The following is a 144,179-nucleotide window of genomic DNA, read 5'->3' on the forward strand; positions in this document are numbered from 1 at the left end:
CCCAGCATCAGGGTCTTTCCAAATGAGTCAGCTCTTCACTACACTTGGTACCATCTTCATAATTTTCCTGTAAATGCAAATGCATTCTAAAATTTAAAAGTCTTTAAAAAATGGTTTAGCACCAGAGAAGAGGATGGACTTCCTATGAAAAGGAACAACATATGTAAAGACTAGAAGGAAATGAAAATGTGTCTTGTTCATATAACCATGAGGAAAATGCTTTGTTGGAATAGAGAATGCATAAGAAATAGGTGTGGTATTTGAGATGATGGAGAGTTTTGAAGGCTAGACTGAGTAGAATGTGGCTGAGAAGATCAAACACTATACTCTGGTGAAGACAGAAAGCAAGTTCGGGCCTGGCCAAGGAGTGAGATTTCTCCAGGTATCATAAATCTCTCAAGACAACTTCCTCTTCATCACTCAGCTCACCCATCCAAAGATACCTGTTCTCTATCATGTGCCAGGCTCCGACTGGGCAGGGGGACAGAAGGACAAAGCCTTGTCCCCTAGAGCTACAACATCTTGGCAGAGCCATACAATCAGGCCAGAGTCAAAGTGACCAGGATGGGAGTTTTCCTGGTGGTCCAGTGGTTAAGAATCTGTCTGCCAGTGCAGGGGACACAGGTTTGATTTTTGGTCGGGGAAGATCCCCTATGCCATGGAGAAACTAAGCCCATGAGCTGCAAATACTGAAGCCTGAGCACCTAGAGCCATGCTCTGCAACAAAGAAGCCACTGCACCACCCACAAAGAGTAATCTTCACTCACCGCAACTAGAGAAAGCCTGAGAGCAGCAATGAAGACACAGTGCAGGCATAAATACATAATTTAAAAAAATAAAATAAAATAGCAAAAATAAACATAGTGTCTGTCATCTTTATTTGTAAAGAAAGTAACCGGGATGATGGTGTGTGTGTTAGCATGGGAGACAGTGGGGTGAGGAGCCAGGCTGCTGCTTCCTCCCTCCCAGGGAGGACTTCCCAGGGGAGGTGACGCCTGCACTGAGACATGAAGGATGAGCAGGAATTGGACAGGCATACAAGAAGGAGAGGGTTCCTGAGAAGGAAATACTATGATGTACAAAGAATGGGGTTTGATGTTGACTTGAGGAACTATAAGCAGTTTGCAGAAGACTCTCACTATGGTTCCAAGAGAGAAAATGACCCAGTCTCCCTTGATAAAGTAGAATGACACAAAATGTATTGAATATTTTGTACAGGCTAAGAACAAAATCTCACATTAATCACCTGAAACAATGCGTTTTAATATTAGGTAAGCATTAGGGAAATGATCTGAATTTCACTGACTAAAAGAAAAAAAAATTCAAGCAATTGAAAAACATAAAAGAATTTAAAGCAAAACACTTCACACATGGAAACTGACTCCCACAGGGGAAGAAGAAAAGAGATGGTAAGTCAGCAGTATTTGAGGAAAATTTGCAACTTTGCTTAAATATAAGTGCTTCATTGTTGTTTTTCAGTTGTTCAGTTGTGACCAGCTCTGTGACCCCATGGACTGCAGCATGCCAGGCATCCCTGTCCTTCACTATTTCCTGCAGTTAGCTCAAAGTGCTTCATGGTGGGGTGTTTTTTGCTAAGTGACTTCTACCTAAATATAAGTTAATAAAAGTTGGAGAAGCTATCAAGGTAAGAGTCCTTGAACAGCTTGAATTTAAAATAATAATAAATGCAAAACTCAAACCTTGTTTTTAGATAAAGACCCCAGAAAAAATACTAACTGGGTTTCTCTATGATTATTGACCAGAAAACCATGTCCATGCCACCTTGGAGTCCTTCCCCGGACAGCCCTCCAGCCTCCCAGCTTGTGCTGAATCAGGCTCAAGCATACAGCAGTCACAGTGAGGAACACTCAGATTCAATACAGCACACATACCTACACACATCCCAGAGCACAGACAAATCCAAAACAAGCCAGTAATTAAGTCTGGAGAGTCAAGCGATCATTATCTGAGGTTCATAAGCATCTGGCAAGCACATTGCCAGTGACAGTGCATCCAACAACAGCTGTCACTTGCTATAATCAGTTTGGCATTATCTTTAAATCTCTAAGAACACTGAGTGACCAATGCAACCTTCTGTGACAGATCGCAAGAGACAAGCCCATGGTATTTTGATGGGAAGAAATATCACTCTTTACATTGAAGTTATTGTTCTTGTTCAGTTGCTAAGTCGTGTCTGACTCTTTGTGACCCCATGGACTGCAGCACGCCAAGCTCCTCTGTCATCCACTGTCTCCCAGAGTTTGCTCAGATTCATGTCCATTGAGTTGGTGATGGACAACTCAACACCAATTGAGTTGGTGATGAGTTGAGTTATCTAACCATCTGTCACCCCTTCTCCTTTTGCCTTCAATCTTTCCCAGTGTCAAGTTCTTCTCCAATGAGTCAGCCACACATCAGGTGGCAAAAATATTGGAGCTTCAGCTTTAGCATCAGTCCTTCCAATAAATATTCAGGGTTGATTTCCTTTAGGATTGACTGGTTTTTACATTGAATAGCAGTGGCTGTTAGCACTCAAAAAATCTTGCTTATCCTTCAGTTTGAGGAAGAGACACTGGACAAAGAAAAGGCTTTCCCCAAACTGTCTTTGTCCAGTACTCTTGCCTGGGAAATCCCATGGATGGAGGAGCCTGATAGGCTACAGTCCATGGGGTCGCGAAGAGTCGGACTCGACTGAGCGACTTCACTTTCACTTTTCACTTTCATGCACTGGAGAAGAAAATGGCAACCCACTCCAGTATTGTTGCCTGGAGAATCCCAGGGACAGGAGCCTGGTGGGCTGCCGTCTATGGGCTTGCACAGAGTCGGACACGACTGACGTGACTTAGCAGCAGCAGCAAACTGTCTTTGTCAATTCTACACATTTTGTCCCTCACCAGCCCAGCCCTCAGCCCCTCTTGGAGGAGTTAATTTTTCATTCCATTCTCCACAGCCACAGGACAGATGACTTTCCAGCACCACCTAACATAGGCGATGACCACTCACTACCACGGTTTAATGGGAACTTTCTGTACCCTGTGTCTAAGGTTATGTTAGACAGTGCACATGATATATACAGCAAGCCACTTTAAGCACATGGGGATGTCTGCTTGAGTGAGATATGCTGAATGATTCAGTCCCAGTGTTAGAGTAAGGCTGTCCTGGGGCTGTTGACCATGCCCATTCCAAACTCTTCAGATCCTCTGGGATCGCACAATGCCTCCAACGCTAGTGTCTTCCTAGTCCTAGTCCCAAACATGTTGCCCAGTCCTCCTGGTATGAGTCCCTAAATACCTGTTGATCTTTATACACTATCAGATCCTTTGTGGTACTTCTGTCAGATTTTAGAGGTGCCAACTGTTCTTCAGAACACAAATGCATTGCTAAAAGGGAGGTTAGCATGGAGTAAACATTACACATCAGAAAAAACTTTCAACATTAGATACAGCCATGGAGGCTCAGGAGCAGAGAACAACTGCAATGAGCTGCATTTATACTCAAGCCAAGTCTGCAATGGCTTGCACACTTATTTTCATTGGCTGAAACAAAAAGACAGCAGTAAGAAAGACGGGGGATTATATTTTTTTTTCTTTACATAAAGAACCCAGATGCATGAGTGACCCCTTGGAAAAGAAGCACCAGGAATATCAAGTCATTTGGTCACCTATATGGTTACAGACTGAAATATGGGCAAGAAATACACTTTAACTGTGTAATCTCCAGAGAGTTGGGAGTTGCTTGTTAGAAAATAGCAATACCAGTGACCACGTGTTTGATGTTCAGAGCCTGGCATGGGTGAGGGCACAGGGCAAGTCTCATGTCTTTACTTATTAAATCTAGAGGGAAACTACTGACACAAGGCGGGGTATCAATTTATGCAATTTAAAGTTTCTGTGCCACATGAACCCCAATGTCCATGGCAGCACTGTTTATAATAGCTAGGACATGGAGGCAACCTAGATGTCCATCAACAGATGAATGGATAAAGAAGATGTGGTACATATATACAATGTAATATTACTCGGCCATAAAAAGGAACGCATCTGAGCCAGTTCCAATGAGGTGGATGAACCCAGGGCCTATTATACAGACTGAAGTCAGAAAGAGAAAAACAAATCTGGTATATTAACACATACATGTGGAATCTAGAGAGATGGTACTGATGAACCTATCTGCAGGGCAGCAATGGAGACGCAGACTTAGAGAACAGACTTATGGACGTGGGGGTGGGGGAGCAAGGAGCGGGTGGGATGTATGGAGAGCAACATGGACACATATATTACCGTATGTAAAATAGATAGCCAATGGGAATTTGCCATGTGATTCGGGGAACTCAAACCAGGGCTCTGTAACAACCTAGAGGGGTAGCATGGGGAAGGAGGTGGAAGGGAGGTTCAAGAGGGAGGGGACATAGGTATACCTATAGCTGATTCATGTTGATGTTTGGCAGAAACCAACACAATATTGTAGAGTAATCATCCTTCAGTTAAAAATAAATAAATTTAATTATTAAAAAAGTTATAAAGTTTCTGTGCCAAGAACTGTGGTTTCCTGTGAAGTGAGAGTGTGCTATGGACATGTTCCTCCTGTGGAATATCAAAACAATTGAAAGGCAAATCAATAAAAAACATTTAAATTATAATTTGGATCAAATTATCTGAAGATCTATAACCACAGCTTTCTCAAATAATTTAAACATGCACATGGTGGTTATAGGAATGGGCTTCGGGGTTGAGTAGACATTCTTAAATTCATGTTACATATGCATGAGCTGGGTAAATGGGTAATATGAGGTTAATGGATTAATAAGGTTGCCTTAGACTTGTTCTGAAGATTAGGTGGCTCAGTGGTAAAGAATCTGCCTGCAAGTGCAGGAGATGCTAGAGACTGGTTCAGTCCTCGGGCTGGGAAGATCCCCTGAATAAGGAAGTGGCAACCCACTCCAGTATTCCTCCATGAAAGGTCCCATGCACAGAGGAGCCTGATGGGCTACAGTCCATAGGGTTGCAAAGAGTCATACATGATTGAGGACACACACATACACACACAGACTTGTTCTGAACATTAAAGAACATAGCTTGCAGTATTCTGGAATATAGAAAGCACTAAATAAATATTGGTAATTATTGTTCTGGAAAGCATTCTCTCAATTAAAATGCATTGAACCTAACTCTGATCTAAAATGGCTAGATTAAAATAAAATGTAAAAATCTGAGAAAATCTGTAAAAATAAATTCCTCAAAGTTTTATTTTTACAAGGTAAAGAGAAACCCAAGAACTGTGTCCTATTTTGCAGAGTAACCATTTGAAGCTTTGCTTATGCAAACATAGACAGGAAATCAATAAGTTTATTTACAAGGAATAAATATGTTACTATTTAGAAATACAGAAAGAGGATATATCAAAATTAAAGTTAGCTAAATTGTGAGGTTCTTATTTCCCCTAAAAATAGGTTCTTATTTTTTGGCAATCTAGCCATCATAGGTTATCTTTTAAATTGTTATTGATCAGTGTATCAGTGTATCTTTATGTGATCACAAATATAAGCTCCTTGCTTGAGAGTTCTAGGAGCAGAAAAAAAATACATAATTAAAATGTTAGAAGCAGCTGTCAATACAAATTCTAACCAAAATTAATATAAAATTTCTCTAAAGCTAAAATCTGTCAGTGAACATAACCCTACATCCAAAAGTCCACTTAAGCATAAGTTGTGCAATATTTCATCTAGTGTTGTTTTTAATGTAAGGTTCACAGGCAATTGTATTTGTTCAGCAGCCAGAGGGTCTCTTTCCAAAACAACTCTGCACTCTTTTTGGAGGCCAGCACACCATTCAGCCTCCTTAGTGGACTTGTACTTTCTTTCACCACAAGGAAGCAGAACAGAAAGAGAGAGCTCTGGGTTTCACAAGGGACCTTTCTATATTCTTTTAAATATTGTTTCATTGTTCAGTAAATCTTTTTGCATCTTTTGAGTTTTGGAGCCCTCTTCTGGACATTTTTGTTTCACAATCGCGACTTCTCTAAACTAAGCACACGTGTGGCTGACATGTTGTACACAAAATGGAATCAAAAACACAATTTCTGACCGTTAAGGGCAATACTATTTCTAATGCCTTAGGAAAACTTGTTTGTTTTTCCAACTAAATAACTATGCAAAACAGGAGTCAGTTATTTCCTAAGCTTGAGCCTATTTTTCACGGAGGTCCAGAAAGTTTGCATTCCCTCTGCAGTTAGAGAAGGTCTTATGCATTTTAAAAACAAGGGCATATAGGACTTCCCTGGTGGCCCAGTGGTTAAGACTTCATCTTCCACTGCAAGAGGCGCAGGTTCGATCCCTGGTCGGTGAGCCAAGTCCCACGTGCCTGGTGCCAAAACACCAAAACATAATGTAACAAATTAACTAAAGACTTTTAAAATGGTCCACATCAAAAAAATTTTAAAAACAAAACAAGGATATCTGACATTAAAGTATGCTGCTAACTTGCAGCCCAGGACTCTGAGTATCAACTATTAGCTCAGGTCTCTGTGGATAAGTACTCTGCTGAGCAAAGGGGCTGCAAAATCAATGTATCCACACAACCCTAGGTGCTGCTCACTAGGGACATGAAGTCTGATGATGCAAATCAGGCCATGGAGAAATCCAAGTTCACCAGAGCCCTTGGGCCTGTGCAAGACCCCTGTAGACACTATCATTCTTACTCCATCACTCCATCATTCTTACCCAGGACCTTCCCAGAGTGCTCAAGCGAAGAGAGGCATCATGTAACTAGTGGGAAGTTGCTGTATAACACAGGGAGCTCAAGCCAGTGCTCCATTATGGTCTAGAGGGTAGGGAGGAAGGTTCAAGAGAGAGAGAATATATGTATGCTTATGGTGTACATTGCTGTACAGCAGAAACCAACACACTGTAAAGCAATTATCCTCCAACTGAAAATGAATTAAAAAAAAATACCATTATCTCTTGTTATGATAGGTACCATATATGGAATGCTACGGTAAAGAGGCTTTTGAGGAAATGACTGGGGGTAGGGGTGCATCTTGTCCCCAGGTCAGGGTACTAGATTCTCCTTCAGGCTCTCCTACCACCTGAGTGCTAGACCTAGGCTGTATCTAAGCTTCACGTTTAACATAAGAGAACTGGGTCATAGGTGGTTCCTGATGTTGCTGCTGGCTCCTGCTGTGTACAGGATGCTCAAGCAGATGATTGAGATGAAATCAACTGTAACAAATGTTTGTCCAGTCTTCCCATCACTCCTAGCAACTGGACACATCTGTGTGAACAAACTAAAGGCAAAAGAGGCCAACAGAGGACATCTCACTGCATGATGAAAGTGCTCATCATCAAGCTGTTAGAATGATTCTAAAAGTTTGGCCTAAGGGTTGTGGGAGAAGCAGTAAGCCTTGTTAACAGGTTGAGAAAGAGCCCAGGTTGCACTTAAGTTCTTCTGATTTGGGCAGATATTCTCAGACATAGAAGTGGAGTGGTGGGAGGGAGTGTTAATATCAACACCACATCTTTATTAACAGCCTCATTGCTCTTGTCAATGCTGTTTGCTAACAGGTTAATTCTTTTGGCAATGTTATTTTCTAACAGGTTATTTTATTCTGACAACATGGTGAATTTTGATAAAACATAGTCTTTTACACCCATGAGGATCTTTAATTCTTCAAAAATGAGGTAGAAAGACAGTTTAGTAATGCCAGTTTGAGACAGCATGCTGGAGTACCAAGCTCAAAGCAATTCCTTAAGAAAAGAATAAATTGAATATGTTTCTCTCTACTGTTCATTTTTTAACATCACAAAAACTTTCACTTAAAGATAACCAAATATTTTTTATTGTAATCTTATTCTATATTTACCCCATTCTGCTTAAGGGAAAGAGTAGATCAAGCATTGGAAATGCTTCTCAACCTGAGACATATTTATCTCTTCACTGTGCCCTTTCAACTCACCAGTCCTTAAGCATGCATCCAAGACCTTCAAAAAATACAAGGAACATCTTTGCAGATTTTCCATAATGCAGGATCCATATAGGTAATTCTTGCACAAGTAAGAAGAAAGCTACATGAATTTCAAGTGCTGGAAATGAAACATGTCACACATTTATTATCATCTCATTCTACATATGTTAATTATATTTAAACATCAATCACATAATTTTGACAGAAATTGATTATAAAATGATAAGGGGTACCCCTTAACTTAAATAATTGTTTCTGTGCAACATAGTTTGTGGTTGTGATGTTAAGTCTTATAGGACAAAGGGTCTATGGTGGTAGTTTGTCTTATTGCTGTTTAGGAGCAGAATGTATTTAAAGTGGGTCTCATATAAATTTAGCCATGAGGAAATTCAATAGAATATACCCCAGGACAAGATTGAAAACAATTTTTAATTAAGTCTGATTCTTGACTGGTGTCTGTTTTAACGATGCCTGATATAGGGCAACAGATGTGGAGGCACTGCAGTTGAGCAAGCTGGTGGTGCCGCACATGGGACTTGATAAATACTGGATGAGGAGCAGGAAGGCAATGTTGACATATTTATTGCTTTTGCCTTGGGAAACTAAAAATACATAAATTACTTCAAAAAAAAAATAGGACAGCCTTTAAAAACATGACAGAAGTCCCAAAAGCCAAAAAAATAAAAATGATAAATCTGACTGTATAAAACTACTTCTTCATGGTCAAAACAAGAGTTTGGAAGGTCCTCTGGCTATTAAGCATCAGGGTCTGGGATGGGTAGGAGGATGAGCATTTTTTGATAAAGAGGCTGAGGGAATATATATAAAATAACATTTCCTTAAAGAACCTAGGAATTTTCTTTGAAATTTCATATTTTGAATTCTTGTAAAAGTTCTTTATTATGATGTCTTGCTTTTACATACCTAATGCTAAGTCCTAAGGAGGTTTGTTGGAGGAATGTTCCATCCCTCTCCACTACTTTGCTTTTTGTCCCACATAAAAAAGTTCCCAAGTTCTCTTTGTTCTGTACTTGTATATGTATTGTGCAAAGTCATATCTGGAAGATGTATGTTTTGCATTTCCTTAATCAGTCCATCCTAAAGGAGATCAGTCTTGGGTGTTCATTGGAAGGACTGATGCTGAAGCTGAAACTCCCATACTTTGGCCACCTCATGCAAAGAGTTGACTCATTGGAAAAGACCCTAATGCTGGGAGGGATAGGGGGCAGGACGAGAAGGGGACGACAGAGGATGAGATGGCTGGATGGCATCACCGATGTGATGGACATGAGTTTGGGTAAACTCCGGGAGTTGGTGATGGACAGGGAGGTCTGGCGTGCTGTGATTCATGGGGTCGCAAAGAGTTGGACATGACTGAGCAACTGAACTGAACTGAAACATTTGCTTGATCACTTTATTTTGCCATGTGGCTGTATTGTTTACTTTTGAAAAACATGCATGTTTTCCTCTCTTTTTTCTTTAATTTGGTAAAACTGCTGTTAAGTCTTCTCATAAAAACAGCTTTCATTTTTATTAAGCTTTCCTATTGTTTCTTTCATTTCTTTTTCATTTATTTTTGTTCTGATCTTTATAATTTTTTTCCTTCTGCTAATTTTGGGTGGGAAGTCTTTTACTGTATTGCTGTGCTCCATATTTTAGTAACTTTCACTATCTTAATCCTAAGAAATATTTTTATGTCCTTTGTGTTGAAAAGGTATACCAAGAAAGGAGATCTCAATTTTCCCCCTACTTTGCACAAATTTTCTGCACACAATTTTCAGAATACAGTAAAATAAGCATCTGTCTTTCAATTTTAAATTTTCTTTGTGATATATGCTGTTTTTGCTTTTAAAAAGTAGTCAATTCAAAAAGTGTGTAACTTAAACCCTAAGTACCTTATTATTCATGCTTTTAAGTAAATTAGTATATTTCTTATGTATTCTTACATTGTTTTCACACTGAACAAGAGTAATCGTGTATTCCTTAACATTTCTAATCCCCAGTCCACATTTAAATTTCCCAAACTTTCCCCAGTCCTCTGTACCAGGTGCTGTTTTTCCAGCTGCCATCTGACTGAGAGCAAACATTGTGCTGGATTGCCAAGGTCAAATTTCATCCAAAACACCCAGAGGTTACAAAAGAATAGAGGTAAAAAGGCAGTCACTGACAAGTCCAAACGTCTGTGTGTGCTAAGTTGCTTCAGCTGGGTCTGAGTCTTTGGGCCCTATAGACTCTAGCCCACCAGGCTCCTGTGTCCATGGGGTTCTCCAGGCAAGAATACTGGGGTGGGTTGCCATGCCCTTCTCCAGGGGATCTTCCCAACCCAGGGATTGAGCCCCGGTCTCTTGTGTCTCCTACAATGGCAAGTGATTTTTTAAAAGATTTATTCCCTGGTGGCTCAGATGGTAGAGAATCTGCCTGCAATGTAGGAGAAGACCTGGGTTCAATCCCTGGGTTAGGAAGATGCCCTGGAGGAGGAAATGGCAACCCACTCTGGCATTCTTGCCTGGAGAATCCCATGGACAAAGGAGCCTGGTGGGCTACAGTCCATGGGGTCACAAAGAATCCACACGACTGAGAGACTAACATTTTCATTTATTTTAACCGAAGGATAATTACTTTACAATGGGCTTCCCTGATAGCTCAGTTGTAAATAATCCGCCTGCACTGCAAGAGACCCCAGTTGGATTCCTGGGTAGGGAAGATCCACTGGAGAAGGGACAGGATACCCACTCCAGTATTCTTGGGCTTCCCTTGTGGCTCAACTGGTCAAAAATCTGCCTTCTATGCAGGAAACCTGGGTTCCATTCCTGGTTTGGGAAGATCCCCTGGAGAAGAGAAAGGCTACCTAACTCCAGTATTCTGGTCTTGTATAATCCATGGGGTCACAAAGAGTTGGACAAGACTGAGGGACTTTCACTTTCACTTTCGCTTACTTTACAATATTGTGATGGCTTCTTGGCAGGTGACTCTACCACTAGCGCCACCTGGAAAGCCAGTTCCAAATGTCTAAAAGAGAGGAAATGCTGCCAGTCACATGGAGGGGAAGGCGTGGAGGATAACGGGAAATGTAGTCTTGAGTCCAGATGATCATCGCTCAGCACTCTGGGAACTGGTCCTCTGGGCTCCTAAAGCAAATGTGCCTTCTCAGCCCTTCTCCTTCCTTCTAACAGCTGGGTTCTTGGGATGACGGTTTGGAAGTTTAAGCCTTACGCAGATGCAAAGCACGCAGGCCAGCGTGAGAGCGGTGAGGGGTTGAGCCTCAGGGTGTCTGGGGGACTAGTATGGAGATGTGAACCTTTGCTGGAGTGGACCAGAGTGGCGGTCCGGAACCTGGTGGTGGAACATGCAGCCTTCGGGCGCGCTCCAGCACCTGTGGTCTGTGGAAAGGTGGGGCTGAACGCGGTCCGGAGCAAGCGCTTGTTTGGATGGGTGCTCTCGGAGATCCTGTTCCTGACCCTGCCTGCAGCCCCAGCGGGAAAAATGCCTGCCTACCAGCTTGAGAGGGGAAAGCGCATTTGTATAGCGTTGACAAAAAATATGCCAGAGAGAGCTGTGAAAATTAATAAAAAGGAATCCTTATTTACAATGGAATCGGGAAGCCTGAAGGAAGAACTCTCACTCAAGTACCACTCATTTTTAGTCTGCGTAACCAGCACAATAAGGGAGATAAGTTATTTTGATTACAGGGAGCACAGTTCCCACATAGAAATTTCATCTTGTGCTTTTAAGAAAAGGGAGGAAAATTTCTCCTTGTCCAGCAACAGTCCCAGCCAATAAGTCTGAATTCTAGGTCTCCTTTAATGAACTCGTGTAAAACAATCTTCCTAATTTCCTTCTAAAAGCTTATAAAAGCTGACCTCTCTTTGGCGCTCCAGACTTTCCTATACTTTTAAAGCTTGCATGCCACAAGCTGTAGTTCCTCTGCCATTCCCAAATAAACCCATTTTGTTGGTAAAATAACTAGCTGTTTTATTTATAGGTTGACAGTGCAGGCAGTGGGTGTGCAGTGGAGGCCACACTCCACAAAGACACAGCAAACTCCAACTCTGTCACCTGTAACTGGAGGTAAGAAAATCTGGATAAGAGGTCACTTGTCTGAAAATGAGGACATTAATAACGACTACTAAATGGCATTCCTCTGAGAGTTAGGTAACTGTTTAGCCAAGTGCCAGATGAAGATATGAGCACACCCTTTGTTCCTGTGAGAAATCTCAGTTTCAGGTTGGTGAGATGAAAGCCTGAGGCGGCCAATGATTTGGCCACAACCCTAGTCCCTTTTACTTGCTTTCTATGGATTTTCTAACTCAATGGGTAAAACATTACTATGATAGTGGATAAAAATGGAGCCTGAGTCTGTTTTCTACTGTTATAATTTTAATGAAAGAGCAGTGCTTTATCTTTTTATATGCTTTAATCATCTGTTGCTGCTGCTACTGCTAAGTTGCTTCAGTCATGTCCAACTCTGTGCGACCCCATAGACAGCAGCCCACTAGGCTCCTCTGTCCCTGGGATTCACCAGGCAAGAACATTGGAGTGGGTTGTCATTTCCTTCTCCAATGCATGAAAGTGAAAAGTGAACGTGAAGTCGTTCAGTTGTGTCCAACTCTTAGTGACCCCATGGACTGCAGCCTACCAGGCTCCTCCGTCCATGGGATTTTCCAGGCAAGAGTACTGGAGTGGGTTGCCATTGCCTAATCCAATCATCTGTTAGTTTTTCTATTTTTTTAACTGATAGAAAAAAATTTAGAAATCTATAGATTTATGTCCCTATAATCATTTCAGTAACTTGTATGGAAAGTTTCTGTTGGTTCTACACAATTATTCCTTTTTTTTTTTTTTTTCCCAACAGCCAAAGGGTCTTATTCCTATAAGAAACCTGCTTCCCATTTGGGGTGATGAGATTTTGTGAAAGTGAATCTGGGAGCTGTAAGGCAGGACAGATCTCTTAACCTTAATACTCTTTCTTTCCACCCAGCTGAATCTTCACAAGTGTCCAAGAAGGACACTATACAAACACAAGTAAGCTTTTTATTCATTCTCCACTTTGTGTTTTGATGGATTTATAAAGTTTATAAAGAGTCTATACATTCAGAAAAGTAGAAATAGATATACATCAAGTTAAGCTTTAGGAAAAACATACAGTCTTTTATTATTAATTCTGATTTTTACTGTTAGGATGTTAGTAAGCATCCTTTAAGTATAAATAGAGTATCTCCTATTATAGTTTACTAAAATGTTATTTTAGTGATGAATATGCAATATTATGTTCTGGTTGTCCCAAATGTGAAACCAGAATTTCAAGGTCTGAAGGTGAGCTTGGATTTTGTGCTGACAGTGTACATTAAAAACTGTGATTTGAGGCAGGGATCCTCACAGGAGGTGAACAGTGGGAAGGCAAGTGAAGCTTCATCTGTGTTTATAGTCACTCCCCATTGCTTGTGTTACCACCTGAGCTTCCTGTCAGACCAGCGGTGGCATTAGATTCTCATAGGAGGTTGAACCCTACTGTGAACTGTGCACGTGAGGAATCTAGGTTGTTCACTCCTTATGAGAATAAAATGCCTGATGATCTGAGGTGGAGCTGAGGTGGTAATGCTAGTGCTGGGGAGCAGCTGCAAATACAGATTATTGTTAGCAGAGAGATTTGACTGCACAGGGACCATAATAAATCAGCTGCTTGTAGACTCATATCAAAACCCTATCAGTGAGTGGCAAGTGACAAGCTGCAGCTGATGGCAGGCTTTAAGTCAGAATCCGACACATTTTAGTTCATGCATGGCCCATCCATTATTTTATTTACCACTTCTGTCTGTGTGTCTTTCCCACACTGTACAGTTACAGTTTTGGTAAGCCCAGAAACTAACCCTAGCCAAAATGAGTAAAAAACAAACATCACTGGGGAGCTTCTTTCAAAGGGGGAAGACCCAATGATGAGACAGCAGAACACTCTAAGACAGCCAACAAAAAGAAAGCTGTATTTAAAAGAAAATACCAGGAGTCCTACGGGTTAAAATTAATTATGAGTTCATTGCAACAGATGATTAGATGATTCACATTCTCCAAGACTGCTTTCTTTTAGTATAATATGTCTTAACTGGTGCCAGGAGCCAGCATGGGAGTTCCCACCCATGACAAGGTCATGCGGGAGAGGCCTGACGGGCAAGGCGGGTCAGGGCTCGAGGGGCCCCCAGGACCTGCCTGAGCGTCTACCCCAAAACCAGAATCTGTTTTACTATTTTACGTCTTTCACCAACTCCTCTGACATTTACGGGGGGCTATTCCCCGACCACCTTTCTCTGTAAGAAAATCAACTTAGAGCTCTAGTTAATAAGTCTCTGGGGTATAATAGGTGTGTTCCAATTCAAACCCCTCAGAAAGCTTTCTAACTTGCCTAACAGGTTTCCGGACTCTTACAGCTATGCATGTGATTGTTCACAGCCTCCCAACCACTAGAGGCACGAGAAGCTTAAGATATTCTAACAATGCAGAGCTTCTGGGGAGTTAGAAATTATTAAAATAGAACTAGTAGAGGATTTCTTTGTTGAGCTAATGCTTGCTGCCAAGTTTCCATATCCCATACCCACTGTGTCCCCAGGAGTGTATTGATTAATATAGTTGGTATATAGAAATATAAGTAGTAGCTTTGATGTTAATCAACCTTAGACTCTTGAGTTAATAAATTCTTCCCTTGATTATCCCCCACTGCACCTTTGCCCTATAGGAATGCAACTCTATCTAGTGCCTTCAGGGAGTGGCACCAAACTTTAAGAAAAATCAGCTTTGGAGAAAATAAGTTGTTCTGGTTGACTAACCTTTATCAGAAGAAGAATGTTAGCAGGTCTCCTGACCAGAAGATGATGTAAACCACTTAAAGCCTTTGCATATGATAAGTTTGCAGAAAGAAAGCCTGGTTTCGATAAGGGTCAAGGATTGCTGACCTTGCATGACTTTGCACCCCCTATTATCTTCTATGTACAACTTAGGGTATAAAAGCTCCTTTTGAAAATAAAGCTACAGAGCTTGCTCATCAGGCTTGGTCTCCCCGTGTCATTCTTGTTTCCGTTTCTCTCCTATTCTTCTCTGTTCTTCCTTCAGGATGAATAACTGGAGCGTGAGGGCCCTCTGAGACCACTTACTTGCCCGGGCTTCTAAGACCCACTCGAGAAGGTACCTAAGGTAGGGCACCTTCTGCTATTCGAGCGGGCGCCTGTGGCCTCCATGGTCAGTGCAAACCTGGTGTCACAGGTTTTATTGGCTTTCTGAGTAAACCAGTTAGATCAAGCCTCTGTTCTCTCCCTTTTATCTATCCTCTTTTTGCCGACGCCATCATCCTGAGGGAATCCCTGGATCCAACCGGGACTAGACCCTGGTAGACTGGCTATACAGTGAAGTCATGAAACCTTCAAAACTGCTTCCCCACGTGGAAACCAAGCACCTGCATTAAAAGATAAGCCTTTGGAGTTTTTCAAAGGAGAAAAAAAATGGGAACACAAAGAACAGAAGCACTTATAGAAGGCCACCACTTCATCAAACGTGTCTGCACTGAGAGCATCATTCTTACTGGCTAACCACATCACCAAAGCTAAGAAGCCCTTTACTCTTGGCAAAGAGTTGATCCTGCCTGCTGCTAAGGACATTTGTCGTGAACTTTTAGGAGAGGCTGTAGTTCAAATGGTGGCACATATTCCTCTTTTGGCTGGCACCATAACTAGATGAATTGATGAAATAGCATAGGATTTGAGGCAAAAATGTTAGAAAGGATTAATAAGTCACAATGGTACACAATCCAGGTTAACAAGTCTACCAATGTTGCTAACAAGGCAACAGTGCTTGTTTTTGTGCAATATATTTTCCAGGAGGATGTGCCTAAGGATATGTTATGTGCACTTTTGTTGCCAACCAACACCACAGCTGCAGAACTATTGAAGTCACTGAATTATTATACATCAGGAAAACTAAATTGGTCATTTTGTGTGAGTTTATGTGAAGAAAGCTGAGCGCCAAAGAATTGATGCTTTTGAACTGTGGTGTTGGAGAAGACTCTTGAGAGTCCCTTGGACTGCAAGGAGATCCAACCGGTCCATTCTAAAGGAGATCATCCCTGGGTGTTCTTTGGAAGGAATGATGCTAAAGCTGAAACTCCAGTACTTTGGCCACCTCATGCGAAGAGTTGACTCATTGGTAAAGACTCTGATGCTGGGAGGGATTGGGGGCAGGAGAAGAAGGGGACGACAGAGGATGAGATGGCTGGATGGCATCACTGACTCGATGGACGTGAGTCTGGGTGAACTCCGGGAGTTGGTGATGGACAGGGAGGCCTGGCGTGCTGCGATTCATGGGGTCGCAAAGAGTCAGACATGACTGAGCGACTGAACTGACTGAACTGACTGATGCACAAACAGAGCAGCTGCCATGACTGAATGGCTTTCTTGTTTCACCACTTAAGTCAAAAAGATCAGTTCTGAATGTAAACCTACACACTGTGTCATCCATACAGAAATGCTGGCTAGCCAAAGAATGTCACCTGAACTTAGCAACATTTTGCAGATGTGACTAAAATTATCGACCACATTGAAGTACATGCCCCTAACTTACATCTGTTTGTGCAGCTCTATAAAGAGATGGATGCAGAACACACACATCTTCTCTTGAGATGGCTTTCTAGAGGCAGATCACTGGCCAGGGTTTTTGAATTACAAGAGCCGTTCCAGAGATTTCTTTTAGAAAAACAGTCACCACTGGCAGCACATTTCAGTGACACAGAATGGGTTGCAAAACTTGCTCACTTGTGTGACATATTCAACCTGCTCAGTGAACTCAATCTGTCACTTCAGGGAGAATGACAACTTGTTCAAGTTGGCAGATAAAGTGACTGCATTAAAAGCAAAACTGGAATTATGGGGGAAATGAGTGTACATTGGGATTTTTTGACGTGTTTCAAACATTAGTAGAGATTTTGAAAGAAACTTAGCAAGGACCTTCTTTCTCCCAACTCATTGATAATCACCTATCTCAGCTTTCAAATCAGTTTGAGCATTACTTCCCAACCACAAAAGACCCCTAAACTGGGAAGGGATGGATCCATGACCCATTTATGAATAAGCCAGGTGAATCAACTTTGTCTGTGCTAGAAGAGGATCAACTGCTTGAAATTGCAAGTGGCAGTGGCTATAAAAGTATGTCTGAGACAACTTCAAATCTCCATTCATTCTGGATAAAGTCAAGGCAGAATATTCTGAAATTGCCACTAAAGCATTGAAAAGCCTGCTCCCATTTCCAACATCTTGTCTTTGTGAAGCAGGTTTTCTGTGGTGACAGCAACCAAAAAAAGATTACAGAGTAGACTGGACATAAGGAACAAACTTCTGGTGTCACTGTCATCCATTACCCCTAAATGGGACTGATAGTTGCAAGAAAACAAGTTCAGGACTCCCACTGATTCTGCATTATGGTGAGTTGTATAATTCTTTCATTATATACCACAATGTAATAATAGAAATAAAGTGCACAGTGAATGTAATGTTCTTAAATCATCCCAAAACTATTCCCCCACCCCAGTCCATGGAAAATTGTCTTCCATGAAACTGGTCCCTGGTGCCAAAATAGGTTGGGGACCTCTGAGACATATACCCAACATTTTGGGCCTTCTGCTTATGCACATCCTGTCATTCTAAAATATTGAGGGGAAGGGACAAGAGATTCTGCTCCTGCTAGAATCCCCATTCCTATCTACCTGTATCCTCTGTAATTTTCACTGTCAGTTTATCATACCCTTCAATTTTTTTTATTTATGAAGAATCAATTAAATATGAATTTATTTTCTACCCATTCTTTGCAACACTTATACTATATATTCTTACTGTAAACTTTGTGTTTTCTTTTCCATAAATATAACCCAGACACTTTGTGTTGATATTCAGTGAGCATCATTTTTTTTAACAGCTATATAGCAAGACATCATCTAAAGGCATGATAGGTTACTTAATCAGCCTTGTACTGAAAGACATTTGAGTTGTTTATAATTTTATATATTCCAGTGGGTGAAACTATGGGTTAAAATTGTCAGAGGTTAAATTTTCACTTTGTTAAATATTGTATAATTGTCCTCCATAGTGTTTGTTATATTTGTATTACTGCATGCAAAGTGTTTATTCATAATTGAGATGATCACCTAATATGATCATCACCTAATATGTTCCATGCACTGTTGTAGTTACTGGGTAAACACAAACAGTAGACAAAAATCTCTTCCTTCATTTGCTTATATTCAGGTGATAGGAGATAAACAATAAACTTAAAAGACTTAATGCTATTTGATAATTGATTTGGAAGAAATAAAACTAAAAATGTGTTGGGAAAGATCAAATTTAATTTTAAATAAGACCGTCATATAGGCTTCCCTGAGAAAATATTTGAAAGTTGTCAAAAATACTTTGACAGTTGTGAGGGAAGACTTTCAGGCATCCAGAGAATACTTCAAACTGAGGAAACTGCAGTTCAAGTACTGTGAGGCAGGCTGGTGCCAGAGGTGACCTACAAACAGCAGGAACAACAAGCAGGCCAGCCTGGCTGGGGAATAGTTGAAAAAGTAAAGGAGCACAGATGGTGCAGGGCATTGAAGGCCATCACAGTTCTCACTTTGCATAATACTTTGGAGATTCACCCATGTTGTTGCATCATTTTTCCAGTGAGTAGATTTATTTATTAACTAGTTAATGGACATTTGTGTTGTTCCCAGCTTATTGTTATAATCTTCCCTCTCAGAACTGCTACAGTAGCTCACATAAGGTTTGGTAAGTTCTGCTCTATTTTTTAATCTCAAATATTCTTGGATTTTTCTTTTGATATTTTAGTTGACACATTGGTTATTCAAAGTGTGTTTAATATTTACAATTGTAGATTTTCCAGCTTTCAAGTTACTGATTTCTAATTTTATACCACTGCAGTCAGAAAAAAATTACTTGTTACTGATACTAATCCAAACATGGATCCACTTGCATGATGCCAATCTGCAAGTGTGGCACGGGAGTGTGGTAGAGGAATGTACACTGTTCATTGCATGATATCCAGTGTGAAGCCAAACAAGAATGGGCAGATCATCCTCAAAAAAGATTCAGCTCTACCAAGCCTGGAATGAGCCTGAGTTGTTTTGCTAATATAGCTGCATGGCAGTGAAATCTGAACAAGTAGTAAGAACTACTAATTCATTGTTTTGCTTTGGGTCCATGCAATATTGTACCAAATCATAAACATAACGTATTGAAAACAATAGATAATTGCAATTGGTTTTTGTGAGACCCCTGAAGGCCTCTGCTTTTGAGGCTCTATTTGTAGCAGTAAAATGCCTCAATGATTAGCAAAATATTAAAATAATGCATCTCAGCCAAACTTCCACTTGCAGCTCCCTGATTTCAAAGGGTCTTGGCACATGTTGGTGGTTTCTGATCTAAGACAAAGTATATTCTCTCACAGCATTTACAGAGGTACCATAATTACAGCCCAAATTTGGCCTCTACAGATGCCTTGCTATAACACAGCTTTCAATGGGATTCATATCATTATTTAGGTGTGTTACTATATTATATATTTTTCTTTCAATAAACTGTAGATTTGTGAGTAGTCATTGTGGGCTCTGTGTAATTTCTTTAGAATTTGAACCCATGTTACATGACACATTTAGTATAGCTACCTGTCAAACACACACACACACACACACACACACACACACATACTACATGGAAAAGAAAAACATCAGTCTCTTAAATATAATTATAAATTTAACCTCTCTGTGTGCATGTTGTTGCTGTGATGTCCAACTCTTTGCGACCCTATGGACTCTAGCCCACCAGGCCCCTGTCCAGGGATTCTCCAGGCGGCAAGAATACTGGAGTGGATTGACATGCCCTTCTCCAGGGGATCTTCCTGACACAGGGATTGAACCCATCTCTCTTACGTCTCCTGCATTGGCGGGTGGATTGTTTACCACTAGTGCCACCTGGGAAGCCCTTACCCTCTCTGTTGCTCTTCAATTTTATCTTGTAGATACAAGTATTCATCTCATCTGACCTTACTACAGCCTGAAAAACTCTTTTTTACTGCAGTTTTAAGTAGCAAGAGTTTCATTAAGTAAAGCCAAAGTACAGACCTGAGAAAGGATGAGTGGTTTGTATGGAAACCAGCAGCAGCCTGGTTTTCATTTTTATATGGCATATCTGCTGTAACAAAATCTCTCAGTTGTCATTTTTCTAACCTCATTTTTGCGATACAGTCCCTTGATACAGAATTCTGGGTTAACTTTTTTGTGATGAGAAAGATGTCATCCACCAGGTTTTTTCCAATGTATAATAAGGTCTCTATATTCCCTCCAGAAGCTTTATTAAAAAATAATCTGTTGTAATTTGTCATGCCAACTCAGCCTATTGATACCTTCCTTTGTTTCCTGCCAAGAATGCCTGGGCAAGTACATTTAATGTGTTGACAAAGTGAACTCCACAGACCTCTCCCACCATCAGCACTGGGGATGATTTTATGATTGCGCCAGCCCTTTTGATTTTAATTATGATTATAGGACACAACACAGCAAGAAACCATCAGGCAACTTTGAAGTACAAGGTTTTTTACTCACAGGTCCTTGCAAATACATGGCACATGGGGGCCACTCATTGAGTTGTGTGGAGAATGGGAGGAAGGGCACACATGGGGATCTCTGTTAATTAAAATTAGGAGGGTGTGGTGTCAATAGTTTCATGGGTTCACAATTTTATGGTGAATATAAATGATAGGAGTTGGAATTAAGGCATGGGAAAGCACTCCAGTGGGTCAGTTATAAAGTTACCCAGAAAAATCTTTTCCTTTATATATATGTTACTTTGGATGCTAAGGGTCTTAGTTGCAGAACACAGGAACTTCAATCTTCATTGTAGCATATGAACTCTTAGTTGCAGCATCTGAAATCTAATTCCCCAACCAGTAATACAACCTGGGCCCCCTGCTTTGGGGGAATGGGGTCCTGGCCACTGAATCACTAGTGAAGTACCCATCCAGTACTTTCTAAAAGGGAAATTCTATGGGCAGGGCAGTCTGTTTCCTCCATTAGTAATTTTGCTAATAGCTCTGTCACACCACTGGCAATACCTTTGAGATGTATGTCTTTAAAATTGATGCCAGGGCAATCAGAAGCTTTGTGTAGGCACTTATACTACAATCCACCCTATGATGCCAAGGAATCAGATTTAATGGTGAGGACATTAACAGTCTTGGTAGCAAATAAGCTAAGTCAGGGGTAGATACCAAGAAAGTATGCATCTGATTTTGATTATGATAACAAATCTGATAATTACAGTTGTCGGAAATTCAAACTGAAAAGGTACAGCCACGAAAATGCATCATTACTCTTGGAGGCCTAGGGAATCTGTTGAAAGGTGTGGATAAAATTATGGAATATTTTATTGTTTTGGACCATGTAAGTCTGAACTTGTCTTAAACTAGTGATGAACATGCAACAAGTGGTCCCAAGGAGGGCAAAAACTGCTTTTCCTTGGCCAGAAGACAATCTAGGGCTGGGTGGCTATCCAAAACCACTGGAGCAACAAACACACGGGACTGTTGCACAAGGGAGAGGGTTTCATGGAAACTTTGTGTATGTTTGGTTAAGACTGACAAAGTTGTATATTGGCCCAACCTACCCAATTTTAGGTGAACAGAGCCAGTACTCTCATGCCCAATTCAGTCAGAGTAGAATGCCAAAACCCAATGAAATGAAAATGGTTTTTTGTCAGTGGTAGACAAGCAGAAAAGATGTCCTTTTTATTATAGGGGACTGGAATGCAAAAGTAGGAAGCCAAGAAACACCTGGAGTAACAGGCAAATTTGGCCTTGGAATACAGAATGAAGCAGGGCAAAGACTAATAGAGTTTTGCCAAGAAAATGCACTGGTCATAGCAAACACCCTCTTCCAACAACACAAGAGAAGACTCTACACATGGACATCACCAGATGGTCAACACCGAAATCAGATTGATTATCTTCTTTGCAGCCAAAGATGGAGAAGCTCTATACAGTCAACAAAAACAAGACCAGGAGCTGACTGGCTCAGATCATGAACTCCTTATTTCCAAATTCAGACTGAAATTGAAGAAAGTAGGGAAAACCACTAGACCATTCAGGTAAGACCTAAATCAAATCCCTTATGATTATACAGTGGAAGTGAGAAATAGATTTAAGGGACTACATCTGATAGAGTGCCTGATGAACTATGGACTGAGGTTCGTGACATTGTACAGGAGACAGGGATCAAGACCATCCCCATAGAAAAGAAATGCAAAAAAGCAAGAGGGCTGTCTGGGGAGGCCTTACAAATAGCTGTGAAAAGAAGATAAGCGAAAAGCAAAAGAGAAAAGGAAAGATATAAGCATCTGAATGCAGAGTTCCAAAGGATAGCAAGAAGAGATAAGAAAGCCTCCTTCAGCAATCAATGCAAAGAAATAGAGGAAAACAACATAATGGGAAAGACTAGAGATCTCTTCAGGAAAATTAGAGATACCAAGGGAACATTTCATGCAAAGATGGGCTCAATAAAGGACAGAAATGGTAGGAACCTAACAGAAGAAGAAGATATTAAGAAGAGGTGGCAAGAATACACAGAGGAACTGTACAAAAAAGATCTTCACAACCAAGATAATCATGATGGTATGATCACTCACCTAGAGCCAGACATCCTGGAATGTGAAGTCAAGTGGGACTTAGAAAGCATCACTATGAACAAAGCTAGTGGAGGTGATGGAATTCCAGTTGAGCTATTCCAAATCCTGAAAGATGATGCTGTGAAAGTGCTGCACTCAATATGCCAGCAAATTTGGAAAACTCAGCAGTGGCCACAGGACTGGAAAAGGACAGTTTTCATTCTAATCCCAAAGAAAGGCAATGCCAAAGAATGCTCAAAATACCACACAATTGCACTCATCTCACACACTAATAAAGTAATGCTCAAAATTCTCCAAACCAGGCTTCAGTAATACGTGAACCATTAACTGCCTGATGTTCAAGCTGGTTTTAGAAAAGGCAGAGGAACCAGAGACCAAATTGCCAACATCCACTGGATCATCGAAAAAGCAAAAGAGTTCCAGAAAAACACCTATTTGCTTTATTGACTATGCCAAAGCCTTTGACTGTGTGGATCACAATTAACTGTGGAGAATTCTGAAAGAGATGGGAATACCAGATCACCTGACCTGCCTCTTGAGAAATTTGTATGCAGGTCAGGAAGCAACAGTTAGAACTGGACATGGAACAACAGACTGGTTCCAAATAGGAAAAGGAGTACGTCAAGGCTGTATATTGTCACCCTGCTTATTTAACTTATATGCAGAGTACATCATGAGAAACGCTGGGCTGGAAGAAGCACAAGCTGGAATCAAGATCGCCGGGATAAATATCAATACCCTCAGATATGCAGATGACACCACCCTCATGGAAGAAAGTGATGAGGAACAAAAAAGCCTCTTGATGAAGGTGAAAGAGAAGAGTGAAAAAGTTGGCTTAAAACTCAACATTCAGAAAATGAAGATCATGGCATCTGGTCCCATAACTTCATGGGAAATAGATGGGGAAACAGTGTCAGACTTTATTTTGGGGGGCTCCAAAATCACTGCAGATGGTGACTGCAGCCATGAAATTAAAAGATGCTTACTCCTCGGAAGAAAAGTTATGACCAAAGTAGATAGCATATTGAAAAGCAGAGACATTACTTTGCCAACAAAGGTCCGTCTAGTCAAGGCTATGGTTTTTCCAGTGGTCATGTATGGATGTGAGAGTTGGACTGTGAAGAAAGCTGAGCACCAAAGAATTGTAGCTTTTGACCTGTGGTGTTGGAGAAGACTCTTGAGAGTCCCTTGGACTGCAAGGAGATCCAACCAGTCCATTCTGAAGGAGATCAGCCCTGGGATTTCTTTGGAAGGAATGATGCTAAAGCTGAAACTCCAGTACTTTGGCCACCTCATGCGAAGAGTTGACTCATTGGAAAAGACTCTGACCCTGCGAAGGATTGGGGGCAGGAGGAAAAGGGACGACAGAGAATGAGATGGCTGGATGGCATCACTGGCATGATGGATGTAGGTCTGTGTGAACTCCAGGAGTTGGTGATGGACAGGGAGGCCTGGCGTGCTGCGATTCATGGGTTCGCAAAGAGTCTGACACGACTGAGCGACTGAACTGAACTGAGACAAGCAGATTAGGAAACAGGTGCCATGTGTCCCTAGGTTCACATCTCCAGAGGCAGGAAGAGGGATACAAGGGTGCACTTGGTAGGTAGCCCAGGGCCAGTGAATCAGAAGCCTGAGGTAGAGTCATGGACTGTGTGGGATTCTCACACTGTGGGATTACAGTACAATCTAAAGGTGACCATTCTTACTGTAAAATATTCACTGGGCCTACAGTGAAACCTGGATTTCATGTCTGTCTGTGCTGAGTTTCAGTGGCATGGTTAAACGGGTACATGACCAAGATTTGTGTCTGGGCAAAGACTTACCAAGGAGGTTTGAAGGTTAACCTCAAAAGGATCCTTTAAGAGCTACTGGGGTAGAAAATGGGTGCAGCATGTAGCTGAAGGGTGGCCAGGTAAAAGACATCATTTGTTAAGTGGAGTTGACTGAAATTGAATATGTCAGCAGGGTAACCACTTAAGGTAGAGTATCAGTTCAATTCAGTTCAGTCCACAGTCCAGTCACTCAGTCATGTCCCAACTCTTTGCAATCCCGACTGCAGCACACCAGGCTTCCCTGTCGATCACCAACTCCCAAAGCTTATTCACATCCATCAAGTCAGTGATGCCATCCAACCATCTCAACCTCTGCTGTCCCCTTCTCCTTCTGCTTTCAATCTTTCCCAGCATCAGGGTCTTTTCCAATGAGTCAGTTCTTCACATCAGGTGGCCAAAGTATTGGAGTTTCAACTTCAGCATCAGTCCTTCCAATGAATATTCAGGACTGATTTCCTTTAGGATCAACTGGCTGGATCTCCTTGCAGTCCAAGGGACTCTCAAGAGTCTTCTCCAACACCACAGTTCAAAAGCATCAATTCTTTGGCGCTCAGTTTTCTTTATAGTCCAACTCTCACATCCATATAGGTAAAGTATAAGAGACTGTATGAGATTGAAAAGTCAAACAAGAAGCCTAGAAATTTCTGACTTCAAAGTATGGGCAGCCCGCTTAGCTACTGGGTATAAATGTTGGTAGTATTTGCAAACCATCTTGCCAGTGATGTGGAAAGTGTAGGGGAAGTATAGTGGATGAGGTTGTGAATATAAGCAGTAGTCCTGGTAGGGAATGGTGGTGGCCAGCAGGCTTCATGGTTGGGAATTCTCATGTAACCACAGTAAACTGGAAGGTCCCGGGGAGCAGGTGAAAGCAGGGAGTCTGAATAAGTAGTACTTCTTGGCAGGAAAGTTATCTGCTTCTGACAAGAGACTGTAAGTACAGTCTGACAGGCATATTCGTATTAGGTAAGCTGTGCTATCAAGCCATGCCCAGAAAGTTTCTACATGGGTTTTAAGTTTATGAAGGAGTTACTGAATCTCCTCAGGAGCTTCAGAAGGCAATAGCACAGATGTCCACAATACTTAAGAGTTGTTCATTAATTTTTTTTGCAACACTGTATTAGGGATTAGAGCCATTGCTTTGTCAAAGGGCCCAGCAGTAAGGCCAGGTAAGAACCAAAGGGCTGGATATATATGAAAACAGCCAATATGCAACAAGTTTGTACTGTGCTGTGCTGAATAGGTCATGTCCGACTTTTTGTGACCCCCATGGACTGTAGCCTGCCAGGCTCCTCTGTCCATGGAATTTTCCTGGCAAGAATACTGGAGTGTGTTGCCATTTCCTACTCCTGGGGATCTTTCCCACTCACCAAGTTTATTGCACACAATACAGGTTAATCACAGCAGTGAACATTCAAAGGGGATAATGAACCACACCAAGGAGAAGTTGAAGAAAGAAATGTTTCAGCACCAGCAGCAGTCTCTGGTCGAGTAATGAGTCTATAGAGACAAGCAGGAGTGGAAAGTCGCCTCTTGCTCCCACACTTAATCTAGAAGCATCAGTCTGAACAGCTGTGAGTATGATAGAGAGGGGTCATCTAGCAAAGTACCTGCAAGTTGCTGAGTTGAGTGGTCTCATTTGAAGGAGTCTGCCACCAGGGCATAATGGTTACACCCCAAGGGGTCACCACATCTCTTATTAGCTGCTCCTTTTGACTCACTGAAGTCTTTTCTTGGATCTGGTCAAACAAATTCCCTATCTAAAATTAAAAAAAAAAAAAACAGTATAGTTAATTTATAATGTTGTTTTATTTTCTGGTGCACAGCAGTAATTCAATTATATAAACACACACACACACACACACACACACACACATATATATATATATATACACACACACATACACATAAATACAAGAGAAAGAAAAACAAAACCCAAAGTCAGCAGAAGGGAAAAAAATCATAAAGATCAGAGCAGAAATAAATGAAACAGAAACAAGAAACAGCAAAGATCAATAAAATTGAAAGCTGGTCTTTTGAGAAGGTAAAATTGATCAACCTTTAGCTGAAATCATTAAGCAAAATAAAGGGGGGATTCAAATCAATAAATAAAATTAGAAACCAAAAAGGAAAAATTACAACTGACATCCCAGACATACAGAAGATCCTAAGAGACGACTAATATAAGGAACTATATGTGAATAAGGGAGAAAGCAATGGCACCCCACTCCAGTACTGTTGCCCAGAAAATCCCATGGATGGAGGAGCCTGGTAGGCTGCAGTCCATGAGGTCGCTAAGAGTCAGACACGACTGAGAGACTTCACTTTCACTTTCCACTTTCATGCATTGGAGAAGGAAATGGCAACCCACTCCAGTGTTCTTGCCTGGAGAATCACATGGACGGAGAAGCCTGGTAGGCTGCAGTCCATGGGGTCGCAGAGAGTCGGACACGACTGAAGCGACTTGGCAGCATATGTGAATAAGATGCACAACCTGGTAAGAAATGGAGAAGTAATTGGAAAGATTCAACCTTCCAAGACTAAACCAGGAAGGTATTAGCAGACCAGGAACAAATAATGAAATAGAAACTGTAATCTTCCAAGAAACAGAAGTCCAGTGAAAATGGCATCACAGGTGATTTCTATCAAACATTTAGACAAGAGCTAACAGCTATCCTGCTCAAACTCTTTCAAAAAGTTGCATAGGGAGGAACACTACCAAACTTCTTCTATAAGGTCACCATCACCCTGATACAAAAATCAAACCAAAAAAAAATTCAAGTTACAGACCAATATCAATGATGAACACAAACACAAAAACCTCAACAAAGTACTATCAAAGAGAATCCAACAACAGATTAAAAGAATCATACACCATGATAAAGTGGGATTTACTCCAGGAATGTAAGACTTTTTCAATACAAGCAAATCAATCAATGTGATACATCATTTTAACAAATTAAAACCATAGAATCATCTCAATAGATTCAGAAAAAGCTTTGACAAAATTTAAGACCAATTTATGACAAAAACTTTCCAGAAGATGGGCAGAGAGGGAACTTAACTCAACATAATAAAGGCCATGTATCACTAATTCATAGCAAACATAATTCTCAATAGTGAAAACCTGAAAGCATTCCGTCTAAGATCAGTACCAGGACAAGGATGTCCCCTCTTATCATTATTATTCAATGTAGTATTTGAAGTCCTAGCCATGACAATCAGAGAAGAAAAAGAAAAAAAAAAAAAAAAAGGAATGCAAAGTCGAAAAGAAGTAAAACCATTACTGTCTGCAGATGACACAATCCTATGCATAGAAATTCCTAAAGACACCACCAGACAACTCCTAAAGCTAATCAATGAATCTGGTAAAGCTATGGGATACAAATTAATGCATGGAAATCTCCTGCATTCCTATACACTAAAAACTAAAGTGCAGAAAGAGAAATTGACTACATGACTCAAAGAAATCTACAGATTCAATGCAATCCCTATCAAACTACAAATGGCATTCTTCATAGCATTGAATTTTACAAAGAATTTTACAATTTGTGTAGAAAAACAAGACCCCAAATAGCCAAAGCAATTTTGTGAAAGAAAAACAGCTGAAGGAATCAAGCTCCCCAATTTCAGGTGATAATGCAAAGCTACTGTAATAATGACAGTGTGGTACTGGCACAGAAATAGTAATATAGATCAATGGTACAGGACAGAAAGTCCAGAGAAAAACCCAGGCATCTATGGTCAACTATCTATAATTAAGGAGGAAATAACATGAAATGGAGAAAAGACATCCTCTTTCCATTAAGTGGCACTGGGAAAACTAGACAGCTGCATGTTAAAGAATGAAATTAGAACACTATCTAACATGATACACAACAATAAACTCAAATTGAGTTAAAGATATAAGTGTTAAAGACCAGATAGTATAAAACATTATAGAGGAAAAGATAGGAAAAACACTCTTTGACATAAATTGTAGCAAGATCTCTTTTGACCACCTCCTAAAATAATGAAAATAAAAACAAAGAAATGAGATCCAATTATAAATAAAGGCTTTTGCACAGCAAAGGAAACCATAAACAAGATGAAAATACAATGCTCAGAAGGGGGAAAATATTTCCAAATAAAGAAATGGACAAAATACAGAAGCAGTTCATGAAGCTCAATATCAAAAAAACAAACAATCCAATCTAAAAATGGGCAGAAGACAGGAAATAAATAGACATTACTAAATAGTCATTATTGCAAAGAAGGGATACAGATGACGAAGAGGCACAAAAAAAGATGCTTATCATCACTAATTATTAGAGAAATGTTAAACCTACAATAAGGTATCATCTCTCACCTGTCAGAATATCCACCATTAAAAAATCCACAAATAGTAAATGCTGGAAATGGTATAGAGAAAAGGAAACACTCTTGCACTGTTGGTGGGAACATAAACTGATACAGCCACTATGGAAAAGTGTATGAAGATTCTTTTGAAAACCAGGAATAAAACTACCATATGACCCAGCATTTCCACTAGTGGGCATATACCTGAGAGAACCATAACTCAAAAAGACACAGGTACCCCCAGTGTTCAAGGAGGCAATATTTACAATAGCCAGGATGGAAATAAGTGAGTGTCCAACAGATTAGCAGATAAAGAAGATGTGGTACATATATACAATGGAATATTTTCAGCCATAAAAGGGAACAAAATTGAGTCATCCGTACACATGTGGGCAGATTTGGAGTCCTTTTTGTAGAGTGAAGTAGGTCAGAAAAAGAAAAACAAATATTAACCCAGGTACATGGAATCTAAAAAAATGGTACCAATGAACCTAGTTGCAGGGCAGGGAGAGAAGATGCAGACACTGAGAACCAACATGTGGACACAGGAGGGGAAGAGGAAGGTGGGATGAATTGGAAGATTAGGTTTGACATAAATACATTACCACCTGTAAAATAGATAGCTAATGGGAATCTGCTGTATAGCACAGGGAGCTCAGCTCAGTGCTCTGTGATGACATAAATGGATTGGATAGGGGGAGGGAGATCCAAGTAGAAGAAGATATATGTATACATATAACTGGTTCACTTCTTGTATAGCAGAAACTAACAAAAAATTGTAACAGAATTACACATCAATTTTAAAAAAAGCTAAGTTATCAAAATGGAGGATTGCATAATGATAAGGAGGTGGAGTCAGAAGATATAACAATCCTAAAGAGTATGGTTCAGAAAACAGCTCATCAAAACAAGAGGAAAAAACTGATAAAAATCAGCTTGAAAGTTCAACAGAATTCCATTTGCACTTAATGGATTCATCAGTCAAAATAAGCACACAGTTGAACTGAGCAGCACTATCAATCAATGGGACTTAATCAACATTTATACAATATTTTATTCTATGACATTAAAACACACATTATTTAGCTCAGACAAAGTCTGACTGAGATAGACAACATTGTGGGTAACAATGCACAATTTAAAGTTCACAGAAGAAATCCTTCAAAGTAGGATCCCACTGAGTAGCCTAGCTGAAACAGTAGTCTGTCCCGTAAGTGATTAGTATCAAGGACTGTTTTCTTGTGTGAGTCTTCTTATGTCCAAAGTGGGCTGAAATCTGGTTCAGACATTACCCATTCACAGTAAACATTAAGGATGTCTCTGAGTTTTGTTGATGGATGGTTGATTTCTCATAGACAAAATTTCCTGTTTTATTATATTCACTGAGCTTCCTCTGAGTTCTCTGATGCTGCACTACTGGTCAGTTTCCACCCACCCCACCCCACCCCCTTTCTAATACATTTGTACAGTTACTCTGACAGTTCGTAAGATCTGACTTTTAGCTAAAAGCTTTCCCATGATAATGGGGTTTCTCCCCTATGTGACTTCTCTGATGTATTCCTAGGCCTGGAAGGCTGCATCAGGTTTTCTAAAGCTTATTAAATTCATAGCAGGTCTCTTATATGTGGAGTGATATACTCTGAAGATTAGTTTATAAGAGAAAACTTACCAACATTCAGTACCCATTAACTTTTACCAAGTGTGAGTTCTCTGAAAACATTATAGGACTGGCATCTGTCTACAATCTTTCTCACAATCAATACATTCATAGGATGTCTCCCCTGTGAATTCACTGATGAAGGGTTAGATGAAAATTTCCACAGGATTTCCCACACTTATTAATTACACTCCTATGGTTTCTGTCTTGTGTGAATTTTCTGATGCCTAGTGAGGTGGCACTTCTTAGAGAGACATTTCCCACACTTACTTCATAGGTTTTCTCCCCAGTATGAGTTCTCTGATGCATTTTTAGGAACGATTTCAAGGCAAAGGCTTTTCCACATTTACTGCACTCAAAGGTTTCTTCCCGGGTGTGAATTATCTGATGAACAGTGGGGTAACTTTTTGTACTGAAGGATTTTCCACATTTATTACACTCATAGGGTTTCCCCCCTGTGTGACTTCTCTGATGAATAGTGAACTAACTTTTTGTACTGAATGATTTCCCACATTTATCACACTCATAGGCTTTCTCCCATGTGTGAGTTCTCTGATGATCAGTGAGGTAATGTTTTCTACTGAAGGATTTCCCACATTTATCACACTCAGGCTTTCTCCCCTGTGTGAGTTCTCTCATGAATAGTGAGCTGTTCTCTATTGAAGGATTTTCCACATTTATTACACTCATAGGGTTTCTCCCCTGTGTGATTTCTCTGGTGAACAATAAGGTAACTTTTTCCATAGAAGGATTTTCCACATATATTACACGGATATGCTTTCTCCCCTCTGTGAATTCTCTGATGCACAATGAGGTATGCTTTGCTAGAGATAGATTTCCCAGACTCACAACATTCATAGCGTTTCTTCCCTGTGTGAATTTTCTTATGTTGCTTGAGGTATGACTTGCAGGTAAAAGCTTTCTTATGTTCATTACATGCAAAAGGTTTCTGCCCACTATGAGTTGTATGATGGTCAATGAGGTTTGACTTCCTAGAGAAGGATTTTCCACATTCTCACATCCATAGTTTCACACTTATTTGAGCTTTCTGATGCACACTAAAGGTATTCTGAGAAGATAAGGTTTACTGAAATATTGTACCATTGCAGAAGCTCCTCTTTGTGTCAAGTTTCTGGGATATGGTAAGGGCTGCATGAGAGTTTAAGTGACTTGTAATTTCAAAGGTCTTGATTCCTGAGTGACTGCTCTGATGTTCTCTGCAGTGTGACTTCTGGCTGAAAGTTTTCTCCCTGTGTCTGTAGTTTGATGTTGAGTAAAGTCTTGCTGCAAAAGTTTGCCTTCATTTGCCAGGCTTTTCTTTAAGAGGTTATCAAGTCTACATTCTTATGAAAGGAAAAAAAATGGTTAATGAAGATTACAACACATTTCTGTTTCAGGATGCAGCCTTTATATGTGTCTTAGATTTTATTTGACCGTTTGGTTTTTAGTCACCAAATCTTACCAAAATAAACAAATTCCAAATATGTTCCTATACTCCTTGAGAAACAAAGACACCAAAATTATGATTATCACTATAAACCTGAATTTTAAAAATAACAGAAAATTAATAAATAGATACTAGAGAACTCTAAAAAGTGGTTCACTAAGAAACATGAAAATTAGAGTTTGGGATGACCGACTCTCAGCAGTAGGTACAATTGCAAGAGAAATCTGTCAGTAATGGTTTTCAACACTATATCAAAGAAGGAATTGGACTGTGGAATAAAATCAATGTCTAGATCCTTATACATTCAACTAGAGATCACAGTGGTAGGATACTGAGTAGTCAATAACCTTCAGCTGGAGTTTCCTCATTTCAACTCCACATATAAACACTAAAACAAATTCATACTTGCACTGATTTTTCTCCTGATTAAAGAAGCAATTCTATAGTTCAAACCCTCCTGAAGAAATTCACAGGTATATAAATGTACAGAAGTTAAAAATTAATGAGACATAAAATAACACACTGACCTGGAACGAATCCATTTCTACATGCTGGCTCTGATGCCTTAGTTTATTACATCAGGGTTGTTCAACAACACTGTTGAACATCAAATCATAAGTTTTCCCTTTCATTATGATTATTCACTCTCCTGAGCCTAGTCTTTTTTATTTTTTAATTTTATTTATTTATTTTTTTTTTGCCATACAACATCCAGTGTGAGGTCTTACTTCTCTGACCAGGGATGGAATCCATGAACCCTGCAGTGGAACTAACGACTGGAACGTCCCGGGAAGTCACCCTGAAACTTGTCTCAACCAGGACTAAGCTCCATGTAAGTATCCCATGCACTGCTGAACATATAGTAACAGTTTCTATTAACTGAGATCATTTAATCTCATGCTTCACCCTATTTCCAAAAGCCTACTTTTATTAATTTCTCATGTTTCTTTTATGTTTGACTGCTCTTGCCCAGGATATTTCACTTCCCATGTAACATGCCAGACCTACGCCCAAACCTAAGATGGCAGTGAGCACGCCACTCTAAATACAACAGATAAAAGGGTCAAGTGGCAGCATTCTGAAAAGCAAACTTTTTAAAAATCTGCCTTTAGGCACATTGGATATTCAGGTTCAGTTCAGTTCAGTCGCTCAGTCGTGTCCAACTCTTTGTGACCCCATGAATCACAGCACGCCAGGCCTCCCTGTCCATCACCAACTCCCAGAGTTCACTCAAACTCATGTCCATCGAGTCGGTGATGCCATCCAGACATCTCATCCTCTGTCGTCCCCTTCTCCTCCTGCCCCCAATCCCTCCCAGCATCAGGGTCTTTTCCAATGAGTCAACTCTTCACATGAGGTGGACAAAGAGTATTGGAGTTTCAGCTTGCAATGTACATCCAGGGCTGATGTCCTTTAGGATGGACTGGTTGGATCTCCTCACAGTCCAAGGTACTTTAAAGAGTCTTCTCCAACACCACAGTTCAAAGGCATCAATTCTTCAGTGCTCAGCTTTCTTCACAGTCCAGCTCTCACATCCATACATGGCCACTGGAAAAGGATATTCAGGTTACTATTTCATAACTCTGTGATATTTTTCTATTCTAGTCTGGCCAGGCCATACATCTCCCATTCTGTCTCTTAGTTGTTCAGTCATGTCTGACTCTTTGTGACCCATGGACTGTAGCCACCAAGTTCCTCTATCTTCCTTAACTACAATAATACTTATCATTTTCAGTAAGTATCTTCTACCCACATTCTTTCTCTAAGTAACTTTACATCACAATTTTGAAATTAAAGATTAATCTAGATATCTTTGAGGCCATGCTATTTTCAAAAGTTCACCAAGAATATACATTCTAGAGTTTCCCAACACTAATTTACACTTTCACAATACTTCGTATGTCACTTATCTTAACAATGAATACATGAAAAGCACACACATTTTAAAGTAAGTTAATATCACTTAAATCAGGATGCATCTTAAAATTGATGGCACATTCAGTTTTTAGCAATCCCTAAAACAATGATTTCTCTTTTAACTGATACCATTTCACATCCTAGAAAATATATTGCATGCAGCTTTGAACTCCTAAATCTGGAACAGAACTCTCATTCTGTGATTATTTTTGCACCCCTCTGTGATATAAAATTAATTACAAGTCCTTAAAAAACAAAAACTAACCTCGGTTTCATTGGCTCAGATTCAATGCAAATATACATGTTTCATAAGTGAAAGAAATTTGACTGATGCATCAATAAATATGAAATACCACACTCAAACCCAACTCTATATTCAATCCAATGTAATAATACATTACCAGTTATACACAATATTCCAGAAGAGGTAGGAATCAAGTATGGAATAATCTTTTTTGTTGCAGCATGGGCGGGTGCAACGGCACACAAGCACAGGTGGCTGCAACGGAGCACAAGCATGGCTGAGAGGAGCTACCCCACGTCCAAGGTTAGAGGCAGAAGCCAGGAGGAGCCCATGCCAGAGGGGTGGCGGCCAAGAGGAGCTACCCCACGTCCGAGGTCAGGGGCAGCGGCCGAGAGGAGCTACCCACCACCCGAGGTCAGGGGCGGCAGCCGAGAGTGCCAGACTGCGACAGTGCAGGAGCAGCCGAGAGGAGCTACCCCATGTCCAAGGTCAGGGGCGGCAGCCGGGAGGAGCTACCCCATGGCCGAGGAGTGGTGGCTGCATGGGCACAGGAGGGCCTAGAGGAGCTACTCCATGTTCAAGGTCAGGAGGGGCAGTGGTGAGGAGATACCCCTCGTCCAAGGTAAGGAGCAGTGGCTGTACTTTGCTCAAGCAGCCGTGAGGAGATACCCCAAGTCCAAGGTAAAAGAAACCCAAGTAAGACGGTAGGTGTTGCAAGAGGGCATCAGAGGGCAGACACAGAGAAACCATAATCACAGAAAACTAGTCAATCTAATCACACTAGTACCATACTTGTCTAACTCAATGAAACTAAGCCATGCCCTGTGCGGCCACCCAAGACGAGCGAGTCATGATGGAGAGGTCTGACAGAATGTGGTCCACTGGAGAAGGGAATGGCAAACCACTTCAGTATTCTTGCCTTGAGAACCCCATGAGCAGTATGAAAAGGCAAAGTGATAGGACATTGAAAGAGGAACTCCCCAGGTCAGTAGGTGCCCAATATGCTACTGGAGATCAGTGGAGAAATAACTCCAAAAAGAATGAAGGGATGGAGCCAAAGCAAAAACAATACCCAGTTATAGATGTGACTGGTGATAGAAGCAAGGTCTGATGCTGCAAAGAGCAATATTGCATAGGAACCTGGAATATCAGGTCCATTAATCAAGGCAAATTGGAAGTGGTCAAACAGGAGATGGCAAGAGTGAACGTCGACCTTCTAGGAATCAGCGAACTAAAATGGACTGGAATGGGTGAATTTAACTCAGATGACCATTATATCTACTACTGCGGGCAGGAATCCCTTAGAAGAAATGGAGTAGCCATCATGGTCAACAAAGGAGTCCGAAATGCAGTACTTGGATGCAATCTCAAAAACGATAGAATGATCTCTGTTTGTTTCCAAGGCAAACCATTCAATATCAGGGTAATCCAAGTTTATGACCCAACCAGTAATGCTGAAGAAGCTGAAGTTGAACAGTTCTATGAAGACCTACAAGACCTTTTAGAACTAACACCCAAAAAAGATGGTCTTTTCATTATAGGGGACTGGAATGCAAAAGTAGGAAGTCAAGAAACACCTGGGGTAACAGGCAAATTTGGCCTTGGAATATGGAATGAAGCAGGGCAAAGGCTAATAGAACTTTGCCAAGAGAATGTACTGGTCATAGCAAACACCCTCTTCCAAGAACACAAGTGAAGACTCTACCAGATGGTGATGGTTGGACATCATCAGATGGTCAACACCGAAATCACACTGATTGTATTCTTTGCAGCCAAAGATGGAGAAGCTCCATACAGTCAGCAAAAACAAGACCAGGAGCTGATTGTGGCTCAGATCATGAACTCCTTATTGCCAAATTCAGACTTAAATTGATGAAAGCAGGGAAAACCACTATTCAGTTCAGTTCAGTTCAGTTCAGTCGCTCAGTCATGTATGACTCTTTGTGACCACATGAATCACAGCATGCCAGGCCTCCCTGTCCATCACCAATTCCCTGAGTTCACCTAGACACACGTCCATCAAGTCAGTGATGCCATCCAGCCATCTCATCCTCTGTCGTCCCCTCTCCTCCTGCCCCCAATCCCTCCCAGCATCAGAGTCTTTTCCAGTGAGTCAACTCTTCGCATGAGGTGGCCTAGGTACTGGAGTTTCAGCTTTAGCATCATTCCTTCCAAAGAAATCCCAGGGCTGATCTCCTTCAGGATGGACTGGTTGGATCTCCTTGCAGTCCAAGGGACTCTCAAGAGTCTTCTCCAATACCACAGTTCAAGACCATCAATTCTTCGGTGCTCAGCTTTCTTCACAGTCCAACTCTTGCATCCATACATGACCACTGGAAAAACCATAGCCTTGACTAGACAGACCTTTGTTGGCAAAGTAATGTCTCTGCTTTTGATTATGATATCTAGGTTGGTAATAACTTTCTTTCCAAGGAGTAAGCATCTTTTAATTTCATGGCTGCAGTCACCATCTGCAGTGATTTTGGAGCCCCAAAAAATAAAGTCTGACACTGTTTCCCCATCTATTTCCCATGAAGTGATGGGACCAGATGCCATGATCTTCGTTTTCTGAATGTTGAGCTTTAAGGCAATTTTTTCACTCTCCACTTTCACTTTCATCAAGAGGCTTTTTAGTTCCTCTTCACTTTCTGCTATAAGGGTGGTGTTATCTGCATCTCTGAGGTTATTGATATTTATCCCGGCGATCTTGATTCCAGCTTGTGCTTCTTCCAGCCCAGCGTTTCTCATGATGTACTCTGCATATAAGTTAAATAAACAGGGTGGCCATTCAGGTATGACCTAAATCAAATCCCTTATGTATACAAAGGAAGTGAGAAATAGATTTAAGGGGCTAGATCTGATAGATAGAGTGCCTGATGAACTATGGAATGAGGTTTGTGACATTGTACAGGAGACAGGGATCAAGACCATCCCCATGGAAAAGAAATACAAAAAAGCAAAATGGCTGTCTGGGGAGTCCTTCCAAATAGCTGTGAAAAGAAGAGAAGCGAAAAGCAAAAGAGAAAAGGAAAGATATAAGCATCTGAATGCAGAGTTCCAAAGAATAGCAAGGAGAGATAAGAAAGCCTTCCTCAGCAATCAATGCAAAGAAGTAGAGGAAAACAACAGAATGGGAAAGACTAGAGATCTCTTCAAGAAAATTAGAGATACCAAGCGAACATTCCATGCAAAGATGGGCTCAATAAAGGACAGAAATGGTAGGAACCTAACAGAAGCAGAAGATATTAAGAAGAGGTGGCAAGAATACACAGAAGAACTGTACAAAAAAGATCTTCACGACCCAGATAATCATAATGGTGTGATCACTCACCTAGAGCCAGACATCCTGGAATGTGAAGTCAAGTGGGACTTAGAAAGCATCACTACGAACAAAGCTAGTGGAGGTGATGGAATTCCAGTTGAGCTATTTCAAATCCTGAAAGATGATGCTGTGAAAGTGCTGCACTCAATATGCCAGCAAATACGGAAAACTCAGCAGTGGCCACAGGACTGGAAAAGGTCAGTTTTCATTCCAATCCCAAATAAAGTCAATGCCAAAGAATGCCCAAACTACAGCACAATTGCACTCATCTCACACACTAGTAAAGTAATGCTCAAAATTCTCAGCGATACATGAACTGTGAACTTCCAGATGTTCAAGGTGGTTTTAAAAAAGGCAGAGGAACCAGAGACCAAATTGCCAACATCCACTGGGTCATTGAAAAAGCAAGAGCTCCAGAAAAACACCTATGTCTGCTTTATTGACTACGCCAAAGCCTTTAACTGTGTGGATCACAATAAACTGTGGAGAATTCTGAAAGAGATGGGAATACCAGACCACCTGACCTACCTCTTGAGAAACCTGTATGCAGGTCAGGAAGCAACTGTGAAAACTGGACATGGAACAACAGACTGGTTCTAAATAGGAAAAGGAGTACGTCAAGGCTGTATACTGTCACCCTGCTTATTTAACTTATATGCACAGTACATCATAAGAAATGCTGGGCTGGAAGAAGCACAAGCTGGAATCAACATCGCTGGGAGAAATAACAATAACCTCAGATATGCAGATGACACCACCCTTATGGCAGAAAGTGAAGAGGAACTAAAAAGCCTCTTGATGAAAGTGAAAGAGGAGAGTGAAAAAGTTCCCTTAAAGCTCAACATTCAGAAAACAAAGATCATGGCATCTGGTCCCATCACTTCATGGGAAATAGATGGGGAAACAGTGGAAACAGTGTCAGACTTTATTTTTTGGGGCTCCAAAATCACTGTAGATGGTGACTGCAGCCATGAAATTAAAAGACACTTACTCCTTGGAAGAAAAGTTATGACCAAAAGTTATTGAAAAGCAGAGACATTATTTTGCCAACAAAGTCCGTCTAGTCAAGGCTATGTTTTTCCCAGTGGTCATGTATGGATGCGAGAGTTGGACTGTGAAGAAAGCTGAGTGCCAAAGAATTGATGCTTCTGAACTGTGGTGTTGGAGAAGACTCTTGAGAGTCCCTTGGACTGCAAGGAGATCCAACCCGTCCATTCTAAAGGAGATCAGCCCTGGGTGTTCTTTGGAAGGAATGATGCTGAAGCTGAAACTCCAGTACTTTGGCCACCTCATGCAAAGAGTTGACTCATTTGAAAAGACTCTGACCCTGCGAGGGATTGGGGGCAGGAGGAAAAGGGGACAACAGAGGATGAGATGGCTGGATGGCATCACCAACTCGATGGACGTGAGTCTGAGTGAACTCCGAGAGTTGGTGATGGACAGGGAGGCCTGGCGTACTGCAATTCATGGGGTCGCAAAGAGTCGGAGACGACTGAACTGAACTGAACTGATAATACATTATAATTTACACAGAAACATTCATATATTTTGTGTATATGTGTTACTTTTAAAATTCAGGTATATAATGATAACCGTAGTAATTTTGGTGTCATCGAAATTTTCCACTGTCCATAAAATTTTCCAATCAAGAATAATGGAGTGGGTTTCCATTTCTGATCCCAGGGTATTTTCCCAAACCAGAGATCAAACCCACATCTCTTGAGTCTCCTGCATTGGTAGGTGGACTCTTTACCACTGGGCCCTCTGGGAAGCCCATACCAGGTTTGCTGCTGCTAAGTCGATTCAGTAGTGTCCAACTCTGTGCGACCCCATAGACGGCAGCCCACCAGGCTCCCCTGACCCTGGGATTCTCCAGGCAAGAACACTGGAGTGGGTTGCCATTTCCTTCTCCAAGGCATGAAAGTAAAAAGTGAAAGTGAAGTCGCTCAGTCATGTCCGACTGTTTCTAAACTTCAAGATTTAAGTCCCCACAAAGAACACTGTTTAACACTGTTTCACAATGGTCACCTCTAACTGAATCATTTTCAATCTTATTTCCCCAAGAGTTGTATTGACACCTCAGCTCATGAGTCTTGTTTATAGACTCCTCCTTTAATAAAAATGGATCTTTTCCTTGTTTCAACTTGACAATTACATCTAGCTTTGTAAAACAATAACAATAACCTATAAATGGGAAATAATTTAGGATTTAGTTCAGCTCCAAGTGCTTTAACATACGTGAATGAAGGAAGGAACTGTTACAGGAGTGCAGCATACTGACGGTGCTCGTTTGACCTTTCCTTTGGAGGGAAACTAAATATCATTTTTTTCTGGATCAAAAAAGAAACTGATCTCATTAAACTCCTGTATCATAATCAGTCTACATATACACAGGTTTAAATAAGACTCTGCAAACAAACTTCTATATCATGGCCTTGATAGTGTAAGAGGAATGGCAGACACCCTGCAACTGGAAACAGGTCAAAAAAAAAAGAAAATAAAAAGACACAAAAAGGAATCAGTTAACTGAAAACATGAGGCAGAAGAATGAATAAGTGAGCTGAAAGACAGATTGGTAGAAATCACTGCTGCAGAATAAAGAATGACAAGAAACAAGGATAGGTAAAATAATTTTAAAAATTGGGAGGGAGGGTTCACAATTTGCAATTTTAATTACTCTGTTTACATCAAACCCTCCTGTTTCTCATTTATATTACTGTGTCTACTCACAAAATACTTCTGTATTTTCAATACTACCTCACTTCTGATTGCTGAATATGGATGTTTCAATTCAGTTCTGACAGTATCTGCAGATCCCATTGTCCAGGGGTTGAGTCCCACAAAATCACCTCCTCAAACTTTAGATGTCAATTACAAGTCTAGATTGCGACCTGTGACTCAGATCAACTGACTATAAATCAGAGGCCCCATATCCTCACCCTCTGATTTAATTTGCTAGAATCGAAGGCAATGACACCCCACTCCAGTACTCTTGCCTGGAAAATCCCATGGACGGAGGAGCCTGGTATGCTGCAGTCCATGGGGTCACTAAGAGTCAGAAACGACTGAGTCACTTCACTTTCACTTTTCACTTTTATGCACTGGAGAAGGAAATGGCAACCCACTCCAGTGTTCTTGCCTGGAGAATCCCAGGGACGGGGGAACCTGGTGGGCTGCCGTCTATGGGGTCACACAGAGTCGGACACGACTGAAGCGACTTAGTAGTAGTAGTAGCTCACAGAACTCCAAAGAACAGTTTCTTACCTTTAATAGATTGCCAGTTTTATCACAAAGCACGCATCTCAGTAACAGTCAGATAAAAAAGCTGCATAGGGCAGACCTTCCAGGCCATCTAAGAGCCTCACCCTACCACCACCTCCAAATGTTCAGCATCAATGAAGAACTCTGTACCCAGAGTTCAGAAATATTTATGGAGACCTCAACATGTAGGAATAATTGTTATTAGTAATTAAGTCAATCTAAAGCCTCCCCGCCCCCTCCCTGCCTAGAAGTCAAGAGTGTGGGACTAGAAGTCACAACCCTCTAATCATTTGATTGGTATTCTTGGAACAAGCCTACATGCTCAGGTTTTCAAAGTCACCTCTTTAACATGAACTCAAGTGTGGTTGAAAGAGGTATGTTATGAATAACAAAAAGCGTTTGTTATAAATATTGTTTTGAATATTCTGTTATGGAAAACAAAATAATATCAATCTCTCTCTTATCATTTAAGAAACTGCAATCATTTTAGAACTTTGTACCAGAAACACAGATGAAGACTAAGTACTTATTATAAATCACAATATCATATGTTACTACTTCTTCTTACTCATCACAATATCATATTCTACTTTTTTTAAACCTTCAGTTTTCCAAATTGTTTTAATTAACCATTTATTTTTGGTGTGCTGGGTTGTCATTGCTGTGCTCAGGGTTTCTCTAGTTACAGTACATGGGCTTCTCTTTGCAGTAGCTTCTCTTGTTACAGAGAGCACATGATCAAGTACAAGGGCTTCAATACTTGTGGCTCTTAGGCTCTAAAGTGTGGGCTCGGTAGCTGTGTCGGAAGGGATCTGTTGCTCAGAGGCAAGTGGAATCTTCCCACTGCAGGAATAGAACTCATGTCCCATACATTGCCTGGCGGATTCTTATCCACTGTACTACCAGGAAAGTCCTACCATACTATACTATTAAGGTAGTACTGATGTAAGAATAGACATGAAAATAGAGACCAAAAATGAGTAATAAATCTAAACATAGAAGAAAAAAAGTTGTAAAATATGAAGAAAAAACCATAGCAGTGGGAATTCCTGGGCAGGTGGCAGGGAGCGGGTGGTGGTCCAGTGGTTAACAATCCGCGTGCCAATGCAGTCAATCCTGCCAATATCCCCATCTGGGAATATTCCACATGCCTCGGGCAACACAGCCTGAGTACCACAATTACTGAGTCTGCACATAAAAACTACTGAAGCCTGCATGCCCATGAGCAGGTATTCTCCAACAAGAGAAACCACCGCAATGAGAAGCCTGCACACTACAACTAGAGTAGCCTCTGCTCACTGCAACTAGAGAAAGCCCACGCGCAGCAAGAAAAACCCAGCGCAGCCAAAATTACATTTAAAAAAATGATTAATTTTTTGATTCTGAGTTAGAATTAGATTCTTAGATTTGACAAAAACAAATAAAACAGAAAACAGTTCGGCTGTATGGTATCAAAATAAGAAACTTTTGGGCTTCAAAGAGCTCCATGTAGAGAGTGAAAAGACAACTCACAGAATGGGAGAAAATATTTACAAAATATGTAATTGATAAAGAAACGTGTATCCAGAAATTTACTAAAAAAACTTATAAGTTAACAGTAAAAAAGGACAAATGACCCAATCTATAACTGGATAATTGATATGAACAGATATTTTTCCAAGGAACATATACGAACAGGCAATAAGCAAGTAGCATATAAAAGATGCTCAAAGTCAGGGAGATACAACTGGTAACTATAATGAAACTCATTCATACCCATTAGGAGGGCTTTAAAAATAAAAGACAGAAAATAATAATCATTAAGGTATATGTGGGAAAATGGGAACTCTTATTCTTTGTCAGTGGGCTGCTAAAAACCTGCCACTGCTTTGGAATAGTGTTTTGGCACTTAAACAGTGTTACTATAGCTCCCAGTGATTTCACTCAAAATATATACAAAGTAGAATGAAAAACTGTGAACGCAAAAATGTTTCTACAACTGCTCATAGCAGCATTATTCACAACTGTCAAAGTGGAAACAACCAAAGCTCATTGAGTGGTAAACAAAATATGATATAACCATACAATCAAAGATTACTTAACCAGAAATTGAAGTGGATGATAAGATCAGATCAGTCACTCAGTTGTGTCTGACTCTTTGTGACCCCATGAATCGCAGCACATCAGGCCCCCTGTCCATCACCGGAGTTCACCCAGACTCACATCCATCGAGTCAGTGATGCCATCCAGCCATCTCATCCTCTGTCATCCCCTTCTCCTCCTGCCCCCAATCCCTCCCAGCCTCAGAGTCTCTTCCAATGAGTCAACTCTTTGCATGAGGTGGCCAAAGTACTGGAGTTTCAGCTTTAGCATCTTTCCTTCCAAAGAAATCCCAGGGCTGATCTCCTTCAGAATGGACTGTTTGGATCTCCTTGCAGTCCAAGGGACTCTCAAGAGTCTTCTCCAACACCACAGTTCAAAAGCATCAATTCTTCGGCGCTCAGCTTTCTTCACAGTCCAACTCTCACATCCATACATGACCACAGGAAAAACCATAGCCTTGACTAGACGAACCTTTGTTGGCAAAGTAATGTCTGTGCTTTTGAATATGCTATCTAGGTTGGTCATAACTTTCCTTCCAAGGAGTAAGCGTCTTTTTCATGGCTGCAGAAGTGGATGATAGATACATATTATAACTCTGGTAAACTATAAAAAGATCATGCTTAGTGGAAGAAGCCGCAAAAGGCTATATATTTTGTGATTCTATTGATGTGGAACCTCTAGAAGAGTCAAATCTCTTAGAGACACAAAGTAAATTAGTAGTTCCTAGGGGCTGGAGAGCAGAAACGGAGAGTGACTACCAATGGGTACAGAGTTCCTCTTGGGGGTGATGAAAATATAATAAAAAAAAGTAGTGGTGATAGTCCCATATGTCTGTGAATATATTAAAAAGTATTTTTTTTTTGTATAAATTGAATTGTATAAACTAAAAGGATCAATTTTGGGTACGTGAATTATACTGCAGTCAAGTTGTTATTTTAAAAAAAAAAAGTTCTGACAAAGAAAACGCCAGGTCCAGATTGCCTCCTTAGTGAATTCTAGTATGAATATTTAAGGAAAAAATGATCCTAATTTTATGGCACTAAGAATAGGAAGAAAAGAAATAGGTAACAGTGAGCAACTATTTAAGTCTTATGACTAATATCATACTTGGATGTCAATAATAAATTATTTCACATTAAGTCCCAGCCAAAGAAACAAGTTAAAAGAAATGAAGATTAGAAAAATATAAAAATATCTTTATTTACAAATGATATTATCTCATATATAAAAGTTTGAGGAGTCTTCAAAACAGCTAGGAGGAGTAACAAGTGAAATATCAAATAGAAACAACAAAAATGAACATAAATTATATATCTATATAAATCCAGAAAACAATTGAAACTTGAAGTTTGAAAAGTATCATTGTAGCATCAAAAGACTTAAGGGCACAGCTCACAACAAAGATTGAAGATATGTAAGGGAAAACTACAACACATTCCAAAGGAACATTAAAAGCTAAGGAAAAGGAAAGACGTTCACAGATCAGAAAATTCAGTATTAGATGCAATATTTCCCCCAATTCTTCTACATATTCAATACAATCCTCACATACTACTACTAGGATTTCCAAAAAATATATTTTTTTAAATTTATAGGGAAAGAAACTAACAATCTAAGAAAAAACTAAGAGGACTTATTCTTTCTGATGTGAAAACATACTACAGAGCCAGATTAATTTAAAAAGTGCATTATTCATATTCACATAGGTATTTAGATCAATAAACCAGAATGATATTCAGAAATAAGCCTATGCATATATACACAATTTATTTAAAAAGGTGCCAAGGCAACTAAATAGGGAAAGGATAATCAGTCCATTAAGTAGATATTTGGCTGCAAAGAGAAAGACAAGTAATATTTCACACCATGTACAGAGATTAATGGGGAAAAGTCAAAGACTTAAAGGTAAAACCTAAACCAAGGACATTTACAGAAGAAAAATACAGGACAAAATATGAATGACCTTTGCTTAGGCAATTTATTAAGTAGAGGGATGGGGGGAATGGAACAGAAACTGAAGCAAATGATACACTGAACATCATCACAACATGAAAATATTTTGCCCAATTGTTTAGCAAACAAAATGGTCAACCATAGATTAAAAGAAAAAATTTCCAAAAGGTGCATCTTATAAAAGTCATCAAGATTACATAAAGAAGTATATTTTGAATTACTAGACAGAAAACTCAAACAAAACAAATGGTAAGAATCTGAACATACCTTTTTAAAAGCTATGTGAATGGCCAACCAGCATACGAAAGTTGTTCATCATCAAAGAGAAATGAAACCAAGTATATACAACAGACACCCAATAAAAGGATCAAAACTCGTCAGGTTTACAACACAAAATGAGGGTGTAGGCATGGAGCAAGCAGAACTACTATATGTTGCTAATGCCCACATAAATGACACATGTACTTTAAACAAATCTGGCAATTGCTTTTTTTTTTTCCTTCATATACAGGCAGATCTTAAAAGATACTACAGGTGTGGTTCCTGCAATAAAGTGAATATCACAATTGAATCACAAACTGTTTGCCTTCCTAATACATAAGAAAGTTGTTTAAACACAGGGAAGCCTAATTATGTACAGCAGCATTATGTCTAAAAAAATTATATATTCCTTAATTACAAAACACCTTATTGTTAAAATATTATTAACCATCCTCGGAGCATTTTGTGCCTGATAACTTCGCTGCTGGAGGATCCTGTGTCAATGTTGACATCTGCTGAGTATTAATGGTGATGGCTACTAAAGGATGGAATGGTTATGGCAATTTCTTTAAAGACAACAATGAAGCTTGTCACACCAATTAACTCCTGTCAGGATTTCTCCATAAAATGCAACACAAATTAACAGCATTTTTCAATAACCCTAAAATCTCTTTCAAAATTACTGAATCCTCTCAAACCCTGCCAAATCAACCTATGTACCATCACCCAAGCTTTGTTGTTGATTTATGAAGCTCAGGCAAAGAAGATTCAGCACAATGCCTAAGGGCCCTAGAATTTTCAGAATGGCAAATGAGCACTGGCTTCAGCTTAAAGTCACCAGCTGCACTAGCCCCTAACAAGAGAGTCAGCGTGTGCTTTGAAGCTAAGCATGGACATCTGTCTACCCATTATCTACCTATGAAAGTCCTGCATGGTATCTTCTTCCAATAGAGAAGTATTTCACCTATTCTGAAACTCTTGTGAAGTGTGGCCACCTGCATTAATCATCTAAGCTATAGTAGATCTTCTGGATAATAACTTCCTGCAGCTTTTTTGTCAGCCCTTGCTGTTCCCCCTTACACATTCATCTTATAGAGATGGCTTCCTTCCTTAACCCTCATGAATCAACCTATAGTAGATTCAAACTCTTCTTTTGTAGGTTCCTTGCCTCTCTCAGCCTTCATAGAATTGAAGACACTCAGGACCTTGCCAAGGACTTAACTGAATGTTGTGGGTGGTTTGACCTTCTTTTCAGAACACTAAAATATTCTCCATATCAGCAATCAAGTTATTTCACTTTCTTATCATTCATGTGTTCACTGGAGTTGGCACTTTAATTTTCCCTCAAAATTTTGCATTCATAAGTTGGCCAACTGGTGTAATAGGCCTAGTTTTTTCAGTATTATCTCGCCTTTCAGCATAACTTCCTTACTAATAATTTCTAACTTAATTTAAAGTATCATGTAACTCTTCCTTTCACTTCAACAGCTATAAGCCATTGTATGGTTATTAATTAGCCCAGTTTCAATATTGCTGTGTCTCAGGGAATAGGAGGCCTGCCTGAAGAGACTGGGGAATGGCCAGTCACAGGGGAAATCTGAACACACACAATATTTACTAATGAAGTTCACCATCTCATATGAGTGCAACTCACGGTGCCCCAAAACAATTACAATACAACATCAACAATCACAGATCACCTTACCAAATATAACAGTGAAAGAGTCTGAAATGTTATGAGAATTTCCAAAATGTGACACAGAGACACAGAGTGAGCAAATACGGTTCAAATACCGATATGCAGTCCGACCCAGGGGATTGACACAAACTTCCCATTTGTAAAAAACATTCTCGGCTGGGAAGCCTAATAAAGTAAAGCTAAATAAAACCAGGCATTCCTACAGGTATAATTATTTCATGAGACCCAGGAAACCACCCGAGGGTCTTTTCACAAGGGAATAAAAATATAGCCTCACACGATGTAGATGCAAATATTCATAGCACGTTTAGTTATGATTAGCATCAAACTAAAAAGGATCTCAACATCTATAATTAAAAATACACTACTCTTCAATAAAGGGAATAAATACAGATAAAACAACATAAACAGTCACCAAAGAATTATACAAGGAGAAAGAAGTCATACAGGCAGTACATAAAGTATGATTCCATTTATATGAATTTCCAAAAAAGGGAAAAGTAGGGAACATCCCTGGTGGTCAAGTGCCTAAGTCAACACACTCCCAATGCAGGGTGCCCAGGCTTCATCCCTGGTCAGGGAACTAGATACCACATGCAGCAACTAAAGATCCAGTGTGCCACAATTAAGACTTGGTGCAATCTTTTAGAAAAAAAAGTGGAGGGGGGGAGAAAGTATTGAAACAAAAAGAGGATCAGTGATTATCAGAAAATAGGTGTCAAGAGAGGACAGAGAACAGCCAAGGAAAACTTTCACATGGCAGAAATAATCTGTATTGTGACTTTGGTGCCACAGCTGTACATATTGTCCAGAATTCATTCTAGTATACACAGAAACCTGTTAAATTTTCTTTTCTGTCAATTACTCCTCAATACAGGTAATTTACTTTAAAAAAAAAAGCAGGAACAGAAGATCAACTGCACCCGAGTCAGAGTCCTATAATAAAGTAGGCTCACCCGGTGAGACAAGGTGGCTATAGTTCTCCAGCATCACATCTCTGTACAGGGTCCTCTGAGCAGGATTCACATGCTGCCACTCCTTCCAGGTAAACTCCACACTCATATCCTTGAATGACACTGATGTCTGTGAAGGCACATTTCTCATCAATCTGAAGAATTCAAATTTAGGTGATGTGGAAAATACCTTTGGAACTAATTTCTATCAGTTTATTTAAAAGTATAAGACAAAAACTGAAAATTTTTTCACATTATCAAAAATAAAAAATATCTAACAGTATACTCTTTATATGCAATGTCCTAGGGAAGCAGGCACGCTTTTGGTTCAACCTCCAAAACCCACACAAATATTATTTTTCTTTTGAAAAGAAGGTTAAAAGAAACATAGTTTATTCAAAGAGTTCTTTTTTCCAAATTATATCCATGACCACAACGCAAGCTTGGGTGAGAGTCTTCACATCAATATTTATGAAGTAGCATTCTCAGACTCAGGTTTAACAGCTGGCCAAAGCATCCCAGGCTCTTTCCATTTGAGCTAAAGTGGAATCAAGTAAAATCAGCTGGGGCTTCCCTGATGGCTCAGTGGTAAACATTCTGCCTGCCAATGCAGGATACTTGAGCTCAATCCCTGAGTCAGAAGATCCCATGGAGAAGGAAGTGACAACCCACTCCAGTGTTCTTGCCTAGAGAATCCCACGGACAGAAAAGCCTGGTAGGCTAAAGCTGATGGGGTCTCAAAGAGTCAAACATGACTCAGCAACTAAACAACAACAAAATCATCCAATGCATCATCAAATCTTGGAAGAGCTGAAAGAGCCTGCTAACTCATCTGTTTCTGCAACTGCTTCACTAGAGTCCATTTTGAGAGTTATATTTTAAATTATAAGTCAGGCCATGCCCTTTCTTACCTCAAAATTCTCTAAAAAACTAGTAAACAGAGATAAATATTGAATTCATAAATTAGGAGATTCAATATGGTGGAGCTATCACTTCTCCACAAAGAGATCCACAGATTCAATGAAATCACAGGTCTTTTTTTTTTTTTTTTTTTTTAAAGAATCACAAGCTAATTCTAATATTTATGTAGAAAGGCAAAAAAGTCTAGAATACGAAAAGCATTTTGAAAAAGAACAAAGTTGGACTAATATTACTTGATTTCAAGACATACCACACAGCCACTAATCAAGACAGTGTGTAATATTTAAAAAATGAAACACATAGATCAAAAGGAAAAGCTAAAAACAATATATACAAGCATACATGCACACACACACACATTTCTTTAATTTAGGTGTCCAGGCAATTCCAGGAAGAAAGTATCTTCTGACAAAAATCATGCTAGCCTAAAAAACTCTATTAGAAAATAATAATAATATAACATTGATTCATACTTTGTACCACAAATAAATAATTTGAAATGATCACAGACCTCAATGAGTCTGATTTCTGCTTAGATTTTTAGACTCAGAGTGTTAGAGAAATTAAAATGGAGGAAGTCCTATTCAGGCATCAGAAGCAGGACAGCAGGCCTCAGACCTGCTTCTGACCTGCCTGGACACTGCCCAGATTCCATGCGAGCCTGTAAGCACAGCAAGTCAGGCAACACTCTACATAAGAAAGGGAGTGGGTCTTAGAATCTCTTAAGCCCTCTGGAGTCTAGGAAGTCTTATGATTCACAAGGTGAAACAAACAGCATTGTAAAAGCTAAACCAGAGCTGAATTTTTATGTGCAAACTCATGATAACATCAGGTTTTGGTCTGGGATTATAAGCAGGAGCCCCCAAACTGCAATTTGAAGTCTCAACCATAGGGTGGCTGCACCAACCAGGACCCTTTCCCAACTGGGACTGCAGATTGCTATTAATAAGGGACAGCCCAACACTGTTCAAGTCTGGATGCTGGTTTTCCCACTTTGGTGATGTACACCCTGTTTACTTTTGTTAAGTCAAACAGTGTTCTATAAAAAAAAAAAAAAAAAAAAAACCAACTGAAATTGTTGCAGATGGTGACTGTAGCCATGAAATTAAAAGATGCTTACTCCTTGGAAGAAAAGTTATGACCAACCTAGATAGCATATTGAAAAGCAGAGACATTACTTTGCCAACAAAGGTTCCTCTAGTCAAGGCTATGGTTTTTCCAGTGGTCATGTATGGATGTGAGAGTTGGACTGTGAAGAAAGCTGAGCGCCGAAGAATTGATGCTTTTGAACTGTGGTGTTGGAGAAGACTCTTGAGAGTCCCTTGGACTGCAAGGAGATCCAACCAGTCCATTCTGAAGGAGATCAGCCCTGGGATTTCTTTGGAAGGAATGATGCTAAAGCTGAAACTCCAGTACTCTGGCCATCTCATGTGAAGAGTTGACTCATTGGAAAAGACTCTGACGCTGGGAGGGATTTGGGCAGGAGGACAAGGGGATGACAGAGGATGAGATGACTGGATGGCATCACTGACTCGATGGACGTGAGTCTGGGTGAACTCCAGGAGTTGGTGATGGACAGGGAGGCCTGGCGTGCTGCGATTCATGGGGTCTCAAAGAGACACAACTGAGCGACTGAACTGAACTGAACTGAATGAGTGGTTTAACAATCCTTCATTTTGAAATTGTTTATTTGTGAGTAATGAGTGGTTTATTTTCTTAACAAATTCTTCGAACAAGTGTTGAGTCTGCTGCTGCTGCTGCTAAGTCGCTTCAGTCGTGTCCAACTTTGTGGGACCCCATAGACGGCAGCCCACCAGGTGCCCCCGTCCCTGGGATTCTCCAGGCAAGAGTACTGGAGTGGGGTGCTGTTTCCTTCTCCAATGCATGAAAGTGAAAAGTGAAAGTGAAGTCGCTCAGTCATGTCCAACTCCTAGTGACCCCATGGACCGCAGCCTACAAGGCTCCTTCATCCATGGGATTTTCCAGGCAAGAGTACTCTATGTTCCCTCAATTCAGTATTTAGAATATGCTACCAATACAAATGTCCAACCCATCCTCAGACCCTGAAATTCTAGATTTCTGACAGGGCCAATGGGCCACACATTTGGTTGTTTTCTGATCAGCATTCCCTCTATTAAATAAACTTAAATAATACATGAAAACAAAAATTATAGACATAACAAGAGACATAGACATAACAAGAGACATAGACATAACAAGAGACATATCAATAACGTTATGAAAATATATTTAAAACAGACAAAAATGTACAATTTTCTGTGAAAATGTAGTAATAAAAAAAAATACCTATGATTTTTTTTAAATAAAGTAACTCAATAATTTACATGGTTTAGTTGCTAAGTCATGTCTGACTCTGACTACCCCATGGACTGTAACCCTCCAGGCTCCTCTGTCTATGGGATTTCCCAGGCAAGAATACTGGAGTGGGTTGCCATTTCCTTCTCCAAGGAATCTTTCCAAACCAGGGATCAAACCTGGGTCTCCTGCATTGCAGGCAGATTCTTTACCAACTGGGTAAAGAACTACCAACCAGGGAAGATGTACTTACAAAGTCCAACTTTAGAGGTAAGTTTAAGGAAATATGTGACAGGGAATTTTCTCCTATGAATTAAAGAGAGAAAGGGGTGAGGGACAAGAGAGAGGGGAGGGGAGAACAGAAAAGAGCAGACAGTAAGAGCTCCAATAAGACTAATAATAACTGAGATACCACAGGTGGAGACCTGGTTCAATTCCTGGGTTGGGAAGATCCCCTAGAGAAGGGATAGGCTATCTACTCCAGATGTGCACAGTTCCTGGCCATCTGATTTTCTCTTATAGGCCTCTTCCTTCCATCACAGCCTATAATGGGGGCAGGTGAAGGAAACTATCATGTCCTTCAGCCTTTGCAGTAAGGTAGAGAAGAAAACAAAATTATAGGTTAATCTAATTCATCAATACAAGAATAGAAATTCAAACCTGCGTGCTCAGTCACATCCAAATCTTTGTGACCCCATGGACTACAGCCTGCCAGGCTCCTCTGTCCATGGAATTTTCCAGACAAAAATATTGGGGTGGGTTGCCATTTCCTACTCCAGAGGATCTTCTCCACCCAGGGATTGAACCCACATCTCCTTTTCTTCTGCTTTGGCAGGTGGATTCTTTACCACTGAGTCACCTGGGAATCCCCAAAATCCACTTACGCTACCTCTAATAATTGCAGATTAAAGAAAACCAGCTATACCTTTACTTCAATAGATACAAAAAGGTATTCAATATAATTCAGGATATGTTCATGATTCAAGCAAAAGTTTAGCAAACTGATAATAAAAGGGAAATAACTTACATTCATAAAAGATGGGTAACACAAACTGAGAGCAATCTGAAATCGAGTTAAATGCACACCACAAATTGGGGGATGAATAAAGAGCTCACCTCAGATATGTTCATTTTCAGTGGGTCTTGGGAGAGTAGAGGACAGTGACGATTCAGCTGCAGGGGCAGAAAGAAGACAGGGTCAAGACACCTGGCCTGCCACACAGTTCCTACATTCACCTCCCAATCATGTCGGCAGGCCAGCTGAGGGGAAGCCTCCATACAGCATCCTCTTAGACCTTGAAAAGGGAAGGACCTAGTGGAAGCACCACCTGTCCGTTTTTGAGTTTAAAATTATTACAGGGCTTAAACCTACCACTTCTGACAGTGAAAATTTTGTCTATTGATTTAAACAGATTTAAATAGGACATCCCTGGTTGCTCGGTGGTAAAGAATCCGCCTGCCAATGCAGGAGACATGGGTTCAATCCCTGATGGGGGAAGAGTCCACATGCCGCAGAGCAACTATGCTGCTGGGCCACAAATATTGAGCCTGTGCTGTGGAGCCCCACAGCCACAATAACTGAAGCCAGTGTACCCTAGAGCCAGTGCTCTGCAACAGGAGAAGCCAGCACAATGAGAAGCCTGGCACTGAAACTAGAGTAGCCCCTGCTCTTCACAACTACAGACAAGCCTGAACAGCACCTAAGACCCAGCACAGCCAAAAATAAATATTAATAAATAAAATAAATAGATTCAATTTTGTCTGTTGATTTCTATTTTGTCTATTGATTTAAATAATACAAACAGAAACCTAATAACAGCTGACTGAAGAACATCAAAGGATAATACTATTTCATTAAAATTCACAGTAGAATACACAACTGTATTCTTTATGTTCTTCAGTTTTCCTAGCAAAATTGTTTACCCACTGAGGTAGAGAATTTACAGGAAGCCAAGTAAAAAAGATGCCGAACTTTAAGGTAATTAAAAAAAAAATGAGTGAAGTGGGGTGCAGTTTCTCAAAAGGGACTCTTGATAAGTATCTTCTGATGACAGAACAGTATGAACAACGGTTCAACTCCTGGCTCTGGCATAAGCTTGGTGAACCTAGAGAAGTCAACAGTCCTCTCAAATTCAGGACCACCTCACCAAGCTGAGACTCAGATTTGCTTCTTGTTTTCTGTGTTTAATGCAGAGGGTCACCCCGTTATCACGAGATAACTGGGAGACTTAAATAAACCACCCAATGAAAAGAACACAGTGTCTTTTAAATACAACAGCTGTTAGCACTTCGGCGGTTACTACCTAGCACTTTGCTAACTCCTACTAATGACGCCACCGCGAATCCTCGGATCAGTCCCATGAAGCAGACATTATCCATAGCCTTCTTTGCAGACGAGTTACCTGACTCTGCTCCACATTAGTTCTCCAGCCCACAATACATGTGGCACAGAGGGAACTGACCAGGTCTCTCTGGTTCCGGAGCAGAGCTGCCCAGCACACCTGCTCACGCTCGGCCAGCGCGACCACCGCTGTCCGCCCAGCGTTCCCCGTCAGATGCAGGCAAGGCCGGGTATTCGCACCCCACACGGACCAAACCCCTGCTCCTAATGGATCTCAGCTCCACCTGCGCTGGAGCCTACCTGAGCCGAATTTGGAACACCGCACCCACCTTCCCAGAGCTAAGGTCCAAGCCAGACTCGGGCACTGCGGAGTCCCGCCTGGGCCTGAGGGCAGCCCAAGACTTCCTGCTTCCGCCGGTAACTGAGAAACTCCAAGAACTTCTCACCGGACCTGCAAAGGCGGTCGGGAAGAAAAGGGACCAAGGCTGCACATGCGCAGAGGGAGCCCGCGGAGACCAGGAGCGCTGTGGGGCGGAGAAAGACTACACTTCCCATCCTCCGCGCGCTCCCTGTGACTCCGAACGGAGCTATCAGGTTCCTGCTGCAGAGCAGGGATATGGGATAAACGTGTGTCCCAGAGTCCTGGTTCTCAGAGGCCCTAGATGGGGTGTGTCTCCACACTGCTGGTCTTAGGCCGTCTCTATACCTGGCTTAGGTGAAGGTTCAAGGACAAAACTGGAAAAGTTCATGGATGAAACCATTCTCCAAATGCTAAATCCTAGAAGTCTGGAGAAAATATTCTCCTAATGGAATACAATTTTCTATCTCTCCATTAGTCAACCTGCTTGCCGTCATGTAGACTTCCTTTGTAAAGGACAAATAGCGTGTTTTTTAAAAAGTGAGTTTACTGGTTTAGTCACAATTGAACAGACTTCTTTTTCATTTCCTGTAATTCTGTAACCAGTTAGGACTACACAGGGCCCTGCTAGATACAAAAGGCTTTCCCTGTCCCCTGAGTTTTTAGCAGGAAAAAGGCATCGCTCTCCAAAGCCTTCCCTGAATTCCCAAGGGCAGATTCTGACAGTTACTAATAGGCAAAGGATGCAATGTAGAAGAAATGTGGAGCAGTCAAAAAACAATAGTGAAAGATTTAAAAAAAATAGTGCAGCTAAAAAGTAAGAGACCTTGTTCCTCCTTAAGAGATATACGTAATAGCTTATCTTTCAATTCTTATGAAGGAACTAAGGCAGTAACCCAGGTGGAGGATGGCAATTTCAGGTGCAGAAGGTGAGCCCTGAACACCACACTGTTAGCTCACCACCAACCAAAGCAACACGAACTGTGCCTTTTACCTGAACTTTGCCTATAAAAACTCTTCCCCCCAAAATAATACAGAGGATTAAGTCTGTAGCACATGAGCCACCAGTTCTCCTCCTTTAGCCTTTACAGTAAAACTGCTCCAAATCCCAGTGTTTCAGGTTTTTTGGCTTCAGTATTCAGCAGGCACAGGAATTTGTATTTGGCAGTGATTTACTACAAAAAATTCCTTGAACTCCAAATTCTAAATCTAAATATCACTCTTTTGTTGTTGTTGTTCAGTCACTAAGTTGTGCCCGACTCTTTGTGACCCCGTGGACTGCAGCACACCACACTTCTCTGTCCTCCACTATTTCCCATAGTTTGCTCAAATTCATGTCCATTGAGTTGGTAATGCCATCCAACCATCTCACCCTCTGTTGGCCCCTTCTCCTCTTGCCTTCAGTCTTGCCCAGCATCAGGGTCTTTTCCACTGAGTCAGTTCTTCACATTAAATGGCCAAAGTATTGGAGCTTCAGCTTCAGCATCAGTCCTTCCAATGAATATTCAGGGTTGATTTCCTTTAGGATTGACTGGTTTAATCTCCTTGAAGTCTGAGGGACTCTCAAGAGACTCCAACACCACAATACGAAAGCATCAGTTCTTCTGTGCTCAGTGTTCTTTATGGTCCAACTCTCACATCTATAGATGACTACTGGAAAACCCATAGCTTTGACTAGACAAATCTTAGTTGGTAAAGTGATGTTTCTGCTTTTTAATATGCTGTCTAGGTTTGTCATAGTTTTTTCTCCCAAGGAGCAAATGTCTTTTAATTTCATGGCTGCAGTTACTGTCCACAATGATTTTGGAGACCACGAAAATAAAGTCTGTCGCTGCTTGCATTGTTTCCCCATCTTTTTGCCATGAAGTGATGGGACCAGATGCCAATATCTTAGTTTTTTGAATGCTGAGTTTTAAGCCAACTTTTTCACTCTCCTCTTTCACCATCATCAAGAGGCTCTTTAGTTCCTCTTTCGCTTTCTGCCATAATGATGGTGTCATCTGTATATCTGAGTTTGTTGATATTTCTCCTGGAAATCTTGATTCTAGCTTGTGATTCATCCAGCCCAGCATTTCTCATGATGTACTCTGCATGTAAGTTAAATAAGCAGGGTGAAAATACATAGCCTTGAAGTACTCCTTTCCCAATATTGAACCAGTCCATTGTTCCATGTGCGTTTCTCACTGTTGCTTCTTGACCCGCATACAGGTTTCTTAGGAGGCAGTTAAGGTGGTCTGGTATTCCCATCGCTTTAAGAATTTTCCACAGTTTGTTATGGTACTGAGTTGGCCCAAAGGCAAGAGATGCCAATTTGAGCAGGCACTGAAGATTCCCCAATGAACATGCCCAAGAAAGGTGGAAATGATAAAATATCTAATCTGTGTAAACATTTAGAAACAAACTACTAACAAGAATTGGCATAACCAATGGGGAAAAGTAAAAGCTAACAGAAAACGATACAAATGAAAACAAATACACAATCAAGGAAGAGCAAAGAGAATAAGAAAGGTGATAAAGTGATTTTACACTAGGAGACTCATAAGGAAAGAGAAATGTAAAATTGTAATATAGTTCAGCAATGTAAATCCCAAGTTTATGTAACCAAAAATTGCAAAGGAAATATTTAGTATAATGGGAGTAAGGAAGAAGGAAAGCTAAATAGAGATTTATAATAAAATGGAATCAACAGATAATGTCTAAAATGAATAAGTCAAGAGGCACCACTTTAAACTATTATCAAAATGATGTTTAAAGATGAATACAAGAAAACACAGCTAAAAAGATTGAAGATGCTTAGTTATTTCTGTAGAACAAGAGAAAGAAGGGAGAGAAAGAGTGTGGGGCTATAGACTGTGATTTTTGTTGTGTTATTTAATTATACTGGATTAAACATTTTAAAATTTTAATTGGAGGATAATTGCTTTACAGTGTTATGTTAGTTTCTGCTGTACAACAGAGTAAATCAGCTATAAGTATACATATATCCCCTCCCTCTCAGTTCAGTTCAGTTCAGTTCAGTCGCTCATTTGTGTCCGACTCCCTGCGACCCCATGAATCGCAGCACGCCAGGCCTCCCTGTCCATCACCAACTCCCGGAGTTCACTCAGACTCATGTCCATCGAGTCAGTGATGCCATCCAGCCATCTCATCCTCTGGTGTCCCCTTCTCCTCCTGCCCCCAGTCCCTCCCAGCATCAGTCTTTTCCAATGAGTCAACTCTTTGCATGAGGTGGCCAAAGTACTGGAGTTTCAGCTTTAGCATCATTCCCTCCAAAGAAATCCCAGGGCTGATCTCCTTCAGAATGGACTGGTTGGATGTCTCCCTCTAGAGCCTCCCTAATACTCCCCTCCATCCCACCCCTCTAGGTCATTTCAGAGCATCAAGCTGAGCTCCCTGTGTTACACAGCTGATTCCCACTAGCTATCTATATTACACATGCTGGTGAATATATTTGGGGCTTTCCAGGTGGCTCATTGCAATAGAGCCTGCCACTGCAGTAGACATGGGTTCAATCCCTGGGTCGGGAAGATCCTCTGGAGAAGGAAACTGCAACCCACTCCAGTATTCTTGCCTGGAAAGCCCCATGGACAGAGGAACCTGGTGGGCTACAGCCAATGGGGTCACAAAAGAGTTAGTCACGACTTAATGACTAAAACAACAACAACAAAGTGTATATTATGTCCATACCACTCTCTCAATTTGCTCTACCCTCTCCTTCCCACGATGTGTCCACAAATCTGTTCTCTACATCTGCATCTCTATTCCTGTCCCGCAAATAGGTTCATCAGTACCATTTTTCCAGAGTCCATATGTGTTAGTTAATATGTGACATTTGTTTTTCTCTGACTTACTTCACTCTGTATGACAGAATCTAGATTCATCCACATCACGACAACTGACTCAATTTTGTTCCTTTTTATGGCTTAGAATTACACTGGATTTCAAAATTGTGGTCCATGTCTTCTGATTTAAAATTTAATGATCTATTTTAAATTTAAAATCTATTTTAAAATTTAAACTTAAAAATTACAGTGCTCTTTTTTTAAAGAAAATGAAAAAAGTTTTATAATCACCAGCAGGTGGCACTATTTTCCCTCGGTGTGAGACTTTTCTTCCAAATCCTGTCACCTCTGCTTTTTCCTCACTCATTTGATTATATTAAATTGTGTAGCTTTTCCTCACAAGAACTAAGAAGCCCAAGCTGATTGGTCTTTACTGAGAAAATTGTTTGTTTATATTGTTTGCTTAGTCGTTCAGTCGTGTCCGACTCTTTTGCAACCCCATGGACTGTAGCCTGCTAAATTCCTCTGTCCACGGGGATTCTCCAGGTAAAAATACTGGAGTGGGTTGCCATGTCCTCCTCCAGGGGATCTTCCCAACCCAGGGTCGAACCCAGGTCTCCCACACTGCAGGCAGATTCTTTACGGTTTGAGCCACCAGAGAAGGCTAATATAAATTTTAGGCAATCACAAATATTTCCAAAGTGATTACATTAAACTGAATTTTCACATTTTCTTTTTCTTTTGTAAAGCAGAGGTGAATTCACCAAACTCTTCTCTTTTAAAAAAGTTTTTATTTAATTTTTTATTTTTGGCTGTCCTGGGTCTTTGTCTCTGCTCGAGCTTTTCTCTAGTTGCAGCAAACTTCTCATGGCAGGGGCTTCCCTTGTTGTAGAACACTAGTCTAGCATGTTCAGGCTTCAGTAGTTGTGGCATGTAGGCTCAGAACTTGCAGCTCCCGGGCTCTAGAGCACAGGCTTAATAGTTGTAGTGTGAGGACCTAGTTGCTCTGCGGCATGGGGGATCTTCCCAGACCAGGGATGTAACCTGAGCCTTCTATACTAGCAGGTGGATTCTTTACCACTGAGCCACCACGAAAGTCCAACTCTTCTCTTATTCATAAATCTTGGCCATCGAAGAAAACCAGCAAAATTTTCACAGAACCGTTTATTTGTTTAGCCCATCAACAGTGGAGCCTGGCGGGATATAGTCCGTGGGATCGCAGAGTCGGACACAACTGAGGGACTAAGCATACCACTTAACCTTCAAGTTTGTGAAAAACTATCAAATTTAAGGGTGACATTAAATATTGATTTTATCTAACTCCATCTCCTAGTGCTATATAACACTGGAGAAAATAGATCTTTGTGCTTTGTTCTTTCTTTATGGGTTTAGGTTAGGACAAGATTAGGGTTAGGGTCAGGGTCCTCCATATTTCTTTCTTTTTACTGCCCCTGTGAGGCAGTTATGCGTTCTCTGTTATCAAAAATCAGCAACATCTCCCCTATAAAGAGAAGTAACGTGTATGGTGGACTATGTAATGATAAAGGGCTTTGTAAATAAAAGTCACCACAGTGTCTGTAACAAACAGAATATTGAGATTGTTTTTTTTTTTTTTTTTCTTCTTCTTCTGATATTGGATAACTTGGTATTGGTTAAATGGTGGAAGTATTTTTTAAATAATTTACTTATTTTTGACACACACACACTTGTTTATTTATTTTTGGCTGTCCTAGGTCTTCGTTGCTGCAGGCAGGCTTTCTCTAGCTGCAGAGAGTGAGGGTTACTCTCTAGTTTCAGTGCATGGGCTTCTCACTGTGGTGGCTTCTCTTGTTGCAGAGCACAGGCTCTATTGTTGCATCACGCGCCTCAGTAGTTGCAACTTGCTGATTCTAGCGTTCTTGGGTTTCGGTAGCTGTGGTACAGGGGCTGGTGAGCTGTGGTTGGTGGGCCCTCGAGTGTACAAGCTTCAGTAGCTACAGTACCCAGGCTTAGTAGTTGTGGCACACGGGCTCAGTTGCTCTGGGGCATGTGGGATCTTCCTGAACCAGGGATTGAACCCGTGACTTCTGCATTGACAGGCAGATTCTTAACTACTGGGCTACCAGGGAACTCCAGTGGTGGAAGCATTTTTGTCTCAGCTTTAAAATGAGACTTGTAAATGATGAGACTGAGGCTGAAAATGAATTAGCTATGAGTAGAATGACAAAGACGGAGAAAGCAATGGCACCCCACTCCAGTACTCTTGCCTGGAAAATCCCATGGATGGAGGAGCCTGGTAGGCTGCAGTCCATGGGGTCTCGAAGAGTCAGACACAACTGAGCGACTTTACTTTCACTTTTCACTTTCATGCATTGGAAAAGGAAATGGCAACCCACTCCAGTGTTCTTGCCTGGAGAATCCCAGGGATGGGGGAGTCTGGTGGGCTGCCATCTATGGGGTCGCACAGAGTTGGACACAACTGAAGTGACTTAGCAGCAGCAGCAGCAGCAGAATGACAAAGAATAGAAAAGTATGGGACAAGTAACCTTACTGCCATCTTCACACCTCACAAATAAGCAAGCTGAAACAGGGCTCTTTACCCTCAGTTTCTCAGGACAGTTTCTTTATCTGTAAAAAGGACACTATAATATTGATAACACACATGCCTGAAGCCACAACCCTTAGACCTGGAGAAATCTTGATTTCCTGTCCATTTTTAACATTTGTAATTTTAACCCACAGCTTTCACAATCCCCTTAAATTGGCACACAGTAAACAGCTTCTAGAAAAAAAAGGACTTAATAAAATAAAAACTTTATCCAGTGATTCAAGAGTCAAGTCATTATATGAAAATAGAAGGGCAGGGGACTTCCCTGGAAGTCTAGTCGTTAACACTCCAGGTTTCCACTGTAGAGGGTGAGAGTGGAGGGGGCACACAGGTTTGATCCCTGGCAATGGCACCCCACTCCAGTACTCTAGCCTGGAAAATCCCATGGACAGAGGAGCCTGGTAGGCTGCAGTCCACGGGGTCGCTAAGAGTCGGGCACGACTGAGTGACTTCACTTTCACTTTTCACTTTTCACTTTCATGCATTGCAGAAGGAGGTGGCAACCCACTCCAGTGTTCTTGCCTGGAGAATCCCAGGGATGGCAGAGCCTGGTGGGCTGCCGTCTATGGGGTCACACAGAGTTGGACACAACTGAAGTGACTTAGCAGCAGCAGCAGCAGCAGAATGACAAAGAATAGAAAAGTATGGGACAAGTAACCTTACTGCCATCTTCACACCTACCCTTAGACCTGGAGAAATCTTGATTTCCTGTCCATTTTTAACATTTGTAATTTTAACCCAAGCTTTCACAATCCCTTAAATTGGCACACAGTAAACAGCTTCTAGAAAAAAAAGGACTTAATAAATAAAAACTTTATCCAGTGATTCAAGAGTCAAGTCATTATATGAAAATAGAAGGGCAGGGGACTTCCCTGGAAGTCTAGTCGTTAACCTCCAGGTTTCCACTGTAGAGGGTGAGAGTGGAGGGGGCACACAGGTTTGATCCCTGGCACTGGCACCCCACTCCAGTACTCTAGCCTGGAAAATCCCATGGACAGAGGAGCCTGGTAGGCTGCAGTCCACGGGGTCGCTAAGAGTCGGGCACGACTGGAGTGACTCACTTTCACGAATAGAAAACGTATGGGGACAAACCTTACTGCCATCTTCACACCTCACAAATAAGCAAGCTGAAAACAGGGCTCTTTACCCTCAGTTTCTCAGGCAGTTTCTTTATCTGTAAAAGGACACTAAATATTGATAACACACATGCCTGAAGCCACAACCCTTAGACCTGGAGAAATCTTGATTTCCTGTCCATTTTAACATTTGTAATTTTACCCACAGCTTTCACAATCCCCTTAAATTGGCACACAGTAAACAGCTTCTAGAAAAAAAAGGGACTTAATAAAATAAAAACTTTATCCAGTGATTCAAGAGTCAAGTCATTATATGAAAATAGAAGGGCAGGGGACTTCCCTGGAAGTCTAGTCGTTAACACTCCAGGTTTCCACTGTAGAGGGTGAGAGTGGAGGGGGCACACAGGTTTGATCCCTGGCAATGGCACCCCACTCCAGTACTCTAGCCTGGAAAATCCCATGGACAGAGGAGCCTGGTAGGCTGCAGTCCACGGGGTCGCTAAGAGTCGGGCACGACTGAGTGACTTCACTTTCACTTTTCACTTTTCACTTTCATGCATTGCAGAAGGAGGTGGCAACCCACTCCAGTGTTCTTGCCTGGAGAATCCCAGGGATGGCAGAGCCTGGTGGGCTGCCGTCTATGGGGTCACACAGAGTTGGACACAACTGAAGTGACTTAGCAGCAGCAGCAGAGGAACTAAGAATCCACGTGCCATACTGCACTGCCAAAATAATTAAATAAATAAAATTGAAAAATAAAAGGGGGGAGGATATGATGAACAATTTTTTTTAAAAAAAGAAAATATAAGGGCATTCTTTGTGCCACTAAAGGAAATTGAGGAAACTTGGCTCCATGACACGATGTTAAGAAACAGAACTTCGCACTTTTCCCAGACAATGATCCTGTCATTGACTGGGATCTACACATAAAACTTCCCTGCTTCCGACAGTGGGTCTGATCCGTAGAATCACTCAGTTTCTTCCACAGTCATTAGGTGGGATTCCTAATTGCCCCTTGGGTGGGATTACTAATCAGTCCCTTAACATGTTTATATTTATTCATTTTAAAAAGCGCTTGTTAATCCTACTACGTGCAGATACTCTGCTCTGTGATTTCTTGAGACATGAAAAAAAGAGATAGTATGGATTTGCTTTCCATGGGAGTAAGGACAACAGGTGGCGTTAATGGTAAAGAACCTGCTTGCCAATGCAGAAGACACAAGAGACGCTGGTTCGATCTCTGGGTTTGGAAGATGCCCTGGAGGAGGGCATGGCAACCCATTCCAGTATTCTTGCCTGGAGAATCCCATGGACGGAGAAGGCTGGCAGGCTACAGTCCATGGGGTTACAAAGAGTCAGACACAACCAAAGCGACTTAGCACACATAGGGACAACAGAAAGGGATTTTAGAAAGTGACGTTAAGCTACCTTGCTTCAGTGTCTGACTCTTTGCGACCCCATGGACGGTAAACTTCCAGGCTCCTCTGTCGTTGGAGTTCTTCAGGCAAGAATACTGGAGTGGGTTGCCATGCTCTCCCCAGGGGATCTTCCTGACTCAGGGATCAAACCGGAGTCTCTTATGTCTCCTGTATTGGGAGGCATGTTTCTTACAATGAACATAGGAGAACAATCTGGGGTTTCTACCAGTATCATCTAACACAGAGCACAGTTTTTCACACCAGCCAGGTCTGCTCAATTAGTATTTCCTTCTTTTTGTATCTTTTGCCTACAAAATTAAATCTTAAAACTTGTCTTGGTAATACCAGTATTATGAAGTTAAAATAAATTTGACAGACATTCTTTCTTTGAACACATGTTGATTGAGTACCTACTATGTGTGAGGTATTGTTCTGTGTGCTAGGGTTACAGCAGTGAAGGAGGCAGGTAGCATGACTCAGCAGGAGCTCCTATTCTGATGAGGGGAGACAATTAATCAACTAATAATTAAATTGGAGAAGGAAATGGCAACCCACTCCAGTATTCTTGCCCGGGAAATGCCATGGATAGAGGAGCTTGGCTGGCTATAGTCCATGGGGTCGTAAAAGAGTCAGACATGATTTAGTGACTAAACAACCACAACAAAATAATTAAGCTAACAAGAAATTTTCAGATAGTGGTAAGAGAGTGGAGATATCTATGACTGCACTGCTACCTGTTGAGTTTGGTGGACATCAAGGGCTGAGATCTGAAGGATAGAGTGGTTCGCATAATGAGATAGATGGAAACTGCTTTCTGGGCATAGTGAACTGATGGTATAAACACCTAATGTGCAACCAAGCCTGAAGCTCAGATAGACCTTTGTAAGCAGAACAGGCTCACAGAGGTGAGAGTGGGAAGATAAACTGGCAGGAAAGTAGGTAGCAACCAGGCAGTGCAAGATTTAGCATTTTGGATATATGTACATGTAAAGACAAAAACAAGGATATCATAAGTGTTGCTCAGTGCACAGCAATGTAACATACATATGAATTTCAGCATTGTTAAAACATTTTTAAGGTGCCTTCAAATTAATAAACTATAGTACTTTAAATGTGTTGCAGAAAGTTATATGTAAATAGCATGTTTTAAGTAATTTTAAAGGAACTGTAGTTTAATCTGTATTTGTTCAATTTTTTCTGAAGTAAACTATCACTTCCATTTTATTGTTACTAGAATGAAACTCAAATGTAAGGAGAATGGTACTTTGTCAGGTGAGTAGGTTATTTTAAAAGTAATTCAGTTCAGTTCAGTTCAGTCGCTCAGTCGTGTCCAACTCTTTTCAACCCCATGAATCGCAGCACGCCAGACCTCCCTGTCCATCACCATCTCCCGGAGTTCACCCAGACTCACGTCCATCGAGTCAGTGATGCCATCCAGCCATCTCATCCTCTGTCTTCCCCTTTTCCTCCTGCCCCCAATCCCTCCCAGCATCAGAGTCTTTTCTAATGAGTCAACTCTTTGCATGAGGTGGTCAAAGTACTGGAGTTTCAGCTTCAGCATCATTCCTTCCAAAGAACACCCAGGGCTGATCTCCTCAGAATGAACTGGTTGGATCTCCTTGCAGTCCAAGGGACTCTCAAGAGTCTTCTCCAACATTAGAGCACCTAAAAGACAAAGTCTAAATTTTTTGAAACTAAAATTTAAATCAAATAAAATTAAATGTTCAGAAAAACTTTCCAAGCTCACTTTAAGCTGCAAAAATAATTCCTTATAATGACTCAGTAGCTATTTAAATTTGCTCTTGGTCAAAATATTTGTATGCTCAGTATTAGGAGAAGTAATAGACTTATTTCTTTAAAAATAGGTGTAAGTTAGAATGACTAGTCTAGAACAAGGAGCAAAAATTTGTAAGAAATCTGGGAATCTTATTTTTCTGTACATTTCTTTTCAGTTACACTCCCAGGCCAGAAGCCATAGGAAAAAAATATGCCATGAGCTGGGAAAAATTAAATCATTTCTAGACGAATTTTAGAGAGTTGACCATGTGGAAAATACAGTGATGAGGTCAATATCAATTTTACCAGTTACCTGGTATTTAATTATTTGCAAATAACAAGAAGTTGGGCATGATTTTGCTTTGTTAATGCACTGTAACACTAAAATATAATTGCTAGTACCGAACACTGCATATTTTAAGTGTGAGATTAACACGAAGGCTAGTCTAGTTTGAAACAAAGAAGAAGGAGGCCCACAAGATATACAGGAATTTGATAAGCACCTTAGGAATTCATGAGTTTATAGGTTTAACATCATTTTGCCTACAACTTGGAAGCTCTAGGAGCAATGTAGAGAGGCTGCTATGGAGGTCACAGGACTTGTTCTGTTTTGTGACCTTCTTGTGCAGAGACTTGGTTCCTTTGAACAAGAATCCTCTCTTTTCTGAACTTCAGATCTGACACTCCAGGATTTTTATTTTTCATTTTATTATATCATATTATTTTATTATTTAAACCCTTCTCTCATATCACCTTCAATCAGTTCAGTTGCTCAGTCATGTCCAACTCTTTGTGACCCCATGAACCTCAGCAGGGCAGGCCTCCCTGTCCATCACCAACTCTCGGAGTCCACCCAAACCCATGTCCATTGAGTTGGTGATGCCATCCAACCATCTTATCCTCTGTCATCCCCTTCTGCTCCTGCCCTCAATCTTTCCCAGCATCAGGCTCTTTTCCAATGAGTCAGCTCTTCGCATCAGGTGGCCAAAGTATTGGAGTTTCAGCTTCAACATCAGTCCTTCCAATAAACACCGAGGACTGATCTCCTTTAAGATGGACTGATTGGATCTCCTTGCAGCCCAAGGGACTCTCAAGAGTCTTCTCCAGCACCACAGTTCAAAAGCATCAATTCTTCAGCACTCAGCTTTCTTTATAGTCCAACTCTCACATCCATACATGACCACTGGAAAAACCATAGCCTTGATTAGATGGACCTTTGTTGGCAAAGTAGTGTCTCTGTTTTTTTAATATGCTGTCTAGGTTGGTCATAACTTTCCTTCCAAGGAGTAAGCGTCTTTTAATTTCATGGCTGCAATCACCATCTGCAGTGATTTTGGAAGAAAAATAAAGTCAGTCACTGTTTCCACTGTTTCCCCTTCTATTTCCCATGAAGTGATGGGACCAGATGCCATGATCTTAGTTTTCTGAATGTTGAGCTTTAAGCCAGCTTTTTCACTCTCCTCTTTCACTTTCATCAAGAGGCTCTTTTGTTCTTATTCAATTTCTGCCATAAGACTGGTGTCATCTGCATATCTGAGGTTATTGATATTTCTCCTGGCAATCTTGATTCCAGCTTGTGCTTCCTCCAGCCCAGAATTTCTCATGATGTACTCTGCTATATAAGTTAAATAAGCAGGGTGACAATATCCAGCCTTGACGTACTCCTTTTCCTATTTGGAACCAGTCTGTTGTTCCATGGTCAGTTCTAACTGTTGCTTCCTGACCTGCATACAGGTTTCTCAAGAGGCAGGTCAGGTGGTCTGGTATTCCCATCTCTTTCAGAATTTTCCACAGTTTATTGTGATCCACACAGTCCAAGGCTTTGGCATAGTCAATAAAACAAAAATAGATGTTTTTCTGGAACTCTCTTGCTTTTTCGATGATCCAGCAGATGTTGTCAATTTGATCTCTGGTTCCTCTGCCTTTTCTAAAACCAGCTTGAACATCTGGAATTTCATGGTTCACGTATTGCTGAAGCCTGACTTGGAGAATTTTAAGCATCACTTTATATTAGAGTGTGAGATGAGTGCAACTGTGCAGTAGTTTGAGCATTCTTTAGCATTGCCTTTCTTTGGGATTGGAATGAAAACATATCACCTTGGCCTATCTCTATTTTCAGCCCCAGCCTTCTGGGAGATTTTGTGCAAGTTTAGACCCATTCTACAGAGCCAGCCTTTCACTTAAAGAAGCTATGTCTCTCTGCATTTTGATGTAGGATTTTACCTTCTCCACTTTGGGCTCTGGCTGTAAGTACTGTCTGGAAATGTAGGGCCATTAAACCTCACTTGAGACTTCTCTGGTGGCCCAGACGTTATGAATCCTGTGGATTCAATCCCTGGTAGGGGAACTAGGATCCCAAATGCTGTGGAGCAACTGAGCCAGTGCACCGTTGCTAGAGAAGGCTGTGCACTTCAACGAAGAGCTTCCACACTGCAGTGAAGATCCAGCACCACCAAAAAACAAAAACAGCGTCACTTCCTCACTTAACCAAAAAGAGGGTTGAACTGTTTTGTAGGATTTTTTTTTTTCCCGACTGTGCTGGGTGTTCATTGCTGTGGGAGGTTTTCTCTAATTGCGATGCTTGGACTTTCAATCGCAGTGGCTTTTCTTGTTGCTGTGACTGGCTCTAGGATGTGAGGGCTTCAGTAGTTGCAGTACATGGGCTCAGTAGTTGTGGCTCCCAGTCTCTAGAGCATAGGCTCAGTAGTTCTGGCACACAAGCTTAGTTCCGTGGCATACGGGATCTTCCTGAATCAGGGATCGAACCTGTGTCTCTTGCATTGGCAGGCAGATTCTTTACCACTGAATCACCAGGGAAGCCCTGTCTTGTAGTTTTAGTGGGTATTCTGCCCACTTCACAGGAGATCACAGAATTGGCACCACCCACCCCACCCCTGGCAGCTTCCAATGGTAATCTCTCATTGTGCACCCTTACTATTGACTTTCTCTCTTGCCTTCCTCACTCTCTACTCCCTTACCCATACTTCCTAAAATCATGTATTAGAGTGCTATTGCTCCCTCCCAAATTACCACACATTTATTACATGTAATAAATGTATCACCTATTCCATAGGTCAGAGTTCTGGGTGGGGTGCATGGATTTTCTAATTGCAATCTCACAAGGCTGAAATCAAACTGTTAGCCAGGCTGAGCACTTAGGTGCAAGATTTGGAAAAGCCTGGCCATAAGTCAGGGGGCCATTCTCGGCTCCTAGAATCTAGTCTCAAGGCTATTCTAAGGCCTGTCTCCTTCAATTTTCACAGCCTATGATGGGGGTATGTCAGCTCCTTCTTGTGCTTTTAATCTCTTTGACTTTCCCTTCTGCAGCCAACCAGAGAAAACTTTCTGCTTCAAAGGACTCATGCTATTAGATTCAGTTCAGTCAGTTCAGTTGCTCAGTCATGTCCGACTCTTTGCGACCCCATGAATCGCAGCACACCAGGCCTTCCTGTCCATCACCAACTCTCGGAGTTCACCCAGACTCACGTCCATCGAGTCAGTGATGCCATCCAGCCATCTCATCCTCTGTCATCCCCTTCTCCTCCTGCCCCCAATCCCTCCCAGCATCAGAGTCTTTTCCAATGAGTCAACTCTTCACATGAGGTGGCCAAAGTACTGGAGTTTCAGCTTTAGCATCATTCCTTCCAAAGAAATCCCAGGGCTGATCTCCTTCAGAATGGACTGGTTGGATCTCCTTGCAGTCCAAGGGACTCTCAAGAGTCTTCTCCAACACCACAGGTCAAAAGCATCAATTCTTTGGTGCTCAGCCTTCTTCACAGTCCAACTCTCACATCCATACGTGACCACAGGAAAAACCATAGCCTTGACTAGACGAACCTTTGTTGGCAAAGTAATGTCTCTGCTTTTGAATATGCTGTTAGATTAGGCTTACCTGAATCATCTCCTTTTTGATTAACTCAAAGCCAAGAAATTAACAGGCTTCCCAGGTGACACTAGTGGTAAAGAATCTACCTAGCAATGCAGGAGATGTAAGAGGCATGGGTTTGATCCCTGGGTTGGAAAGATCCCCTGGAGGAGGGCATGACAACCCACTCTAGTATTCTTGCCTGGAGAATCCCATGGACAGAGAAGCCTGGCAGGATACAATCCATAGGGTTGCAAAGAGTAGGATATGACTGAAGTGACTTAGCACCCATGCGAGTAATTAATAACTCAAAGCTGCAAAATCCCTTTTGCCAGGTAGCGTTAATGTAACCCTGGTCATATTTCATCATATTCACAGTCCCAGGATTTAGCATGGAAAATCTTGGAGGAATTCTGCATACCAACTTCCCAAATAAACTAATTGTATCCAAATACTTGCCCTAAGCTCTGCTTTTAGGGGGGCCAAAAGTAAGACATCCCATAAATAGCAAATGACTACTTTTCCAAATTCTAATATTACGAGCTTTCCATCTTTCCAAGTTTCAAGATACTAAATTCAAGATTCTAGAGATGTTTTCTAATTTAGCTGTCATTTTCATGACTGGAAAGTTGTAAGAGAAGTAAGTATAAAAATTATACAATTTCTGGGACTTTCCTGATGGCCCAGAGGTTAGGACTCCATGCTTCCAGTGCAGGGGGTATGGACTCAGTCCCTGGCCAGGGAACAAAGATCCTGGCATGCTGCACAGTCAGCCCCCCTACCCCAAAAAAGATTAAACAATTTTCCAAGCTTTCTTACAGATGTCTGAACTATTTAAACCCAACTAAGGCTAGTAGCTCCTTTCCTTTTGATCTTCTAATTTTACAGTACATCACACTTAATATTTGTATATTCTTCTAATCTAGCAGATTTGTTGAATTTATTTCATTTCCTCTTCACAAGAAGCCTGAGAAACTTTATGCCCCTAATGTTAGAAACAGAAACTTTCCATAAACAGAAAATTTCAGACAGTCACAGAAAATTTCTTAAGACTATATGGCTAGTCATGGCAAAAATGGATTGAAAGTCCAGTTCTCTCTGATGTCAGATGCCCACTCCTTCCATTTTACCTTACCAGTCTCCACAACTGAGCAAATAGACAGGTAATCTGGGAGAAGGAGGTCCTGCTTAGCCCTACATAAAGACACTTCAGGTGACTGAGTTGGACAAAATGATGTTCAACACAGACTAGCTTTACAGAAATTACAGGGACTTACCTGGTGGTCCAATAGCTAAAACTCGGCACTCCCGATGCAGGCAGGCCAGGTGCGATCCCTGATCAGGGAAGTAGAACCCGCATGTTGCAACTAAATATTCCATGTGCTGCAGCTAAAAGACCTCACATGCTGCAACAAAGATTGAAGACCCCGTGTGCAGCAACTAAGACCCAGCACAGCCAAATATATATTCATTACAGAGTTTCCGTGGTGGCTCAGTGGTAGAGAATCTGCCTGCCAAGCCAGGAGATACGAGTTTGATCCCTGATTCGGGAAGATCTCATATGCCACAGAGGAATTAAGCCCATGTGCCACAACTATAGAGCCTATGCTCTAGAGCCCAGGAGCTGCAACTCCTGAAGTCCATGTTCCCTAGAGCCCATGCTCCTCAACAGAGGAAGCCACTACAATGAGAAGCCTGCACACCACAACTGGAGGGTAGCCCCTGCTCGCCACAACTAGAGAAAAGCCCAAGAAGCAACAAAGACCCAGCACAGCCAAAAATAAATAAATTTATTAATATAAAAAAAAATTATAGTCATAGTACTGATCCCAGATCACGGTCCTGATTTTCTCTTACAAGCCTCCTCCTTCCAGAAAATGTAACAAACCTCAGAGAACTCAAATATAGTACTGTAATTGTTTCCATGATTGCATTTCAACTAAACCATTCAAATTAAAGAGTAATTTAGTTGCTCAGTCATGTCAGATTCTTTTGTGACCCCATGGACTGTAGCCCACAAGTTTCCATTGTCCATGGGATTCTCCAGGCAAGAATACTGGAGTGGGTTGCCACTTCCTTCTCCAGAGCATCTTCCTGACCTATGGATTGACCTGAGTCTCTTGCATTGGCAAGTGGATTCTTTACCCCTGAGGCACCAAGGAAGCCCAGTTTTATTCCACATGTAATCACTTTATGCCCCAGCTCTCTCCTCAGTTCCAGTACACTCTCTCCTGAATGTTTTTCAAACTCTCTTTCATGAGAAGCAGCATAGTGACCTGAAAAGTTATGGGCTGTATTCTGGTGTCTCAGCACTGCCATTACTCATTAGGGATAGACCTTGTGGAAAGATAGTTCTTTCTGCTTCCATTTTTGGATGTTCTCTATGCCCCTTTAGCAAGAACATCCTGGGAGTTCAGCATTTGGTTAACTTTATGACTATCTATTCCCTTTCCTCTGAAGATTCCCCACAAATTCAACCAGAGTCAAAATAATCTAAAACATTGCTGTTCAAAGAGTTGCCCATAGACAATCAGCATGGGCATCACCAAGAAGCTAATTCAAAATCTCAGGCTGACCTCATACCTGCTGAGTCAGTATCTGCTTTTCAATGAGGTCCTAATGATGGATTATACTGATTATATTGATATATTGACTGATATATTGATTATAATCAATTTATTGATTATATTGATTAATGACTAAATAAATTCAATAATAAATTATTGAATTTTAGAAGTTCTTATCTGAACATATACTTAGGCATTAACTCCAGAGCTTGGCAGCACAGTTCCTGGCAGTCTGAGGGAACAAGTCTCGCTGGGTCACACGATGGAGGGTGTCCAGAAGATTCAAGGAAGCCTATTTTTTATGATTAGAGTTTTTAGTCATTGACGTCAGTGACCTCAGAATTTCTTCCTGGTGCTATACCTGGAATGATGTCACTGTAAGATTCAGGACCATGTCTTTCAGCAGCAACAAAGAGCCAAAAAGAATATGCCTCCAAAATAAAGGGAAAGCCAGTGAGAAATGAGCTAAAAGAAAAATCCTCCTAGTTCTTCCTGCCTCAAGGAGATTTTATCCCCCTGTCTTTTTATGTCTTCTGTCTTTCTCTGGCCTCCCGTTTCTCTATTGCCCTTCCAAGTGGGGATATCGCTGAGATAGACTCTCTCTTCTGCTTCCTTTCTGACTTCTTTGAATCTAGCACTAACATTTTTCCTTGAAATAATACTCACTAAATAAGATAATTATCAAACACTAGTAAAAGTTGCCAAGATATCTGGCTTAGAACCAAAGTCTGGCCTGGCTCTCCTCTTGAGACCAAAAGAATATTGCCCTAAAACTACCTGCTCTGTTCCCCTCAAAGATGGCATATGTTGCTGTAGTTGCAGCTGCCATTGTTAATGTCAAGTCAAATGTGAAGGTGAGGATTGAATTTAGCTAATAATACAGCAATAAATTCTGAATTTTCCATTATCTCACAGCTTCAGCCTTCCTCTTTACAAGAGAGAAGCAGAAGCTAATTTTTAAAGTACTCTGAGCTGAAAAAATAAACATTATGTAAGCACCATGCATGAGAGTTGATGCATTTTATATTGTCTCACTCAGAATTTATGTACCCTTGTTTGATACTTTGTTCTAATAAGCTTATATATCTGATTTCCAAACCACAATAAATTAGAAAAGAAATAAACTACGTAAGTGCGTTATGACAGCTATTGGGGACGAAGGATGCAGTAAAAGGGAGAAACCCTGCACACACACACACACAGACACACCAAAAGTAGTATGGACTATTTTATGTAGAGGCAAAGACCGATCCTCACACCTGTCCTCTAGCCCTGAAAGCTTTATTGTAGTACAACTCAGTACTCCAGTTAATATTCTTAATAACAAAGCTGAGTTATGCATAAAAATGTAAAATATTCTCCAGTAAGCTGAAAAATAAAAAGAAACTTAAGCATAAGTTATGGTTTCCCTGGTGGCTCAGATGGTAAAGATCTGCCTGCAAAGCAGGAGACCCAGGTTCAATCCCTGGGTCAGGAAGATTCCCTGGAGAAGGGAATGGCAACCCACTCCAGTATTCTTGCCTGGAGATTTTCATGGGTAGAGGGGCCTGGCAGGCTACAGTCCATGAGATCACAAAGAGTTGGACATGACTGAGAGACTAACACTAACTAATACTAATGGTTTAACTATAAAAACTGTAACCGTAGCATAAGTAGAATTTAGACAATTTTTCATTTAAAACAGTCAAATAAAACCTCTTGGGGCTATGCAAGGATTATGACTAAAGCTTCACAGCACTTTATAATTTGTATAATCCTTAAAAATTTTTAAGAGGTTCTCATATACAATATTTTTCTCTCATTCAAATGGGATTAATGAAACTTGATATGAGTTAGAGTAAATAAGTGAGGGAAAATAAATGTATTTTTAAGAAAAAAGTAGAAGCCATCTCTATGGAAGCAGAATGATTCCTATGACTCTCTCCCTCTGAAATTACAGATAAAATGTTTGAGAGAAATGGAAAAAAACGTGTGTAAAAAAAAAAATCATACCTCTCTGGCTACAAGAAGTTTAGTGATTATGTGGTCCAATCACCCTTATAATACTCAAGGTCTTTCTACAATATCTGTGATAAGTGATTCTTCAATTAGAATTTAATCATCTTAAGAGATGTTTCCACTTCTTTTATCTTTAAGTAACTCCCTCAGAATACTCCTTTTCATACTGAATCATAATCTACCTCTTTCCAGCCTCTACCAATAATATCTAGCTTAATCTGTTTTGGTCTTTGTTAGTAGGGAAAGGACTCGGGAATAGAGATAAAGAGAGGTGAAGGTGTTCTCTTCAAAGAACATTATGTCAAAGAGAAACTGGACTTGTGATCTATGCATAGAAGTTATGAAAAGGCAAAAACAAAAGCCATTTAAGCAATCATTTCTGTCCACCAATGTGATAAACTTCCTTGAGAAATTCTGAGGTTCCCATTAATGGAAGCACTTAAACTGTAGCATGATGACCATTACCAGGATACTATAGAAAATCTTCCTATATTTCATGGGAAATTATGTTTTACTAACACTAACTTAGTTTTACTTACTACACTGTTACAATTTCTGGGTTACAACTCAATGCTCAACATTTTAATCATTATTGTCATCAGTAACATTTATTTTGTGCTCTTAATGTGTCGGATATTTCATATTTTGTTGTTCAGTTGATAAGTCGTGTCCGACTCTTTGCAACCCCATGAACTGCAGCACACAGACTTCCCTGTCCTTCACTATCTCCCCCAGTTTGCTCAAACCTATGTCCATTGAGTCAGTGATGCCATCCAACTGTCTCATCCTCTGTTGTCCCCTTCTCCTCCTGCCTTCAATCTTTCCCAGCATCAGGGTCTTTTCCAATGAGTAATATTTATATAATCTTATTACTTAATCCCAGGAAACAAGTGATATCATTAATGTTTCCTTTGATAAATGATAAAACCAAGGCTTACAAAGATTCAGAATCCTGCCTTTAAACTACAGAGATTGAGAAAAGATCAGTGGTTGCTAAGGACTAGCAGTGGGAGGAAAGATTGACTACAAAAGAGCACAAAAAATTGGGGGAGGTGATGGAATTGTTCTGTATCACAGTGGTGGTTACCACATGACTGAATGCATTTATCAAAACTCATAGAACTGTACAGTAAAGAGAGTGAATTGTACAACATAATGTTAGTCGCTCAGTCATATTGGACTCATTGCAACTCATGGGCTGTAGCCCGCCAGGTTCCTCTGTCCATGGAATTCCCCAGGCAAGAATATTGGAGTGGGTTGCCATTCCCTTTTCCAGGGGATCTTCCCAACCCAGGGATTGAACCCAGGTCTCCCATACTGTGGGCAGATTCTTTACCACTGAGCCACCAGGGAAACCTGTACAACATTAGGTATATCTTAATAAACCTGACTTTAAAAATCTTGTGTTTCACTGATGTATAGAACAGTCTTTTGGACTCTATGGGAGAGGGAGAGGATGGGATGATTTGGGAGAATGGCATTGAAACATGTATAATATCATATATGAAACGAGTCGCCAGTCCAGGTTCGATGCAGGAAACAGGATGCTTGGGGCTGGTGCACTGGGACGACCCAGAGGGATAGTATGGGGAGGGAGGAGGGAGGAGGGTTCAGGATGGGGAACACGTGTATACCTGTGGTGGATTCATGTTGATATATGGCAAAACCAATACAACATTGTAAAGTTAAAATAAAAAAATAAAAATAAAAATCTTGTCTTTGATCATACAGTTGGTTAGTGCTCTTCTGTGGGCTGAGATAGTCACTAGTTTGGATTCTATGATTATTTGCTCCTCACCTGTGATCTATAATTTGGGTAAGGTGCCACATTTGTAACTTTGATGCTCAGCCCAAGACCGAAGACTATGTGGATATTATCCAATGGAAAAGTCTGTGTCTTAATAAGTTCTATCACTTTTTACTATATTTATCACTGTATTCACCTCTATGATTCATTTATCTATTCATGGTTTCCGAACTTGCTACAATCTGATTATCTTGAAAGAGATAATTTTCTTCAGAAAGATAAAGTTTCTTTACCTCTATAACTATAATAATCTCTACAAACCTAGTATCTTTCACAGTACCTTATTAAGGCACAGAGGGTCTTTTTCCTTAATAAATAACACCAGGAAAACTGAGATTTGGATTCAGCATGAGGGAACATTTCAGATAGTCACTGGTGCTCAGAGATAGACCAGGTGCCCACTAGAACAAGTGTGTCTCTACATCAGAGAGCAAGTAGTAGTGTGTTAGGCGCTCAGTCATGTTCGACTTTTTGCAACCCCATTGGCTGTAGCCCGCCAGGCTCCTCTGAAGATCCAGTGATCTTCCCAACCCAGAGATCAAACCCCTGTCTCCTGTATTGCGGGCACACTACCTTCTGAGCCAAGTATTTCTAAAATCACCTTTAACTGAATTTATCAAAGCTCCCACATTAAAAAATGCTCAATTATTTCTCTAAAGGCATGGGGAAAATTGACTTCATAGATTTATAAATACAGAATATTATGAGTGATAGAAGAGGAAGACCTTGCTTTACTTCTACTCCCACTTAGCTTCTGTGCTTGCTGTGTATGTGTGTGTGTGATCATGTGTCCTATTAAGTGCAACTTAAGAGCAAGATTTTTAAGCAACTGATGAATGAAATTACTATGAGAAATCAGTTTCATAGTAGTCAATTTCATAAAAGAAAAAATGTTTTTATAATGATCATATCTAAAGATATTGATCAGATGTTTTTATTATAACTGAAAATTGTTACAAGTGAAAATAATCTAAGTGATGTCTTTTTTTAGTAATAATAAGAAAAATGAGTAAGAGGTTAAATCCACCTAAATTGTAAACATTTTTGAAAAACACATAATATAGCTTGTATTTCATTCACACAGATCTCAGGTGCTCAGGTCAGATTTGTGCACACCACAGTAATCTCTGAAAGTTTCTAGCACCAACTTGCCAATAGACTAACCATGGCCGTCAATGCAAGATACTGAAATCCACGCAGCACCGCATCCTTAAGAAAGAGCTTGAATAGACATGTACTCAAGGACAGAGTCCTATAAGGTTGGCAACTCTTTGCGACGAAACGGGTAAAAAGCAGGTGATCCAACAAAGAGAAAGTCAAGTGGGGCTCCAGAGCTCTCCTCCCACCGGCATGCATGATCTTAAGTCACTACCCGCTGGACTTTTGTTTCTCACCTACAACATGAGAAGTACACAACTGAGTGCACAGATTACAGGACAAACTTTTATCATCTCAATAGCTAATACAGTAAACATTTCAAATAAAATTCTGATCTGACATTGAGAGTGTCTGGAAAATTCTTAACTTTCAATATTTGCATGAATTTTGAAATGCCAAGCCATTGTGAAAATGTCTTTTACAGCTTTCCTGTGTCTGGCCAATCAGGGCAAACAGCAACCCATGTGAATTGAGTAAGATAAAGATTTATTTTAAAATAGAAAAATCTTGCCCCATCGAACTTGTGTCACTATGAACACAGAAATATCAAAAAATAATTTCTTATAATTGCTCAATAGTGTTAGAAAAGGTTAAATAAAAGGGACAAATTGCCTAATACACACTCCTTCTTTAAACCATGAAACAAAATTAGACAGCTACATAAAACCAGAAAGTCCTAAAACAAAAAAGTAAAGAAGTGTCTACTGGAATAAAAAATCTTATAAAACAAGAAAATATGCATATTAAATTCTATAGAAGACAAAAAAATCAAAGAATTGCATAGCCCAGTGTGAAGTAATATTTGATAGCACATACTTAATTTGCAACATTACTAGTGACAGCGTAAGGTCACAAAGATCAATTAATCTAACAATTTATTTAGCATATTTATATGCTTTTTTGTATAGTCTTTCAAAATTTTAAAAGAGTTTTCACATACACTGTCAATTTAAGACTTCACAAAATTCTGAGGGAAAAAGAGTAGCCTAATTCTATCAGGATACCTGTCCTTACCTTATGCCCAGGTGCCAATGGGAATGGCTTACATAAATCAGTAAGAAAATCCTAGAGATCAAGTATCTTTATGTACCTTGTGAGACCTGCTGGCTCACCTTTTTACTTCCATTCCTGGATTTGAAAGAAGTAACACACGATCTCCTAATCAAACGTTGTCACTTGCAGATAACTACACGTGCGTGCTCAGTTGTTCAGTCGTGTCTGACTTTTTGCAACCCTGTGGACTATAGCCCACCAGGTTCCTCTGTCCATGGGATTCTACAAGCAATGGTATTGGAGTGGACTGCCGTTTATTCCTCTAGTGGATCTTCCCAACCCAGAGATAAAACCTACGTCTCCTGCTTTGGCAGGAGGATTCTTTACCATTGAGCCACCAGGGAAGTCCCACAGATAACTTTGGGTATATCCAAAAACTTGGTCTCTATCAACAGAAAGCTACATGTCTTAGCTTGGACATAGCAGATTCTGACAACTTAGAGGCTATGCCCTTATGCAAAATATTGGCAGCTATAACACTACCACCAAGAGTTGTTATAAGAGCTGCATCTATCCATTCAATCAATACTTACTGAGGCCAGAATGACATCACCAAGATGGCAGCATAGGAGACCCCAGCCTCTATCCCTCAACAAAGACCAATAATTAGATAGCTATCCATGAACAAAAACAGCTCTGGGAAAGCTTGGTGTCTGTTTAAGAAACTTCAACAACCCAGTGAAATTTTAAAAAAATTAAGAATAAATGCACAGTAAGAGAACAAAGACCTCTTTATTTTGCCTGAAACATCCTGTTCCTCCAAACTGGCATTCCTCATTTCCAAAATGGAACTCTCTGTTTAGAAAGCATTCCCTTCAACAGGAAAGGAAGAGAGTGGGATGAGGGACTAGTTTTCCCAGCATTTCAGGTACTGCATGAAGGTCCAGCTTCAGTTTTATCCTACCAAAGCTGACACTTGTAGTGTTGGCTAGAAAGAAGGAGAAAACCAGGGGCTACCAACAGCAGCCACACATGGAAGTGACTGAGGTTCACAGTAATCTGCTTTTACAAGTAAAACCACCACCTTTTGACATTAAGGAAGAAACCAATGGACAGCATAGCTGCTGCAATCTCCTTGCATATTTCACCAGGCTTTCACACAGGTATTTGAATTCATTGACTCCAGCCACCTAAGTCCTTCCCTGATCCCTCCCTCCACCTCCCAGAGCCCAGGAATTGCACTAGCAGCCAGCCCAGGCTTCTGCAGCTATAAAATGCAAGTATATAAAATGCAAGTCTAGACCCCTGTGGCTGCACCCCACCAGCAGTTGTGCACATGCTTGGGTCTAGCCCCTCTAGTTGTACATCTGCATGCTGCTGCCTGACATCCATCACCAGCCTTCACTGTTCATGCTTACTCAGGAAAGACTGTGCAGCCCCAGGAAAGCACATCTGACAGTCATAGTCACCATAACTGCTTGTGGGCCCGGTCAAGACCTTGTCTTCTGTCACTGGCCTTTACCACTGTGATTACCTGCAACCAGCCCCTATAGCTGAGCACCTGCAGGCTGTCAGCCCAAGCACCTTACCACGCCACACTGCCAGGTGCCTGGAGCAAGACCCAACAGCCAGAGTAGTACATGCCAACAACCAGGGCCTCTGAACTATCAGTGCACCAGCAGTTGCCTATCCCGCCCTAACAACTACGAAAATGCCATATCTTATCCCTGTCACTACATAGGTAGCTGCAGCTGGCCTCCAGAGCCAAATGTGTGCACACTACCCGCTCTGGTCACCACCACTGTCTGCAGTGGTCCCTAACTACTGGACCTGGAGGCACAGCTGAAAAACCCAAGAAACTTTGCAACTACCATGGACACCCAGTAACACTCACCAAGGACCACATTGTTATCAAGGCCATGGACTCAATGGCCTGAGTTTAAGAGCCATGATGCCTCCTGAGCCTCATTGCCACCGCACACTTCTCACTTGGCACCCTGCAACCCTAGGCCTAGGGGGCCATAGGATGCACCAGTGTGTCCACACTTGCAGGTAAAAGCCTTTCTTACCGAAATCACTTCATAAAGTCTGAAAGTGGTGCCCGCTTCAGCAAATGTACAGAAATCTGCACAAAACTACAGGGACCAGGGGGAATCAGGGAAACACTGACTCCACCAAAAGAATGCTGTAAACCTCCAGTAACAGGCCACAAAGAAATAGAGATAAAGGAATTACCTGACAAATAATTCAAAATAATTACTATCGAAGTGCTTAGAAGTCTACAGGAGAATACAGACAAACAATAATATCAGGAAAGCAATACAAGAACAATATAAGAATTTCAAAAAAGCTAATAGAAAAGATAAAAAAGAACCAAAGAAATTTTGGAAATGAAGACTACAGTGGCTGAACTGAAAAATTCAATAGAGAGCTTCAACAGCAGACTTGACTAAGCAGAAGAAAAAGTTAGTGAGCACAAAGACTCAAATAAATAAAATTGTAAATGAAAAATAATATGCTACAACTAATACCGCAGATACAAAGAATCAGAGAGACTATTAAGAACAGAAACACTCAGTAGGGAAAGGATAGTCTCTGAAACTAATGTTAAGAGAATTAGATAGTCACATGCAGAAAAAAGAAATTGGACCCTTATCATATACGAATCACAAAAACTAACTCAAAGTGGATTAAAGACTTAAACATGAGACCTGAAACCACAAAACTCCTAGAAGAACACATAGAGAAAAAGCTGCTAATACCGATCTTGGTGATGATCGCTTTTGGGGTATATGACACCAAAAGTATAAGCAATGAAATCAGAAGTTAGCAAGTAAGACTACAGCAAACTGAAGAACTTCTGCACAGGAGAAGAAGCATTCCAAAAATGAGAAGGCAGCTTATGAAATGGAAGAAAGTACTTTCAAATCATATATCTGTTGAGGAGTTAATTCCAAAAGTATATAAATAATTCATATATATAACTAACTCAATAGCAAACAGCCATTGAAAAAATGGGCAAAGAAACTGAATAAAAGTTTTTCCAAAAAAGACACCTGAATCATTAATAGGTACATGAAAAAGTGCTCCACATCACTAATCATTAGAGAAATAAAAATAAAACCACAGTAGGCTGTCACCTCACACCTCTTAGAATGACTATCATTGAAAAGACAAGCAATATCAATTGTTGATAAGGATGTGAAAAAAAGATCCCTTGTACACTGTTAGTGGATAAATGGTGCATCCAGTGTGGAAAACAGTATGGAGGTTACTCAAAACATTAAAAATAGAACTACTGTACAATCCAGAAATTCCACTTCTGGTTATATATCCAAAGGAAATTCAAATAGGAATTGACAGAGATATATGCACTCCTAAAGTTCATTGCAACACTACTCCACAGTAGCCAAGATTTGGAAACAACCTAGGTGTCCATTTAGTGATAATTAGATAAAGGAGATGTGGTACATATTTATTGATATGTATGTATATAGACAATATTATTCATCTAAGAGAAGAAAGGAAATTCTGTCATTTGGGACAACATGGATTGACCTTGGGGACATTATGTTCTGTGAGATAAGTTAAACAGAAAAAGGCAAAGATTGTATTATATCACTTATATGCAGAATCTTCAAAAACAAAACTATAGAAACAGAGTATAAAGCTGGTTACCAGGGGCTGAAGGGAGAATGAGAAGATATTGGTTGAAGTGTATAAACTTCAGGTTATGAGTAAGTTCTGGGGATCAAATATCCTTAGATATAATCTCCTGGTGAATATAATTAATAATAGTATATTACATATATGAGAGTTGATGAGAGAGAAGATCTTAAATTTTCTCACCATGAAAAAGAAATTGTAATCATATAACATGAATAAGGAATTAGCTATGGCTCTGGTGATGAAAGTGAAAGTGGAAAGTGAAAAAGTTGGCTTAGAGCTCAACATTCAGAAAACAAAGATCATGGCATCCGGTCCCACCACTTCATGGGAAATAGATGGGGAAACAGTGGAAACAGTGTCAGACTTTATTTTTCTGGGCTCCAAAATCACTGCAGATGGTGACTGCAGCCATGAAATTAAAAGACGCTTACTCCTTGGAAGGAAAGTTATGACCAACCTAGATAGCATATTCAAAAGCAGAGACATTACTTTGCCAACAAAGGTCCGTCTAGTCAAGGCTATGGTTTTTCCTGTGGTCATGTATGGATGTGAGAGTTGGACTGTGAAGAAGGCTGAGCGCCGAAGAATTGATGCTTTTGAACTGTGGTGCTGGAGAAGACTCTTGAGAGTCCCTTGGACTGCAAGGAGATCCAACCAGTCCATTCTGAAGATCAGCCCTGGGATTTCTTTGGAAGGAATGATGCCAAAGCTGAAACTCCAGTACTTTGGCCACCTTATGCGAAGAGTTGACTCATTGGAAAAGACTGTGATGCTGGGAGGGATTGGGGGCAGGAGGAGAAGGGGACAACAGAGGATGAGACGGCTTGATGGCATCACTGACTCGATGGACATGAATCTGGGTGAACTCCGGGAGTTGGTGATGGACAGGGAGGCCTGGCATGCTGCGATTCATGGGGTCGCAGGGAGTCGGACACAACTGAGCGACTGATCTGATCTGATCTGGTGGTGGCTCAGATAGTAAAGAATCTGCCTGCAATGCAGGAGACCCGGGTTCAATCCCTGGGTTGGGAAGACCTTGGAGAAGGAAATGGCAACCCACTGCAGTATTCTTGCCTGGAGAATCCCATAGACAGAGGAGCCTGGCAGTCTAGAGTCCACGGGGTTGCAAACAACCGGATATGACTGTACAACTACCACTTCACTTCAGTGGTGCAAATCATTTTGTAATATATCAGTGTATCAAGTCAATACACTGCCCATGCTAAATTTGCATAATAGAATATGTCAATTATATCTCAATAAAATTAGAGAATAATAATAAGTAAATGTTGTGCCTTAAGAAAGGAAAGTGCTTCATGAACAGTAAGGACTTAGTTAAAAGATTGTACTCATTTAAAGGATATGAGAAAAATGGACCTAATTCAAATGTCACAAGTGAAAGAAAGAAAGTGGATTCCTGAAGCCTTCTGTCTTGGGGTCCTGGTTGCACTTCCTGCATATAATGATGCCTTGAGTCCTAACTAGGACTTTTATGTGTAAAATATCTGTAGAATTGGACTAACGATTACAACCATGTTATGTAAGAGAGGCCTTTATATATAAGTGCAGCCAGAGTGTTTTCACACTTCAGTCATGTGAATGCTGGGGCAAGGCCCTCTGTGGTCCAAGGGATAAAGCCATGCCAGTTAGTCTCTACCCATAACACCATCCCCTCAGCTTTCCACAGAAGGTTTAGTTGAAATGAAAACATGGAAGGCAAAACACTCGTCAAAACTAGGGCACGCTGAAATGAAGACAAAACTGTTCTTTTGTGTTTTTTGACAAATCGATTCTTTATTTTCTTCCAGTATGTCAAGTTCTCACAACACTCACCGCGCACAATCAGATCTTTGCAAATTCATGGAAGTAGGAATGTATAAAGGGGAAGGAAGAAAAGAAGAGAAAGGTGTTGGGGTAAGATTTGTAGAGTTAGCTACAAAGGTGAGAGCAGTAAAACAAGCGCTAAACCAGATAAAGAGCTGGAATGCCTGATTCTTTCCATGAGAATGGTAACTGCTGTAGTTCTGAACTCCAGGCAAAACCTTGGATTATTGTTTTGCTGAAAGTTTTACTCTCATTTTCGGTGCAAATGATTCATTAACAAAAGAAACCACTCATTACACACAAACAATTTCAATTTTTTTATAGAGGACTGCTTGGCTTAATTTCAATATACAATCATTAAAAAAAAAGGAAACAGTAGAAGTAACAGCATATATGTCACCAAATTGGGCTGATAATCTACATCCAAATTTGAACAGCACTGAGAACCTCGTTAACAGCAATCTAGAGTCCCAATTGGGAAAGGGTCCCAGATAGTGTGTTCATCCCACAGGTGAGCCTTCAAATTGCAGCTCTGGGGGCTCCTGCTTATAATCCCAGACCAAAAACTGATATCATCATCAGCTTGCATGCAAAAATGCAGCTCTTGTTTTTCTTTAACTTTTGCAGTGAAGCTTGTCTCACCTTGTGAGTCATAAGACTTCTTAGACCCTGGGACGGGTCAGGGAGGTCGGCCAGACCTCCAGTGGCTCAAGAATTCCAAGACCCTCTCCTGTTCTTATCTAAAGTGCCACTGATTTCCTGTGTTTGCAGGCAGGCAAAGAATTCAGGCAGTGTCCAGGCAGGTCAGAAGCAGGCTTCTGAAGCCTGAACAAGACTTCCTCCATTTTAATTTTCCTAACCTTCCTATATCCATTAACTTATTGGCAGCAGTAGTAGTAATCACAGATGTTCTACAAGGCACAATTCTGTTCATCTCTGAAATTTCATAACTCTGGTTCCTTGCAAATTCTTACCTAAGGATTCTAAGAGAAAGCTAATACTGGAGACAGAAAGAGTAGGAAATAACATTTGAGTCCATAATACCTGAGTTCTCATGGGGGGAAAGTAATAGGTGGTACCCTTTCAAAATAAATGATCAACATGTCCTAGACATCCAAAAAAAAAAAAGAGTTCCTAACTGATACATGAAGTAGTTTCTACATCATTGGTTACAATATATACAAATCAAGGGGCTGTTTCAAAAAATGTATGATAGGATTTAGGGAATGTAGTCTGTTCACAATAGTTGATAAAGATCTCTAATAAGTAAGATTCCCAAATTTGAGAGGTTGGTCCACATAGCAGTCCCTCAGTGCATTGTCACAATCTTTCAGTAAGTGGGTATGATTATTAAAGTCCAGATAATTCCCAGTAAAATGTAGCAACCAATACTCTTCCAAACACAACATATAACACATGAAATAGGTACATTATACTTGTGTTAACTGTCTTATAATGCTATTCGGTTCCCTGCCACCAGATAGCAGTGCATTTTGTAATGCCTTCAAGGACAAACGTACAGCGGTTCTCAGGAACCCATTATCTAAACAGTTTTTTCCATGCATACGAATTCAGTTCAGTTCAGTCACTCAGTCATATCTGACTCTAGGCAACTGCATGAATTGCAGCACGCCAGGCCTCCCTATCAATCACCGACTCCTGGATTCTACTCAAATTCATGTCCATTGAGTCGGTGATGCCATCCAACCATGTGATTCTCCATCGTCCCCTTCTCCTCCTGCCTTCAATCTTTCCCAGCATCAGGATCTTTTCCAATGAGTCAGCTCTTCTTATCAGGTGGCCAAGTATTAGAGTTTCAGCTTCAACATCAGTCCTTCCAATGAAAACTCAAGACTGATCTCCTTTAGGATGGACCGGTTGGATTTCCTTGCAGTCCAAGGGACTCTCAAGAGTCTTCTCCAACACAGCAGTTCAAAAGCATCAATTCTTCGGCACTTAGCTTTCTTTATAGTCCAACTCTCACATCCATACATGACTACTGGAAAAACCATAGCCTTGACTAGATAGACTGTTGTTGGCAAACTAATGTCTCTGCTTTTTAATATGCTTTCTGGGTTGGTCATAACTTTTCTTCCAAGGAGTAAGCAGGGTGACAATATACAGCCTTGACGTACTCCTCTTCCTATTTGGAACCAGTCTGTTGTTCCATGTCCAGTTCTAACTGTTGCTTCCTGACCTGCATACAGGTTTCTCAAGAGGCAGGTCAGGTGGTCTGGTATTCCCATCTGTTTCAGAATTTTCCACAGTTTATTGTGATCCACACAGTCCAAGGCTTTGGCATAGTCAATAAAGCAGAAATAGATGTTTTTCTGGAACTCTCTTGCTTTTTCGATGATCCAGCAGATGTTGGCAATTTGATCTCTGGTTCCTCTGCCTTTTCTAAAACCAGCTTCAACATCTGGAAGTTCATGGTTCACGTATTGCTGAAGCCTGGCTTGGAGAATTTTGAGTTTTACTTTACTAGCATGTGAGATGACTGCAATTGTGCGGTAGTTTGCACATTCTTTGGCATTGCCTTTCTTTGGGATTGTAATGAAAACTGACCTTTTCCAGTCCTGTGGCCACTGCTGAGTTTTCCAAATTTGCTGGCATATTGAGTGCAGCACTTTCACAGCATCATCCTTTAGGATTTGAAATAGCTCAACTGGAATTCCATCACCTCCACTAGCTTTGTTCATAATGATGCTTTCTAAGGCCCACTTGACTTCACATTCCAGGATGTCTGGCTCTAGGTCAGTGATCACACCATCATGATTATCTGGGTCATGAAGATCTTTTTTATACAGTTCCTCTGTGTATTCTTGACACCTCTTCTTAATATCTTCTGCTTCTGTTAGGTCCATACCATTTCTGTCCTTTATCAAGCCCATCTTTGCATGAAATGTTCCCTTGGTGTCTCTAAAATTCTTAAAGAGATCTCTAGACTTTCCCATTCTATTGTTTTCCTCCATTTCTTTGCACTGATCACTGAGGAAGGCTTTCTTATCTCTCCTTGTTATTCTTTGGAACTCTGCATTCAAATGGGTATATCTTTCCTTTTCTCCTTTGCTTTTCACTTCTCTTCTTTTCACAGCTATTTGTAAGGCCTCCCCAGACAGCCATTTTGCTTTTTTGCATTTCTTTTTCTTGGGGATGGTCTTGATCACTGTCTCCTGTACAATGTCACAAATCTCCATCCATAGTTCATCAGGCATTCTGTCCATCAGATCTATTTCCTTAAATCTATTTCTCACTTCCACTGTATAATCATAAGCAATTTGATTTAGGTCACACCTGAATGGTCTAGTAAAACTTTCTTCAATTTAAGTCTGAATTTGGCAATAAGGAGTTCATCGTCTGAGCCACAGTCAGCTCCTGGTCTTGTTTTTGCTGACTGTATAGAGCTTCTCCACCTTTGGCTGCAAAGAATATAGTCAATCTGAGTTCAGTGTTGGCCATCTGGTGATGTCCATGTGTAGAGTCCTCTTGTGTCATTGGAAGAAGGTGTTTGCTATGACTAGTGCGTTCTCTTGGCAGAACTCTATTAGCCTTTGTCCTGCTTCATTCTGTACTCCAAGGCCAAATTTGCCTGTTACTCCAGGTGTTTCTTGACTTCCTACTTTTGCATTCAAGTTCCCTAGAAAGAAAAGGACATCTTTTTTGGGTGTTAGTTCTTAAAGATCTTGTAGGTCTTCATAGAACCGTTCAACTTCAGCTTCTTCAGCATTACTGGTTGGGCATAGACTTGGATTACCGTGATATTGAATGGTTTGCCTTGGAAATGAACAGAGATCATTCTGTCGTTTTTGACATTGCATCCAAGTACCGCATTTAAGACTTTTTTGTTGACTATGATGGCTACTCCATTTCTTCTAACGGATTCTTGCTACAATAGCAGAAATAATGGTCACCTGAGTTAAATTCTCCCATTCCAGTCCATTAATTCACTGATTCCTAAAATGTCAATGTTCACTCTTGCCATCTCCTGTTTGACCACTTCCAATTTTCCTTGATTCATGGACCTAACATTCCAGGTTCCTATGTGATATTGCATAGGCATTAGTAGACATTAAAATTCCTTGGGCTTTATCCTTTTGAGCAAGGTAGTATAACTACTGCATAGAACAAACAGTGCAATCAAACACGTCAGTTAAGGGTTAAGTTTGGTATAGCTGAAATACTGCTGAGTCGTTAAACGAATGTAAAACATCTTTGTCATACATTAAGCTAAGTTCATGTGGTTTCAATGTAGTAGGCATTCATGTAGTAATGGTCAAGGCTTGAACTACATCTTTATCAGTGTTGTGTAATCTAGCAGATAGATAAATTTTGTCCATGGAAAGCCAAAGTTAGGAAAGGATTGACCTTGTTTGTTGGGCAGGTGAAGTGATCCTGAGGCCAGATCCAGCTCATATTTCTCCACCTGAAGATTCCCCAATATCTTTCTCCATTTTTTTTTTTAATTGTAGCTTGAGGTGTCAATGACAATCCACATTACAGTCAGGCTTCCAAGAGTAGTTTATTCACAAGAATAACAATGTGTTAATGGCATATGTTTCCATTTTTCCTGTCTGAGGGGCATCATTAATATGGTATTTTCCTTCCCCTGTGCAATGACATCAGCAGGTACAGTAGGACTGGAAGTATGCTTCACCCAGATTTTACCTTCAGCTGCATATATTTCATTTGTGGTTCTAAACCCTTTATCACCTCTAACTGTTAGTAAATTGCGAGGTTCTCCTTTTTGTATTTTGAAAATTACACATGAAAGAATCCACAATTGGACAATTCAATCATGTTTATTAATAAATAGATCATCCTTTCCTTCATTTTGTAAAATTAGTTGGATTTCTCCTTGGTAATCTGGACCTATGATTCCCCTACAAACACAAATCCCCTTTAAAAACTGGAGCATTCGTTGATTAATCCAAAGTGTCCAGGGGGCATTTTAATTCCAATACCAGTTGAGATAGCACATACCAATCCCTTAGTAAGTGTATGATCAGGTATAGAGTATGAATCCAGTCCAGGGACCTCAGGAGTAGCTCAGAAAGGAGCTGGTGCTCTTGGGGTAATTTCCAAATACTTAATTGTTAAAGAAAAACTGGAGCTGCAGTTTTGTGAGCAAAGTGATAATAATATCAGTTTGCATCCCACAATTATAAGCGAGAGCCTCCAAAGCTCAATTTGATGTCTTACTCGTGGGGTAGATGCACCGCCCAGGACTCTTTCCCAATTGGAGGATTGTTCCCTTATTCCCATTAGAGTTCTTTGGCAGATGCCCCTCCAAGAGTTCCTATTCAAGTCCTATCAGAACTTTCACAGGGGACATTGCAGGGAGGAACCACAATGAAAGGAGTGGGTTTCTAATCCAGCTGCCCAGCATAGCCTTAAACAGATCCCAAGCATCAGTGAGCTTCATTTTCCTCTCATATAAGAAGAAACTATGACTTCTTGTCCTGCCTACCTCTGAAGGCTATTGTGGATCAAAGAGGATAACATGGAAAGTTTTTTGAACTCTCGTACCATTCCAATGTCAGTATGAGAGGAGAGCAGGGGATAAGAATCTGCACCATCAAATGCCTCTTGGTCACTGCTGGACATCAGCTCTCTTAGATTATCACTTATCCCCAGGGGGTGTTAGGGAAAACTCAGGGCTCATGCATCCTCTAATTCACTTAAGAATTTGGGTGCTAAAGTTTATTCTTTAATGCTCAGCACATGAGACTTTTAAGAGGGGACATTCTCTCATAGTGTTAGTTCTAGGGAAATTTATATCAATGCTGTCTTTCTTTTGCACAAGCAAGTAGGAGAGTTAAGCATGTTGTATCATCTTGTGTGTGCTAAGTCGCTTCAGTTGTATCTGACTCTCTGTGACCCTATGGACTGTAGCCCCTGGGGCTTCTCTGTCCATAGGATTCTCCTGGAAAGAATACTGTAGTGGGTTGCCATGCCCTCCTCCAGGGGATCTTCCTGACCCAGGGATGGAACCCACATCCTTATGTTTTCTGAATTGATAGGCAGGTTCTTTACCATTAGCCCCACCTGGGAAGCCTGTATATGAAGCCTGTACATCACATTTTAGCAGGTCATGTTCCTCTGTAAAGAAATGTTAAATTATTACATTATAGAAAGAGGGAGTACATATTTATAACTGTAGTATCAAAGGCTAAAGATGTTTTTACTTTATTCTGATTCTCTGCTCCCTTTCTTTTCTGAAAGACCGATTGTGCTTCTAACCAGGAAAGCATGTTCTAAGAAAACACATGGAAAGAGTCCCAAGTTTGCCCCTTTATTATCTCTAGATCTTAACTCCACCCATTGTTAATTTTCCTCACCAGTTTCAATTTCATGGTTCTCAGCAGAGTGCCAATATATTTTCCATGCATGATCCTTGGAAAAAGTTACTACTTTTATTGATAAATGACAGATCACAAAAGAAGTTTGAAGGAAGCCATCATGTGTACTTCTGTCATTAGTTCAAATTTTTTGTTCCTTTTAGGTACCAAGATAAAGGAGATGTGCAGTTAGGCAGTAGGAAAATAAGCAAATGGTCAAAAGGATTTTGGATTTTTACAAATGATGTCTGTCTCCTCATGTGTGTTCTTAGTCAAATAGGGCAGGAAAATAAGCCCCAGGTAAAGTAATTGAATCTTTAGAACAACATAAAGAGGGCTGAGTACTCATAAAAATAAGCCTAGAGTTCAGTCAGAATTGATGCCTTTACTTGACTGCCTTGTGTTTATTTTGACATTCCCTTTATATATACACATTTAAACCTCAGTGGAAATTATAGAATTATGATATAAATAGTGGCAAACTGTATAAATAAAATATAGTGTCTAGGTTTGAAGTCATATAAAATTAAACATGTATGGAGACATGTCTGTATTATGCCACAAATTACCATCGTACAGTAGGGTTCTGATACTGGATTCACATACAGAAATGCATGTCTACACTGAAAACTTGAAAAAGAATTACCAAGCTGTTTGTAGCTTTGCAAATATTAAGGTTTTTTTAATCATATAAACAACCTGTCTGAAAAACTTCTATATACTTTTTCTTAAAAAATTATTTATTTGACTGCTCTGGGTCCTAGGTGCAGGAGGTGGGATTTTTCTTTGGGACATGAGAACTCTTAGTTGCAGCATGCAAAATCTATTTCTCTGACCAGAGATTGATTCTGAGCCCCCTGCATTGGGAGCACTAAATCTTAGCCACTGAACCACCAGAGAAGCCCCAGCTTCTATATATTCTTAATGGAATAAAGGCAAACTCTAGAAACCATAGCTGCTACACTACTACAGAATTCTTTTAACTCCCAACTGCGCCACCAAGCCAAAGCCACAAAAAATAATATCTCTGCTCACTGTTAGTTCAGTTCAGTTGCTCAGTCATGTCCAACTCTTTGCATCCCTGTGAACTGCAGCACATCAGGCTTTCCTGTCTATCACCAACTCCCGGAACTTGTTCAAACTCATGTCCATTGAGTTGGTGATGTCATCTAATCCTCTGTCGTCCCCTTCTCATGCCTTCATTCTTTCCCAGCATCAGGATCTTTTCCAATGATAACTAGGCACTCAATATATTATACAAGAGAAGGTATTTTTTTACATCTTTCTATAGCATGTCTTTGCAAAGCATGGGCTAATCTTCACTGAGATGTAGCAAATGATGACAAGATCATGTATTCATTCCCCTATTTTAAGTCACCACATAGCCATAGATTAAACATTTCAACCATTAAAAAATCAACCCAAATTTTTATCATTTAAGAAAATAAATCCTGTTTGACTAAATCTACAAGGGCAAACATTTTTACAAGGAAATACTTCAAACACAGAATGATTCCAAAGGCATCATAAAAATAGCCACCAAATATGAGAGCTCTCCAACAAACTCAAAGAACAGAAAACCAAAACCAAAATCCAAAACAATAACCAAAGATTCTTACTGCCTTTCTCAACAAATCTACAAATTTACATTCAGTGCAAACTCCTGTTTACAGAAACAAAACAAAAAACATTGTTTTCATCTTGTACATTTATTCTTCACTTCTTAAAAAATAAAGCCATATTTATAATAAAGACATTAAAATAGAAAAAATTAATTCTTTCTCTCCGATCATGATTTTTCCCTTGTTTAAGATGACTGAGATTTTCTGTTTTAGAAGAAAACAAGTACCCGAAAAGAATCTATGAGACTGAGAAATAAAATATTAGATTTGGGAATAGAGTGTATAGTCCCATTCTCTACAAAAACCTCACAGCTATATCTCTTTGTTGACAATTGAGATTCCAGGAATTTAGGGTTTGGAATATTTGTATTCACTAGTTAGTTTGTAAGGGAAAGCAAAAGAGGAAGGAGAAGAAACTTTGGCACATGTCCAGTCACAGCCTTTATGCCTACAGAATCCTGGTGTATGTTTCAGTCCAGGGAAAATGCCACCTCTCACCTAGATCCAGACCACTGGGCATTGGAAGCTGAGCTGCCAAAAGAGTGAAGAAACAAAGGTCAGTGGTCACCAACTAGCTGCCACATCCTTCCAAAGTCTTCACATTCTCAAATATCATCCATGCAGATGTCTTCAGAGCCCTTAAAGAAAATATAATTAGGAGCTAAGGCATCAATTGGGCTTGCCTCTTGACTCTTCTAAGATGACACTACAGTAACAGAGCATGAGAGACAGCTCTCTTATAAAACTTCAGATGCAGGAAATTCACAAGCACACAAATCACTCCACTCAGGTACATCGGAGTGGTAGACATTGAACACCCATGATGTATTGTCTCCCACATTTTTACCAGTAAATTCCCATAATGGAGAAGTGACCTTGGGTTCTGGGTTCCAAAGATATTTCCTGGTGAATTTCTTAGAACTTTGACTTATGAAGGCTAAAATTGTAAGCATTAGGAAAAGTTCCTACTTGTTGCGATAGTACAAACTGAGCCAGAACAATTCTGAGTGTAAATTCACTTTCTACGTAGACATCAGCACAGTTTCAGAAACACCATCAAGTTGAGTAAGCATGAAGTGAAACTTCTTTCTTGTTATGATTTTTAATTACCAACTTTGAAGGTCTACTTCTGGGGAGCAATATAACATTTCAAAATACTCTTGTGTCATACCTTAGAAGGAAACAATGTCAAGAAGCTATGAATAATCCTTAAACCTCAACATATGTAAAACATACTTCATTTCACTAAGTCCTTTAAAAATTGACCTCATTTGATTTCAGAATCCCCTAGGAAGAAGCCAGGGCAGATACTATTTTCTCATTTTTACAAATGAAGAATCTGAGAAGCTCAGAGTGGTTATTAGGTAAATCGCTAACCCCCAGCCCACATTATAAACTGGAAAACAAGGACTTGCACTTCACCCTAACAACAGCATGGAATAGTAATAGTCCACTGTATCTCAATTTCCTTAACAAAATAATAGCAAATAAGAAGAAAAAGAAAACTTCCATTCTTGACCTCTGGTGAGGTCAAGTTCTCACAAACCACATCTAGTTTCAGAGTGTGTGCATTCTCAGTCACTTCAGTTGGATTCAACTCTTTGTGACCCTATGGATTGTAGCCTGCCAGGCTCCTCTGTCCATGGGATTCTCCAGGCAAGAATACTGGAATGGGTTACTATGCCTTCCTCCAGGGGATCTTCCCAACTCAGGGATCAAACCCTCATCATCTGTTTCTCCTGCATTGCAAGTAGATTCTTTACCCCTGAGCCACCGAGGAAGCCCAGATTCAGAGTAAATCTACATATAGGCAAATTTTAACGTTTTTCTTTAATTCATATTCAAATATTGCACAGAAAAATATTATTATCAAATGTTTATTGAGGGCTTGTGATGCAGTCAGTGTTTATGACAATAAGCTGAAAATTTACATTTTACTTACAATTTATGTTTTGCTGAATATTCATATCTATCAAACCGTATAGAATGTTTGATAAATTTATATGCATAAAAATATGAAGGTAAAATATGTTGGTGACTGCATTTTTTTCCATTTTTCGTCTAAATATTTTGGCATCTTATCATAGAAAAATCAAAGACCAAAGGGGTAAAAAAAAATCTGCTACTCTGAATCCTAGGCTCTTCCACTGGGAACATGGTCTTAATAAAAAGAGTTCTAGACTTTCAGGCAGGAGATACAGATAGTAATATTAGATTTACCCCAATAAATGTTTTTAGAAGATTCATTTAGTTCCTCCCCTTCTGAATCTGGTAAATATAAATATGGGGCTCTTATCAAGAGGACAAAGAAACTCAATAATCTTAAAAAAAAAAAGTGAAGAAAGTTTTAATGATGGAAAGTCAATTGAGAGTTGGAGGAACTTTGCAAGTAAAAAATTTTTAAATACTGTTGCTGCTGCTGCTGCTAAGTCGCTTCAGTTGTGTCTGACTCTGTGCGACCCCATAGATGGTAGCCCACCGGGCTCCCCGTCCCTGGGATTCTCCAGGCAAGAACACTGGAGTGGGTAGCCATTCTCTTCTCTAGGGGATCTTCTTTATCCAAGGATCCAACCTGGGTCTCCTGCATTACAGACGGATTCTTTACTGTCTGAGTCTCCAAGGTTTAATAAATGATGGTACAACTTAGCCATAAAAAGAAAGAAAACGGGGAGAACCCTTCTGCACAAGCTCATTTCTGCAACAACAACAACAACAACAACAAACAAAGTTGTGCATGTGTGGATGAATAAGCACAAGCACACTTTTAGAAACACATGTATGAGGCAATGTATGGCCTTTTCTAGAAATATACACGTGAAAGGAAACTATTAGCTTCTGGAGAGAGACTAGAGTATTGGAAGTCTGAGATTACAGAAAGACTTTTCTGGTGTCTATAAGAAGCTCACAGGCAAGGATGTTAATTTTGAATTCCCAGAGTTTCAGTTGTAAAGAGAAATTACTAAATAAAATATTGCTTACACAAAAAAGAAATCCTGCTTTCTCCCATTTTGCACTAGATAATCTTTTGTTGTTGTTCAGTCGCCCAGTCATGTCCAACTCTTTGCAACCCCACAGACTGCAGCACACCAGGCCTCCCTTTCCCTCACCATCTCCCAGAGTTTGCCAAAGTTCATGTTCATTGCATCTGTGATGCTGTCCAGACATCTCATCCTCTGACTGCTCTCTTCTCCTTCTGCCCTCAATCTTTCCCAGCATCAGAGACTTTTCCAATGAGTCATCTGTTTGCATCAGATCCCCCTCCAAGGATCACTGCCTTGTCATTTCCAAGGGGCTTGAGTAACTCAATGAAGCTATAAGCCATGCCGTGTAGGGTCACCCAAGACGGATGGGTCATAGCAGAGAGTTCTGACAAAACGTGATCCGCTGGAGGAGGGAATGGCAAACCACCCCAGTACACTTATTGTGAGAAACTCATCAACTCTATAAAATGCCAAAAAGATAATCTTTTACTCAATGTTAATTCATCCATCAACGATTGATGAAGAACGTCCTAATTTCCCAGCACAGTTTGCTGCTATGGGAAGTACCACAGAGGTGAAAAGAGCAAAAAAGTTCCTTCACCTTGTGTATAATTTAACAAAAGAAACAAGAAACCCCAAATAACAATACAAGAGCCTGAAGATAAGTCAATTCTGTGTCAAGTCCCTTAAAACAGTTTTTTAATACTTTACAGTATCACCAGAACGTCAGCAGGGGGCACTTCAAATATGTCTTTGGTGAGTCAGGCTCAGCTCCTGTTCATTCTAGGCCTTTGATGCTTTGTCTGAAAAGTATCGCAGAATGTGAAGCCCTCCGCATAAAACTTTCATGCTCTCCTTTGATTTCCTACATGGACTGAGGTTTTTAACTTTGCTTTTGTTTTTCTTTGAAAATGGAAAATAAAAACTGCTTTTAAACAAATAGGGATTATAAATCCATGGATTATGTTTGTGACATTCTTTTTCGTTTTTATGAGCTGTCCTCTAGGAAAGGCCTAAATCCTTCTCTCCCTCCACCTGTTGCAGTTCCTCTGTGGCAGAATCTGTATCTCTGGTAGGTTCTGATGCAACCCCGCACTGTAAAGCCTTATTCTCTGTGTGTGTATGTATGTGTGTGCTCAGTCACTCAGTCATGTCTGACTCTTTGCGGCCCATGGACTATAGTCTGACAAGCTTCTCTCTGTCCGTGGAATTTTCCAGGCATGAATGCTGGAGTAGGTTGCCATTTCTTCCCGACCCAGGGATTGAACCCGAGTTTCTTGTGTCTCCTGCATTGGTAGGCAGTTTCTTTACCACTAGTGCCACGTGGGAAACCCCAAAGCCTTATTGGGGTTTATGCCATTACAGATGCCATTGCCATAGAAGGCAATGGCAACCCATTCCAGTACTCTTGCCTGGAAAATCCCATGGACGGAGGAGCTTGGTAGGCTGCAGTCCATGGGGTCGCTAAAAGTCAGACATGACTGAGCGACTTCACTTTCACTTTTCACTTTCATGCATTGGAGAAGGAAATGGCAACCCACTCTAGTATTCTTGCTTGGAGAATCCCAGGAACAGAGGAGCCTGGTGGGCTGCCATCTATGGGGTCGCACAGAGTCGGACACGACTGAAGTGACTTAGCAGCAGATGCCATTGCAATGCATTCTCTCTCTTTTTTTTTTTTTCAATTATTCTCTTTTTTAAAAAATCTTAAAAAAAAAAATCTAACTGTATTTAAACAAATACTTTAATGTTGATGTTAGAACATGACTTTTTTTCTTTCTCTTCATTTTTTGTTTTCTTAAGTGTTTGGAAGAGGGGAAGAGATGAATATTTCCAACCCAAAGAAATGAAAATCTTTAAAATGGGTCTGATTTATTTAACACTGTACTTTTATCATTTAAAGCAATTTTCCCTACACCCCACAATTCCTTTGCCCCCAAAGCAAAGAAAGTAACCCTGCTCCCTTTACTTGATCCTGATGGAGGAAGGAGATAGTAGCAAATTAGCAAAATATAACATTTATTTGTACTTTAACTTTTTGAGAGGATAACTCCCAGCTTTACCAATCAAGAACTAATTCTGTCTGTAAGAGATTAATCCTCCCTTGGATACGTAGCTACTTGGGTAGCTTTGTTAGGCAATAAATAAAAGAAGAGATGTACAAGACCAGTATCTTCACTTATCAGCTGCTCCAACCTCAGGCCCTAGATTCCAGAGCTATAACTTCAGCTTCATTCTCATCCTCATCCTTATTGTCATATTATCATCTCTGTTTAGATACAGCTTGGGTTTCCCCTTCTCTACAATTCAGTCCTAGGATACAGTTGGGTAGCAATGGGAAAGTCTTTTATAGCAATATTTAGTAACATCTTGTTTTTGTTTTTATTAAAGTCAGTAGATTTAAATATTTTTTTCTGGGTTGCCTTTCAGTGTCTCAAAATGTTCCTTTCTTCTTGCCTTTGCTGACTTCTTTTGGTTCCTTATTTTAAGTTGTGGCTAGCGTCATACTCTATCCTTCAGGCGTGCATGCCTGCTTAGTTGTTCAGTTGGGCGGTGACTCTTTGTGACCCTATGGATCAAAGCCCGTCAGGCTTCTCTGTCCATGGGAAATTTTCCCAACAAGAATACTGGAATGGGTTGCCATTTCCTCCTTCAGTAAATTTTTTTAATATTTAAAATTATGAATTTATAAATTTTATTTGTATTACCCATGTTTTTTTCTAGGTTAAATATAATTTTGGTGATAGAGACCAGGTTCACTTCAATATAGATGCACTTTTAGAGTCCACTTAGCCATTTCATCATATTAATTTAGCAAAAGAGCCACAAAATAAAAGCTGCAATGAACCATGAATGTAGAAAAAATATCTGCTTCCCAGCTTTTTTTGGTTTGGGCAAGGTTTAGGCAAGGCACTTTGTTAAGGCACAGACAGTCTGGACTTGGAGATCATGTTAGCCTGTGCAAAAGAACACAGAGCAATTGGCAATTAGAGCAACATTAAAATATAATACATCAAATACATTTTCATTCTTTCTTTGGATCACAAAAAACACAAACAAACCCCAAAACACTTTGTGGTTACCGTTATTTAATCTTTCTTGAGTTTCATATTCCCTCCTCTATACAACAGGAATGTCATTAAGTTCAGGCATTTTGAAATGATTAAGTGCAAAAAAGGATGAAAAGTACCCAGCGTGTGCAAATAACAGGACTTTAATTTAAATGATGGATATATAGATAGGTAAGTAGATAGAAAAAACTTTCCTACATGTGGAGTTCTGGAGCTTTCTGGTCATTTTTTTATGCATGCCCATTTAACGTTTTACATTGTTTTAAGCTTACACGGCAAATGTCCTCACCTATACTTGTTTGTTAAATGTTTATAAAAGCTTAGTATCTTTTAACCTGAAGCTTTTTATGTCTGTTACAAAGGAAACGTCACTCAGGGAAAAAGTCAAGGCTCACACTATCAGTGATCAGATAACCTTGTGAAGTTTGGGCGAGGCACTTTGTTAACGCACAGACAGTCTGGACTTGGAGATCATTCGAGCCTGTGCAAGAGAACACAGGCACCTGATGCTCCGAGGGCAGCCAATCAAGAGAGCGTCTTGGCGCCACACCCACCTGCCCACTGCTTGTTCCAGGGACTGGAGCCAACCTATCTCCTTTCCTACCACGCTGAGCTGCTGTGAGTGAATTCTTCCTGGAAATCTCTGCAACTCTGATGCACACGCAGTATAACCATACAGGCCACTACAAAACCTGTTTCATATTTTTAAAAATTTCTCTTAACTCTTGATTGCTTTAAGTTTATGTCTGTCTGTTAACCTGAAAAATCATTTCAAACATACATTATAAGCATCACACTTCCCTTTAGCAATTATTATTAATACTTAAAAGTTTGCAGTTCTCTGAAAGGCACAGCAGTGCAGATTGATTTGGCTGTCTTGGCAAATATTTCTGGTGAAAATAGGCTTCTTTTGTATTCTATATAAGATAGTAAACATTTCTCCACTTTTGTTTATGTGTTATTTACACCTTGAGCAATGCAATGCAAATGTACTCATTTTATATCTTTTTTAAAGTTAGAATTTACTATAGAATTTTTAGAAGACTGCCATGTCATAGTTGTTCATCCACTGCTTGATCTGTTTGGCTACTTCTAAAGCTCTTATAGGAATTTAATTCTTTTACATGTTCTGCAGGATAGAATGAATGTGCACAATACTTTTTTAATAATTGTAATAAAAGACAAATTGTGCTGTGGCATTTAACACCTTGAGGCTTCGCAGGCAGCTCAGTGATAAAGAATCCCCCTGCCAATGCTGGAGACCCAGGAGACTTGGGTTCAACCCCTGGATGGGGAAGATTCCCTGGAGAAGGGAATGGCAACCCACTCCAGTAATCATGCCTGAAAAATCCCATGGATAGAGGAGCCTGGTGGACTATGGTCCATGGGGTCTCAAAGAGTCGGACACGATTAAGCACAGCACACATTTAACACTTAAAGATAGAACTCTATTCCATAGAATAACAGACTTTGAATTATTTGAGCACTATCAAGTATTTTGTTTTTGAGAAAAGCTTAAACTGTGAGCCTAATTTAAATTGTATGGGCTTCATCTGTCTAACATATAAATGTAGATTGTGTTTGTGTGTCTGTGAGAGAGGGGCATGGAAGAAGGAGGGATGAGTAGAAGGAAGCATTAGAAGTATTCAGAGAAATAATCCAGTATAGACAGTGAATTGAAGAGTTTGGGTTATGAACCCATTTCTCAGATGTAAACTGGAGTGTATAGAGTTAATTGTCACTCCTGGCTAATTCAAATTTTTTACATTTAAAAAGACATTTGAAAGTATTCTGAGCATTTTGTCAAAGAAAATACAACATCCAAAGTGATTTCATTATTCGTGTTATTTTACTTGCATACCTGAACACATCATTTTAATAGCTTTATTTAAAATATAATTTATGTACCATAAAGCTCTCCCATTTAAAGTGCATAAGTCCGTGTTTTTAGCGTATTTATTCAGTTGTACAACCATCACCATAATGTAATTTTTGAACATTTTTATCACCATCCCCTCCAAAATCATCTCCATTTTCCTGCCTCCCCTAGGCCCCCAGCACCAGGCAATCATTAATCTACTCTCTGTCCCTAAGGTTTGCCTATTAGTGGATATTTTATGCAAAGGAAATAATAGGATGTGCGTCTTCTGTGACTGGCTTCTTTCACTTAGCATAACAATACACTTTCAGGCTGTCTGACCTCAACATTCTGCCTCTGAGGATAAAATGTTACTTTGCATTTCTTGATGAGTTTGAGGATTGAGTATAATTTGCATAAGGCAAAAATTAGAAACTAGAGCAAGAGGGCTTTTCTCAACTACATAAGCCAATCCATATTACCAAAGTTATAAGACCAGACTGTGCAAGTTCAAGCTGCAGAAAAATGTGTGTCCGTGGGTCCTTAGGTTGACATTGTCCAGGAGAATTGGCGGGGGAGTGGGGGAACAAAAAACAGAACAGACACTGCAAGTTACAAACAGGAGCCACCAAAAGAAGTTGGGTATTGCCCAAATGTAGTTTAACAACTTAACTTCCCTTTCTTAGAAAACAGATAATTACAGAGTATTTCACATAAAGCCATAAAAACCTTTGTTTGGTGTTTGTGTAGGGGACCCAGAAGAGCCAGACCCCTTAGGAAAAGCAAACTGCCCTCCTAGAGAAAGTAAAATTTTTCCTTCTGCCCTTTCCCCTTCTTCTCCCTGGCAGAGTTGAATCTCATTACAGTTTGCTCAAATATTTGAAAGTGAATTTAGTACTCTCCCCCCAACTTAAGATTTTATAGCCAATAGGTGATGAGGTTCATTTGCATATTTCCAATCACAGAAGCAGCCGTGGAGTGGAAACAGTGTCGGACTCATTTTCTCCTCCCCCACCTCCTCCTCCTCCGAGGAAACCTGCCGCTTCTAGCTCCCCACCCTCCCCTTTAAAGGGTGACTTGCTCTGTGCCAGACCGCTGCTCCAGCCTGTGCCGCCTTGGGTTCAGCGGGTCTACTGTTCTGTCCGCGCTCGCGCCTGGTGCCCTGCATCTCCTACAGAGGGACATCCCCCGAGATGGAGAGCAAGGCCCTACTTCTGCTGGCTCTGAGCGTGTGCCTGCAGAGTCTGACCGTCTCCCGCGGAGGGCTGGTCGCCGCAGACAGTAAGTTTTGTGCGCGCAGACTCCCCACTTGCAGAATAGGCTCAGTGGCCATTTGCACACGTTGTGAGGATGAAAAGGAAAGAAAGTAGGAAGGGGTTGCGATGCGCACCGAGGACTCTCCTAGCCCGAGCGCTTGCCTCAGAAAGGGTCGCGGGGGTGGGATCTAGAAGGAGCACGGAAGAAATTTTTCCTCCGATCTCTCTGGGGCGGCTTCCAGTACCCCTTTCTCTCTTTCCCGCGCAGTCCTCTCTACTCCGGCTGGGGCTGAGTTCCCTGGAGCCTGGGCTCTACAAGGAAAGGAGCCGGGTAGGTCCGGTAGAGTGTGAGGGGCGGGGCCAGGGAGGAGGGAGGAAGGGCTCTGCCAGCGGTGACCTGCTTTAACCTCTCCTCTTGCAGGGGCCCTGGAATGAAATGAAGGGGGCCAAGGTGACCCTGGGTTGGCCTTGGTGGCAGCTCAGCCCCAGCCAGTGAGAGCGCGAGTAGAAAGTGGCCCCTTCTCCTGGAGAAGCCGGCCTGTGGGGGAGCGGAGGGAGGCACTGACCCCAACTCTGGACACCCCTCCTCTCCACGTGGAGGGACGTGGAGGAGAGGACGCGGAGCGCGAAGTCCTGGGCACGCGGGGTCCTGCACGCACTGGGGCGCCGGGGAAGCTGTCCAGCTTCCACTCTTGTACCCTCGGATTTACTTAGCCGCCAGCAAACCTGGTGAAGGGTTGACCACCGTTCCCCTCACCCCCACCCCCGCCGTAAAAAACGTGGCAGAGCGACCAGCAATCTGACCGCTGACTTGGAGATTGCCAGGTTTGCGCTTGGCTACCCTTACTGTCCTCGGACTGTTCTCGGAGCTGAGCCCGACTCGGGCGCCCTGCCCCGTGGTGCGGTCCGAGCTCTTGGGGCTTCTTGGGCGCCTCGGGGAGGCCACTGGCGGAATCCCAGTCACCGCTCACCAGGGTTAAGGCGTCCAGGCCAGAAGTGAGTTTATTGCAGGGAAGAAGAGCGGCCAGCCTGAGACCTGCCCACGATAGAGGCAGCCTGTGTAACTTGAGCCTTGGTTCAGCTAACACACAGCAGAACTAAAAAGGCAGCTGAAGCAAGTCATAAAAAGAGGCAACGTTTTCTTTTCTCTTTGGTGGAATTGCAGTCAGGGCGTGTCTCCTGGATGTGCTTTCAGGCAGCACGTCCTGCAGTGGCTCATTTTATAGTGAAGTTTGACTTTGCTGCTAAGTTTGTCTCTGACTTTGCTATTTCAGCACAGAGTTGTGAAATAACATTTTTTAATTTATTTAAGTTGGAGTAAAATTGCTTTACCATGTTGTGTTAGTTTCTGCTGTATATGAAGTAGCATTTTTGATAGGTTAAAAAAAAGGAAAGCTGATTTAAAAAAGTATCTTTTCTGTCTGATCAGTTTGAGAACACTGGAGGTTCAATTTGTTGTTCAGTCGCTAAGTCATGTCTGACTCTTTGCAACCCCATGGGCTGCAGCACACCAGGCTTCCCTGTCCTTCACCATCTCCTGGAGTTTCCGTGGAGTTGGTGATGCCATCCAACCACTTCATCCTCTGTTTTTCCCTTCTCCTACTGCCTTCAGTCTATCCCAGCATTAGGAGAAAGGAGACTCAGGAGACATGGGTTTGATCCCTGGGTCGGGAAAATTCCCTGGAGGAGGGCATGGCAACCCAGCCTGGTATTCTTGCCGGGAAAATCCCATGGATGGTGGAATCCAGCAGCTAGGGTCCGTGGGGTCCCACAGAGTCCTACCGGACTAGAGCGGCTGACCAGACACACAGGCAAACATCTTACGAGGTAGCATGTGCCCCTAGATAGTATTTTACACTATCTGAGAAAATGGGTGGAACAAACTCCAAATTCTTGTTTCAGAAAGTACATCACAGGATAATGTTACTTAGACCAAAAACACACACAAATAAGTGTCATTCACAGTTTTAAAGTATTTGTCAGACTCCCTGCGAGATTCAGGACCCTAAATTACTGGGCTAGTCAGTGTCACCTCTCTGGATTTTGCTTCCTCAGCCCTAAAATGAGGAATTTAGACCAGACTCAAAATCCTCTTAGACCTTTTAATTCCTTGAATTCCTTAATTAAGGAATTCCTTGAATTCCTTAATTACTCTTCGATGCAAACAGACACAAGTGATTAAGGAATTAAATTGGATTTAATCAATTTAATCAATCTATGTCTTTCATAGCTATAAATGCTTTGTAAGGGAGGAATCATTTGGAAATGGACTTGAAATTAATCCCCCTCACATCCTTCCTTCCCACTCTAAATCTAACCCCCATCCCCTCTTTATATTATGCTTCTCTTATCACAGCAACTCTCTGCCCTCTCTCTCCTCCAAACTAATTTAGGTAGGAATGTAAGACATTCCGGAGAAGGCAATGGCACCCCACTCCAGTACTCTTGCCTGGAAAATCCATGGACAGATGAGCCTGGTAGGCTACAGTCCATGGGGTCTCGAAGAGTCGGACACGACTGAACGACTTCACTTTCACTTTTCACTTTCATGTATTGGAGAAGGAAATGGCAACCCACTCCAGTGTTCTTGCCTGGAGAATCCCAGGGACGGGGAAGCCTGGCGGGCTGCCATCCATTGGGTCACACAGAGTTGGACATGACTGAAGTGACTTAGCAGCAGCAGCAGCAGTAAGACATTCAGAGTAGAAAGGAACAAGTGTGAGGAGGGAATGGTAAGTACTACCACCTCTGGGCTCTGACTATACTTCTCCATTTTCAATTTCTAAGAAAAATATGAGGATATGGGCACTGCCCTCAGGCTCTTTATTTTCTTGCTGCTGCTGCTGCTGCTGCTAAGTTGCTTCAGTCATGTCCGACTCTGTGCAACTCCCTAGACAGCAGCCCACCAGGCTCCCCCATCCCTGGGATTCTCCAGGCAAGAACACTGGAGTGGGTTGCCATTTCCTTCTCCAATGCATGAAAGTGAAAAGTGAAAGTGAAGTTGCTCAGTCGTGTCTGACTCTTTAGTGACCCCATGGACTGCAGCCTACCAGGCTCCTCTGTTCATGGGATTTTCCAGGCAAAAGTACTGGAGTGGGGTGCCATTGCCTTCTCCGTTTTTCTTAGAGCCACCACAATCTCTGCAAGGCCTTCTTTAGGAAATTTGAAGAGCTCAGTAGCTACAAGTCTGTTTGACTGGCCATAGTGAATTTCTAGGCTAATATCTGAGTTAAACATGAGTGATGACAGCAAAATAGCACGTAGCACCTTCAAATGAAGCAGAGCTCAGCAAGAGCATGATTGATTAATGTATGGAAAGGTGGGAGTCAGGCACCAGGGAAGATTTGGCAGTAGGAAATGTTCACTTTCTTTCTGACGATGTATTTTTAGCTCAACCCTCCTCTCTTGCTTTATTTCAGGAGGAGAAATTAGGCTGTAGAGTTTACAGCTGCTATTTTTGCAAACGTTTTTTTCTATAAAATTGGAAAGTAAATCTGCTTGTTAGATAAGCAAGTGCCTTGTCTACATTGGAATGTCTGAAAACTCCAATCAATTCAGTCAGATAACAACACTGATTTTTTTCCCCAAACCTTTTTTTTGGGGGGTCAGCATTCTATAGAAGCTGAGTCAATAACTATGACCACCAGCCTCAGAGAAGGGACGAATTACTGATGAAGTTCTTTAGGAGTGTATGTTTGTGTGTGTCAGAGAGGAAAAACAAACAGAGAAAGGAAAGAAGTAAAAACTTTAAGAGAATGGCATTATAACTGAGCTCATATACCTCATGTCTTCACATACATGTTAATCTTATTTATCTGATAACTGTGAACTACCTTTAGAGTCACTTTGCTGGGATGCTCAATGCTCCTTCTACAATGTACCTTCTATAAGTATACCTTTAAAGGGTTTTGACTTGACCTAATTTCATCTCTGTGAGTTATTATCTATGTTAAGATAACTCCTAGCCTTTGTTGACACACTTTGATTTTTTGTTACTTATTTAGGACTTTAGAGATAAAGATCATATAGTCAAGAAATGCATTGACTTGTAACTTACCTGATGCCCCCAAATCTCTCCTTAGTGCTTGATGAGGACACATCTGATGGTGTGATGTTACTAATATGATGAGTCGAATTCAGCCCTTATAAAGGATTAAACATTAGACAACTGCCTCTGTAACACACACTATTCTAAGATGGCTTTACTTCTAAGGGGATCTAGTGAAAGGTCCTTCTACTATCATTTCCATGTATAAAAAACAATAATTTCCTTAGTAGCAGCTGAGTCAAATCAGTTCATCAGCCAGCCAGGAGCAATCCCCAGTGTATATATTACGATGACTAAACACACTGTTGACCCACAGTCAGGGTCCATCCTTCTCCCTAACTCTTTCTGGCCTAAGTCAGTTGTATGAGGGCTGGTAGAAATTGGGAAACCACACTCATCTTTAGAATGCCAAGACATCCTTAAGGGATTACAAACAACCATGTATGTGGAAATACCTTTGGTATGTGTCAGAACACCAAGGAGAGGGAAAGACTGATAAAACACCAGCAGCATCTATAATTTCATATGCAGAATAGACAAAGAATTGAAAACATCACATAGCATATAGAGGGGTACTGTTTTCTTGTCAAAGCCTTCATTATGTTTTCTGTAACTTAAAAAAAAAAATCCATGAAAAGAGAAACAGAAGTTTTCAAATACAAATTTTCTTACAAATGTATGAATTTTCTTCTAAATTTCTTTACAAGCTATATAGCCCATAGAAATGATGGTTGTGGGAAATTGGAGCTCTGAGTGATCCATATGACAATCTGGTACAAGAGTTAGAGATTTAATAGACTTTTATTTTTCATAGAAATATACAAATCCTGCCTTAATAATTTCAAAGAATATTCTTAGTCATTTCAAAACCACCAGCAACTCTAGGCCTCCATGTTGCATAATTCTAGAAAAAAAGAGACTAAAAGTGACTGTTATCCTCTGGAGTTATGCAGAGCAATAAGCTTAAATATCAGTTTGGCAACCAGGTGGTGGGTGAGATCTGTCTGCCAGACTGTTCAGGTTATTTCTGCTTTAAAAAGCTTGCTGATCGAACATGTTAAAATAAGACTGTTAAGAAGGGAAACATTAATTATTTGATACAGAGTGATGTGGGTGAAACTAACCTAGTTTGAAATTTTCTAAGGCAGTTTCTAACAATAGAAGAACTTCTTGGGCAAAATCAAAAGTAAATTGCAATACAATTTACTTAAAATGTACTTAAAATGTTTACTGTGATATAGTATGTACTTCCTACAAATACCCTGTGAAGATTCATCAACATTTAGAAGTATTGTCCAGAGACTCAAAAATAGGCCAAAGTTTTCTTTCTCTCCTGACTCAGTCGGGGCTTAATAATGAAGAGTGTATTCTTTCCATAACCACCTCTGCTGTAGTATTTTAAGCGTCAGCTTTGTGTGGAAGTCTGTGAAGACATAAGTGAGGAAAGAAACATTGGGGGAAAGAATTAATCATAATTCATACATAGCACAGATATTTCTGAACAAATCACTAAAGCAATTTTGAACTGATGTATCTTGCCATGTGGGGAGGAATAATTCCATACAAAATGTTCCCATGCTTCCAACTTTTCTTCTTGTTAAAATTTTAAAAATAATGCTAGTGAAAAGGAAACAGTCTTCCCTCAAACAAGCTTTGTTGTTGTTCGTTTTTGTTGTTCAGTCACTCTGTCTGACTCTCTGTGACCCCAAGAGCTACAGCATGCCAGGCTTCTCTGTGCTTCACTATCTCTTGGAGTTTGGTCAGACTCATGTCCATTGAGTTGGTGATGCCATTCAACTATCTTATCCTCTGCAAAGTGTCAGACACAACTGAGCATTGGAGCACTGTCCACTTTGAGTACCACTGGAGGATCAACCATTCTCTTGCAATCCACTTTTTTTTTTTTTTTTTTACTTTAGAAACAAAAATAGCATTACTGGTATTTGCTTGTGAATCTAAAACACACTAGTCCAGCAAATAAAACAAACCACCCTCTAATTAACCTCCTATCCAATTTTTCCTTTTCAGGGATTACAGGAGGAAAAGATTTTAGAGACATTGAAAGTAAATTTGCTCTCAGGACTCCCGAAGACACAGCTGAGGACACTTGCCACCTCATTCCTGGAGTGACCGAATCTGTGGCTAACTGTCACTTCAACCACAGCAGCAAAACCTTTGTGGTGATCCATGGCTGGACGGTAAGGAAGGCTCTTTAGGAAGGAGTAGACTGGCATGAACTAAGCGTTCTAACAGGCTTGTTGAGAGCCCGGTGATGGGAACCCAGTGATGCCTTTGCTTTAAACTGGAATAAAAACAGTTCTGGCTCAGGTGGGGATTGAGGAATCTAAAGCCACAAGTTGCCTACTATACAGAGTGAAGTAAGTCAGAAAGATAAAAATGCATATATATGGAATCTAGAACGCTGGTACTGATAAAATTATTTGCAGGGCAACAATGGAGATACAGACATAGAGAACAGACTTAGGCACGTGGGTGAGAGAGGAAGAAGAGGGTGGGATGTATGGAGAGAGTAACATGGAAACATACATCACCATATGTAAAATAGATAGCCAATGGGAATTTGCTGTATGACTCAGGGAACTCACGCTAGGCTCTATAACAACCTAGAGGGGTGGGATAGGGAGGGAGGTGGGATGGAGGTTCCAGAGGGAGGGAGCATAGATATACCTATGGCTGATGCATGTTAATGTTTGGCAGAAATCAACACAATACTGTAAAGCAATTATCTTTCAATTAAAAATAAATTTTTTTAAAGTATATAAGAAAAGCCACGAGTTCATGGGTACTTCCTCTGGACAGTGCTAGCCTTCAGTTTACCATGGTGCCTAGCTGTGACCTCAAACTGGCCATTCCCCTAGCCTTTGCTCAAGTACAGAGCAGAGTGTGGGTTAGAGGAACCAGTGGAGACTTGGCATAATCCTGATTCATCCGGCGCATCACCCAAGTCCTTTCCTAAGGAAGATGACCTGTGAGAGTGAGGAGAGGGCTGGGGTAGAGGGAAGAGACTGTTAGTGTTCTGCTTTGCCATTCTCTAGCTCTGTGACTGGATCCAGCCACTTCTCACCACTGGGCCTCAGTTTACTGATCTGTTAAAAAAAATGAATTTAGACTGGACGTCCCTCCTCTCCCAATATTCTCCAACTGTAAACTTTAGGGAGCTTTTCTAGAGATGAAAGAGGGCTAGCCAGGGAACTGTCATGCAAGATGATTAGCAAAGGTGAAAACTGCTTATATTTACTTTTCAAGAATATGAAAAATATAGTTCTCTTTAAATATACCAGCTAGTCCCTTTATATGGTATAGTTCTTACTTAACTAGTTTGTTTCCAATATTTTCAATCCTTAATGAACAGATTTTTATAGCTCATTAAAAAGAACTTAGATAAAATTGATGCTTAAAGAAATATTATCTTTCCATTATGTCCAGAGTTTGTGAATGTGGTAATAGATACTTAACTTCAATGAGATGAATCAGCTAATGGTTGCTATTTGTACTCCTGATTTTTTTTTCCTACATAACTTAAGTGCCTTTGTTATTGACAGTGTAGGACAATTGCTATTACTTTTATAAAGATGAAGGAAACAACTAATGGATTTCACAGGAATATTTATCTTAACAAAACACTTCTATTTGCTAGAGTTCAGGTAGTATATTATATATCTTATGATAAAGTTGCATTTTCAAATTTCTGACAGATTTTTTTACATTTTAAGAGGTTTATATTGGAAAATATAATCTTTGGTTATTTTAGACACATTTTGGCTATATTTAGAACTTAGCTTTTAATACTTTTCAAAAAAGTTTAAGCTTAACATTCATATGACAGAAATAAATTAAATATCTCAGGTATCTCAACTTGTCCCTGAGAGAATTTTGTAATTTAGGAATTTTTGAAAAATATTTCCTCCTCACACTAAGATGACGTGACTCACCCAGTATCAGTAGATAGTGGTAATTTCTATCATTAACCCCACTGCTTAATAAGACCACTTACATTCTTCACGTGTGTCCTGACATTTCTGAGTGCCTGGGCTCAGAGGCTGGGCCACTGGCTGTGGGACTGAGTTTCATTGTGCAGAACTAGGTGGTCTGTGCAACAACTCATCTAGGCATTTCAGTGAACAACCTGGTTTCTTCAGTGGGACCACTGGGTGCAGGTAGCAAGGGAGACTTCAAGTGCAGCTGTGTGCCTGTGCTGCTGCTGCTGCTAAGCCGCTTCAGTCGTGTCCGACTCTGTGCGACCCCATAGACTGCAGCCCACCAGGCTCCCCCGTCCCTGGGATTCTCCAGGCAAGAACACTGGAGTGGGTTGCCATTTCCCTCTCCAATGCATGAAAGTGAAAAGTGAAAGTGAAGTCTCTCAGTCATGTCTGACTCTTTAGCGACCCCATGGACTGCAGCCCACCAGGCTCCTCTTTCCATGGGATTTTCCAGGCAAGAGTACTGGAGTGGGGTGCCATTGCCTTCTCCGTTTGTGCCTGTGAATCAAAGCTATTAAAAATTAGTACTGATTTAAGGAAACTGAGAAGGAAAAAAGCTAGGAAATATTACCTTTTTGGAACTGAAGAAGGTGAGTCCTTGTCTTCCAGTCCTTTGTTGGGTTGTTGTTACTGTTCAGTCACTCAGTCATGTCTGACTCTTTGTGACCGCATGGATTGTAGCATGACAGGCTTACCTGTCCTTCAATATCTCCCAGAGATTGCTCAAACTCATGTCCATCAAGTCGGTGGTACCATCCAATCATCTCATTCTCTGTCGTCCCCTTCTTCTCCTGCCTTCAATCTTTCACAACATCAGGGTCTTTTCTAATGAGTGGTCTTTGTCTTCACATCAGGTGGCCAAAGTATTGGAGCTTCAGCTTCAGCATCAGTCCTTCCAATGAATATTCAGGACTGATTTCCTTTAGGATTGATTGGTTGGATCTCCTTTCAGTCCAAGGGACTCTCAAGTGTCTTCCCCAACACCACAGTTCAAAAACATCAGTTCTTCAGCACTCAACCTTCTTTATAGTCAAACTCTCACATTCATACATGACTCCTGGAAAAACTGTAGCTTTGACTAGACAGACCTTTGTTGGCCAAGTAATGGCTCTGCTTTTTAATATGCTTCTAGGTTGATCATAGCTTTTCTTCCAAGGAACAAGTGTCTTTTAATTTCATGGCTACAGTCGCCATCTGTGGTGATTTTTGAGCCCAAGAAAATAGTTTGCCATTGTTTCCCCATCTATTTGCCACAAAGTGATCGGACTGGATGCCATAATCTTTGTTTTTTGAATGTTGAGTTTAAGCCAGCTTTTTCACTCTTCTCTTTCACCTTCATCAAGAGGCTCTTTAGTTCCTCTTTGCTTTCTGCCATAAGGGTGGTGTCATCTGCATATCTGAGGTTATTGATATTTTTGTTGGGGATTGGGGGTTCCTTGGTGGCTCAGAGGTTAAAGCGTCTGCCTGCAATGCGGGAGACCTGGATTCGATCCCTGGGTTGGGAAGACCCCCTGGAGAAGGAAATGGCAACCCACTATAGTATTCTTGCCTGGAGAATCCCATGGACGGAGGAGCCTGGTGGGCTACAGTCCACCGGGTTGCAAAGAGTCGGACACGACTGAGCAATTTCACTTCACATCACTTCACTTCACTTCACTTATAGAAGAGTCTTATGTTAAATTTTAAAAAGAAAGGATAAGATTGTTAGGCAGTTACTAAAATTATCAGTCGCTGAAGTATTAGTCGCTGTAGGGGTAGGTTGGGTTCCTTGCCCTTTGACAGATTGCCCAACTCAGAAGCACTGATAGTACAGAAAAAATTTATAATAGGGGGTGAGAGAAAATAAGATTTTCCTGCCTTATCTGAGGTAAGCTTCTCAGCCATTTAAGGGTATGGGACTAAGTGAGGAGGTTCTGCAGCTTTGTCATGAGAAACCCAAGGGAATGCTTAGCATGCAGGGTGCCCAGGACACTTCCCAGGAGGCAGTGCAGCCACAGATGTCCTGGAGCTTGGCCACCTGCTTGTGTTTAAGTACAGGGTTCTCATTGTGATGTTGGCACTCCTCACCACCGGCTAAAAGGAGGAGTGATTAGCATTGTGTTCTGGAGAAATGACATCATCCTCTCTGGAAAGGCAGCTGCAAATGGTGGTTACCCTTCAACTTCCAAGAGAGGAGAAAGATGGAGCAGGACCAATTCTTTAGGGTTTTATGCTGGGCGGGCATTGCATCTGCTTCTTCCAAAGACTCAGGCTTTGCACCCTGACTGAAAGCAGCCACACAGAGATGTGTTCATAGAAGATTCCAACATGTTCCTAGTGATCTCACATCACCTTTGTGCTTTTTTGGCTTTGCTTTCTCTTTGTGCTTGAGATAGCTTATCAGTTCAGTTCAGTCACTCAATCGTGTCTGATTCTATGATCCCATGGACTGCAGCATGCCACGTTTCCCTGTCCATCACCAACTCCCAGAGCTTGTTCAAACTCATGTCCTTCAAGTCAGTGATGCCATCCAACCATCTCTGTCAGCCCCTACTCCTCCTGACTTCAATCTTTCCTGTCATCCGGGTCTTTTCCAATGAGTCAATTCTTCTCATTGGGTAGCGAAAGTATTGTAGTTTTACCTTCAGCATCAGTCCTTCCAATGAATATTAAGGACTGATTTCCTTTAGGATGGACTGGTTGGATCTCCTTGCAGTCCAAGGGACTCTCAAGAGTCTTCTCCAACACCACAGTTCAAAAGCATCAATTCTTTGGTGCTCATCTTTTTTATAGTCCAACTCTCACATCCATACATGACTACTGGAAAAACCATAGCTTTGACTAGACCGACCTTTGTCATCAAAGTAATGTCTCTGCTTTTTAATATGCTGTCTATGTCGGTCATAGCTTTTCCTCCAAGGAGCAAGTATCTTTTAATTTCATGGCTGCAGTCACCATCTGCAGTGATTTTGGAGCCCAAGAAAATAAAGTCTGTCACTGTTTCCATATAGCTTATAGAGCGGACATCGTATCACTGCAAGTAGATTGGGAACCAAAGTGGTCACAAGAAGACATTTAGGAGTGGAGAGTAACTCCCAGATCATCTGATCCCTTTGTTTCATAGGTGCCCTGGTAAGATTAAAACAGTGCCTGTGTTCATAGACGTAATTAGGGGAAGAACTGGGATTGGAACCAACATCTCCTGAGTCCCAGGCTTGCTTTTTCCTTCCACAAAGCACAGCAATGTGGTGAAAATTTGTCCACTTTGTTAGTGTCAGGCGTGAATCGAGAGTTCATGTTTTAATGTTTTATCCTACAAAATAGATTAAACAGAATGGAATTATATGGCTGATTAATGTTGATATATTGCAGAAAACAACACAATATTAAGAAGCAATTATCTTCCAATTACAAAATAAATAAATTTTTAAAAAGAAAACAAATACAAATACAAATAATAAAGGAAGCAGATCTGAAAGGACCCACCACCTAAGATCAAAGTTTCAAACAAAGTCCCTTGGTTTGGGAATTCAAGAGTCTTAATTTTTCTATTGGCGTTTACTCTAAGAAGAATACAGGTTTTACAGATTTCCCCTTAAAGCAGCCTAAAACATTTATTTCAGAATCTTCTTTGTCTGCTGAGTCACAACCTTTACTAGGGCTACGGTATGATCAGCTCTCAGGTTGTATTAGGGGTGGGTAGATTTAAAACAGGTTGTTGCTATGTATAGGCTCCTGGCGGGATGGCATGGAATTTTGTCATCTATGTTTTTTTAATGTGTTCGATTATTTAAAAATAAGCATATTTGCCAAGATGTTCAGGGTCTCCTCTTTGATGGCATAAATCTTTTCACTTTGAATTTGGGGGCCTTTATCAACAAGAAGTAAAGAATTACAGATGGCAGTTTGCTTATCTCCAAAACAAGACCAATCTCATAATTTTGGAAATTTGATAATTAAACCTCATTAATTTGCACTCTGATAATCAAGAATTTGAAAGGATGGTGAACAAGTCTGAACTGAAACTAATAATTTTCTAATGTATTAAGAGATTGCTAAATAAAATTATCTTCTGTTAGAATAGTATGTTTAAAACTATTTTTCTTCACTATCACATCAAATTTTGTATGTAAATAACCCTTTATAAGAATAAAGGTATGGAATCTAGAAAGACAGCAATGATGACAATCCTACTTGCAGGGCAGCAAAGGCAACACAGACAGCAAGAAGAAACTTTTGGACACAGTGGGGAAATGAGAGGGTGGGATGATTTGAGAGAAAAGCATTTAAACATATACATTACCATATGTAGAACAGATAGCCAGTGAGAGTTTGATGTATGACACGAGGAACCCAAAGCCAGTGCTCTGTGACAACCTAGAGCAGTGTGATGGGGAGAGAGGTGGGAGGGTTCAAAGCAGGGGGACCTATATTTACCTATGACTGATTCATGTTGGTGTATGGTAGAAGCCAACATAATATTGTAAAGTAGTTATCCTCTAATTAAAAATTTAAAAAAGAAAATGAAAAAAAAAGAATAAAAGGTACTCACATTCCCCAAAATATTTCTGTTGGGAAATATTTATTAACCCATTTGAAAGTATTTAAACTAAATTTCTTTTAAAATAGTCCATCATTCTACTGTAAATTTTAACTTATTCAGGTTGATCTTTCCTTTCAATACTATAAATTATTGAAGTTTTACTGATGAGCCATGGGCTTCCTATGGATTTTTCCCCCCCATTTAATGTATGGGGTTGACATATGTATCTATTAATACAACAAGTTTTAGGTGGGCATTTTAAGGATGCTTGTATCATCCTCTTCAGGTGACAGGAATGTATGAGAGTTGGGTGCCAAAACTCGTGGCTGCCTTGTACAAGAGGGAACCGGACTCCAACGTCATCGTGGTGGACTGGCTGTCACGGGCCCAGCAGCATTATCCAGTGTCTGCAGGGTACACCAAGCTGGTGGGACAGGATGTGGCCAAGTTTATGAACTGGATGGCGGTAAGACTGGGGGAAGGAGCCTTGTATATCCAAAACAGACCAGTTGGCTAGAGCTGAACTAACGACCGGTTTTTGTTCCTTTGTGGTAAAAAAGAGAAAGTGTCAGTCACTCAGTCGTGTCTGACTCTTTGTGATCCTATGGACTGCAGCCTGCCAGGCTCCTCTGTCCATGGGATTCTCCAGGCAAGAATACTGGAGTGGGTTGCCATGCCTTCCTCCAGGGGATCTTCCCGACTCAGGCATCGAATCTGGGTATCCCACATTGTAGGCAGATTCTTTACCATCTGGGCCACCAGGGAAGCCCTTTATTCTTATACATTTAGATATAGATATTTTTTGGGTCAACTCATATCTTCAAAATAAGCATAGTCATTATTTTTTTCAGCTAAAAGTAGCATTATGATAAAAATGATAAAGCTATAAAACCCATAAAGCATAGTTCTGCCCTGCACTGTCCTTTGATATTTTCATGGTGAATAGATTTGCTGAGACCAAGAACTAAGTGGGCAGAACAGACAAAAGCTTGTTATTTCAGGGCAGAGGAAAGATGTCATGTTCAGCCAAATCCTTCCCTACCAGTTGGCTGGCACATGGAAATTTTATCCAGGCTTTGACCTGTTAGAATATCAATCTTTGATGAAAATTTTAATATTACTTATTTCTTAGTGTGGATTAAAGATCTGGATTTTTGTTGAGAGTTGGAGGAGTGAAGGAGATGAGCTAGGGGAAAAAAATGGCAGGAAAAGTGTGTAGGATATGAAGTAGCTGAGGATCAGGAGCTTTATTCACTTTGACTCTCTGAGGTCATCCTTTGAAAATTACCTTTGGAAAGTATCTTGGGGTTGAAATGAAGATAATACTCTCACAGGCCATTATTTAAGCCAGGTACTTAAAAATAAGCTCTGTTTATTGAATCGATCATTAAAAGATAAAAGTTCTTTTCTTGACTCTTTTGCTAACCAGGAGAGTGAACTTGGGCAAATCAGATCACATTCCTGGAACTCAGACTTCTCATCTGTTGAATGAGAAGGCTGGCCCATATGTGTCCCATCCTTTGTAATAGTTTCTGATTTTAAGTCATTGCTTGAGTAACCTTAAATAATAAAGTAACACAGGGTATTTGAGTAGAAAGTGATGAGTTAAATATATATCTGTATGTGTATGTCTATATATATATAAAATACCTATATATAAATATGGTGCTCAGTTGCTTAGTCATGTCCAACTCTTTGTAACCCCATGGACTGTAGCCTGCCAGGCTCCTCTGCCCAGGGAATGTTCTGGGCAAGAGTACTGGAGTGGGTTGCCATTTCCTTCTCCAGAGGATCTTCCCCACCCAGGGATCGAACCCAGGTCTCCCACATTGCAGGCAGACACTTTACCATCTGAGCCACCAGGGAATCTCATATATATATATAAATACCATATATAAATATGGTGCTCAGTCGCTTAATCATGTCCAACTCTTTGTAACCCCATGGACTGTAGCCTGCCAGGCTCCTCTGCCCATGGAATGTTCTGGGCAAGAATACTGGAGTGGGTTGCCATTTCTTACTCCAATATATAAATATACACTTATACATATATTTTCAGATGTATGGAAATTCATGTTTCCATACATTTCTATTTCAGACATTTGGAAAACTCTAATTTAAATATTAGTAAGGAAAGAGAAAATCTCAACAATATAGTCTATGTTCCTCTTACCTATAACAAGAAATTAAAATAAATAGAGTTAGGTTTCAGTATTGCCCCTATTTTGAAAATGATATTTATTTATTTGAAACACTATTCAACTTTTATTTCTTTTAGCATTGATATTTTGCAAAGAACTATAAAACTCCTTTTTCTGTTCGTCTTCCAAAGGATGAATTTAACTATCCCCTGGGCAATGTGCATCTCTTGGGATACAGCCTTGGGGCCCATGCTGCTGGTATTGCAGGAAGTCTGACCAATAAGAAGGTCAACAGGATAACCGGTAAGAAAGCAGTGCCATTTTCTTTTAAAATAAAAGAACTGCATTGCCTGTTGCTCTGAAAGAGAATCAGGATGCTTGTCAAACAAGCATATGTGTGTTACCCTCCTGGGTATGCCTGGCCATTTGATTATCACATGGGAAGGCTCTTTTTCTGGAATAAAATAAAATTCAGACCCTTGCTCTCATGGGCTCACCATCTACTGGCAGAAGAAGAGAAACGATGCAGAGTTAAACACAGAAAGCCCAGTGGCATCTCAGAAACAAACCTTTGCTCTGTGCTTTGATAGTGTATGCACACATATCTGTCACCTCTCACATCAATACTGGAGAGAAAGAAAAAGGACCCGCACCAGAGGCCATTTGGAAAAAGGAGACCTGTCATCCAGGCCAATGGCAATAGATAGTTTGGCCTGTGTAGAGAGGAAGAAAGAGCCCAACACTATTTACAAGCCTTCTAACCAGGCACAGAAATAATTTACAAAAGGGAATCAAGTCATCCTGTGTGAAAATTGTTATTTAATGATTAGTTTGAAAAATTCAAATTTTATTTGAAGAAGAGATAAGCCTTCTCTTATGAATCTCAGTAATTTAAAACTCAGTCAATACAGAATTGGAGCTGATAACAATCTGTAACTGCCAGTTACATTCAAATGATGAGCAATGGAATGCTAAGATGATACTGATGGAGACTAAAACTAATGGGAATTTAAAAATCTCTGAGTGACTTCCCTGGTGGTCTAGTGGTTAAGAATTCACCTCGCATTAAGGGAACACAGGTTCCATCTCTCCTTGGGGAGCTAAGATCCCACGTGTGGTGGAGCAACTAAGCCCACATACGTCAACTAGAGAATTCATGCAGCCCAAAGGAAAGTTCCCATGTGATAAAAAGAAAAATCCCACATGCACAACTAAGACCTCATGCAGCCAAATATATAAATAAATAAAAATCTTTGAGGACTTTTTGTTTTCCCTCTAAGGCTTAGATCCAGCTGGACCTAACTTCGAGTATGCAGAAGCTCCAAGTCGCCTTTCTCCTGATGATGCGGATTTTGTAGACGTTTTACACACATTCACCAGGGGGTCACCAGGTCGAAGTATCGGAATCCAGAAACCAGTAGGGCATGTGGACATTTACCCTAACGGAGGCACTTTCCAACCAGGATGTAACATTGGGGAAGCTCTCCGTGTGATTGCAGAGAGAGGCCTTGGAGGTAAATATAATTCAGAAGTTAACTAAATGTAGTTGTTGTCTTAACTCTTACTGACCAAGTGCCCTACCATTCTCCTCAAGTACATAGTTTGAATATACATCTAGCCAAGATGTGTTTTTGAAGAAGTCTGTCACATTTTAGCATGCTCACCTTGGAGCCTCAATACTTCCTGGGGTCAGATAGACATTTCATCTTGTATTATATTGTAAGCTGCACTGAGTACTGCACTTGCAGTAATAAAAGGGAAAAACAAACAAACAGTGAGATGGCAAGAAAACTGCCTTGCCTTTGAAAAAGTATTGTCTTGCTACACATTAAACTTTGAATACAGTGCAAAACCAGTAGAGTTATTTTTAATTCTACTAAAAGTAAAGGACATGTCAATTAGTCCAAATTTCTTTTGCCAGCCTTTTAAAGAGATGTACAAATCACCATTCCCGAACAATAAATATTCCAACTTTTTAAGAAGAAAATACAGTTTAATATTAGTTTTTAATGTTGAATAATCATGTTAGTGTGTGTTAATTTTATGATTTGTTTTAACAGACCTTTGCATACCTTGTGGACAATGGGACCTACCTATAACCAATATACTCTGGTGTTTTGGGCCTATGTTATAGAATTTATAGCATAATGTTACTAATTTTAATCTGTAAAAAACCTTATGATAAAAAGCTGTACTTTTATGACATTGCTGATTATTTCTATAATTCTATATTTATAGAAATTATAGAAATAATACATTTTATAATTATAGAAATTATAGAAATAATTATTAAGTCTATTATTTCTATAATTTAATGTAAAAATCATGAACAGTGACACACTCCTCAATTATTCATAGTATCTATGATAAAATGCTGTTAATATGGCAATTATACCTATGATGTGGTTTCTAGGGGTATACTTCCAGAAGCATCTAGAAGTATTATATACTTTCAATATAAGCAAAAGTTGTGATGAACTGGGGGAAATCAACTTCTATCTTGGATGTCCTTATTACAGCTTCGTAAACATACTCACAAATATAAGACAGCAGAAGCATCTAAAGTTCCTGATAAAATTGGCAGCTTTAACACTCTTGGGGTAGGGAAGAAGCTGCTATCAAGAGTACCTCCTTAAACAGGACCTACGATCAAGGAGATAATTTTGTTCTAACACCACATCTCAGCTATATTAGACATGCAAGATGAAACACTCATTGTGAACTGTCACAGAGTTGAAATGTTCCTTGTGTCTCTTTTTCCCCAGATGTGGATCAGCTAGTGAAGTGCTCCCATGAACGTTCCGTTCATCTCTTCATTGACTCTCTGTTGAATGAAGAAAATCCAAGTAAGGCCTACCGGTGCAATTCCAAAGAAGCCTTTGAGAAAGGTCTCTGCCTGAGCTGCAGAAAGAACCGTTGCAACAACATGGGCTACGAGATCAACAAGGTCAGAGCCAAAAGAAGCAGCAAGATGTACCTGAAGACTCGTTCTCAGATGCCTTACAAAGGTAGGCTGGAGACTCTTATAAATAGGAAAATGGATTTGATCCTATTTTTTTTTATTATCATGCTTGTTGCATCACATGTACTGATTTTGTCCATTGCAATAGAGATGATAAAACAATTTTGCTAAGTTCTGAGCCCTCATTTGTGTTTCTGTTGGTAGAGAGGAAGTTGCACTAATCCGTGTTGCTGGAGTTCCTAATTCCCACTGCTAGTAAGGCCCAGGGCACAACAGCACCACCCTGTGCATCAGTTCTGCCTGCCACCATCCTCTGTGCTTGTGCCCATTAGCATGGGCCACCACATTAGTACCAGGCTGTGAGTTCATTTGAAACCATTCATACACAGTCATCAAACTATGGCCCTTGAACCAATTCCAGCCCATCATCTGCTTCTTTAAAAAAAACTTTTGTTAGAATGTAACCACATTAATTTATTTCTGTATTGACTAAGGCTGCTTTCATGCCTCCATGGCAGAGTTGAGTGGTTGAGACAGAGACTATGTGGCCCGCAAAACCTAAACTCTTTACTCTCATCCTTTGCAGAAAAAGGATGCCAACTCCTAAAATCTGCTTTGGGGCTTCCCAGGTGGCTCAGCGGTAAAGAATCTGACTACAATACAGGAGACACAGGTTCAATCCCTGGGTTGGGAAGATCTCCTGCAGAAGGAAATAGCAACCCACTCCAGTATACTTGCCTGGAGAATCCCATGGACAGAGGAGCCTGGTGGGCTGCAGTCCATGGGGTCAAAAAAGAGTTGGACACAACTGAACTACTAAACAACAAAGTCTGCTTTAAGTGAAGGCAGGAACCACCTGTATTTGAAAATAGAACTAGTCTTGAGAGGGAGGAATATACCAAACCTTCTAAGATACTCCCATTTTGTTACGAATCTGAGTCTCCTGCATTGCAGGCAGATTCTTTACCATCTGAGTTGCTTAGGAAGCCCAGTACCCGATCAAAGATGATTACTTTCTGGATCTGCTTACCAAGTCAGATATACCTGGATTCTTCCTATCCACTACAACCACACTCTTCTGCAAGGAAGTAGAATTCAAAGCCTGAATATTCTAGTAGTAAGCACTGTACAGATATGAAGCAATCTTTCTGAGTCACGTTTATAGTCATGTATGAATGCTTCCTGTTGATCACTAGTAAGATGCAGTCTGCTGTTGAGAGTGCCTGCTTGTTTGTGCTGCAGTGTTTCCATAAAGACTGATAAGAGCTTGTTCTGATTTTCTCTCTACAGTCTTCCATTACCAAGTAAAGATACATTTTTCTGGAACTGAGAGTAATACATACACCAACCAGGCCTTCGAGATCTCTCTGTATGGCACTGTGGCTGAGAGCGAGAACATCCCTTTTACCCTGTGAGTAGCCACAGAATTTTACCTTCAGCATGGGGGCTTATCATGGCACTGTTACCTGCCCTGACCATCAGTCTGAGGAACAGAAAGGGCATAGGATAACAGGCCCCAACCTTTTTGTCACCAGGGACCTATTTTGTGGAAGACAATTTTTCCACGGACTGGGAGATGGGGGATGGTTTCAGGATGATTCAAGCGCATTACATGAATTGTGCGCTTGATTATTATTATTACATCAGCTCCACCTGATATTATCAGGCATTAGATCCCAGACCCCTGGCATAGGACTCCTAAAAACAGGTGTACTCAATAGGAAATTTTTTTAAAACCTTTAAATTTTTTAAAAGGCAAAAGATGTTCATTACAGTGGTACCCATAATAGCATAAATTAGAAGCAAAGTAAGTGTCCAAAACTGAGGCAATGGTTAAGTGAATTGTGGTTCAACAAATCAATAAAATCAACCTAGCCTCTAAAAAGTGTAGTTATAGAAAACTAGGTAATGCATGTTAAAAAGTGGAAGGTAAAACATGAAGTGAATAAAGAAAAAATAGAGAATTGCATGTACACTATGATTGTGACAAAGGAAACACATGTTCACTTATCAATACAAAAGGAAGGAAATATATGAAAATGAAAATAATATCTCTAAATGATGGACTTATGAATTTTTCTCTTAGGAATTCTATTACGTAATTCATATTGTTAGGATAAAATTTGGAATACTTTAAAAGGGTGTAGCCATCTTTCAAAATATGCTAAGTGCCATGGACATTCATCTTGTGTATTTTGTTGGACATTTTTTGCATTTTTAAAATACTCCCCAAACAATAAAGCTATTTACCTTTTAGGAGGAAGAAAAAGGGAAAGAATTCTGATTTTCAGAACTAACCAAATATGTTGATCTTTTATTCAGGCCTGAAGTTTCCACAAATAAGACATACTCCTTTCTACTTTACACGGAGGTGGATATTGGAGAATTGCTAATGTTGAAACTCAAATGGATTAGCGATTCCTACTTCAGCTGGTCCAACTGGTGGAGCAGCCCCGGCTTTGATATTGGGAAGATCAGAGTAAAGGCAGGAGAGACTCAAAAAAAGTAATTAATTTTTCTCCTATTCACTTCCGATTCACTCAAATGTCTTTACCTAGAAATAGTATTTCTGGAGCCTCCAACATTCAGGTGAAACTTTAGTAGGCTTTGTTTTTAAAACTATATACCTATACCCAGGGATTGAATCCAGTTCTCCTGCATTGTAGGCAGATTCTTTACCTTCTGAGCCACCAAGGAAGCCCCATTCAGTATAAAAGTTTTAAATCCTCTGAGGCTCTCTATGCAATTCATTTAAAACTATATACCTAGAAAATTATTCTTATTATTTTTAAGAGTATTATTTTATTATTATACTAGAGAAGTAATGGTATTTCTGCATTTCATGGAAAGAAAACATAAACTGATTTGCCACAATCATTGAGTAAAGCTGAGATTAGAAGTCAAAAATTTCGACTTCTCATTTAACATTGATTCCTGCAAGCACAAAACAGTTATGCAGAGAACCTTAGTGATGCCACTGGGACATTCAGAGATTAAAACCAACCTCTTAGGACTTCCCTGGCAGTTCAGTTGTTAAGATTGGAAGTTTCCACTGCAGCGGGTGTGGGTTTAGTCCCTGGTTGGGGAGCTAACCCACAAGCCAAGAGATATAGCCAAATTTTTTTTTAATAAAATAAAAACCAACCTCTTCAAGAAGGATGAGATTCCAAGATAATCTCATCCTCTCTCCCCCACCCAAATCCACATAGATCTATAAAATGAATTGCATAGACAGCCTCAGAGGATTTAAAACTTTTACACTGAATGGGGCCTCCTTGGTGGCTCAGAAGGTAAAGAATCGGCCTACAATGCAGGAGACCTGGGTTCAATCCATGGGATGGGAAATCCCCTGGAGAAAGAAATGGCTTACCCACTACAGTATTCTTGCCTGGCGAATTCCATGGACAGAGGAGCCTGGCAGGCTGCAGTCCATGGGAATGCAGAGTTGGCCACGACTAAGCAACTACACTTTCACTGTCTTTCATACTGAATGTACAGGGATTTTGTAAACTTCAGTATACCATTATTGTAAATAAAAATGACTCTTTAAATTAGGATCAATAATATATTTCTCTTTTGTCATTTTCTTTTATAACCAAAGTTGGGGAGGGAAAGAAGTTATGAATGGAGAAGCTATACAGAGTAGTGTTTCTCTAGCAGGGCCAGTTGAAAGCTGATTTCTGAATTCCTTAATGCAGACACTAAGAAGTGGTAAAGTTGATCTTGTATCATCTTTTTCTAAGAGCCTGGTGATTTTAAACCTGCTCCAGGCTATCTGTATGCCAATCTATATTAATGAACGAGCTTTATTGCCGAACAGTGCATAAAGCCCGCAAATAACCATCTGATTCAGATGTGTTCTGACTGGAATGGCCTGAGTATAAATAGTTAATTATTGGAAATATCAAAACAGTCAGAAGAATCATGTGAGTTTCAGACAACCCTGACAGAAGCATTTATTTTTGAAGTCATTTTTATTGTTCCAATATGCTGTGTTCACGTACAATTTCTTCCACAGGGTGATCTTCTGTTCCCGGGAGAAAATGTCTTATCTGCAGAAAGGAAAGTCACCTGTGATATTTGTGAAATGCCATGACAAGTCTCTGAATAGAAAGTCTGGCTGGTGAGCATCATGGGCTCAGGCTCTCTGGGTATCTTGAACTTGCTCTCCAAGGGATGGTGCTTCATGCTTTGCCCTTCACCCTGAACTAGAGGCTTGGATTGAGTCTTGTGATGAGAACCTTCAGGTGGTCTTTCTTAAAGTCTTCTGTATACACATTAGGGGGCTTCCCGATGGCTCAGTAGTAAAGAATCCGCTTGCCAATGGAGGAGATGCGAGTTCAATTCCCGGGTCGGGAAGATGCCCTAGAGTAGGAAATGTCAACCCACTCCAGTATTCTTGCCTGGGAAATCCCATGGACAGAGGAGCCTAGAGGGCTACAGCCCATGGAGTCACAAAGAGTTGGACACAACTGAGCAACTGAGCATACACAAACACACGCACACACACGCAGGCACATTAGACCTGTCCATTTGCTTTTAGCAGTACTTCCTCTATTTTCTTTTTCCTGTTCTTTATGCCAGCTCTGGTGCACTTCATAGGTTTTATTTTACTTCTTGAATTACCACAGAATCTTCACTTCTGCTTTTTCCTGTACTGCAACCCTGCTCCCTTTACAGACCTGTGTGCAGAGCATATATCACAAGTTTGTAGCCATCACTGTGGCTATGGGCACAGCTCCTCCTAGGAGGTACCCAGGGGAGTGAAACATCAGCCAAAACCAGAGTCCTCCTTGATTCTAAGTGCCAGCAGATTCCAGGACAGGGAGCCAAAGGGGCAGCCACCAAGCATCCGTCTCAAAACCCCCAAAGATGGAAAGCTTGTAGACTTAAAAGTTTAGAAGATGGTTGTCTTTTCTACCTCAAAACAACTGCCTGGATCTTTTCTACCTGATCTTTTAATCCACATGGCAGCTGTCAGCTGAATTTTTCCAGAGCGTCAGTACTAAGTAGAGACTGAACATGTGACTGCCTCTCTCTCCACCACGTTCCCTCCTGGAATTCCCAAAGTATGTCCACTTCCATTCCTCCACTCATCCCCTTGCCAGGTGCAAGTGCTGAAGGGTTGTAAGTATAAAGGAGGAAAGCTTAGATCATATCATACCAGCCAGTGACACAAGAAAACAGTGGGAAAAGTTGGTCACAACATCATACGGAAATAGAAAAGCTAATTGCTTTTGGTTTGTCTTCCCCAGTTGCATTTACAGACAAAAGTACAGAAGAATTCTCTAATCAGAAAAAGCATATTAAAGGTTCTATGTGACATATCTCTTTTATTTTTAATTTCTATTTTATAATACAGTTTATCAATGGATAAGTATGGATTTCAGACTTTCTCTATACATGTATAATATTTACCTTCTTTTAGTTTTTTTACATTATGGCATTATGACATATATACTTTGGACAAGATGAAGCCGTCTGGATTAAAAACATTAATGTAAGAGCACTCAAGATAAACTTGAAATGGAGAATAGTTACTGGTATTGAGCCAGGGAGAATAATTGAATTTTTATCTAAGTGTATACTTCTACTAAGAGCTTCATTGCTTTGTTTTTCTTCATCACAAATCTGAGGTTCTTCATATTTGTTTTAACTCTTCAAAAGGAACTCTTATATGAAGTTTTATATATGAATTTAAGTTATGTACTGCTGCTACTGCTACTGCTGCTAAGTCACTTCAGTCGTGTCCGACTCTGTGTGACCCCATAGACGGCAGCCCACCAGGCTCTGCCATCCCTGGGATTCTCCAGGCAAGAACACTGGAGTGGTTTGCCATTTCCTCCTCCAATGCATGAAAGTGAAAAGTGAAAGTGAAGTCGCTCAGTCGTGTCCGACTCTTAGCAACCCTTGGACTGCAGCCTACCAGGCTCCTTGGTCCATGGGATTTTCCAGGCAAGAGTACTGGAGTGGGATGGCATTGTAGACAAACATTCTTATGTATATATTATCCCAAGGTCATCCATGACTTTAATCTGTAATGTGAATTAAAAAAAAAAAATCTTGAAAAATTAGGAACCAACTCATCTGTTTATCAAGTATTTCTTGTCACGTTTGTGTAAGTTATAAGACTTTATCTAAGATAGTCTAGTGATATGTTCTTCATCTGATGATAAGATTACTGAAACAACAGATATTTAGGAAGTTTTTTTTTTTTTTTTTTACTCCTGAACTTTATCTAGGAGGTAATTATGACTCAGACTAATAAGCTTCTGCTGTTTCTCACCTCTGTGACTAAGTCAATGAAATAAAAGCTTCTCTCTCATCTTCCGGTAAAACTCTTTAGAAGACTCATACCACAAGAAAAGGAAAAAAAAATAGGTATTTTATTTAACAAGTTTTAGAAGTAAGAAATCTTGCTAAATTTTGAAATCATTCAATTCAGTCTTCAGAAAAGGAAACTCCTTATCAAGACATGGCTAAGTAAATACTAGACTGTCTGACTCCTATGAGCCTGCCACTTCCTCTGATTACATTTATTCTCACAACCTTTGTTCTGAACTTCTGGTTGACTACTTTTTCATCTTGAAGGTGGTGAGGGACGGAAGAGGGTTATAAAACACTAAGATAATAAATTGCCATTCTTCCTCTGTTTTCTCTCAGAAACTTGGCAAAGCTACAGAAGAAAGAACAGCATATGAATTCTATGAAGAATGAAGTAACTTTTACAAAAGATGCCCAGTGCTTTAGATGGTGAAATGTGGATTTTCCGGAGTATTAACCCCAGCTCTAGCCTTATTAGTTACTTTAGGAGACAGTCTCAAATACTAAAACTAATTCAATTTGAGGTGTATAGTGGCCAAATAGCACATCTTCCAACATTAAAAAAATAACAGATATGAAAAGCACTGCATTCTGTCCTTTGAAAAAAAATGAGTTATTTAAAATGATAAAATAATCAGATCTCTTCATGTAGTAAGTTTAGCCATAGCCTAAAATTGATTAAAATCTCATTTTTAATTGGGATTCTGCGTTTTCTAGACTGATAACCTTCTCAGAGTTTTCTCTGAGTCTAAATATAGGAAGTAAGTTTTTTTGCAGCGTGAGTAGGACCCGTTTACCTTGTCAATCAAAATCCCTACTTTCTTGGAATTACTCTCCTCTTGCCATTGGAATGTAGTCCAAGAGTGAACCAGGAACTAGTGACTTGGAGATAGAAATGAAGAATAGAGTTGATAAAGCACTGAACCTTTAAACCCCCTCTACGGTTGGTTGCATCATAACTAAGTTACAAATTAAAGGAGATATATAAAGTTGAGATCAATTAAATCTTAATAAACTTAACAGTTTATGGTTTAGTATTTCCCCTTCCTTTTCCTGCTTTGTTTCAAGATTATATTTTAATAGTTTTTCCCTAGATAGGCTTTTCAACTGAGCCTGTTATCATCAGCTGATACAGAATTTTAACTACAGAGGAAAAAAAATGATACTGTAATTTTATTATCAGACTTTCAAAATTACATTCATTGAAGTCCTTTAATGTATGATAGTTACTGTTCAATTTTAGGCTTATTTCAGCCATGCTTCAGTCAGACTTTGAGCATGTCTCTTTCTTCCCTAACTTTGATAAGAAAACACGTATTCAAGATGAAACTTTGCATCATGCAAAGTCCTACAAATTTTAGACAAAGATTGTTTTTACTAAGTAAAGAAACAGAAAGGTTAAAGTCAGTCATATAGTCACTGGCAGTGCTTAAAACCATTGTGGACAATGAAAAGGATCAATTGCTATATCCACGTGAATTGTCATGAAAGTTGTTTTTAACAACTAGTCAAGAGTGAGTGAACATTTATTTATAAACTAGATCTCATATTTTCAGAATGCTTTTCTATATATTATTATCAAATGATAGAGAAGTCAAATATTTCAGAGGCTATTACTGAAAATCCAAACTGTGAATGTGTGTGGGTGTCTGAACACATATTCACGTATGAAGCCCCACATACACGATTATTGCTCAGCATGGCTCGGAAGGTAAATGATTAAGAGGTACATTAGAACACACTGAGTAGAAAATGTTCCAGTGGTGCCGGAACACTCCTTCATCTGAGAGATACAGTTGTGCCTGTACAAAGTAGAATGAATGCTGTGACTGACATCAGCCAGTTTGGAATGAATTCTCTCTAAAAATAAAATGTTGTGTGACTTGTTGTTGGCATCCCCCTTCATTGTTATAATTCATTAATTCTCGGGATTTGGGTTTTGAGCAAGGGTACATCAACTTAAGAAAGTATAAATTCAGTCAGTGTATGGCCCTGGGAACTCTGACTTCTACAGACTTCACTATATATATATCAGCAATGCTTTGACTTTCAATGTTATTTATTAGCTGTAAATATATGTGTGTATGTGTAAAGGGAGATTGTACATACTGGAAAGGTCATTGTGGCTATCTGCATTTATAGATGTTTGGTGCTAATTTTGTACGTGTTTTTATCAGTGACAGTTTCACTGAGCCAACTTACTCTGATGAAACAATACAATAAAATGGGCTTTAAAAAAACACAAAACTTACTTGTGTGAAGAAATGGAATCTACTTTTAATAAAATTGACAACATTTTATTACAATGCTAAGTCATTATTTTGTATCATTTAAACCCGCCTTAAAAGAAATTTATTCTTAGGGCCAGATTAATTCAGCAAATTTTTACTGAATAATCCCTATGCTCAGTAAAAAGTACAGCTTCTAAAATTATAGTGCGCAGTATATTTTAATTTTTATATTTACATTTGTACAAAGTCTTAGAGATCATTTAAACTATAGCGAAAAATGATACCGAATTTTTCCTAAATAAAACACACAGAACTTTTCTTGCCTGCCAGATACTTCTTCACAAGTAACATGTTAGATTAATACTAAATATCTTTCACCATTTCCTGGAATAATGTCTCTGTTTCTGAGATCTGATCATTAGCTATAAAGCAGATGGCATTTGTACAATAAAATGAACCCTTTGGAGGTGCATTTTTAGACCTTTTCATTGAATTGTTTTGATAATGGAAAAGAACAACATACAGCCCACCCATGTAACTAAGTAGGGATTGCTTCTTAGTACAGTCAGTACTTAGTATTTTTGAACCAATTGTTGGAGAATGGGTTGCTGTTCTAAGACTCAGAATAGTTTACTATTGATTTGACTTCCTGGCCCACACTTTCTTCATTTAAAGTGTTACGAATTATATGTTTTGTTTTTCTAGTTACCTTAAACTAAAATAAGTATTATTTTATAAAATCTGTAATGACCTCTTAAGAAATTTACACAGTTACTAATATTTAGACACAGCCTCTATCTTGTTCATTAAGGAAAGTCTTTTGGAAAGCAGAATTATTATACTGAATCTGAATGACATGCATGCTCATCAGCTACTTCTGGACAACCTAAGCTTCTAATCTACCCTGTTAGCGTTCCAGCTGTGCCCACTGAGTTTTATAAATGCAAGATCTATGCCTGATTGTTCTCATTTCCACTCTATAATGTCAAATGATTAATAATTTGAATGCAATCAATAATATTGTAGTAACTTCGTATGAGAATGGATGATTACTAGACTTATAATGGTGATCATTTCATAATGAACTCTGGAGTTCAGCTGAGGATCCCCCTTGAGTCTTTGAGTACTGATCACTGGGTGTCTGTGTGTGTGAGAGGGATGGGGAGGGGAATGGTGAAATTCCAAAGGTTCAGGAAAGAACTCACCAAAAGGAACAAAGGAAATAGTACCTGTACAGCTCACACAGAAATAAGATAGCGCCTGTTTCCAATTCACAGACAAGAAAAACCTCATAATTAGTGCTACCAAGTACGATGAACAAAAGACCTTTGCTTCAATAATTCAACAAAAATAAGTCTAAAACACTTCACTGGTCCTGTCAACGCAGCTTAAAAGAAAGACTCAGAGCCTAAAACTGTTTTCAAGAACCTGTATCCCAGAACAAGGCTAAAGAACATTTATAAGAATTTTGAGCATCCACAAAGGCAAAATCCACAAATGTACCTGATCAAAAACTACTAAGAATGCAAAAGGCAGAAAAATGTGGCCTGTACCTAAAAAGAAAAAGAAAATAAAAACCAACCCATACAACAGAATCAGTAGTTCAGGACCTTAAAACAGTTATAATGACTATATAGCATATGTTTAAAAAGCTAGAGATAAGATTGAGTATGTGAAGTAGAATCATGGAAGCTCTTTTAAAATAATAAAAAATCCAAGGATGAAAACTATACTGTTTGAGATGAAAAGATAAACTGGAAGAAATTAATGGCAGACTAAGCATTGCAGAAGAAAGGGTTAAGGGCTTGTAAGACATACTATACAAAATGTAAAATAGAATAGAAAGTATCAAAAATTAAACAAAGCTTCAGTGAACTGTGGGATAACTTGAAGTGTTTTATTAAATGTATCATTGGAGACTTCAAATGAAAGGAGGACTTCTTAAGGAAGAGAAAAAATATGAAATGAAAAAATGGTGCAAATATTTAAAAATCTGATGAAAACCACAGATTCAAGAAATTTAATGAAACCTAGAAACAAGAAAACTACACCAAGGTTCACAGTAATCAAGTGTCTCAAACAAGTGAGAAAGAAATATTTTAAAGCAGCTAAAGAAATAAGATATATAGAGAGGAAGAAATATAAAGATGATAGAATATTTCTTGTTGAAAAAAAAATGCATGAGATACAATTGAGTAACATCTTTAAAGTACTCAAAGAAAAAAACCTGTTGCTTAGAAGTTTATACCTAATAAAAACATCTTTCAAAAAACAGAAGTGGGTGGGGGAAAGAGCTTTTCAGACATTGTTGTTCAGTTGCTCATTTGTGTCCAACTCTTTTTGACCCTATAGACAGCAGCACGCCAAGCTTCCTTGTCCTTCCCTGTCTCCTGGAGTTTGCTCAAACTCATGTCCATTGAGTCAATGATGGAATTCAACTGTTTCATCCTCTGTCGCCCCCATATATAAAGCTAAAATAATTCATCAACAGTAGATTCACAGTACAAGAAATGTTTCAGAAATCTTAAATATTCCTTAGGTGGAAAGAAAATAGTACCAAATGGAAATATGGATCTATACAACATAATGAAGACCAGTAGAAATGGTAACTATTTGAATAAGTATGTAAGATCTTTTCTTATTATTTAAATGTGTTTAAACCATCACCCGATTAAAACAAAAAATAACAAAAGAATAGTGGGGTGTCTCACATATGTAGAAATAAATAGATGACAATAGACCAGAGACTGGGAAGGGAGAAATGAAAATATACAATTGTCAGGTTATAATGCTGAAGTGAAGTTGTATAATATAACACCTTTAGAACAAAAGCTGTCATAAGGTAAAGGTTTACACCATAATTAGTAAGGCAATGAGTAAAATTACAAAATAGTTCGAGCTAATAAACCAAGGAAAGGGAGCTAAAGTTTATGCTAACAAACTCATTATCTTTTATTTCTCCTTGTTGCAGATATCTTCAACAAAATATCTCTGAGTTGTTCTTCCTAATCAACGTTTTAACATCTAACTCACCCTCTTTCCCACCAATGCTAGTCCTATTATCATCAATTTCAGTATTCACACTACAGAAAATTTTCTTTTCCAAAGATGGCCACAACAATATCTCTCATTCCATGTGTTTGCTCTTCTGCAGTATTACTTTGCCACCCTTTTCAAGAGCTAGTCTCTATCCTTCACTCCCCCTTGAATCTATGCGGGCCCTGAGACTGCTTCTACTAATAGAATATGGGGAATTTCCTGGTGGTCCAGTGGTTAAGACTCCAAGCTTCCAATACAGAGGATGCAGGTTTGATCCCTGATTGGGGAACTAAGATCCTGCATACTGCATGGCCAAAAAAAACAGAATATGGTGAAATAACACTCTATCACTGTTCTAGTTTGGGTGTAACCCTGTACTGGCTTTGTGGTTTCTGCTTTCTGCTCCTTGGAACACTCACTCTTGGGACACTTCCCTTTGTAAACCAGTGCTTGTGATGTGAGAAGTCCAAGTTACATAAAGCAACCATATGTTGGCAGTCTGAGCAACAGCCTAGCTGAGCTTCTGGCAAGCAGCCAGCATCAACTGTCAGCCCTATGAGTGAGCCATCTTGGACTTCCACCCAGTTGAGTGTTTAAAAGACGGTAATTTCAGCTAACCACTGGAACTAACCACAGTACTATGAGATAATACATTGTTGTTTTACCTAAGTTTTGATTAGCTTTGTTATACAAAAAGAGGTAACTGGAACATATACAAATAATGTGTTCAATATAATGGCCTCATAATTTCTTCTTTAAAAGAATTTTTTTTTTGGATGCTCTGTGAGGTATGTAGGATCTTAGTTCCCAGATTAGGGATTGAACCCATGACCCCTGCAGTGGAAGTAAGAATTCTTAACAACTGGACCACCAGGGAAGTCCTTCATAATTTCTTTACATCCTTTCCTCCCATGATCTTGTATTTCAATAGACTACTTTTATATAGACTTCCTGAGTCATATTTTCAGTTTAGTTCAGTCTCTCAGTCATGTCTGACTCTTTGTGACCCCATGGACTGCAACACACCAGACCTCCCTGTCGATCACCAACTCCAGGATTTACTCAAACTCATGTCCATTGAGTCAGTGATGCCATCCAACCATCTCATTGTCTGTCGGCCCCTTCTGCTCCCTGCTTCAATCTTTCTCAGCATCAGGGTCTTTTCAAATGAGTCAGTTCTCTGCATCGGGTGGCCAAAGTATTGGAGTTTCAGCTTCAAATCAGTCCTTCCAATGAATATTCATGACTGATTTCTTTTATGATGGACTGCTTGGATCTCCTTGCAGTCCAAGGGACTCTCAAGAGTCTTCTTCAACACCACAGATCAAAAGCATCAATTCTTCAGCACTCAGCTGTCTTTATAATCCAACTTTCACATCCATATATGACAACTGGAAAAACCATAGCTTTGACTAGATGGACCTTTGCTGGCAAAATAATGTCTCTGCTTTTCAATATGCTGTCTAGATTGGTCACAATTTTTCTTCCAAGGAGTAAGAGTCTTCTAATTTCATGGCTGCAGTCACCATCCACAGTGATTTTGGAGCCCCCCAAAATAGTCTGCCACTATTTCCACTGTTTCTCCACCTATTTGCCGTGAAATGATGGGACCAGATGCAATGATCTTAGTTTTTTGAATGTTGAGCTTTAAGCCAATTTTTTCACTCTCCTCTTTCACTTTCATCAAGAGGCTCTTTAGTTCTTCTTCACTTTCTACCATAAGGGTGGTGTCATCTGCATAACTGAGGTTATTGATATTTCTCCCGGCAATCTTGATTCCAGCTTGTTGCTTCATCCAGCCCAGCGTTTCTCATGATGTACTCTGCATATAAGTTAAATAAGCATGGTGACAATATACAGCCTTGACATACTCCTTTTCCTATTTGGAACCAGTCTGTTGTTCCATGTCCAGTTCTAACTGTTGCTTCCTGACCTGCATTCAGATTTCTCAAAAGGCAAGTCAGGTGGTCTGGTATTCTCATCTTTTTCAGAATTTTCCAGTTTGTGGTGATCCACACAGTCAAAGGCTTTGGCCTTTCTTGCTGCTGCTGCTAAGTCGCTTCAGTCGTGTCTGACTTTGTGCGACCCCATAGACGGAAGCCCACCAGGCTCCCCCATCCCTGGGATTCTCCAGGCAAGAACACTGGAGTGGGTTGCCATTTCCTTCTCCAATGCATGAAAGTGAAAAGTGAAAGTGAAGTCACTCAGTCGTGTCTGATTCTTTGCAACCCCATGGACTGCAGCCTACCAGGCTCCTCCGTCCATGGGATTTTCCAAGCAAGAGTACTGAAGTGAGGTGCCATCGTCTTCTTTGTTTGGCCTTTGACCAGTCAATAAAGCAGAAATAGATGTTTTTCTGGAACTGTTGTTTTTTCGATGATCCAGCAGATGTTGGCAATTTGATCTCTGCCTTTTCTAAAACCAGCTTGAACATCTGGAAGTTCATGGTTCACATATTGCTGAAGCCTGGCTTTGAGAATTTTGAGCTTTACTTTATTAGCATGTGAGATGAGTGCAATTATGTGGTAGTTTGAGCATTCTTTGGCATTATCTTTCTTTGGGGTTGGAATGAAAACTGACCTTTTCCAGTCCTGTGGCCACTGCTGAGTTCTCCAAATTTGCTGGCATATTGAGTGCAGCACTTTCACAGCCTCATCTTTCAGGATTTGAAATAGCTCAACTGGAATTCGTTCATAGTGATTCGGCCATAGCTTCCTAAGGCCCACTTGACTTCGCATTCCAGGATGTCTGGCTCTAGCTAAGCAATCACACCATCATGATTATCTGGGTCGTGAAGATCTTTTTTGTACAGTTCTTCTGTGTATTCTTGCCACCTCTTCTTAATATCTTCTGCTTCTGTTAGGTCTGTACCATTTCTGTCCTTTATTGAGCCCATCTTTGCATGAAATGTTACCTTGGTATCTCTCATTTTCTTGAAGATATCTCTAGTCTTTCCCATTCTATTGTTTTCCTCTATTTCTTTGCATTAATCACTGAGGAAGGCTTTCTTATCTCTCCTAGCTATTCTTTGGAACTCTGTATTCATATGGGTATATCTTTTCTTTTCTCTTTTGCTTTTTGCATTTCTTCTTTTCACAGCTATTTGTAAGGCCTCCTCAGATAGCCATTTTGCTTTTTTGCATTCATTTTTCTTGGGAATGGTCTTGATCCCTGTCTCCTGTACAATGTCACGAACCTCATTCCATAGTTCATCAGGCACTCTATCTATCAGATCTAGTCCCTTAAATTTATTTCTCACTTCCACTGTATAATCATAAGGAATTTTATTTAGGTCATACCTGAATGGTCTAGTGGTTTTTCCTACTTTCTTCAATTTAAGTCTGAATCTGAGTCATATTTTAATACTACATCATATCATTACTAATAACTCATATACTCCATTTAAATTTCTCCTCTCTTTGACCACTACGACTTGCCTTTTTAGTTAATAAATTTAATCCAATAATTCCTCAAATGCCCTAGGAATTCCAATTCATTGATTTATCCATCTCTTGCTTCCTTACAAAGTCTCACTTCAATCCTTACTCAGCTTAGATTTCAAGGCCCAACGTCATTATTACTCCACTGCCAAAACTCTCAAGGCCCTTGCCTCTCTCTCCCTGAATTGAGCTTTACAGGCAAAACATAAACAAATCCAAACATCACTTTCTCAGTAACTGCATCTGAGAATGTGACTGGAAGCACTCCAGTGTATACACGTGCACACACACACATCCTGTTGGCTGTCTACTTTAAATTTGTCACCACCTTATAACTGTCCAACATCCCTCCTACAATTACAAACATTCTTTTATTCTCCCCGACGATTATTTCACCTCAAACCTCCAATAATTCCCCACTTCTCCTCAGTCCCAACTGATGGCTACACTTCTGATTTTACTGAGAATATGGAGGCAATCATAAAGGAATGTCTATGTGCACCACTCCTAATGGTACCAATTTTCCTGCTCCATTCCTGCCACTTTCCCTCCAGATAAAAGAGATGTTTGAAAGCTTCCCTGGTGGCTCAGTGGTAAAGAATCCACCTGCCAATGCAGGAGACACAGATTCAAGCCCAGATCTGGAAAGATCCCACATGCCTCAGAGCAACTAAGCCCACACACTACAGTATTGAGTCTGTGTTCTAGAGCCAGGGAGCCACAACTACTGAAGCCCGCATGCCCTAGAGCCTGTGCTCTGCAGCAAGAGATGCCACCTCAATGAAAAGCCTGCCCACCAACTGGAGAGTAGCCCCCCAACTAGATAAAAGCCAGCACAGCAATGAAGACCCAGCACAGCCATAAATAAATCTTTTTTTTTTTTTTTAAGAGAGGGATGTTTTCCCTGTTTCTATCTAAGGCCAATTCATGCACAGATTGACTGTTCAGGAAAAAGAATTCCTTCTTTACTACTCAGACATCTCTCTAAAGTTATCCCTGTTCTCCCCTGTCCCTCAATTTTTACTTCAGGGTGGGCCATCCTAAAATGTTCCTCTGTGGCATGTAGATGGTTTTACTGAAGAAACAGCCAATGCAAGAGGGACACTCTGATCATCCTTTCTGTCTCCCTTAAAGTAGGAAATAAATCACTTGTGTGAAAATTCTCTACCTGTATCTGGAGACAGAAGGACATCCTCACCAGAGACAGAGAATTCAGGCCAAGAAGTCTGTATAAACATTTTTAGTCCTTTAATTTACTACCTAAACTCAAATTCTGTTTAGATTCTTCACTAATTAAGCACCCAAAACCTAACTTTCCTTGTCTTCTCAGTTTTCCATAGATATATATTCATTGTTTCTTTGTCTAAAAAGGTATAAAGTCTCCCTGCTCTGGTCACATCTTAGATCTTATTGATATGAGACCTCCATGCACATAAATGAAATTTACTGTGGCATCATGATAGTTTGAATCACTGATATGGGGCATTTCTTTTAGGTTTCCTCTGGCAAATCATCTTGCTTTGCCTGGTTCTGAGTCCATATTTGGTTTATCTCCGGGCCTTCCCATGTATGCATGTGCATCTAGCAAAGACGGATTCTTGTGAAGAGGCCTATGGGTAGGTTGACATCACCTACTATGGGGTGTCGCCCCCTCCTTTTTAACTTTCAAGGAAGGTCTCCTTGACCTTTAGAATGAGAAATATATAGTTTCATATCTGGGCAGGGCTTAACTCCTCCTCCTCTTCATCTTGGAGTATTTATCCACAGGGGGCAAACTCTAGCTATTCAGCCTGGGGTCCATCTATCTCCTGCCTCAATTTCTACCTAACACCAAACAAAAGTCCCATGATCCCACATTTATCTCCAACTACCATGCTATGTATATATTCTCCTTTACAGCAAAGTTGCCTGATGTGTCTCCACTTGCTGTTTCTTCTTCTCTCCATTTTCAAAAACAAATGAACCTTCATTTGTTAAGGTTATCGGCAACTGCTGCTGGTGCTGTTCAGTTGTACAGTTGAGCCTGACTCTTTGCAACCCCAGGGACTGCAGCACACCAGGCTTCCCTGTCCTTCACTACCCCTCAGAGTTGACTCAAACTCATGTCCATTGAGTCAATGATGCCATCCAACCATCTCACCCTCTGTTGTCCCCTTCTCCTCTTGCCCTCAATCTTTCCCAGCATCAAGGTCTTTTCCAATAAATCAACTCTTCAAATCAGGTGGCCAAAGTATTGGAGCTTCAGCTTCAATATCAGTCCTTCCAGTAAATATTCAGGATTGATTTCCTTAAGGACTTATTGGCTTGATCTCCTTGCTGTCCAAGGGACTCTCAAGAATCTTCTCCAGCACCACAATAGGAAAACATTATTTCTTCAACGTGCAGCCTTCTTTATGGTCCAACTCTCACATCAGTACATGACTACTAGAAAAACCATAGCTTTGATTAGACAAAACTTTGTTGGCAAAGTAATGTCCCTGCTTTTGAATATGCTGTCTAGGTTTATCATAGCTTTTCTTCCAAGGAGCAAATTTCTTTTAATTCCATGGCTTCAGTCATTGTCCTCAGTGATTTTAGAGTCTAAGAAAATAAAGTCTGTCTCTGTTTCCATTGTTTCCCCATCTATTTGCTATGAAGTGATGGAGCCAGATGCCATAATCTTTGTTTCTTGAATGTTGAGTTTTAAGTCAGCTTTTTTACTCTCCTCTTTCACCTTCATCAAGAGACTCTTTAGTTCCTCTTCCTTTTCTGCCGTTTGGGTGGTATCACCTGCATATCTGAGGTTAATGATATTTCTCCCAGCAATCTTGATGATAGTGTTTATATCAACCATCAACTTAAAAAACAAAAAACCTCAGAGTATGAAAATAATTTTGCATGTATTTATTTAACAACTATTCATTAAATAGAAGCATAAATAAGTGAATGATGATAAATATGATAATTAAGTACTGTTAAAACCTTGGTGAATAGTACAAATGAACAAAATTCTTTACTCCACTCTCTGTACCTCCACTTCTGTAGGTTTCTTTCAGCAGTAGGTGTAATTGAACTTAACCAGTATATGCATTCTTCCTGGGATGTTCTAAAAATACATTCTTCTTTGATTTACTAAAATAAATTGCTCAAGAGTGTAGCAAACATGAACATAATTAGCCCTAGAAAAAGATTTTCCTGTATGTCTTAAGAAGAAGAAAAAAGGAACTGAGATATGGATCCAAAAAAAGCTAAGGAAAGAGTGGGTGAGCTGAGTTTAGGTTAACAAAAAAGCAACAGAAAACAGAAGTTAAAGACAAGGAAGGAAGATAATTATGTCATAACACTATTTTTTAAATTAATTTTAAAAGAAAAAATAACTTTTGTTTCCATCGTATGTGCCAACATCATGTGAGATTGTGTTGTACACAGAATGCAATGACAGTACAAGTTAAATAAAGAGTTGGTTGAATTCATCACTGTGAACTCAGCACTTTGATATCCAAGTAAGGGCTAAAAAAATTAGGCTCTCAAAAATCCCCAAGTTGGAGAGTCTAGGTTGGAAATGAGGCCTTGGGACTCCCCTATTACCACCACATGTGACCTTTGGGCTAAGATATCATTGAATGGCATACTATTGGAAATAAGGAATATTCTATTTGAATCCAGACTACTAATCATTTCAAGGTGATCTTGAGTCAAGGGCACATAATAACTCCATATGCATCAAATAGTATCACCCAGTTCCTTTATCTTTACTGCTTCTCTAATACTAAAGAAATGATATGAATAAGTAAGGATAATAGCTTTTATCCACACCAATTAAAAAAGAAACAAGTTATATTCATTACTTTCTGTGAAAAAAAAAATTAGCAGGAATCAGCTCACTATTATTATAAGTTTTACCACTGTGGACAACTTTCCACAAGATGATTTGTCAAAGGAATTGATAAAACTACAGTATTTCCCACATTTTCTCATAAGGTCCATTTCTAGCTCATCAGAAAAGTTAATGGAAATAATGAGATTCAGGTTAAAATATCACCTTTACACACATATCAAAAGCAAAGTCAAAAAATAATAAATTGACTAAGAAATATTGATATATAAAAAATAATATCCTAAAAATCAATTCAAAAAGTCATTTACAGATACACACACACATACACACAGAGTAAAAAAATGGGCAAAAGATGGGAAGAATAAATATAAAAAGTTCCTTAAATAGAAGAAAAGATATTTATGATCACTCATAAAAAGAGATGCAATTTATACATTTACTGAAAAGAGTTTTGCCTTGTGGTAAAAACTTTTTACCTGATAGTGGGAATATACATTTGTAAAGTTCCTAGGAAGGGCAATTGTTTATACTATCAAAATTATAAATACACATCCTTTTCAATATTCCTGCTCCTGGAAATTTATCTTTAGGATATTAGCCTGATGCCATTTATTATGATCGTGTTTGTAATTGAAAATTTGTAAATAGCATATGTGTCCATTAATTAAGATTATTTTCTAACCATTAAAAAAAAAGAGGATTAAAAAAAACATTTGCAAAATTTGATATCCATTCATGATTTTTAAAAGAAACTCTCAGAAAATTAGGAGTAGAAGGGGATTTGATGAAGGGCATTGGCTTAATCAGAGTTCTCCAAGAGAAAAAGATAGATTATAGGATATATCCAATAGGATATAGATAGATTAGATGCAGATATAGATAGATATAAGAAGAGATTTATTCATAGGAATTGACTCAAACAGTTATGGAGGCTGAGAAGTTCCACAATCTGCTGTCCACAAAGCAAATAAACCCAGAAAATAGATAGTGCAATTCTGTTCAGTTTCAAAGTCCTGAAAATTTGGAGTCAGTGGTGTAAACTAGTTCTGATCTGAATCCCAAAGCCCCAAAACCAGGAGTGACACTGTCTGATGAGAGATGATGGATGTCTCAGGTTGAGTAGACTGGCCTGCCTTCTGTTCTATCCACACATTCAATGGGTTGGATGATGCCACCAGCATTAGTGAGAACTATCTTTACTCAACCTCCTAATTCAAATGCTAACCTCTTCTGGAGATACTCTTACACACATACCCAGAAATAAGGTTTACCAGCTATGTGTACATCCCTTATCATGGTCAAGTTAACACATAAAGCTAACCATCATGGGCACCTACAAGCTTAGAGCTTGTAGAAAAATCTTAGAGCTAATACCATTTACTGGTAAAATATTAAATTCATTTTCCCTAAGATCAGGAACAAAGCAAGAAGGGTCACCTCACCACTCTACTCAACCTTGTACTAAAGGCCCCATTCAGTGCAATAAGGTAACAAAAAAGAAAGTAAAAGGCATCCAGATTGGGGAGATAAAACTGACTACTAAGAGTAAGTTCAATTACAAATTGTTACAGAAATATAGGTACAAATTCAGAAACCTTTGATTTTTGAAGGGAGATAGATAGGAGAAGGGTTTTTACATGATGCAAAATAACCAACTTTATTTTTAAAATGTCAGCTTTTCAGTAAAGTTTGTCAGTTGTGCTGTTGGAATAAAAGTGTTTGTACTGCCTACAAACCTGCTTTTGGAGTGGGCACAGAAATATATAAAATATAATTGTATAAACATATATCTTATATCTACTTACTCTTTACTGTCTGCCTGTTTTGTGCTAAGTCTTTAATGCACATAGACTGATTTAATATTTACAAAAAAGGTATGGAGAAAGTTCCCTTATTATTTATATTTCTTCATTTTTTTAATCTGGCTGCACTGGGTCTTAGTTGCAGCACTCGGGATCTTCACTGTGGAATGTGGGTCCTAGTTCCCTGCCCAGGGATCGAACCTGGGCTCCCTACATTGGGTGCATGAAATCTTAACCACTGGACCACCAGGGAAGTGCCTATTATCTGTATTTGATGAATGAGAAAATCAAGACACAGAAAAATTAAATAACTAGGTTGAGGTGATGCAAGTAGAAAGTTGGTATTTTGTAGAACAGCAATCAATAACAAAGCTACAAAGAACAGAGTTTCATGTGTGGTCGTAGGAACTGCAATTTGGAAGACAAAGATTTGGGTAAAACCAAGAGTGTACAGGAAAGACAAACAGCCGGGAGTTTATAAAGGCAAAAGGCATATGACTGTTAAAGTTACAAGAGTTATGACTGATTCTGATGCAAGCCTCTCAGCTCTATTTTATAGAGCTTTCTTAGTAATATCCATTCCACCTTGATTTTCCATCACAATTCCAAGCTCATGCTAGTGCCCTCCACACAGGTGAAGTCCATGGATGAAGGCAATAGGGTCACTGCTGAAGGTGTGGACTGGGCTCTAACACTGAAGGGACAAAGGGGCTGGGAGAAGTGTTGAAGGAATTTAGAGAATTCCTTCAGCATTTGAAGGAATTTAGAGAATTCTGGCAAAAAATTAGATGGTGGGGTAAGAAATAGCAGCCTATGAGGGTAAAAGGTTGGAAAATCTGTGAAAACCTTGATTAACATAGCAAAGAGAGTAAGAAAAAAATAGTCTGGGGTTGAACAGAGAGGCCTAGCAGAGGGAAATAGAACTTAATTTAGAACTTAATTACCACTGGAATGTTTCTTCTGAGAAGGGCATACCCCCTTTTATGGAGAAAAAAATAATTTAGCATAACAATGCTATTGATGCTGAGTATCCGTTATAAAGGGTTAAAAGTATTAGGGGAATCACTGACTAAAACTGCCCCTCACTCTCTCACCCCCCCAATTCCACCCCCAACCCCTAGCCAAGCCCAATAGTAACCACATGAATGAGTTATCTTACAACAGGAGGTCCTGGTAAGGAACATGGAACTATTATAACAAGCTACCACCAGCCAAAAGAATTCAGGAAATGTCAAAAGGAGAGAGGAGATGCCTGTCCTTATATTCTACCAACCTCCCAGAATCCTTGCTGGAATCCATCTTGGCTGAGAGATGCTTGTGCCACCAGGAAGGACTCTAAGAGTGATTGGCCAGAGACAACCTGGAAAATAACCCATGACTATAAAACCTGGGACTGCAAGCCATGTAACAGAGCAGTTCTGAGTTCTCTCACCTGCTGCTCTGCCCTTGGGTGCCCCTTCCCAATAAAGTCTGTTGCTTTGTCAGCTCGTGTGTCTCCTCAGACAATTCATTTCCAAATGTTAGACAATTTGAAAGATTGTCTAACAATCTTCGGGCCCTGGAAGAAGTCCCCATTTCTGCAACAAAAGGAAGCTATTGCCTGAATTTAAACACAAATTACACAAAAAAGTCTCAATCTCTCAGTCAGTTCCCCCTCTTTCTTCTGACAGGTCACACTTTCCATCAATAATTGAAATGGGAAATGGTGGTTTACTTTCCTGTGTTTTTCCCTTGACTGTGATAAGCAAGAACAGATCCTACTTCTTTTCTACAAATATGTGTTTTGAGATATTTGTCCCTCCCCGCCCCTCCAACACATATACCTTAATGATTTAAATACATTTATAGTACCATTAAAACCTGGTAGGGACTCAGTGCTATCCTTTTATCTTACAAATGAGAAAACTGAGACTTCCAGGAGTGAAGTGACTTGCTCAGGGTCACACAGTAAATTAAGGGATTCCAGATGAATGTGAAGTTACTCTCCACCCAATTCTACCAAAATACATCCTAGTGCTCACATTGTCCCCTGGGTGCTCCTCATTGTGCTGATATGAATGTGCATGTGTGCACACATACACACTTCCAACTGAAACAAGAAGGGAGGGGCATGGCACAACCTTTAAAAGTATCAGGCGAGTGTATGCTCCTCGGTTTTTGTCTCGTCACAACAAAGATTTGGAGTGATGGACATTAAAGCCCCCTCGGCGTGTCACAGCTCTCGGGTCTTGGACAGACCGTGTTATAGCTCTCAGGTCTCAAAAAGACCATGTTATAGCTCTTAGACAAATCAGTGTTACAGCTCAGTGTTACAGATCTATTTTTTTTTTTTTTTTTTTACTTTACAATATTGTATTGGTTTTGCCATACATCAACATGAATCCACCACGGGTGTACACATGTTCCCAATCCTGAACCCCCCTCCCTTTATTTAGAAGATAGCAGGTAAATCCATCTTTGAGGCATGAGGGCATGTCCATACAAAGACGTGAAGAGAAGAGCAGCCCAGCTCGCGGGAGAGAGACAGACAGCTAGCTTTGTCTCCTCTTTTTATGTTTTTTTCTTTCCGCTGGGCCTGCCCTATGCAAATTGTACTTAGTCAGGAGTGCTGTTCTACCTGAAGTCCTCACTCTGGTCCTCAGACCTTCCTTTGACCTTCCTCTGTTCTATTTTTGCAGGCTTTTCCCTTCCTTGTCTTTTAGCCACTGCCATTTCAGGACTCCTTTTCCCTGTTCTAACTACCTAACAAAAGAATAACATAGACAAAGGACATGACAAAAACTGGTTAGAACCAACTGGGTCCAAGATGACAGACAAGTCAACTTCCAGAGGAACTTGAACCTCAGTGTACACTTATTGTGATACATCAGCACACTAAATGACACACCCACAGGCACCATGACAGTACTGAGGCCAACCATCAAAGACCAAGAAGTGTGTTGTGTCCCAGTTCCTGAAAATCCCTCCCCTTATCTAAGATAGTTGGAATAATCCTCCTACTCATTAGCCTATGAAATAATCCACCCCTATAAAAACTGACCGCCCTCCACCCTGGTGGTAGTCTTGCCTTCTGAGATGGCCCACGCTCTGTCGGTGGAGTGTTCTTATTATTGAGTCACTAAGTCATGTCCGACTCTTTGAGACCCCATGGATTATAGCCAACCAGACTCTTCTGTCCATGGGATTTCCCAGGCAAGAATATTGGAGTGGGTTGCATTTCCTTCTCCAGGAGATCTTCCCAAACCAGGGATCAAACCCGTGTCTCCTACATTGGCAGGCAGATTCTTTACCACTGAGCCATCAGGGAAGGCCTTGTGGCCTGTGTATCTGAACCTATCTTCTTTTACTTCACTATGGCTTGCTCTTGAATTCTTTCCTGTGCAAAGTCAAGAAATCACACTTAGTGGCCATCCCAGGGACTTGCTTGAAAACTGGGATGTGACCATCCTCTCCAGCCCCACTTTCTTTCCTGCACAAAATTAGTTAACTGAAAAGAAGGGCAATACATCAAGCCACTTCTTTTACATCAAGGACATCACCTATGATGTCCTTGGTGGAGACTAAATTCTCCATGGTTTTTAATTCTTTCCTTGTTTTCTGCTAATCACTTTACAATTAATTTTCACATGAAACAGTGAAGGAGAAGTGTTACTAATGCAGATTAAACCTAAAGGTAAGTTGTGACTGTTGCCATTACTTTGTGAATAGCACAAGAATTGAGGAATATTTTTCTAATATTTAAAAACTGTTATCTAATTTGGAAAAAAGTGTTCTTGTGTCATTAGAGAAACAAGTGAAATTTTGACATACATCATTATTTCACTTTCATCTTACTTGTTAGAATAAAGGAAAATATCAACAAATATTTATGGCAGAAGTACATGTAGAGAGATTGCTAAATATTTACAAGGGTAGCTCAGACAGTAAAGAATATGCCTGCAATATGGAAGACCTGAGTTTGATCCCTCATTCAGGAAGATCCCCTGGAGAAGGAAATGGCAACCCACTCCAGTCTTCTTGCCTGCAGAATTCAATGGACAGAGGAACCTTGAGGGCTATAGTCCATAGGGTCACAAAGAATCAGACATGACTGAGCAACTAACACTACTATTTCTAACCTAAGATCTGCAACCTCTTCCTAGACCTTTGCCCACAGATGAATTTCAGAATGTCCATTATATTATATTTAACATCCACAAGCACACAGTATAGTTTTCTGTGAGGTAGTCCATAGCACTCATCAGATTCTGAAAGAATATAACAAACCAAAAAATGTGTGAATCACTAGTGTAACATATGGTGCACCAGACTGGCAGGAAAAATATTTTAGGCAACCTGTATTCTAAAATCCAACTCTACTCCTTATGCATTTGGCCTAATCATTTAACTTCTCTGAATCCCATTTTCACATCTAAGTAGATTTAGGACTTGCTTCTTAGGTTATTAGAATCAAACAGGAGAGGACACACATTAGATAACCATACTCAGGAGACCTAAGTTCTCATCTATTTACTTCTTGAACTATGGGACCTTGAGCAAGTCATTTAACCTAGCTGGATCTGAACTCCAGCAGCTTTGGCCTGAAATGGCTAGAAGCAGGATTTTGGTTCCCTGGCCAGAAACTGAAGTCAGGTCACAGCTATAAGAGTGCTGAATCCTAGCCACTAGACCACCAGCGAAAGTGATCCGGTTCTGTTGGCCTTGTAGAAACGAATTTCCACAAAAAGCCAGAAACTAGTGAAACAAGTAACGTGTTTATTAGGAGGGAAAAAGTATATGTGGATAGACTCACATGGGCAGTTCAGAGAGAGAGTTGTACTCTCATGGTATGAAATGATTTTATGGAGCGATATCTTCTGGGTTTCCTCTGGCCAATCATCTTGCTTTGCCTGGTTCTGAGTCCATGCTTGGTTTATCTCGTTTCTCCACTATATGTGTGCACGCATCTCTTAGCCAAGATGGATTCTAGTGAAAAGGGCTATGGGTGAAGTCTAGTGAAGAGACCCATCTATCTCCTGCCTCATTTCCACTGTAGTGATAGGGGAGGGTGTAGTGTCCCCACATCCAAGCAATTCTCCAGCACCTGCCAGGTCTCTTACAATTCAGTTCAGTCTTGACACTATCTACCTGGCAATAGCCTTAGATCCCACAAGTGAAGGGTTCAGTCCTGTAACTTCAAATGTCAATCATAAGCCTAAGTTGCTACCTGTCTTTCTGACTGACTGGCTGCAGGTTGGAAATTTCTATGACCTTCTCCTTGGGTTCAACTAATTTGCTAAAGTCGCTAATAGAATTCAGAGAGACATTTTACTTACTACTTAACTGGTATATTATAAAATGATATAACTCAGGAACAGGTTGATGGAATAAATGCATAGGGCAAGGTGTAGGAAAGGGCCTGAAGCTCCCATGACTTCTCTGAGCATACCACTCTCTCCAAATCTCTACCTGTTCACCATCTCATAAGATCTTGAACTTCATCCTTTTGGGTTTGTATAGAGGCTTCATTTCTTACATATGATTGATTAAATTATAGACCATTGGCAAATGAATTCAATTTCTAGTCCCTGTCTCCTCTCAGAAGGTTTCAGGGAAAGGGGGGGCAGGCAAGTGGTTGGAGGAATTGAAAGTTTTCAACACTCAAACCACCTTGGCTCCACTAGCAACCAGCCCTCATCCTCACATTAACATAACAAAAAACATCTTCCCTACAAAATTCCAAGTATTTTAGGAGCTCTGTGCTAGGAATGGAATCAAAGACCAAATATTTATTTCCTAGAATAAATCACAATATCACAGCATTTTTGAAATTTTTAGTTTTAGCAGAACCCTTTCTTCAAATGAAATCACACATGTAGAACTATAAGTAGTATATGAACTATAAGAAGTGTATGAACTATTATAAGAAATATGTGTGTATATTTTACGCCATCCCAAAATATGCCTATTTGGTGTATGGATTATTTTGAGGTAGTATTTTTAAGGAACAGCAAACACAGGGAAAGCTCTGAAAACTGAGTATAAATAACCATTTTGTAAGGGAAATTTACATTTACAAGGGCAACTTTTACTTGTAAGGGTGTTTCCCTCTCAGTTCCCTGAAGAGAAAGATGGCAAACATTTTAGAAACTCTTATCAATGGAGAGGATCATCTAAGCACCAACTACAATCTGCATTAGAGCCAAACCCTTCTTCACTGTGCTTTGTGTGATAACCTCCCATAGCTAGCTACTCCCCTAACTCCACCCCACCTCAACTTTTTCTTTTGTCTTGTGGACAGGGAATGTTCCCTGCTATTCCAGTAAATAAAGAATGTTGCCCACAATTGCAGTTCTACAAAGATCAAGTCATCAGTCTCTAGCTGCCCTGATGGTGGATTCTGATAGAAATTCAGGATGGAGAAAAGCAGGAAGAATTTTGTGCTTTGGATACTGATCCTCAGACAGTTTAGTTGTATATCTAAGGAATACTTTCAATGAACCCAAACTCTTGTATCTTCTCATAGCACTTGAGACGCTATTAACTTGAGATACTCATTCTTTGTGATTAGCAGTACAGTAAGTCCCCTACAAACAAACGAACCTTCAAGTTATGAACTTTTCAAGTTATGAACCTTCAAGTTATGAACTTCAAGTTATGAAAT

General features: G+C 40.2%; 2 protein-coding genes across 2 annotated transcripts; one reads left to right on the forward strand and one right to left on the reverse strand.

Annotated features, from left to right (window-relative positions):
• Positions 1-33,418: 33,418 nt before the first annotated feature.
• LOC113897465 (zinc finger protein 41-like) lies at positions 33,419-87,687 on the reverse strand. Its single transcript, XM_027550218.1, has 5 exons — positions 87,610-87,687; positions 53,535-53,690; positions 51,981-52,037; positions 47,631-47,757; positions 33,419-33,483 (listed from the first exon to the last, which is right to left on the reverse strand). Exons 1-5 carry the CDS (start codon positions 87,685-87,687, stop codon positions 33,434-33,436), a joined length of 468 nt encoding a protein of 155 aa, XP_027406019.1. The 3' UTR covers positions 33,419-33,433.
• An 11,270-nt stretch (positions 87,688-98,957) lies between these two features.
• On the forward strand, positions 98,958-125,513 carry LPL (lipoprotein lipase). Its single transcript, XM_027549778.1, has 10 exons — positions 98,958-99,234; positions 105,286-105,455; positions 112,067-112,246; positions 114,113-114,224; positions 115,202-115,435; positions 116,687-116,929; positions 118,174-118,294; positions 119,206-119,388; positions 120,902-121,006; positions 123,547-125,513. Coding segments are annotated over exons 1-10 (1,437 nt in total). The 5' UTR covers positions 98,958-99,146; the 3' UTR covers positions 123,548-125,513.
• The last annotated feature ends 18,666 nt before the right edge of the window (positions 125,514-144,179 follow it).

The sequence above is a fragment of the Bos indicus x Bos taurus genome, chromosome 8 (assembly GCF_003369695.1).
Source record: "Bos indicus x Bos taurus breed Angus x Brahman F1 hybrid chromosome 8, Bos_hybrid_MaternalHap_v2.0, whole genome shotgun sequence".
NCBI classification, from domain to species: domain Eukaryota; kingdom Metazoa; phylum Chordata; class Mammalia; order Artiodactyla; family Bovidae; genus Bos; species Bos indicus x Bos taurus.

Coding starts and splice junctions, on each gene's coding strand:
- LOC113897465 (XM_027550218.1), bottom strand. CDS start 87,687: ATGTCCAGCAGTGACCAAGAGGCATTTGATGGTGCAGATTCTTATCCC. Junction 52,038..53,534: donor TGGACCTTAGCTCTGGGAAG/GTGGGTGCGGTG, acceptor CTGCCCCTGCAG/CTGAATCGTCACTGTCCTCT. Junction 33,484..47,630: donor TAGCCACCTTGTCTCACCGG/GTGAGCCTACTT, acceptor ATCCTTTTCCAG/TGGCCATGTATGGATGTGAG.
- LPL (XM_027549778.1), top strand. CDS start 99,147: ATGGAGAGCAAGGCCCTACTTCTGCTGGCTCTGAGCGTGTGCCTGCAG. Junction 112,247..114,112: donor AGTTTATGAACTGGATGGCG/GTAAGACTGGGG, acceptor CGTCTTCCAAAG/GATGAATTTAACTATCCCCT. Junction 114,225..115,201: donor GAAGGTCAACAGGATAACCG/GTAAGAAAGCAG, acceptor TTTCCCTCTAAG/GCTTAGATCCAGCTGGACCT.